Source organism: Cervus canadensis, chromosome 8 (genome assembly GCF_019320065.1).
Source record: "Cervus canadensis isolate Bull #8, Minnesota chromosome 8, ASM1932006v1, whole genome shotgun sequence".
Taxonomy (NCBI): Eukaryota; Metazoa; Chordata; class Mammalia; order Artiodactyla; family Cervidae; genus Cervus; species Cervus canadensis.
In genome coordinates, this window is record NC_057393.1 from 64,448,255 (window position 1) to 64,592,433 (window position 144,179).

Consider the following 144,179-nt stretch of genomic DNA (forward strand, 5'->3'; position numbering starts at 1 on the left):
AGAATCCAATTCTTTTCTACTTTCTAGAGGTAATTCTTTGCTACTTTCCAGTTCTTTGCTACTTTCCTACATTCCTTGACTCATGGTGCCCCTCTCTCTATCTTTAAATCAGCAACATATCAAATATCTCAATTGCTTCCATCCTCACGTCTTTCTCTGATCAGAGCAAGGAAACGTTCTCAGCCTTAAAGAATTCATTTAATCAGATCGGGCCCAACTGGATAATCTGGGTTAGTCTCCCCATATAAGAGTCCTTAATTTACTTACACCTGCGAAGTTCTTTTGCTGTGTAAAGTAACGTATTCATGGGTTCTAAGGATTACGATGTGGGCATCTTTGTGGGGCCATTATTCTGCCTGCTTCAGTGAGTGTCGCTATTGAGGCCACACGATGGAGGTGGTCTGGCTACCCTACTGCAGCCACCCTCCTCAGTGCCACAGTGACAGGAGGTTAGTGACTGGAATACTAGTTTCACCTGTATTCTAGAATAACTCATCTCTTGACTTTCATGTTCTTACCCAAGATTAAGGAGGAAGTCCCTATCACTCCTTGTTCCAAGGCTCATCCCACCCCCAGTGACATAGAAAACTCTTATGTTTTTACACTGTGTTTTTACTTTGTTCACGGTAAATAATGTTACTGCACTGTTTGAATACTTCAATGCGTTCCGATTGTACTTGTTTCAGTACTAAGCAAGCCCCGCTGACTGAGCCTTTGCATGCCGATCATACCAATTTCTCCCTTGCTTATTGAGCTACAATCACACTGAATTTCTTTTCGCTTCTCAAATGCGCCAAGCTTTTTCCTACAACACAATTCTCACACAACCTGTCCTGTCCTCTCACGTGAATAAGAATGAAAAGATTGTTCTTCCTCACATACTTTGGCTGGCTAACTTAGATCTCAGTTTATGTCACTTCTTCAGAGACACTTTCCCTGTGCTATGAATCTAAATTATGTCCTTCATATTACTGTTTTCCATTATTCTTTTTCATAGCATCTGGTCATTTTCCTTGTCACTTTTGTTTATTCACTTATTTATTTAAGTGTACTGTTCATTTCCTTAAAAGGACCCCAAGTTCTATGATAGCAGGAAACATATTCCCAGCACTTAGGATTATTTGGCTCATATAGGGAAATCTGTATTGGATGAATGAATTCTCACTGCCACAAGTGCAGGTTTTAACTCTATGCAATAAGTTTATAAACTCTTTAAAAGCAGAGACTGTCTTAATTAAAGTTTGATCTTCCACAGTGCAGTAGACAGTGTCTTGGACACAATGGTAGGCTTTCCACAAATATTTACTCAGTGAATCTTGGATTACTAATCTAGATGCCACTTTCTTGTAATTCACATAGTATAATATTTCTAAAATATTGCTTCCATCATCTTAACCCCTGCTAAAGAACCTACCCACCATTATCTATTTTATCAAATTTACTTTATTCAGTCTCCTAACTCTCAAGGTTATTTTATTTATTTATTTTCCAGAGAAGGAAAGACTTGCAGCAAGTGAGGAGAGCACATGCTTTTCAAAGCAGTGTCTCCAAATACATAGTATCTTATCCTCATAATACATTCAACATTTATTCACTCTATCAAATAATTTCTAATTGTTTCATATGTATGAATGCCTTCAATAACAGGGTCTGTGTCTTCTGTTATGGCTGCCTTTTTTGTTGGGCACACAAGTGCTCAGTGTCCAAGGAAGAAACCATCATTCAAAATGTGAAATAAAAACTTGGCTTATTACTTTCTATGTAAGAAAAGCACTATGCTTGTTTGACACATTCCCTCTGCTAATCTTATCTAGGTTTTGTGAAAGATGGAGTTCAGGGATTGGCTGACTTTCAGAGGTTAAAGTGGGTTGACGTCAGCCGTGGAAGCATGATTACTGTGCTGGAGAGACTGTTGACAATTGGCTGAACTTCACAGATGTGTTCATGAGAGTAAAGCTGTTGCTGTCTGGTTAACTTTAAAAGTGGGAGGCTGTCAATGACTGGCTGATTTTTCAGAAGCTTGTTCACAAGGTTGAGTGGCCATTTATCTACTAACTGAGTTTAAAATCACTTCTGCTCATTAGCTGTTACAATGGTTACACAATAGGCTTTTCCTAAGAATATAGGACTTTAAATATTTTTTAAAATAAATATTCGATTGATGAATTTTTCAGAAGTAAAAGAAGAGATTTATTGGAGGCTTACGTACATGTGTGCTCAGTTGTGTCTGACTCTTTTGACCTAGGTAGCCCACCCAGCTCCTCAACCTGTGGGATTCTCCAGGCGAGAATACTGGCCTGGGTTGCCATGCTCCCCTCCAGGGGATCTTCCCCACCCAGGGATCAAACCTGCATCTCCTGTGTCTCTGCACTGCAGCCAGATTCTTTACCGCTGAGCTACTGGGGAAGCCAACGGAGGTTTACCTCCACTCTAGTGTTTGACCATTCAGAGGGGATTCATGTCTTTTCTACCCCCTAAAGTATCTGCCTCTTCATTTTAACTAAGCAAGGATGACGATGTGGGTGGTCATATGTAGATTTGATATGAAGTGTCCTTTTTGGGCAACCAAATGATATTGATAGGTATAGGTAAGAAGTTTCAGCTTCATAGTTCTGATAATGTCATGTAAATTTTTAGGATTGTTGTCACATTTGGGAAAAACCCAATAAGGTTATTTGTATGACTTAAATGAGTTCAGGGCACATCAGTTTTCTATAAACTGATGTCATTCTAACCAGTTTGTTATGGATAGCCTCATTAAATTCTGCCAAATAAACCCCCACTTACTTACTTTTATTGGTTAAGCATTGATAAGCACTAAATCTTTAATTGAAAATTTATACATCCCATAACTGGAAGAATTTCTCACAGTTTAGCTTTAGATTGCCAAAGCTTCGACCTAGTTTCTCCTTCACTATCCATATATTTTTGATGCTGAAACATAGGACACGTTCAATAGCTGTATGGTGTCTGACCCTGTACCTTTGTTTTACAGTGCTGGGCAGGTCAGAACAATGGGTGGTAGTGTTCTTGGATGCCACTCCTACACTGGGACAGCTGAAAATAGCTTAACTATACATGGGAGTGACTGTGAATTACAGAAATAAATCCCACTAAACTCAAACCAAATGTATTCTAAATGAAGTTCCCTTCAGTTAAATTATAAAAATGCCTTCTAGCCACTCCAACACTAGACAAAGGGAAGTATGACGGAAAGCAGTGAGAAAAGAATTAGCAGTCTAAAGATTGCAGTTAAAATTTTTACTTTCACAAATTTTACAAAAGCATAAGACTGTGTGAGCATATTGCTAAGTCCCTTCCAGGGTCTTGGAAAGGGCTACTGCAAATGAAGTCCCCCTAAAGCTGAGACTTTCTTAGCTTCACTAAATCTGCCTCAAGGTCTGGAGCCATTTTATTTACAGGGTAAATTGTAGTTTTCAGGGTTTTCTGCTCTATATAGGGCCAGTGGATACCACTGATTATAGCTTTACTTGAGACCAAGATTTAAGGAAAAGATCTTTGCCTTGCCCTTTAGTCAAAGGGCTCCCTGGTTTTTGTTTAGACTAGTGGTTCTCAAACTCTTTGATGTCATAACCACTTCACGCTCCTAAAAAGTATTGAGAACTCCAAAATGCTTTTATGTGGATATCTATCAAAATTGACTGTATCAGCAGTTAAAACAAACATGCAAAATATTTGTTTATTAATTCATTTAAAAACAACAATAATAAAGTGGTTACATGTTAATGGGAGACCTGGGTTGGATCCTTGGGTTGGGAAGATCCCCCGGAGAAGGGAAAGGCTACCCACTCCAGTATTCTGGTCTGGAGAATTCCATGGACTGTATAGTCCAGGGGGTCGGAAAGAGTTGGACTTTCACTTTCACTACATTATAACAGGGTTTCAAGGTGGTGCTATTGGTAAAGAACCCACCTGTCAATGCAGGAGACAGGGGTTTGACCCCTGGGTCAGTAAGATCCCCTGGAGAAGGGCATGGCATCCCACTCCAGTATTCTTGCCTGGAGAATCCCATGGACAGAGAAGCCTGGCAGGCTACAGTCCATATAGGTTCAGAGTCAGACATGACTCAAGCAACTTAGCATGTACATGTTAAAATACTTTTAAACAAAAAATAACTGTTTTCCAGAGCAAAAAGAATTTAGTGAGAAGAGTGGCATTATTTTACATTTCTGCAGATCTTTTTATCTGACCTATTAGAAGATTCTCATTCTTCTGTGTGCACTCTGTTGCAATATCCCAGGACATGTAGTCTCTGGAAAACCCCATTGTACTCTCATTAGCGTGAAAAAGGCAAATAAACTTTTAGTATGAAGTGATTTTTTTCCTGTGAATTCCCTGACCACACTCTGAGAACCGCTGATTAATGGTTCACTATATTTCTCACTGTATTTCCTTTGGGTTGCCTAATGTTCCCTAAGTATCCTCTCTATGACTATTTCTGTATCTGTATAATCAACCCCACCTCCTAGATAAGAGTTAAATTTTAATTATTGCTGTGCCATTTATCATTCATGGAAAACTTTAGAAACAATTTTTAATGACTAACAAGTCTTAGAGAAGTCTTTTTTCCTTTCACTGACAAGGGAAAAAATATTTCCTTCCTTGTCTGCTTCCAGATAGTTAAGACTTCTTTTAGGAATATAATGGCTAAGGGAAATGTTAAACGAAGACCAGACACAAGACTGGGTTCCTTATATGCTACAACACCATCTAATAATTATCAAGTCCTTTCTGTGTGCTAAGCATGTTCTGAGTGCTTTACATACATCATCTCATTTAATCCTCACAACAACGAGGTAGGTACTATGAGGTACCTATTTGTCGTTCTCATTTTGCAGGAAACTGAGATACAGAGAGATCAATACCCATAGTTTTACGGGACTGAGCCAGAAATTGAACCCAGAAAATCTCCGGAGCGCGCAGTCCGTTATCTGCTGATTAAGTATAAAGATGTGCAATCGAACAAGATACAGATAAAATGAGTGTAGGTGACAGAGGGAGCCTCAGGGCCAAGACAGAGAGACAGAATATACTGTGTTATTTCCCACCCGATACTTATTCTTTTCTGCTTTATTTTCTACGCTTCCATGTTCCTCTTCTCACATTTAAGACATTTTCTCGCTGGCGGTTTCGTCGCTCAGGCCTGATTGAGGGGCTGATCCCCAAATTCAGGCTCTAAACAACCTGTTGAAAGAAGCAGCGCAAATCCCAGGTAACCATGGAGACTGTGGCGTGGTGAGAGCCCCGCGCAGGCGCGTTACATCCCAGGCCCGCCCGCCGGTCCCTCCTCTCGGCCTCAGACTCCACCGGCTGGTGAGGAGCCCCGGGCGTGGGCCGTGGGCCACGGGTAGGGGCGGAGAGGGCCCGGGCTGGGCGCCTGCGCAGACGCCGGGCCGCTGGTGTGATCGAGCTCACGTAGCGAGGGTTGCAGTCGCCTCCTCCTCAGCGCAGCCGTCGCAGTCTCGAGGTTATAAAAGGGCTAACTGGCTCCCTCTGCTGCCGAGTCGCGCCGCCAGCGGGCTGAGGGAAAGGAGTAGGTAGCCGGCCGGGTGCAGGCGACCGGGTGCTGAAGAACGCGCAGCTCTCGCGTGCCACTTCCCAGGTGAGACGTTCCCCCGACCTTGGGGACTGAGGCTGCAGTCCTTGGGCAGCCGTGGCCCTTCTCGAATGGCTCTGCTGGTCTGGTCCCTGCCCCCTCTCGTGGTATGGCTCGGGGGCGGGGGGGGTGCTCCCCAGTTTACTACTGTTGCCTCAGTTCCTTTTCCTTTGGAGACTCGCCCTGAGCCCCTTTTCCTCTGGGAGCCCCAGAGGCCCTTTAGCAGTCCTCCGTGCTCCTCTTGCCACCGCCTCGCAGGTTGGCGCCCCCGGTCGTTGGGGCTGCGGCAGCCTCAGTCTCCGCCCCGGGGACCAGGACTTTCTTGAATATTCCTTCCTGGGGAGGAATCACCCTGTTGAGTTTTCCAAGCGCCTCGCCTACGTGAGTCCCTCCCGTCAAAACTGAGGGGTTTGCAAGGGTTTTCGGCCTCCACAGCCGCAGATGGTTATCATGTGGCAACAGAGAGCGGTTTTTAAAGCTTAGACCTGACGCTGAAGCGCTCGAGCATTTTTATTCTGCCGGAGTCGTGGGGTCTGGGAAGCGGACCTACCCGGGAAAGTTCAGGTTTAACTCATCTGTTGCGCGCCGCGGGCTGATTGAGCAGCTGGAGGTAGCCCCGGGCGGCGAGTTTCGGGCAGCTAGGTTGAGGAAGTCGGCTGTCAGATCGTCCAGTGAACTGGGAAGCTAGTCTTCTTCCTTCCTTCTTCTGCCCCCAAAATTTTTTAAAGGCACATGAGCTTCTCCCCTCCCCCCCTCTCTCAGCCGAGTTTGCAGCTTTTAAAAGTCCACATCAGTAAATCAAATTCTGTGGCTCTGTGAGAAGTTTGAGTTGAGTTACATGGATGGCCCGCAGCTGCATGTTTTTAAGGGGTGGGGGGAATGGTTTCATAAGACCATTTCTTCTAAATAATCGAATATATTAAATGCAGTCAGGTCGTAGACGCTAATAACTTAGGCGTTCCGAATAGAACGGACAGGACTTGGAATTTTGCACTGTTTGCTTTAAGAAAGGGATGAAGCAGAAGCTGGATCTCCTTTTAGGAAATTGATCTGAAAGGCCAAAGAGGCTTGCCAGTTTCAACTTAACTGTTTCTGGTTTCTCTTGAGAGCTGTGGCTCTTGGACTTTCCCTTGGAATGCACTCTGAAGGAATGGAATAGCCACTACTGAGCGGGGGAAGGGAAAAGACGTGGCAGCGGTGTTCTTTCATCAACTTTTGCCTCTTCTTCTCTTTTCTTTTTTTAATAGGTTCTGGCAAGAAACGTATTTCCCCTTTTAGATTTATATGTAGCTTATGAATGAGGCTAGTCTTTTCCTAAAATAATCTGATGAAATATTCAAGTCTTCATAGCGGGAATACTGGAATTTAATTTATGAAACACTTAAAAGGGATTTTTCTGATCAAATATCTATGGAAAAAATGGATATGATAAGCAAGAAATATTTAAGAAGCTGAAAGTGAACAGCCTTGAATAAGGGTTTTTCCCTTGATTTAAAATTTAAGTAGACATTCAGTGATTTTTTTTTTAAACTTTGACTTTTAGCCTGTGAATGTAATTCCTAATCTTAATGATGAACTTCATATTTTACCTTTCCCCCTCCCCCCCCCCATGGGAAGCGTAAGTTTTATTACTTACCTTAAAACGTTTTTATTTATTTGTGGCTGTGCTGGCTCTCCCTTTCTGCCCATGGGCTTTTTTTTTTTTTTTTTTAATGGGCTTTCTTTAGTTGTGGTGAGCAAGGACTACTCTCTAGTTGTCAGTACACAGGCTTTTTATAGCGGTGGCTTCTCTTGTAGAGCCCAGGGCTCTGCAGGGGTTTGAGTAGTTTGGCACGGGGGCCCAGTAGTTGTGGCACATGGGCTTAGTTACTCCTCCACATGTGAGATCTTTCCAGACCAGGGATCAAATCCGCGTCCCCTGCGTTGGTAATCAGATTCTCAACTACTGGACCACCAGGGAAGTCCTGTTACTTAGCTTTGAAAGTCCTGTCGGTTTTGGTTTTAGTACATTATGCCTTAAGTCCTGTCAGTATTTTAGATGGCTGATGGCAAATGATTCTTATAGATTTAACATAGTTACTAAGAAAAGGACTACTTTGTGTCTTTAGGTGAAGAATGCTATTTCCTTTGACAATGAGTTTTATTTTGAAGTACTGGAAATCAAGGATTTTGATAAGTGGATAATTATATTTGCCATTTTGGTAATTAAAATAGTGAAAAAAATGAAAATGTACTTTTAATTATTGCAGAAAAAATTAGTGTAAAAGACTAATGAAAAAAAAAAAGCTGTGTATACCAGAGTAGTGCAGGTTGTTGCAGGTGAATCTTGGCTTTTTGGTAAGGAGATGTTAACCTTTTCTATTACCTCGGAGTGGGTTGTATTCTGACAAGCAGTATCTTTCATAGGGCAGATAGGTTTGAGCTCCTGCTTTTATTTCATGGATGCAGCCTAAAGCTTGTGAGCCTTCACTTTTGTGAATGGAATGCCCTATTTTACTTAGCAGTTATCAACTGGGAGAAATATAATTACATCACTTAGATTTGAAAAGTGTCCCTGTGGGATTCTCATAGTAGTAGTTCTCAACCTATTTTGTGGTCGTGAAGTCCATTGGAAATCTGATAGAAGGTGTGGACTCTGGGTCTGAAAATGCAAGTACACATATCAGTGTGGAATTTTAATTACCATTTACAGAAATTCTCTCCCTCCATAAGTGCATCTGTAAATTCTAAAAACCCTAACCCTGTTAAGAACTAAAAAGTAAAAAGAGATACAGAATAAAGGCATCTCGGTATCTTGAGAAAGGATTTCTTGAATATTTTTGAAAATAGATCTAGGCTTTTATGTCTGACTGGCCTTGACTGTATAGATTACTCTAATAAACCTTGGCTAAAAGAGTTTTTAGGGCTTCCTGGATGGCTCAATGGTAAAGAATCCGACTGCAGTGCAGGAGACAGGGGTTCATTTCCTGGGTTGGGAGTGATACCCTGGAGGAGGAAATGGCAACCCGCTCCAGTATTCTGGCCTGAGAAATTCCCTGGACAGAGGAGCCTGGTGGGCTACAGTCCGAAGGGTCACGAAAAGTCTGACATGACTGAACAACTGTGCAGAGAAGAGTTTTAGCAAAGTGAATAAGTTGGTTGGAGAATTGTTGAATTGCTTAATTGCCTAGATAATTATACATCATGTCGGCCTCCCCTCACCCCCTTAAATATTATAACATATCTTTGGTTCTGCTCTAAAAGTGGAAAATGCTTGAAGGTAAAGAAAAGTGAATTGCATAGACCTTTGGCATTACACTTTATTGCTCTTCTTACAGTGAGATCTTGAATCTTTTAAAAAATATTTATGTATTTGACTGCACCAGGTCTTCATTGTACCATGCAAACTCTTAGTTGTGGTATGTGGGATCTAGTTCCCTGACCACGGATGGAACCCAGTGGGCCCCCTGCATTGGGAGCTTGGAGTCTTAGCCACTGGACCACCAGGGAAGTCCTAAGATCTTGAATCTTACAGTTACATTATAAGGTGCGAGTGTGTGTATGTATAGTAAATGAATATATGAGAGAACTCAAAGTGCGTATGTGGTTTTGTGAAAGCTTCATTAAAGCTTTGTTTATGTTTCTACTCAATAAAATTTATTTGAATAAATTAAAGCTATTCTCTCAGTTTTTTCTAGCCAAATAATTGTGCTTCAGTAAAAACTAATGAAACTCAAAAGATTTCATTACATTTACTCCAACAGTTTTGAACTTGATATAATTAAAAACATTCCTTTTCCTGATGTTGTTTGAATGATCAGTGTGACTATTAGTACATTTGGTTGTGCAGTGACAAAAGCAATAAAGTATAGAGATTCATGGTTCTTATATCGTTGTCATCAGTGAGCCTGGACTTCTTAAACTTCCTGCTTAGTGTGTTATATAAATGTCCATGTTTAGTGTCCATGTTTTGGTTTGCATATTTTTCATTTATATAGTGATATTATATCAAGTTAATATACTCAGTCTTTTTTTCTTGTTGGGCACTTGAGTTATTTCTTCATTGTAAATATTGTGAAGAGAAGCCTGAAATTTAGTGGTTTATTTTATTTAGCAAAACCTTAACTAGTTTTCTTTCTACCTGTACTTTTTTTTATTTTGGAAAAGAAACACATGACAGTAAAAATTCTTATACCAGTAATTTTTTCTTCCCACTAAGAATTTTTTAGGGGATTGAATTGGGCTTTTTAAATCAGATTAAAGATTTTTAATCAATCTGATAACAACTAAAGGACTTTCAGTTCAGTCACTCAGTCGTGTCCCACTGAGACCCCTCAAATAGTATGTACTTGTGGTGGGGGGAGAATGTCTGGTTTCTTAAACTCAGTATTAGTGCTTTGAAATTCATCCATATTGTTATGTGTTCGTGTCTTTTTATTGTTGGGTAATGTTATATTGTATGGATATACTGCAAAACTTTGTTTTTGTCCATGTTCTAATTGACGGCCATTTGGGTGGTTTTCAGCTTTTAACTATTATAAATAAAGCTACTGTGAGCATTCACATATAAGTCTTTGGAGGAATATATACTTTCTTTTCTCTTGCATAAATGTCTAAGAGTGGAATAGCTGCATATGTGATAGGGAAATATTTTTTCCCAGATTGTGGCTTGTTTTAATTCTTTTAACAGCATGTTTCAAAGGGCAGCAACTGGCTCTAATCATGGACAGAGTGTCTGTGCAGAAAATCTTTTTCTGTTCAGAAAGATTAAAAAAAAAACCTCTATATCTAATAAGTGAATTCTGCAAGGTTGAAAGATAGAAAGTCAATATATAACAATCAGTTGTATTTCTATATAACAGCAAAGGACAACTGGAAAGAAAAATTTTAAAGTACCATCTCAATGGCACCAGAACTTATAAAATATTTAATATTAGCTTTACAAGACATGTGCAAGATTTGTATAATGAAAATTATAAGATACTAATGGAAGAAACCAAAGAAGACCTACATAAGTGGAGAGAGACACCATATTCATGTATTGGAAGAGTTAATATTGTTAAGGTAACTGTTTGTCCTGAGCTCATCTACAGAGTCAGTGCAATTCCAGCCAGATCTCAGGAGGAGAGGATTTCTTATAGAAAGAAATAAGCTGATTCTAAAATTGATATGGGAAAACAAAGGAACTAGAAGAAGGTAAAACAATTTTGAAAAAGACAAAAAAGTTGAAAAACTTGTGATTTCAACTTATTATATTACTGCAATACTCAAGAGTAAAGATAGAGAAAAGACAAACTTACAGATCAATGGAACAAAATAGAGAATTCAGACATGCAAAATGGTCAGTTTGTTTTGATGAGGGTATTAAGGCAATTAAGTAGAGAAAGGATAATCTGGAATTGTTGGATGTTCATATATAAAAAACTCCGTCTTATTTGGGCATCTAATATCCTCTGTTGGACACTGGGCAGCCCCTTGCTCAGGAATTCGTATAAATGTTGGAACAGATGACAGAAAGACGCCAATGGATATGAAATAGGAAATAAGGTTTACTCACGGAGTCAACTGCAAAAGGATTCCTTAAGGAGAGGTCTTAGGTTTAGTCCAGACTGAAGCCAAAATGAAGGAGGGTGGTTGAGTTTAATTTTCATTGTGACTAGGAGTGTGATAGTTCCCATGTGTGGGATTTTCATGGTTTTAGCTTCCCATTGATAGTGGAGAGAATGGACAGGCTTTCCTACTAACTTATCCAGATGTGGGGCAAAGGGAGAGGGAAGTGGGCTTTAAGGCAGTTAACCTTCAAACATCAAAATAGAAAATTTTTCTTTATTATAGCCTCAGCGCAAAAATTCCCCACTTTTGCCAGTCTATGCAAAAACTGGTTCAAAATGGTTCATAGATCTCAAAATAAGACCTAAAGCAGAAAATAACTTGAAGAAAATGTAAGACAATCTTTTGGACCTTAGATTGAGCAAAGTTTTTTTTTTTTTTTTTTAATCAGCAAAAAAGTTAAACACCAAAAGCATGACCCATAAATGAATAAATCAGTACTACGTTCAACTTCATCAAAATTAAGAACTTATGTGTCTGAAAGAGTGTTATGAGAGTGAAAAGAGAAGTCCCAGACTGGGAGTTAATGTTTTCCTATCACATATCTAACAAAAAACTTGTATCTACAGAACTCACAAAATTCAATAGTAAGTGAACAACCTAATTAAAAATTTGACAAAGGATTTAAGTAGAAACTTTACCAAAAAAAGAATATGGAGAGCAAGTAAATATACCAAAAGATATTAAACATCGTTGATAATGAAGAATTTTAAGTTAAAACCACAATGAGAAACCAGTAGTGAGAAAGTTAAGACATTAAGAAAAATGAAGGAAGAAAGGAAAAATAAAAAAACAATACCAAATGCTGATGAGACCATGCAGCAGTTGGTGCTTTCATTTGTTGACACGGGCAATGAAAATAGTATAGCAACCTTAACATTTGGCAGTTTTTTATGAAGGTAAACATATAAATGGTTGGGCTTCTCTGGTGGCTTAACTGGTAAAGAATCTGCCTGCAATGTGGGAGACTAGGTTCGATCTCTAGGTTAGGAAGATCCCCTGGAGAAGGGAATGGCAGCCCACTGCAGTATCCTTGCCTGCAAAATCCCATGGACAGAGGAACCTGTCAGGCTACAGTCCATGGGATCACAAAAGAGTTGGCCATGACTTAGCGACTAAACCACTAAACCACCACCACTATATATGCTTACCATAGAATCTAGCATTCCTACTCCCAGATTTACCTAGTGAAATCAGAGTTTATGTCGATTTTTTAAAATAATTTTATTCATTGATTTTATTTTTGGCTATGCTGGGTCTTTGCTTTGGGCAGGCTTACTCTGGTTGCTGTGAGCAGGGGCTACCCTCTAGTTGCAGTGTGTGGTTTTCTTATTGCCGTGGCTTCTCTTGTTGCTTAGTTGCTCTGCAGCAGGTTTGATCTCGGACTAGGGATCAGACCTCCACCCCCTACGTTGGCAGGCAGATTCTTTTTTTTTTTTTCTTTTTTCTTTTATTTATTTATTTATTTTATTAGTTGGAGGCTAATTACTTCACAACATTTCAGTGGGTTTTGTCATACATTGATATGAATCAGCCATAGATTTACACGTATTCCCCATCCCGATCCCCCCTCCCACCTCCCTCTCCACCCGATTCCTCTGGGTCTTCCCAGTGCACCAGGCCGGAGCACTTGTCTCATGCATCCCACCTGGGCTGGTGATCTGTTTCACCATAGATAGTATACCTGCTGTTCTTTTGAAATATCCCACCCTCACATTCTCCCACAGAGTTCAAAAGTCTGTTCTGTATTTCTGTGTCTCTTTTTCTTTTTTGCATATAGGGTTATCGTTATCACCTTTCTAAATTCCATATATATGTGTTAGTATGCTGTAATGTTCTTTATCTTTCTGGCTTACTTCACTCTGTATAATGGGCTCCAGTTTCATCCATCTCATTAGAACTGATTCAAATGAATTCTTTTTAATGGCTGAGTAATATTCCATGGTGTATATGTACCACAGCTTCCTTATCATTCATCTGCTGATGGGCATCTAGGTTGCTTCCATGTCCTGGCTATCATAAACAGTGCTGCGATGAACATTGGGTGCACGTGTCTCTTTCAGATCTGGTTTCCTCAGTGTGTATGCCCAGAAGTGGGATTGCTGGGTCATATGGCAGTTCTAATTCCAGTTTTTTAAGAAATCTCCACACTGTTCTCCATAGCGGCTGTACTAGTTTGCATTCCCACCAACAGTGTAAGAGGGTTCCCTTTTCTCCACACCCTCTCCAACATTTATTGCTTGTAGACTTTTAGATGGCAGCCATTCTGACTAGCATGAGATGGTACCTCATTGTGGTATTGATTTGCATTTCTCTGATAATGAGTGATTTGAGCATCTTTTCATGTGTTTGTTAGCCATCTGTATGTCTTCTTTGGAGAAATGTCTGTTTAGTTCTTTGGCCCATTTTTTGATTGGGTCATTTATTTTTCTGGAATTGAGCTGCAGGAGTTGCTTGTATATTTTTGAGATTAATCCTTTGTCTGTTTCTTCATTTGCTATTATTTTCTCCCAATCTGAGGGCTGTCTTTTCACCTTACTTATAGTTTCCTTTGTAGTGCAAAAGCTTTTAAGTTTCATTAGGTCCCATTTGTTTAGTTTTGCTTTTATTTCCAACATTCTGGGAGGTGGGTCATAGAGGATCTTGCTGTGATTTATGTCGGAGAGTGTTTTGCCTATGTTCTCCTCTAGGAGTTTTATAGTTTCTGGTCTTACATTTAGATCTTTAATCCATTTTGAGTTTATTTTTGTGTATGGTGTTAGAAAGTGTTCTAGTTTCATTCTTTTACAAGTGGTTGACCAGTTTTCCCAGCACCACTTGTTAAAGAGGTTGTCTTTTTTCCATTGTATATCCTTGCCTCCTTTGTCAAAGATAAGGTGTCCATAGGTTCGTGGATTTATCTCTGGGCTTTCTATTCTGTTCCATTGTCTATATTTCTGTCTTTGTGCTAGTACCATACTGTCTTGATGACTGTGGCTTTGTAGTAGAGTCTGAAGTCAGGCAGGTTGATTCCTCCAGTTCCATTCTTCTTTCTCAAGATTACTTTGGCTATTCGAGGTTTTTTGTATTTCCATACAAATTGTGAAATTATTTGTTCTAGTTCTGTGAAAAATACTGTTGGTAGCTTGATAGGGATTGCATTGAATCTATAGATTGCTTTGGGTAGAATAGCCATTTTGACAATATTGATTCTTCCAATCCATGAACACAGTATGTTTCTCCATCTGTTGGCAGGCAGATTCTTATCCACTGTACCACCAAGGAAGTTCTTGATTTCTTATTTTTTAAACAGCTTTATTGAGATATAATTCACATACCATATAATTTACCTCTTCAAGTGTACAATTCATGGTTTTTAATACATCTACAGAGTTGTGTAACCATTATGACAATCAATTTTAATCCTTTTTAAAATAAATCACTCCAAAAAGAAACCCCAGATCTATTAGCAGTCACTCTCCTCTCCCTCCCCCAGCTCTAGGCAATCACTAATATGCTTTTTATGTCTGTAGATTTTTTTCATGTAACATAATGTTTTCGAGGTTTATTTGTGTTGTAGCATGTATCAGTACTTCATTTCCTTCTATGGGCAAATAAGATTCCATTGTATGGTTATATCAAATTTTGTTTATTCAGTCATCATTTGGACATTGGGTTGTTTCCACCTTTTTGCAATTATTAACAATGCTGCTATGAACATTTCTGTACAAATATTTCTGTGGATATGTGCTTTCATTTGGTTTGGGTATAGACCTAGTAGTGGAATTGTTGGGTCATATGGTAACTCCACGTTTAACTTTTTTAGGAACTGAAAAACTGTTTTCCAAAGTAGCCACACCATTTTACATTCCTATCAGCAATTTATGAGTATTCCAGTTTCTTCATATCCTTGTCAATACTTACTCTATTACTATAGCTGTCCTAGGGGCTGTGAAGTGGTATCTCATAGTGGTATTTCATTTACATTTCCATAATGACATAACAGAACCTTGTGTGCACCAGGACCCGGGAGAAAGGAGCAGTGACCCCACAAGAGACTGACCCAGACTTGCCCAGAGTGTCCAGGAGTCTCCAGCCAAGGCATGGGTCAGTGGTGGCCTGCTGCAGGGTTGGGGGCACTGAGTGTAGCAGTACATGCATGGGATCTTTTGAGGGAGGTTGCCATTATCTTCATTACCTCCACCATAGTTTGGCCCCAGGTAAATACCAGGAAGGGAACACAGCTCTACCCATCAACAGAAAATTGTTAAAGATTTACTAAGCATAACCCCGTGCATCAGAACAAGACCCAATTTCCCCCTCAGTCAGTCTCTCCCATCAGGAAACTTCCATAAGCCTCTTATCCTTCTCCATCAGAGGGCAGACAGATTGAAAACCACAATCATAGAAAACTAACCAATCTGATCACATGGATCACAGCCTTGTCTAACTCAATGAAACTATGAGCCATGCTGTGTAGGGCCACCCAAGATGGACGGGTCATGGTGGAGAGTTCTGACAAAATGTGGTCCACTGAAGAAGGGAATGGCAAACCACTTCAGTATTCTTGCTTTGAGAACCCCATGAACAGTATGAAAAGGCAAAAAGATAGGACGCTAAAAGGTGAACTCCCCAGGTTGGTAAGTGTCCAATATGCTACTGGAGATCAGCAGAGATATAACTCCAGAAAGAATGAAGAGATGGAGCCAAAGCAAAAACAACACCCAATTGTGGATGTGACTGGTGATAGAAGCAAAGTCCAATTCCATAAAGAGCAATATTGCATAGGAACCTGGAATGTTAGGTCCATGAATCAAGGCAAATTGGAAGTGGTCAAACAGGAGATGGCAAGAGTGAATGTCAGCATTTTAGGAGTTAGCAAACTTAAATGGACCAGAGTGGGTGAATTTAACTCAGATGACCATTATATTGACTACTGTGGGCAAGAATCCTTTAGAAGAAATGGAGTAGCCATCATAGTCAACAAAAGAGTCCAAAATGCAGTACTTGGGTGCAATTTCAAAAATGACAGAATGATCTCTGTTCATTTCCAAGGCAAGCCATTCAGTATCACAGTAATCCAAGTCTATTCCCTGGCCAGTAATGCTGAAGAAGCTGAAGTTGAATGACTCTATGAAGACCTACAAGACCTTCTAGAACTAACACCCCCAAAAGATGTCCTTTTCATTATAGAAGACTGGAATGCAAAAGTAGGAAGTGAAGAGATACCTGGAGTAACAGGGAAATTAGGCTTTGGAGTACAGAATGAAGCAGGGCAAAGGCTAATAGAGTTTTTCTAAAAGAATGCACTGGTCATAGCGAATACCCTCTTCTAACATCACAAGAGAAGACGTTACACATGGACACCACCAGATGGCCAACACTGAAATCAGATTGATTATATTCTTTGCAGCCAAAGATGGAGAAGCTCTATACAGTCAGCAAAAACAAGACGAGGAGCTGACTGTGTCTCAGATCATGAACTCCTTCTTGCCAAATTCAGACTTAAAGTGAAGAAAGTAGGGAAAACCACTAGACCATTCAGGTATGACCAAAATCAAAACCTTTACAGTTATACAGTGGAAGTGAGAAATAGATTCAAGGGATTAGATCTGATAGACAAGAGTACCTGAAGAACTATGGACGGAGGTTCATGACATTGTACAGGAGACATGGAGCAAGACCATCCCCAAGAAAAAGAAATGCAAAAAAACTAAATGGCTGTCTGAGGAGGCCTTACAAATAGCTGTGAGAAGAGGAGCGAAAAGCAAAGGAGAAAAGGAAAGATATACCTATTTGAATGTAGAGTTCCAAAGAATAGCAAGGAGAGATAAGAAAGCCTTCCTCAGTGTTCAATGCAGAGAAATAGAAGAAAACAATAGAATGGGAAAGACTAGAGATCTCTGTAAGAAAATTAGAGATATCAAGGGAACATTTCATGCAAAGATGGGTTCGATAAAGGACAGAAATGGTATGGACCTAACAGAAGCAGAAAATATTGAGAAGAGGTGGCAAGAATACACAGAAGAACTATACAAAAAAGATCTTCACCACCCAGATAATCATGATGATGTGATCACTCACCTAGAGCCAGACATCCTGGAATGCAAAGTCAAGTGGGCCTTGTAAGCATCACTATGAACAAAGCTAGTGGAAGTGATGGAATTCCAATTGGGTTATTTCCAATCCTAAAAGATGATGTTGTGAAAGTGCTGCCCTCAATATGCCAGCAAATTTGGAAAACTCAGCAGTGGCCACAGGACTGGAAAAGGTCAGTTTTCATTTCAATCCCAAAGAAAGGCAATGCCAAAGAATGCTGAAACTACTGCACAATTGCACTCATCTCACATGCTGGTAAAGTGATACTCAAAATTCTCCAAGCCAGGCTTCAACAGTATGTGAACCATGAACTTCTAGATATTCAAACTGTATTTAGAACAGGCAGAGGACCCAGAAATCAAGTTACCAACATCTGTTGGATCATCAAAAAAGCAAGAGAATTCCAGAAAAACATCTACTTCTGCTTTATTGACTATGCCAAAGCCTTTAACTGTGTGGATCACAACAAACTGGAAAATTCTGAAAGAGATGGGAATACCAGACCCACTGACCTGCCTCCTGAGACATCTGTATGAAGATCAGGAAGCTACAGTTAGAACTGGACATTGAATGACAGACTGGTTCCAAATCAGGAAAGGAGTGTGTAATGGCTGTATATTGTCACCCTGCTTATTTAACTTAATGCAGAGTACATAATGAGAAATGCTGGGCTGGAGGAAGCACAAGCTGGAATCAAGATTGCTGGGAGAAATATCAATAACCTCAGATATGCAGATGATACCACCCTTATGGCAGAAAGTGAAGAACTAAAGAGCCTCTTGATGAAAGTGAAAGAGGAGAGTGAAAAAGTTGGCTTAAAGCTCAGCATTCAGAAAACTAATCATGTCATCTGGCTCCATCACTTCATGGCAAATAGATGGGGAAACAGTGACAGACTTAATTTTTTGGGGCTGCAAAATCACTGCAGATCGTGATTGCAGCCATGAAATTAAACGACACTTACTCCTTGGAAGGAAAGTTATGACCAACCTAGACAGCATAAAAAAAGACAGCGACCTTATTTTGCCAACAAAGGTCCATCTAGGCAAGGCTGTATGATTTTTCCAGTAGTTATGTATGGATGTGAGAGTTGGACTATAAAGAAAGCTGAGTGCCAAAGAATTGATGCTTTTGAACTGTGGTGTTGGAGAAGACTCTTGAGAATCCCTTGGACTGCAAGGAGATTGAACCAGTCCATCCTAAAGGAGATAATTCCTGGGTGTTCATTGGAAGGACTGATGCTGAAGCTGAAACTCCAGTACTTTGGCCACCTCATGTGAAGAGTTGACTCATTAGAAAAGACCCTGATGCTGGGAGGGATTGGGGGCAGGAGGAGAAGGGGACAACAGAGGATGAGATGGCTGGATGGCATCACCGACTCAATGGGCATGAGTTTGAGTAAACTCCGGGAGCTTGTGATGGATAGGGAGGCCTGGCTTACTGTGACTCATGGGGTCGCAAAGAGTCGGATACGACTGAGCAACTGAACTGATTCATTGGAAGGACTGATGTTGAAGCTGAAACTCCATTACTTTGGCCACCTGATGTGAAGAACTGAGTCATCTGAAAAGACCCTGATGCTGGGAAAGATTGAAGGCAGGAGGAGAAGGGGACAACAGAGGACGAAATGTTTGGATGGTATCACCGACTTGATGGACGTGAGTTTGAGTAAACTCTGGGAGTTGGTGATGGACAGGGAGGCCTGGCGTGCTGCAGTCCATAGAGTCACAAAGAGTTGGACATGACTAAGCCACTGAATGACTATTGATGTTGAGTTTTTTCAGGTATTTATTGGCCATTTGTAGCTTCTTTGGAGAAATGTCTCTTCAAATCCTTTTCTAATTTAAAAAGTGGATTATTTGTAATTATTCAGTTCTAAGAGTTCTGTATACTAGGTATTAAACTTTTGTTAGAGATATGATTTATAATTTTTTTTAACCATTCTTTTGGTTGTCTTTTCACTTTCCTGAAGGATCAAAGTTTTAAATTTTGATGAAGTCCAACTTAATTTTTTCGTTGGCTTCTTGTGTTTATGTGTCATATCTAATAAATTATTGTCTAGATATTAATGTTTAAGTGCTTAATCAAGGTTATGAAGATTTACACCTCTATTTTCCCCAAGAGGTTTATAGTTTTAAAGATAATCTTGGATACATTTTGAGTTAACTTTAGGGTCAATATAAAGTTTTCTTAAGTTTATTCCCAGGTAATTAACATATTGCTTGCTGTTGCTTCTGGTGATTGGTTCTTGTTTGTATGGAAAGGTCCTTTTCTAAAGGGAATGCTGCTTTCTTGTAAATGGTAATTTTTCAAGTAGTATAGTTTGCTTTAAAAAAAAATATCAAGACCACCCAGAGGGATAGGGTGGGAGGGATTTGAGAGGGGGGGTTCAGGATGGGGGAACACTTGTGCACCCATGACTGATTTGTGTCGATGTATGGCAAAAATCACAATATTGTAAAGTAATTATCCTCCAATTAAAATAAATTAATTAAAAAAATCAATCTTTAAGGAAGTTTCATTGAAAGCACTTCTTTTGGAATAGTTTGCTTTGCCACATGTTCCTTGTTGTTTTACTGGCTGTGCCGTGTCTGACTCTTTTGCAAACCATGGACTGTAGCCCGCCAGTTTCCCTTGTCCATGGGATTTCCTAGGCAAGAGTACTGGAGTGGATTGCCATTTCCTCCTCCAGCGGATCTTTCCCACCCTGGGATAAAATGCCAGTCTCCAGCATTGGCAGGTGGATTCTTTACCACTGAGCTACCTGGGAAACCCACATATTCCTTGTTTAATAAATCTAAAATGTGTATTGTACAAGGTTTTATTTTCCACTTGTATCCTAAGGGTGGCAAAGACACTGATAAGTTGCCTTATCAAGATTTTTTCTGTAAATCAGATATACGTATGATTTATTTTTGAGCAGAAGGGATTGATGGTGGTATTATGCCCTAGTAGAGGTATGGAGTTGCTCATTTGAATTTTACTAGCCCTGTGATTTGACTTGATTATTCACTTCAGTGCTACTTTGACTTCATTTTTTAGCTTGCATATTTATTTATAGAAATACAAATTTTCTGTTAAAAATGTTTATTAAAATGCAGAAATGAGTAAAGAGAATTGACTGTGATTCCCTCAGACAATTGTTAACATTTTTTGAATTCTTTTAATTACTGTATAAAGTTTTAAGCTTTTTACATGTATATCCAAGTATATTCTTTAAACTTAGAAATTAGGCTTTAAACTTTCTCATGTTTATATTTAACACTCTCTAAACTAGAAAACAAAATTAAGGGTTTAAAAGTTTAAATTTCTAAAGAATTGCTATGTTTTATATTATTGCTGTTTTTAATATCCTAATCAATATTTATTGATATTCATGTTATGAAACACATAGTTTCACTAACAAAGAGAAGTTATTGCAAATTTGTCAGATGAGAAATATATAGACTATGTTAATATTTGGAAATACCAGCATTTTTAATAAGCCACAAGGAGAGCATGTGTAATTTAATGTTTACTTCTTTTACTTCTTCCTTTCCACTACCTCTGTCCACTTTTTTCTCCCACTCAAATTCCTAAATTATAAAGCCTGTGCATCTGTTTGCTAGTAGATTGGGCTTCTTGGTCCTTTTCACTGCCTTAGCCCAGGATTGAGGTTGCCTGGGCTCCCCACAGTTCTCCAAGTCACCTCTTTTTCCATGTCCTTGGCGATACTCTTGGCAACAAATCCAATTATTCTTGTGCTCTTGCCCCACATCTAAAAGTAACATTTCTTAAATGTCTTATAGGTGTCAGGCATTGTTCAAGGCACTTTCATCTGAAGTACTGCTGATTTTTTATTATTAGCTGGTGGTCAAGTTTGGCTCATATTAGATACCTTACCTTTTTGCTTATTCTGCTTCCTTTTAAAGGGACCACCAAATAAAAGTCAACATTACTGATGAAATTTTACTAAATTGCAGGACTCCTAGTCTTTTTTTTTTTTTTTTTTTTTAGGACTCCTAGTGTTATGGTAATTTTTGTTTTTTTCCTGTTCTGAGAAAAAGAATCCTGATACTTTATCCTATATTGGGAAACGTATGCATTGCTAACTAAAGTGTTTGAAATAATTGAGAGGTATATTGTACAATTTAAAATACACAGTTTAAAAATCAGTGAAGAATGGCACCATTTTAATTATAAATAAGATTTGTTTCTTTTTCAAACTTTCCCCTCAGCCTACATTTATTATTAAAATGTTTCTGGTTTAGGGGAACTTGACTTTCCTAGTTGAAATAGAAACTTTAAATATTGAGCTTAGCTTCAATTGTGAATCCAGTTTAAATATTTTTTTAAAATGGATTAAAATTGTATTTATTCTTAAACTTTGTATCTCACATATATTCATTGAATTTATAAAATTAAAAACATTTAAAAGATCATTGAAAAATATTGCTTTTTGGTGATAGAGAATAGAGAGGAGTAAATATATGAGAATTATTTACCTTTTTTAGTTTGCCTTAAAGAAACAGGGTTGATGAGTGAAAGAGTGTGTGTGTGTGTATGTGTGTGTGTATTTTAGATCTGATGTCAGATCTTATTTATTTGTCACTCTTGGAACATCTCATTTTTGACTGAACTCAGAAGTTCTCAGAGAGGACAGCCTCCATCTCTTGGTAATCCGTTATTGCCATTTTTTTTTTACTTCCTTCATTCTCTTGGCCAAAACTTTAGCATATTCTGCAGCCTCTTCCTTATTTTTCTTAGTACACTGTTTCTTCAGAGCAATAGGCCAGCATTTTTGCGTTGCAGAATACGTGGAGTAACATGATGCTGAATCTTGGGTGCTTTGGTAGTGGGTTCCTTACCTTCTTTGTTTAAGGGCTTTCTCACAATATATTGGTGGACATCTTCTTTAGAGAGGAGAGAAAGTATGTTAATTAGGACTCTGAGTTAAACAGAAATCTTAACTCATACTAGTCCATAATGGAATTTAAGAATTGTGGTGATACGAAGTTGTCTTAGCAACACAGGTCAGGAGTATGATTAAATTTCAAGAATAATTGGAACATCAGCATGTTTTCTTTTGTCTCTTGTCTGCCTTCCTCTCTGTGTATGTGCATCATTTTAGAATCTTTCTAGATAAGCTTCATTCACTTGGTCCCTAACTTTTCCCAAGCTCTGTTTATAAAATAGTTCAGACATTCGAAGAGTGCCTGCCACCTCTTTTCTCAGTTTCATCTTCAAATTTTCTGACAAAGAACTTTGAATGGCCACTTGGTCAGGGAGAAGTATCATGCTATACAACATGACTGGTAAAACTATGGGAATGAATTAAAGGTGAACTGGGGCAGTTAAAAAGGTAGAAGGGGGCAATTTCCAGAAGAAAGAGTAGGGATGATTGAGGTGCCATGTAGGGAAAAACAAGTGTGTGTTTTTGAAGTGATCTTATCTTCAGATTACTTCTGACAGGGAAGACTGAGCTTTGGAAGAACCTCTGAAAGACAGCCTACATAGCACTTTCAGTTAAGGGCAGTATCTTGGTTTAGAGGTCCTCTCCAATCATATCCTAAACTGCTGTTCCATCGGAATGATGCCAAAGACTGGGCTCACTGCTCAAGTATAGAAAATTGTGGCAAAGAGGCTAGCATGACTTCTGGGTTTTTAATCGAAAAGTTGGTGATACCATTGAAGCACTAATCCCAGATTTTATGTATGTACCAGAGATACAGCTCACTCTCTTTGGGAGCAGAAGTATGACTGGGATTCTTAGAGTTAAGTTAAAGCAAATGGCAGTTGGCAGAGCGATTACAGGGAAGAACAGAAATATAAGTGGTTCTATTAGCAATCACTCTTAGTTGTCTTGGAAAATCCATCCTGCTTATATGAAAGAGACATTCTGTCTAGATGTATATACCACGTTGCAGTGGCCTGAATTAGCAGCTTGAATGTGTGTTGATCTTTTGCGCTGACCATAAAAACTGTCAGAAAGATTAAAGTCTAACACAGATGTCAGGAAAACCAACAGTTGAGTACGGAATTTGTATGAGGAAAAATAATCTTAAAGTTGGAACCCTCTAAAAGAAGGTTTGGAACAAGTTGTGGAAGATGTGGAGAGACTGTTAGAAGGAGCCCTGTGAAAAGTTTTTCATGTCAGAGAAAGATTAGCATATCAAGCATTCTTTAGTCTGCCTAATTTTTGAGTGATTTGTTTGGGAAAGACAGACTTGTTAATGTTGCATTTTTTTTTTTTTTCTGGATGAAAAATTTTAGACCAAAAGGCTAATAGAATTATTTGCCAGATGCCCTGTTGTAGTAATCCATTGAATAACATACAATTCAGTGAATCCTGATAACTCAGAGTCATATTTACAGTGTAGTAGAACTGTTTTAAAATCTATTCCCAGGTTTGGTTGATCTGTGAGTATGTGGGACTGGACTTTCCTAGAAGAAGGAATGTAGGAAAGTTTTAGATAAATAGTACACTTTGCATTTTATTTTTGTCCAGATCTACCAGAGAATATGTTTCCCAGGTTGTTGTTTCTTTATAGTTTTAAAAATATTTAAAATTATAAAAATTTTTTAAATTTAAAAATATTCATGCATTTCAAAAATTAAATGTAATATATATATATAGATTATTTATAGATTAATAAACACTCATGAAACTGCCATCCAACCAAGAACCAAAATATTGAGTAACTTATCCATACTGTTTCAGTAATAAATTTTATTCCTGTATAAATTTGTCTTTGTATCTGCCTCTTCTTTGTTTTTCTTTCCTTTCTTCCTTCCTCCCTTTTCTTCTTTTCAGTCTTTCTCTCATTGTGTCTTCTCTGGGATCTGAGATTTACCTTCTTTTGAAGAAGATTGCATCCTCTTTAACCCATTTAAATTCTATTTCAAGCTTGTTTGAGGATTTAGAACAGAAGGCATTTATGTCTTACTGTTTTTGATAAAACCCTAATGTCTAAACTGAACTGAATGTCTTTTGGGATGCTTTACTCTTAGTTGTACATAATGATTGCTTTGCACGCTGCTAAATTAAAAGACGCTTACTCCTTGGAAGGAAAGTTATGACCAACCTAGATAGCATATTAAAAAGCAGAGACATTACTTTGCCAACAAAGGTCCATCTAGTCAAGGCTATGGTTTTTGCAGTGGTCATGTATGGATGTGAGAGTTGGACTGTGAAGAAAGCTGAGCACTGAAAAATTGATGCTTTTGAACTATGGTGTTGGAGAAGACTCTTGAGAGTCCCTTGGACTGCAAGGAGATCCAACCAGTCCATCCTAAAGGAGATCAGTCCTGGGTGTTCATTGGAAGGACTGATGCTGAAGCTGAAACTCCAATACTTTGGCTACCTCATGCAAAGAGTTGACTCATTGGAAAAGACCCTGATGCTGGGAGGCATTGGGGGCAGGAGGAGAAGGGGACGACAGAGGATGAGATGGCTGGATGGCATCACTGACTCGATGGACATGAATTTGAGTGAACTCCGGGAGTTGGTGATGGACAGGGAGGCCTGGCGGGCTGTGATTCATGGGGTCGCAAAGAGTCGGACACGACTGAGTGACTGTACTGGATTAAACTGAACTGAAAAAAGGTGGTAATAAATGGAAATGAGACATCGTAAGTAAAGAAACCATTATGTTTTAAAAACCTCTGATTGATAAGGATATGCTTGCCTATAAACATGCCACTTAAGGTTTCTGAAAGAATGTGCATGAGGCATAGTATTCAGACAGATTAGAGAAACCATTCCCTAGAGTAATTAGAAATTCCGTGACATGTTCTAAAAAGTAAATTGAAGTAAAATATATTTTAAAGGCAGAGAGCACCTTTTGTATGATTTCAAGAGGTAGTCATATCCTGTGGTTCTCAAAGTGTGATCACCTGAGCAGCAGCAGCAGCATCACCTGAGAACTTGCATATATGATCTAGGTACTTCGACCTTTGGGTGACCTGATACAGCTAAAGTTTAGAACCACTGCTATGTAGGCTATCTTCATTTATATTAACTAGCTTAGGTTGGCGTGGTAATTTGGAGTAATGCTGTGAGAGGGTCTGAATTTTCTATTGCAAGTGACAGAAATCCAGCTTAAACTAGTTTAAGAAAAAGGGAATTTACAGGCTCCCTCAGCTGAGTTGGAAGATTATTAGGGAAGTTCACAGGTTCAGAGCAGAAACTATAAGAATCAGGGTCATGGAGCTTGTAAAACTGCTTGTTTCTGCATAACTTTGTCATTTTTATAGGTTAGGTTCCTGTGTATGCTTGTCAGGTGGCGCAGATGGTCACAGGCAGCTCCAAATTCACGTCCTCCGAGCATAGCAATTCCAGAAAGAGCTGCTTTTTACCATTTCACAAGCCTACTCTTCAACAGTTAAATTCACAGGAATGAGGGTCAATGACTGACTTAGCCTGGGTCATAAGTCTATTTTTAAGAAAAAGGAGCATAGAAAAGTGTGCCACTACATTGTCAGGAGTGGCACACTTTTGGGTTGCTTTCAAATAAGCTTAACAATCTTTGAAGCAGGACAAGAAATCTAGAGGATTATAGAGTTAGAAAATGGAACATGCTCAAACATGTTAGCTACTTTATTGTATTAGAGTGGTTAACCACTTCATTAAAGGCTTACGGTGCCATAATATGGAAGTTGATGTTTTAGGTGTCTTATTTTGTATAGAGTTAATTTGTGTCATTATAAAAGCAAATATAATTAGAGAAGTGCAAATGAAAACTACAGTGAGGTACCATCTCACACTGGTCATAATGGCCATCATTAAAAAGTCTACAAATAGAAAATGCTGCAGAGGGTGTATTGAAAAGGGAGCCCTTCTACGCTGGTGGCGGGAATGTTGGTTGGTACAGCCACTGTGAAATACAGTGTGGCAGTTCCTCAGAAAACTAAAAACAGAATTGCCATATGATCCAGCAAACCCATTCCTGGGCATATACCCAGACAAAACTACAGTTCAAAAAGATACATGCACCCCTGTGTTCATAGCAGCATCATTCACAATAGCCAAAACATGGAAACATCCTAAATGTTCATTGCCAAATGAATGGATAATGGTGATGTGGTACCTATATAAAATAGCATATTATTCAGTTATGAAAAAGAATGGAAGGCCATTTGCAGCAACATGGATGCAACTAGAGATTATCATACTGTGAAATAACTCAGAAAGAGAAAGACAAATATCCTATGATATCACTTATATGTGGAATCTAAAATATGACCCTAGTAAGCCTATCCACAAAACAGAAAGAGACTCACAGACAGAACAAACTTGTGGCTGCCGAGGGGGAAAGGGTGTAAGGGGAGAGAGACGGGGAGTTTTGGATTAGCAGATGTAAACTGTTATATACAGGATGGTTAAACAACATGGTCCTACTCTGTAGCAGGGTACTGTATATACAGGGAACTATACTCAATATCCTGTGATAAACCATAATGGAAAAGAATATTTAAAAAAAAGAATGTATGTATATACCTGAGTCACTTTGCTGTAAGCAGAGACTTGCACATTGTAAAACAACTATACGTCAATAAAAAATTAAATAATAAGAACCTATTACATGAGGAAAAAGTAAGCCTTGAGTATAAAAGTAAATATACCCTGTGTTGTTGTTTAGTTGCTAAGTCGTGTCCAGCTCCTATGCGAGCTCATGGACAGTGGCCCACCTGGCTCCTCTGTCTGTGGGATGTCCCAGGCAAGAGTACTGGAGTGGGTTGCCATTTCCTTCTCCAGGGGTCTTCCTGACCCAGGGATCAAACTTGTGTCTCCTGTATTGATAGGTGGGTTCTTTACCACTGAACCACCAGGGATGCCTAAAAAATATACCTTTGACATCTGGAAAATACTGAGAAATAGGAAAAAAAAAAAAATCACCTAATGTTCTGCTCTCCAGAGACAACTACATTTTGGTGAATTTCCTCTGCATATTTTCTTGTAAAGTTATGATCATATTATAATGTTAAGTTTTTGTTTTGATTAGTATTTATTTATAAATTTCTATCAGAGTATAGCAGAAACTTAATCATCATCTTCAGTATAGATTCCACCAGGGTTGTATAGTGTTTATTTTTTTTAAGATTTAATTTTTTAGAGCAGTTTTAGCTTCATAACAAAATTAAGGGGATGGTATGGAAATGTCCCATGTACTCCCTGCTCCCCATATGTGTTGCCCCCCACCAGAATGGCATATTTTTTAAAATTAATGAATCTACATTGACACATCATAATTGCCCAAAGGCCATAGTTTAACATTACCCCTTCACTCTTAGTGAAATTCGAATGTCAAATTCTGTGAAACTGAACAAATATATAATGATATGTATTCATCATTATGATATTACACAGTATTTTTACTGCCCTAAAAATCCTCTGTGCTCCGTTTGTTCATTCCCCGTCATCTTCTAGCAACTACTAATCTTTTTATTCTCTTCATAGTTTTACCTCTTCCAGAATATCATATAGTTGAATTATACAGTATATAGCCTTTTCAGATTGACTTCTTTCACTTAGTAATATTTTTAATTCCTCTATGTTTTTTAATGGCTTGATAGCTCATTTCTTTTTTAGCATTGAATAATATTCTGTTGCCTAGATGTATCACAGTTTATCTGTTCATCTACTAAAGGACATCTTGGTTGCTTCCAAGTTTTGCCCATTATAAATAAAGTTGCTATAAAAATATCCATATGCAGGCTTTTGTGGACATAAATTTTCAACTCCTTTGAGTAAATACTAAACATAATTGCTGGATCATATGGTAAGAGAGTATTAAATTTTTTAAGAAACTGCCAAACTGTCTTCCAAATTGACTGTACCATTTTGCAATCCCACCAGCAATGAATGTTGTAGGATTGATGTTAGTTTTTAAATCTTGTTTTTCATTTGAATTTACAAGTAAGGAATATGTTCATTTTAAGTTTCTTGACATACAGCACTATCGTTAGGTATTTTAAATTTAGTTGTTAAATTTGTTTAATTGTTCATTTGATAGGCAAAAACTGGCTATCTTATTTCAACTTCTTGTGTCCTTGATTACTGATGAGTGAGTTTTTGTTTTGGTGGGTTTAGTTAACTATAGTTCCTCTTCTGTGGCTTTCTGGGTTCTTAACCCACTTATTGGGCTTCCCTGGTGGCTCAGATGGTAAACAATCTGCCTGCAATGCAGGAGACCTGAGTTCAATCCCTGGGTTGGGAAAATCCTCTTGGTAAGGGAACCCACTCCAGTATTCTGGCCTGGAGAATTCCATGGACAGAGGAGCCTGGTGGGCTACAGTCTATGGGGTCGCAAAGAGTTGGATGTGACTGAGTGACTTTCACTTTCAGCCCACCTATCTGCTGATGTCTTGGGTTTTTTATTGATTTGTAGGAGTTCCTTAAATGAGCTCTGTTTTCTTTAGTTTCCTAGTTTATAGTTTAGTTTTTATTAAAAAATATATAAACCTAAATTATTTTGTGTATTTTAATTCCATCTGGCTTTTGATAGATTGTCTTATTTTTAAGTTTAAAAATTCTCTTTTCAGAGGTCCAGTAACTTTTGTTGTTTTGTTTTTTGTTGATTATGACTCTTTATTTCATCTAGAATAAAGACATTTTCAAGCTTTTTTGTTAATTTCTGTAGGTGTTTCTTGATTCATTGTGAGGTTTAAGGACAATGAAAGATGACAGAGAAACTTTACTGACAAAGTACATTTTAGCAATGAAAAAAATGATAACTTCTTATCTGACAGATCTAAACTTTCTCATCAGAGTTAATGTTTAGACAACATTTCTGGTTAGCCTTCTCTTGGTACAGCAAAAGCATTTGTATTTGCCGGAAATAACATTCATTTATGAAGAAATTATGGCAGAAATCTGTTTAAACAGTGAGAAAATTCTAGACTGTTCAGACAGCCCAGGATTTTGAAAAAAACTTGCGTGTTGGCAAGAGCACAGGAGAGGAAGTGTCTGCATCTGCCACATTCTAGAAGCCTTCCCAAAGAGTTACTGTGAGGCAGCCAAGAGAACAGTGCATTTCACTACTGTGTGGTTCTGGAGGAGGAAACTTAGGAGGACTTCCAGCATGTCAGCTTCTGTGGTGATCTATTTTTATTGATTCAAGTTAGGCGGAAAATGATGTGTGTGTGTGTGTGTGTGTGTGCACATGTGAGAGAGAGATTGGGAGTTTTCTAATGTGGCAAATGGTGTGTGTGTGTGTGTGAGTGTGATGTGGCAAATGGTGTGTGTGTGTGTGTGTGTGTGTGTGAGATAGGGAGTTTTCTAATGTGGACTTGAACCTGTTGCTTTCGGTGAAGTCTCTTGGGGAGAGTCAGAGGTGCCTGCACAAAGAGGAATAGGGTGACAAGTGAGAATAAGCAATGGGTGTCTGTTATTGGGGTAAACAGTATTGCAGGGTAACTTGTTTTCCTGTAAGGTAATAAAGAAGAACTTAAAAGTCCATGTTTATGTGGTAAAGAAGGAGCAGGAGAAGAGTGCTAACAGGGCCTTTGGGAAAGCAGGGTAAAATCTGGTTAGTTGAAAATCTGCATCTGCCATGAAGAATCCATTCCAGAAAAGAGACAGACAGAGGGGCTTTGCTGCCAGTTTTTTTTTTTTTTGGCATGCTACAGCTGTGTACTGGGCTAAGGATTTTTTACATGGAACACAGTAGATAAGAGAAAAAACTCAACATTGGGTCCTTTGAGAGAGATTACTAGCCTAAATTGACAGCTTGCTGGCTTAAATACCACACTATTCACCTATTTAATGTTTATGATTGGTTGATTTTGAGTAGTTTCACAGTGTTCTTCAGCCATCAATCCCCACAGTATATTTTGGAACATATTCATCACCTCCAAATCTACAGCTTTTAATTGAACTTATTTTAAAATTTAAAGCCATTGTAGGGAAAAGATGGACCAAGTTAGGAATTAAGGGGATTAATCATGGCTTAGATCTAGATCACAAAGTAAACAATGAAAAAGTGTACTATTATCCAGTTAATCTAACTGTAGTAGTACCTAAAGAGAAAACAAACAGCATTTTTAAGCATGTATTATCATGGTGATAGCAAACATGTATATTTTTCTTTTAACATGAACTATCAAGTGAGTACTCTTCTATGAAAAATAAGATAGTAGCTCTTACTCAGTTATTAAGTCAGTTTACTGGAATTAACAATGTTCTATGGGCAGTCTTAAAGTCTGACTTAAACATTTTATTCACAGGGAAAATAGATTAGGAAATTTTCCTATCCTTCCTTTTTTTAAATAATGGCCATATTTCTCTTGTAGGTGTGTGAGCCTGTAAAATTAAACCTTTGAAGATGATCTGGTATATTTTAGTTGTAGGGATTCTACTTCCCCAGTCTTTGGCCCATCCAGGCTTTTTTACTTCTATTGGTAAGTCTTAATTATTTTGTCATTGTTTTTGTATTTAAAAATTTCCTTTTTTTCCTGCTTTTAAATCAATAAAAACAAATACATTGTATTCACAGGGACTGATACATTACTTCAGTCCCTACCCCTCTGAAAGTCTTTCTTTTAAAGTCATTTTTTTCCTTCATATTTAAATATTTAATTTTTTCTGATTGCCAAAACTTAGTAAAGCATACAAAAGAAAATTCTCTGGTAGAGTCTACCTGGCAAATCACTTAATGTATATACTTAGTCTTTTGTATTTTCCTATATGCGTACTCTGTATGTTTTAAAAGAGGTGTTTTCCTACATCCTGTTGACGAGTTTTACCCTTATGTGATTGTGGAGCTAAATAAAACACAAGCAAGTATATTTATGACACTTAATTCTGGGATGCAAAATGGTGAGTTTTCTCATCCTATTGGGGCTTCCCTAGTGGGAGGAGCCTGGCGGGCTGCCGTCTATAGGGCTGCACAGAGTCGGACACAACTGAAGTGACTTGGCAGCAGCAGAGGCTCAGACAGTAGAGGATCTGCCTGAAATACAGACCTGTGTTCTATCCCTGAGTCAGGAAGATCCCCTGGAGAAGGGAATGGCTACCCACTCCAGTGTTCTTGCCTGGAGAATCCCATGGACAGAGAAACCTGGTGAGCTACAGTCCATGTGGTCGCAGAGACACAATTGTGCAACTTTTTTCTCTCATCCCATTAGGAGTAACTAAATATGGATATTTGAATTTCAGTTGTGAAGTATACTTTTTGTTAGTGTGGTCTTTGCCAAATTGAATAAAAATTTAATTCTCAGTACTCTCAAAACCCAAAAAAGATGAGGGGAGAGGTAGGGAAGAAGAAACGTTGATCCTTGGAAAGTAATGTTTTGAAATTAAAAAATAAATTCTTCCATGAAAAGACAATTTGTCGATGTGGTCCAAACTTGCAGAATTAAGTAGCTTGAAAATTAGAATTGGACCACATGCTTAGAAAAGTTTGGGGCTTAATTTTTATTTATTTGGTTTTAAAAAGAAAAAAAAAAATGGTGCTCTCTGCAACATATCTGGTTCATGCCAGTTAAGTCCTTTCATTAAATGAAGCATTCTCAATCATTCTTAAATTATTCTAGAAAACTTGTTTTGACAGTATGGGTATTTGATAACTTTCTTCTCTTTTCCTCCTTTTAGGTCAGATGACTGATTTGATTCATACTGAAAAAGATCTGGTGACTTCCCTGAAAGACTATATAAAGGCAGAAGAGGACAAATTAGAACAAATAAAAAAGTAAGCCAAGTGTTTTACTTATTATGACTGACTCCACCTGGATGTTTTCTTCCTGGTTAAAACATTCTTTAAGTGAAAATGAAAGCCCTCTGTCAGTCTTAGAAGGCCAGATAAGGGCTAAAATAGGACCACAGAAAACAAAAGTTAGGCCCAATTAAAGACTTCACGTGGAAGAATATGGATTGAGATAAGAGTGTAAATGGATACAGGTAATTGACTGACTGTTTTTTTTTTTTTTTTAATAGTTGCTAATATCTCTATCCTCCCTAATCAAGCAATTTTCCACTGCTATTTATCCTTTAGTTTTATGGTTGCATTCTAGAGATTACAGTGGTAAGTATAGTATTATTTAATTGATATGGTTTTTCTTCAAATGCTAATTTATCTTTAATTGACTTAGGTTCATAGTTAATCCTGACCTGAGAGTTCCTAGCCTTTGTTTAATGAGTAGCTAAGTAGTCAGGTTTTTTTTTAAGATTTATTTATTTATTTTTGGCTGTGCAGGGTCTTCATTGCATCACTCAGGCTGTCTCTAGTTGCAGTGCACAGGCTTCTCTTGTTGTGTACCTGGGCTGCAGGTGCATGGGCTTCAGTAGTTGTGCATGGGCTTAGTTGCCATTCGGCATGTGGGATCTTCCTGGTATAGGGATTGAACCTGTGTCTCCTGCGTTGGCAGGCAGATTCTCAACCACTGGACTATCAGGGAGGCCCCAGTTTTTCTGTTTTAAAATATAGTTTCTAAGTACTGAGTACAAAATTTTTCTGTAAGTGTGATTTAAATGAATATGTAAGTGAATTTGGATTGGGCTGATTTGTACTTTGTAATAATCAATTGTTTGGACTTGTAGGGAAATAAATTTTTAGATTCTTACAGAGGGGTCCAATCAACTTTTACTAAGATATGTTACATTTACTATAACCATTTGGGAGAAACAACAAGCTAAAAAAGTCTTATGTTTTAATTTTGCCAAATTAGATTTTATCTGTAAAGAATCTTGCTTTTTAAAAATAGGCAAAACACTCTCTGACATAAATCACAGCAAGATCCTCTATGACCCACCTCCCAGAATATTGGAAATAAAAGCAAAAATAAACAAATGGGACCTAATGAAACTTAAAAGCTTTTGCACAACAAAGGAAACTATAAGCAAGGTGAAAAGACAGCCTTCAGAATGGGAGAAAATAATAGCAAATGAATAAACAGACAAAGGATTAATCTCAAAAATATACAAGCAACTCCTGCAGCTCAATTCCAGAAAAATAAATGACCCAATCAAAAAATGGGCCAAATAACTAAACAGACATTTCTCCAAAGAAGACATACAGATGGCTAACAAACACATGAAAAGATGCTCAACATCACTCATTATCAGAGAAATGCAAATCAAAACCACAATGAGGTACCATTACACGCCAGTCAGGATGGCTGCTATCCAAAAGTCTACAAGCAATAAATGCTGGAGAGGGTGTGGAGAAAAGGGAACCCTCTTACACTGTTGGTGGGAATGCAAACTAGTACGGCCGCTATGGAAAACAGTGTGGAGATTTCTTAAAAAACTGGAAATAGAACTGCCATATGACCCAGCAATCCCACTTCTGGGCATACACACTGAGGAACCCAGATCTGAAAGAGACACGTGCACCCCAATGTTCATCGCAGCACTGTTTATAATAGCCAGGACATGGAAGCAACCTAGATGCCCATCAGCAGATGAATGGATAAGGAAGCTGTGGTACATATACACCATGGAATATTACTCAGCCATTAAAAAGAATTCATTTGAATCAGTTCTAATGAGGTGGATGAAACTGGAGCCCCTTATACAGAGTGAAGTAAGCCAGAAAGATAAACACCAATACAGTATACTAACACACATATATGGAATTTAGGAAGATGGTAACGATAACCCAATATGCAAAACAGAAAAAGAGAGACAGATGTACAGAACAGACTTTTGAACTCTGTGGGAGAAGGCAAGGGTGGGATGTTCTGAGAGAACAGCATTGAAACAAGTGTACTATCAAGGGTGAAACAGATCACCAGCCCAGGTTGGATGCATGAGACAAGTGCTCAGGGCTGGTGCACTGGGAAGACCCAGAGGGATGGGATGGGGAGGGAGGCAGGAGGGGGGATCGGGATGGGGAACACATGTAAATCCAAGGCTGATTCGTGTCAATGTATGGCAAAAACCACTACAATATTGTAAAGTAATTAGCTTCCAACTAAGAAAAATAAATGGAAAAAAAATCTTTATAATTTTGCTTAAAAAAATTTTTAGGTATAGTTTTAACTCAAAAATCCCCAATCTGTTTTGAGTGCTTTACTAAATTATGTTCTTCCTCATTAAGTGTGTATATACTTTATGTATATTCCATTTATGTCTTACATTTTAGATGGGCAGAGAAATTAGATCGGTTAACCAGCACAGCAACAAAAGATCCAGAAGGATTTGTTGGACACCCTGTAAATGCATTCAAATTAATGAAACGTCTGAACACTGAGTGGAGTGAGTTGGAGAATCTGGTCCTTAAGGATATGTCAGATGGTAAGTCAGATGGTAAAACTAACGAGCCAAAAAAAAAAAGCATTTTTGGTACAACCTGTAGAAATGCCAAAATAAGTGATAAATTCAGTTCCCAGAATATCAGGTGTTCAGTCTTATAACTGAATTATTGCTGAAATGTGTTTCATTTGACTAGGGTTAATTTAGCCTAGATCCTGAATTCTTGATTTAAAAAAAAAATGTGAGTAAAAACTGAAAACAAAGAGAAATAAAATTTTATTCTTAAAAAAGTAATTTCTACTCTTCATTTGCTTAACACTGGTCCTTTTTACTTTGAAACATACTAAAGTGAATCTATTATTGGCATATAGCTTTATTTCTGATGATAATCATTTGCATTTTAGGATTACCTTCAGATTTTAAAAATTTATGGCTACTTCTTTATCTTCTAATCAATTATTAATGTACTGGGAGTACTGATAAGGGAAAACATTAGCTATGTTTTACCTAGTCCTTTGAAGCTTAGGATTGTTTTGTTTAACATAAACTATAAATTTAAAACTGAGACTGCAAACAGTAGTAATGAATGTCCTTCTCAATGAAACAATAAAATTATAGTTGGAGTAATGAGATGTTTTAGATATTTAAGTAACATATACAGAAAACTAAGTCTGAAGTTTAAGGAAGTAAAGGTATTATTATGTTTAGTACATAGTATTTATTTGTTGAATGATTGAAGATGGCAAAAAAAAAAAAAAAGAACTGAGCCAGCTGTGTAGGTGAAATACTCCAAGGGGGCTTTCAAGTGTTTGTGAGCAGTAAACCAAACTATTATGCATAGGACAGGAAAACCTTGCTAAGAAAAATTAAGGCAAGCACTTATAAATATTTTGACATGAGAAGGAAATACCTGTGGTCATTTGCTCTCATATAACACCATGAGAATATTTTTAAGGTCATACATATTCATATATATGTGTGTTTGTATACATATATACATGTTTATTTATTATTTAAAAAAAACCTCAAGTAACGACCTGTATGACCTAAGTGTTTTTAAAATAAGATAAGCCCTAAGACTTTGGTATTTTAATCCATGGTAGTACCCCATAATGCCATAGTAGATATACATTTTCTCTTATTGGAGAGGATTTTAAGCAACTTCTAGGAGATTTTTTTTGAGGCATAAAAAACATTACAGTTCTCTATAAAACTTGCTTATAAAAATTGTGTGGATTTTGTGACTTAAAACTAAAGAATATGCTTAATATGAACTTAGACCTCTTCAACTAGTTGTTTGTTTATACATTTCAATTAACATAAAAATACCTGGCCTTTTGATGATCAGAGTATGTGCATAGTTGATTATAAGTAAATGAGAATGGAGGGAAGTCTCATACCTAACTTTGATCTGCAGATGATGACACATATATTATTCACATTTTAAATCACTTTTTGTTTCTGTCGTATTGCTTTATTAAGAGAGTATTTAGCACCCATTTTCCTTCTGAGTTATGTGTATGTCCTTGTGCTTAGTTTCCCAGTTGTGTTCGACTCTTTACAACCCTTTGGACTGTAGCCTGCCAGGCTCCTCCGTTCATGGGATTTTTTTCCTTAATATATATATTTTATTGAATTATGGTTGATTTACAGTGTTTCAGATACACAGCAAGGTGATTCATTTATATGTATGCATATATTATTTTTGAAATTATTTTCCATTATAGATTTTTACAAGATATTGACTATAGTTCCTTGTGTTATACAGTAAACCTTTGTTGCTTGTTGTATATCTGTATTTTTTAATTAGAAATTTAGCATTTTATTCATAGTAACTAAAAGTGTAATCAAAATGTCATATATTTTTTAATTAGGCAAAATTTCATAAGTTTTCTAAAATATATATATTATACATATGTATACAAAAACTTTACTACTATACTTGATAAAGCCTTGAGAATATTAAAAAAAAAAAAAAAGAGATGGGGAAATTGGAAAACATAATCTAAGTGAAATGGGAGCACTGAATATAAAATAGAAAAAGTGAAACAAACTAAATAAAAGTAAAAGATCATCACGTAGTTCCATGGAATGTTTTTTAGGCAAGAATGCTGGAGGAGTTGCCATTTTCCTCCTCCAGGGGATCTTGCTGATCAGGGATCAAATCTCCTGTGTCTCCTCCTTTGAAGGCAAATTCTTAACCTGCTGAGCCATCAGGGGAGACCTAGGAGTTACATAGTTATCAGTAATTAGTTTCTGAATTTGATTTTTGCTATATTTTATGTAAAACATTTTAAAATTAATATTAGGATTTATGTAGAGCAAACCTTGATTGATGAACACTATATTTAATAAATGAGCTTAAAGAATTCCACCAAACTATATATTTACACATTTATGTGATATGTGGCACATGGAAGAAGAAAATAGAACTTTAAGAGCATACATTTTATCTGAAAATCTAATTTGTTGCCAGTGAATATGGTTTTCAAGTCTTTAAATCTGTTTGCTTGTCAAGCTTCAAGCTTAGCAGAGGCTATACTGTGTAACTAAAACCTGTTCATATAGATATAATTTATGCAGTGACCTCATATTACATAAAGTGAAGTCGCTCAGTCTTGTCTGATTCTGCTATCCCATGGACTGTAGTCTACCACGCTCCTCTGTCCATGGGATTTTCCAGGAAAGAGTACTAGAGTGGGTTGCCATTTCCTTCTCCAGGGATCTTCCTGACCCAGGGATTGAACCCAGGTCTCCTGCATTGCAGGCAGACGCTTTACCCTCTGAGCCACCAGGGAAGCCCTGTTGCCAGATTACATAAGCAACATTAAAAATGGTCTGGGGCCATATGACCCAGCAATCCCACTTCTGGGCATACACACTGAGGAAACCAGATCTGAAAGAGACACGTGCACCCCAATGTTCATCGCAGCACTGTTTATAATAGCCAGGACATGGAAGCAACCTAGATGCCCATCAGCAGATGAATGGATAAGGAAGCTGTGGTACATATACACCATGGAATATTACTCAGCCATTAAAAAGAATTCATTTGAATCAGTTCTAATGAGATGGATGAAACTGGAGCCCCTTATACAGAGTGAAGTAAGCCAGAAAGATAAAGAACATTACAGCATACTAACACGTATATATGGAATTTAGAAAGATGGTAATGATAACCCTATATGCAAAACAGAAAAAGAGACACAGATGTACAGAACAGACTTTTGGACTCTGTGGGAGAAGGCGAGGGTGGGATGTTTCGAGAGAACAGCATGTATGCTATCTATGGTGAAACAGATCACCAGCCCAGGTGGGATGCATGAGACAAGTGCTCGGGCCTGGTGCACTGGGAAGCCCCAGAGGAATCAGGTGGAGAGGGAGGTGGGAGGGGGGATCGGGATGGGGAATACATGTAACTCCATGGCTGATTCATGTCAATGTATGACAAAACCCACTGCAATGTTGTGAAGTAATTAGCCTCCAACTAATAAAAATAAATGAAGAAAAAAAAAATGGTTTGGGAAGATTTAACAAGTTAGAAGTATATGAAGTCTCATTCAGTGTATTTAATTTTTTCTTGTTACACATGATATAGTGGAAAATTACAATAATATAGATTAAAAATAAGGCTTATGTTGGAAATTAAAAGTCTGTGAGGGTCTAGAGTCTTTTTTCTTCCTATTTTATTGAGATATAATTGACACATGGTACTATAGAAGTTTAAAGTGTACAGTACATTGATTTGACTTACACACATTATGGAATGATTATCACAGTTAATTAGTGAACATTCATCATCCCATGTAGTTACAAAATTTAAAAAATAGAAAAAAATGTTTTTCCTTGTAATGAGAACTCTCAGGATGTACTTTTTTTATGTAGCAGTGTTAATTATATTTATCATGTTGTACATTACATCCTCTGTACTTATTTATCTTATACCTTTCGCCTGCCTTCCTCCAAATCCCCTATACCCCTACCACCTGCCTCTGATAACCACAATCCTGATCTCTTTTTGTATGAGTTGTATTTCGAAATATAACTGACCTACAACACTATGTTAGTTCCTGTTATACAACATATTGATCCTATATTTCTGTGTATTTCAAAATGATCACCATGAGAAGTCTAGGTATGAAATGTCATTACCGTTCAAATATATTACATAGTTATCAACTATATTCCCTACATTGTACATTTCAAACTTGTGTCTAAATCTTTTTTTGCTTCTCTGTTTTAAGGTTTTATCTCTAACCTAACCATTCAGAGACAGTACTTCCCTAATGATGAAGATCAGGTTGGGGCAGCCAAAGCTCTGTTGCGTCTCCAGGACACCTACAATTTGGATACAGATACCATCTCAAAGGGTGATCTCCCAGGTAAGAATTCTTGTAGCCTATGAAAAAATCCATCTTCTGGCTTCTCTGTTCAGTCCATTAGGACACTATTAATATAAGGAGACTTTAACTTTAGTTTGTTTCATAGCCTTTGAGGTCAAAACAACGTTTTCTCTTGTTCTTAATAGTTGTAGATAAGCTGCTAGCTTATTACTGTGAAAGCCTGTGTTTTAGGGACTAACTTAAGCAATTTTAGCATGAAAGAAACTATTTTTCTAAATGTCTGTCTTTAGAATACCAAAGTTTATATGTAAAGTTATAAGGGAATTAATAAAGTTTGTATGTTTAATAATTTAAAACCAAGGCATGTTGAGTGTGCTGATTTTTAGTATTCTATAGTATGAAACATCCTGCTTTCTGACTTCTTTTTCACAAACACTTTTTAAAATACTTTATTTTTGGCTGTGCTGGGTGTTTGTTGCTTCGTGTGGGATTTCTGTCGTTGCAGAGAGTGGGAGCTGCTCTAGTTGCGGTATGCTAGCTTCTCATTGCAGTGGCTTCTCTTGTTGCAGAGCACAGGCTCTAGAGCACTCAGGCTTGAGCAGTTATGGAGAGTGGAATGAGTAGTTGCGGCTTTCGGGCTCTAGAGTGTGGGCTCAGTATTTGGCACACACGCTTAGTTGCCTCATGGCATGTGGGATCCTCCTGGGCCAGGGATTAAACTGGTGTCTGTGCATTGCAAGGTGGAATGTCAACCACTGGACCACCAGGGAAGCCCCCAGGCCCTCTTTTTTTAAGTTACAGCTGATTTCACAGTAATCCATTTACATTTTTTATTGTGAAAAGAACATAAAAACAAAATTTACCATGTTAACCAATTTTAAATATGCAGTTTATGGCATTAGGTGCATTTGCATTTTTATGCAACCATTATTACCATCCATCTGCTTAGCTCTCTTCATCTTGTGAAACTGAAGCTCTGTACTCATTAAACAATAACTCCCCAACCCCCACTTTCCCAGCCCCAAGCAACTGTCATTCTACTTTTTGTCTCTGATTTTGGCTACTCTGAGTACATCATGTAAGTAGAATCATACAGTGTTTGCCTTTTTGTGACTGGCTTATTTCACTTAAGATGATGTCCTTCAAGGGTCATCCATGTTGTTGTATATGTTGAAACTTCCTTCATTTTAAAGACTGAATAATATTCCATTGTATATATCCATATTTTGTTATGCATTCATCCCTCAGTGGACACTTGGGCTCCTTCCACATGTCAGCTATTGTGAATAATGCTGCTGTGAACAAGGGTATGCAAATAGCTCTTCAAGACACTGCCTTTCATTCTTGAGTATATACCCAGGAGTGGAATTGCTGGATCAGATGGTATTAATTTTTGAGAAGACACCATACTCTTTTCCATAGTAGATAAAGCATTACATTCCCACCAACAGTGCACAAGGGTTCCAGTTTCTCTAGACTGTTGCCTATACTGGTTATTTTCTTTTTTTAAGTTAATTTATTTGTTTACACAAATTTCATATATACAGAGAAGTATAGAGAATAACTTTCATGAACCTGCCACCTAACATGCATATTGTACCTTATTTGCCACATAATTATGTATTTATTTATTTATGTTTAATTGGAGGATAATTACTTTACAATTGAAGAAGGAAATGGCAACCCACTCCAATATTCTTGCCTGGAGAATCCCCATGAACAGAGGGGTCTGATGGGCTACAGTCCATGGGGTCTCAAAGGGTCGAACATGACTGAGCGACTTAAGCACAATTACTTTACAATACTGTGATGGTTTTTGCCGTAAATCAGCATGAATTGGCCATAGGTACACATGTCCCCTCACTTTTGATACTCCCTCCCTTCTCCCTTCCACTCTATGCATCTAGGTTTTCACAGAGCACTGGTTTTGGGTCCCCTGCATCAAATATCAAACTCCCACTGACTGTCTGTTTTACATATGGAAATGTATATGTTTCAATGCTATTCTCTCAAATCATCCCACCCTCTCCTTCCCCCATTGTGTCCAAAAGTCTGTTCTTTATGTCTGTGTCTCCTCAGATGCCCTGCACATAGGATCATTGGTACTAACTTTCTAGATTCCATATGTATGTGTTAATGTACAATATTTGTCTTTCTCTTTCTTATTTACTTCACTCTGTATAATACACTCTATGTTTATTTGTCTCATTAGAATTGACTCAAATGCATTCCTTTTTATAGCTGAGGAATATTCCATTGGGTAATGTACCAGTTTCCTTCTCCATTCACCTGTCTATGGACATATGGGTTGCTTCCACGTTCAGTTCAGTTGCTCAGTCATGTCTGACTCTTTGCAATGCTATGGATTGCAGAAAGCCAAGCTTCCCTGTCCATCACCAACTCCCGGAGTTTGCTCAAACTCATGTCCATCGAGTTGGTGATGCTATCCAACCATCTCATCCTTTGTTGTCCCCTTCTCCTCCCACCTTCAATCTTTCCCTACATCAGGGTCTTTTTCAGTGAGTCAGCTCTTTGCGTCTGGTGGCCAAAGTATTGGAGTTTCAGCTTCAGCATCAGTCCTTCCAATGAATATTCAGGATTGATTTCCTTTAGGATTGACTGGTTTGATCTCCTTGCAGTCCAAGGGACTCACCAGAGTCTTCTCCAATACCACAGTTCAAAAGCATCAATTCTTCAGCACTCAACTTTCTTTATAGTCCAACTCTAACAGCCATACATGACTACTGGAAAAATCGTAGCTTTGACTAGACGGACCTTTGTCGGCAAAGTAATGTCTCTGCTTTTTAATATGCTATCTAATTTGGTCATAGCTTTTCTTCCAGGGAGCAAGTGTCTTTTAATTTCAGAGCTGCAGTCACCATCTGCAGTGATTTTGGAGCCCCCAAAAATAGTCTCTCACTGTTTCCATTGTTTCTCCATCTATTTGCCATGAAGTGATGGGACCGGATGCCATGATCTTAGTATTTTGAATGTTGAGTTTTAAGCCAACATTTTCACTCTCCTCTTTCACTTTCAAGAGGCTCTTTAGTTCCTCTTCGCTTTCTGTCATAAGGGTGGTGTCATCTGCATATCTGAGCTTAATGTTATTTCTCCTAGCAATCTTGATTCCAGCTAGTGCTTCATCCAGCTTGGCATTTCGCATGATATACTCTGCATATAAATTAAATAAGCAGGGTGGACAATAAACAGCTTTGACGTACTCCTTTCCCAACTTGGAACCAGTCCGTTGTTCGATGTCTGGTTTTAACTGTTGCTTCTTGACCTGCATAAGATTTCTCAGGAGGCAGGTCAGGTTGTCTGGTATTCCCGTATTACCACAGTATGTTGTGATCCACACAGTCAAAGGCTTTGGCATAGTCAATAAAGCAGAAATAGATGTTTTTCTGGATCTTTCTTGCCTTTTTGATGATCCAACAGATGTTGGCAATTTGATCTCTGGTTCCTCTGCCTTTTCTAAAACCAGCTTGAACATCTGGAAGTTCACGGTTCATGTACTGTTGAAGCCTGCCTTGGAGAATTTTGAGCATTACTTTGCTAGTGTGTGAGATGAGTGCAATTGTGTGGTAGTTTGAGCGTTCTTTGGCATTGCCTTTCTTTGCAATTGGAATGAAAACTGACCTTTTCCAGTGCTGTGGCCACTGCTGAGTTTTCCAGATTTGCTGGCATATTGAGGGCAGCACTTTCACAGCATCATCTTTTAGGATTTGAAATAGCTCAACTGTGATTCCATCACCTCCACTAGCTTTGTTCATAGTGATGTTTCCTAAGGCCCACTTGACTTCGTGTTCCAACATGTCTGGCTCTAGGTGGGTGATCACACCATCGTGGTTATCTGGGTCATTAAGATCTATTTTTGTATAGTTCTGTGTATTCTTGCCACCTCTTCTTAATATCTTCTGTTTCTGCTAGGTCCATACCATTTCTGTCCTTTATTGAGCCCATCTTTGCATGAAATGTTCCCTTGGTCTCTAATTTTCTTGTAGAGATCTCTAGTCTTTCCCATTCTATTGTTCTCTATTTCTTTGCATTAATCACTGAGGAAGTGTTCCTTATCTCTCCTTGCTGTTTTTTCCTTGGAACTTTGCGTTCAGATAGGTATATCTTTCCTTTTCTCCTTTGCCTTTTGCTTCTCTTCTTTTCTCAGCTATTTGTAAGACCTCCTCAGACAACCATTTTGCCTTTTTGTATTTCTTTTTCTTGGGAATGGTCTTGATCACTGCCTCCTGTACAATGTCACAAACCTCCGTTCATAGTTCTTAAGGCACTCTGTCTATTAGATCTAATCCCTTGAATCTATTTGTCACTTCCACTGCATAATTGTAAGGGATTTGATATAAGTCATACCTGAATGGCCTAGTGGTTTCCCCTACTTTCTTCAATTTAAGTCTGAATTTGGCAATAAGGAGTTCGTGGTCTGAGCCACAGTCAGCTCCTGGTCTTGTTTTTCTGACTGTATAGAGCTTCTCCATCTTTGGCTGCAAAGAATATAATCAGTCTGATTTCAGTATTCACCATCTGGTGATGTCCACGTGTAGAGTCGTCTCTGGTGTTGTTGGAAGAGGGTGTTTGCTATGACCAGTGTGTTCTCTTGGCAAAACCCTGTTAGCCTTTGCCCTGCTTCTTTTTGGATTCCCAAGGCCAAATTTGCCTTGTTACTCCAGGTATCTCTCGACTTCCTACTTTTGCATTCCAGTCCCCTATGATGCAAAGGACATCTTTTTTTGGTATTAGTTCTAGAAGTTCTTGTAGGTCTTCATAGAACCCGTTCAGCTTCTTCAGCACTACTGGTCGGGAATAGACTTGGATTATTGTGATATTGAATAGTTTGCCTTGGAAACAAATGGCGATCATTCTGTTGTTTTTGAGATTGTACCCAATGCAGTCCAAGTACTGCATTTTGGATTCTATTGTTGACTATGAGGACTACTCCATTTCTTCTAAGGGATTCTTGCCCACAGTAGTAGATATAATGGTCTTCTGAGTTAAATTCACCCATTCCAGTCCATTTTAGTTCACTGATTCCTAAAATGCCAATGTTCACTCTTGTTGTCTCCTGTTTGACCACTTCCAATTTGCCTTGCTTCATGGACCTAATATTCCAGGTTCCTATGCAGTGTTGTTCTTTATAGCATCAGACTTTACTTCCATCGCCAGTCCCATCCACAACTGGGTGTTGTTTTGCTTTGGCTCCATGTGTTTGTTCTCTCTGGGGTTATTTCTCCACTCTTCTCCAGTAGCATATTGGGCACCTACCAACCTGGGGAGTTCATCTTTCAGTGTCCTGTCTTTCAGTGTATATCCATGTCATCTTTCAATGTCACACCCATGTCCTAGCTATTGTAAACAGTGCTGCAGTGAACACTGGGGTACATGTGTCCTTTTCAATTATGGTTTCCTTAGGGTAAATGCCCAGTATTGGGATTGCTGGGTCGTATGTTAGTTTTTTCCTAGTTTTAAAAGGAATCTCTGTACTGTTCTCCGTAGTGGTTATATCAATTTGTATTCCCACCAGGAGTATAACAGGGTTCCCTTTTCTCTACATCAAACAACATTTATTGTTTGTAGATGTTTTGATAGCCATTCTGACCAATGAGAGGTGATACCTCATTATAATTTTAATTTGCATTCCTCTAATAATGAGCAGTGTTGAGCATCTTTCATGTGTTTATTAGTCATCTGTATGTCTTCTTTGGAGAAATGTCTGTTTAGGCCTTCTGCCTGCTTTTTGATTGGATTGTTTGTTTTTCTGGTATTGAGCTGCATGAACTGCTTGTATATTTTGGAGATTAAATCTTTGTCAGTCATTACGTTTGCTGTTATTTTCTCCCATTCTGAGGGTGGGTTGTCTTTTCACCTTGCTTATAATTTCCTTTGTTGTGCAAAATTTTTAAGTTTAATTAGGTCTCAATTGTTTGTTTTTATTTCCTTTCCTCTAGGAGGCAGGTCATAGAGGATCTTGCTGTGATTTATGTTAGAGAGTGCTCTGCCTATGTGTTCCTCTAAGATTTTTATAGTTTCTGGCCTTACATTTAGGTCTTTAATCTATTTTGAGTTTATTTTTGTGTATGGAGTTAGGAAGTGTTCTAATTTCATTGTTTTAGTAACGTAGTTGACCAGTTTTCCCTGAACTACTTGTTGAAGAGACAGTTTTCTCCATTGTATATTTTTGCCTCCTTTGTCAAAGATAAGGTCCATTGGGGCATGGATTTATCTCCAGGCTTTATATCTTGTTCCATTGGTCTGTATTTCTGTTTTTGTGCCAGTACCATACTGTCTTGATGACTGTAGCTTTGTAGTATAGTGTGAAGTCAGGATGGTTGATTCCTGCAGTTCCATTCTTCTTTCTCAAGTTTACTTTGGCTGTTCAGCATCACTTGGGTTTCCATACAAATTGTGAAATTATTTGTTGTAGTTCTGTGAAAAATACCATTGGTAGTTTGATAGTGATTACATTGAATCTATAGATTGCTTTGGGTCATATAGTCATTTATACTATATTGATTCTTCTTCTTTTTTTTTTTTTCATTTATTTTTATTAGTTGGAGGCTAATTACAATATTGTAGTGGGTTTTGTCATACATTGACATCAACCTAACAACATTGTGTATCTTTCCATCTTCCGGTGTCATCTTTGATTTCTTTCATCAGTATCTTACAGTTTTCTGCATACAGATCTTTTGTCTCTTTAGGTAAATTTATTCCTAAGTATTTTATTCTTTTTATTGCAATGGTGAGTGGGATTGTTTCCTTAATTTCTCTTTCTGATTTTTCATTATTAGTATATAGGAATTCCAGGGATTTCTGTGTTTTAATTTTATATCCTGTGACTTTACTATATTCATTGATTAGCTCTGATGGCATCTATAGGGTTTTCTATGTAGAGAATCATGTCATCTGCAAACAGTGAGAGTTTTACTTTTTCTTTTCCAATCTGGATTCCTTTTATTTCTTTTCTTTGATTGCTGTGGCTAGGACTTCCAAAACTATGTTGAATAATAGTAGTGAGAGTGGGTATCCTTGTCTTGTTCCTGATTTTAGAAGAAATGCTTTCAGTTTTTCACCATTGAGGATATTTGCTGTGGGTTTGTTGTATATGGCCTTTATTATGTTGAGCTATGTTTCTTCTGGTTTTGAATTTTGTCAAAGGATTTCTTTGTATCTATTGAAATGATCATATGATTTTTGTCTTTCAGTTTGTTAATATGGTGTATCACATTTATTTGTATATTGAAGAATATTTGCATCCCTGGGATAAAGCTAACTTGTTCATGATGTATGATCTTTTAAGAGTATTATTGCATTCTGTTCACTAGAATTTTGTTGAGGACTTCTGCATCCATGTTCATTAGTGATTTTGGCCTGTAATTTTCTTTTATTTTGACATCTTTGTCTGGTTTTGGTGTCAGGGTGATGGTGGCCTTATAGAATGAATTTGGGAGTTTTCCTTCCTCTGCATTTTTCTGGAAGAGTTTGATCAGGATAAGTGTTAGCTCTTCTCTAGACTTTTGATAGAATTCACCTATGAAGCTATCTGGCCCTTGGCTTTTGTTTGTTGGAGATTTTTGATTTCAGTTTTGATTTCCATGCTAGTGATTGATCTGTCCATATTTTATTTCTTCCTGGTTGAGGTTTGAAAGGTTATACTTTTCTAAGAATTTGTCCATTACTTTCAAGTTGTCCATTTATTGGCATATAGTTGCTCATAGTAGTCTCTTAGGATCCTTTGTATTTCTGTGTTGTCTGTTGTAACTTCTCCTTTTTCATTCCTGATTTTATTGATTTGAGTTTTGATTTTTAATTCCTCTTTTTCTTGATGAGTCTGGCTAACGGTTTGTCAATTTTATCTTCTTAAAGAACCAGCTTTGCTATAGTCTTTCATTTCTTTTTCATTTATTTCTGCTCTGATCTTTATGATTTCTTTCCTTCTACTAACTTAGGGGTTTTTTTCTTGTTGTTCTTTTTCTAGTTGCTTTAGCTGTAAGTTTAGGTTGTGTGTTTGATGTCTCTCTTGTTTCTTGAGGTAGACTTATATTGCTGTAAACTTCCCTCTTTGCACTGCTTTTACTGCATCCCATAGATTTTGAGTTGTCATGATTTCTGTCATTTGTTTTTAGGCATGCTTTCTTTAGTTATCTCTTGGTTATTCAGAAGTGTGTTGTTTAGCAACCACGTGTTTGTGTTTTTTTTACTGTTTCCTGTAGTTGATATCTAATCTTACAGTGTTGTGATCAGAAAAGATGCTTGGAATGATTTCAATTTTAAATAAATTTACCAAGGCTTGGTTTGTGGCCCAGGATGTGATCTAGCCTGGAGAATGTTCCATGGGCACTTGGGAAAATAATTAAATCTATTGCTTTCGGATGAAATGCCCTGTAGATATCATTTAGGTCCAGTGGGTACAATGTATCATTTAAAGCCTGTGTTTACTTATTAATTTTCTGTCTAGATGATTTTTCCAGTGGAAAAATCCCCCACTATTATTGTGTTACTATTTGTTAGTATTTGCCTTATTTTTTGAGGTGCTCCTGTGTTGAGTGCATATGTATTTGTAATCATTATGTCTTCTTGAATTGATCCCCTGATCATTATGTAGTGTCCTTCTTTGTCTCTTCTAATGTTCTTTATTTTAAAGTCTATTCTGTCTGATATGAGCATTGCTATTTCCTCTTTCTTTTGGTCTCTATTTGCATGGAATATCTTTTTCCAGTCCCTCACTTTCAGTTTGTTCATGTCCCTAGGTTTGAGGTGGATCTCCAGTAGACAGTATATATAGGGGTCTTGTTTTGGTATACATTCAGCCAATCTGCGTCTTTTGGTTGAAGCATTTAGCTCATTTACATTCAGGGTAACTATTGATGAGTATGATCCTGTTACCACTTACTTTATTGTTTTGGGTTTGTTTTTATAGGCCTTTTCTGTGTTTCTTGTCTAGAGAAGTTCCTTTAGCATTTGTTGAAAGGCTGGTTTGGTGGTGCTGAATTCTCTTAGCTTTTGCTTGTCTGTAAAGCTTTTGATTTCTCCTTTGAATGAGATTCTTGCTGGATAGAGTAATCTCAGTTGTAGGTTTTTGCTTTTTATCACTTTAAATATATCCTGCTATTCCGTTCTGGCCCATATGAAAGTGGAAGTCTCTCAGTCGTGTCCAGCTCTTTGTGACCCCATGGACTATACAGTCCATGGAATTCTTCAGGGCGGAATACTGGAGTAGGTAACCTTTCCTTTGTCCAGGGGATCTTCCCAATCCAGAGATTGAACCCAGGTCTCCTGTATTGCATGCAGATTTTTTACCAGCTGAGCCACAAGGGAAGGCCAGGAATACTGGAGTGGGTAGCCTATCCCTTCTCCAGGGGATCTTCCTGACCCAGGAATTGAACCAGGATCTCCTGCATTGCAGGTGGATTCTTTACCAATAGTTTCTGTTTAAAGATCAGCTGTTAGCCTTATGGGGATCCCCTGGTATGTTATTTGTTGTTTTTCCCTTTCTGCTTTTAATATTTGCTCTTTGTGTTTAATTTTTGTTGGTTTGATTAACATGTGTCTTGTTGTTTTGCCTTGGGTTTGTCTTGTATGGGACTCTCTGGGCTTCCTGGTCTTGGGTGGCTATTTCGTTTCCCATTTCTTTTCTTTTTTTTGATAGTAGCCAACCTAGTACATGTGAGGTGGTATCTCACTGCAGTTTTGCATTTCCCTAATCACTGATGTTGAGCATCTTTTCATGTACTTATTAGTAGCTGTCTGTATGTCTTCTTTGAAGAAATATCTGTTCAAGTCCTTTGCCTATTATTTAATTGGGTTATTCATTTTTTTGTTGTTGAGTTTTAGAGATTCTCTACATATTCTGAATATTAATTCCTTATGAGATACATGATTTGCAAATATTTTCTCCTGTTTTATGGGTTGCCTTTTTACTCCATTGATAACTATATTTTGTATCCAAATTTTTTAATTTTTACAAAGTCCAGTTTTTTTCTTTTTCTTTTGTTGCCTGTGCCTTTAGGGTCATGTACAAGAAATCATTGCCCAATCCAGTGTTATGAAGCTTTTGTCCTATGGTTTCTTCTAAGAGTTTTACTGTTTTAGGTCTTATATTTAGGTCCTCGATTTATTTAGAGTTAATTTTTACATGTGGTATTTGGTAAGGGTTCAGCTTCATGCTTTTGCGTGTAAATATTTGGTTTTCCTGGCACCATTTGTTGAAAAGATCATCATTTTCCCATTGAATGGTCTTGCCACGCTTGTCAAAAATCATTTGACAATATATACAAGGTTTTATTTCTGGCTCTCTATTGCGTTGGTCTCTTAAGTCTGTTTTTATGCTGGTCTATAAGTTGGTTTTTTATGCACTACTTTATTATTGTAGCTTTGTATTAAGTTTTGAAATCAGGAAGTGTGAGTTCTCCAGTTTTGTTCTTTTTTAAGATTGTTTTGACTATTCTGGGTTCCTTGAGATTCTGTAAGAATTCTAGGATGGAGTTTTCTATTTCTGTCTTTTGCATTGAATCTGCAGATCACTTTGGGTAGTATTGACATTTTAATAATGTTGTCTTCCAATCCATGAACATGGCATGTGTTTTTCATTTATTTATGTTGTCTTTCAGTAGCTTTTTGTAGTTTTCACTGCATGTCTTTCACCTCCTTGGTTAAGTTAATTCCTAAGTACTTTATGCTTAGATTTGTTTTTGTAATTTTTTATATTGTTCATTACTGGTACATAGAAATGCAACTCATTTTTGTGTGTTGTCTGTGCATCCTGCAACTTGACTGAATTAATTTATTAGTTCTAACAAGTGTTTTTGCGGGAGGATTCTTAGGATTTTCTAGTATAAGATAATGTTATCTGTGGGGAGTATCCTGATGGAAAAGGGGCTAGGACTCTGAGCTTTCACTGCTAAGGGTGCAGGTTCAATCCCTGGTTGGGGAACTAAAATCCCACAAGCTGTGTGGTGTGGCAAAAACAAAAAACTGTTATCTGCAAATAGAGATCAGTTTACTTCTTCTTTTCCAATTTGGGTACCTTTAAGCTTGTTCTTGCCTATTTGCTCTGGCTAGAACTTCAAGTACTAAGTTGAATACAGTGGCAAAAGTGGGCATCCTTGTTCTCATTCTCAAAGGAGAAGCTTTCAGTCTTTTACCATTGAGTGGGTTTTTCAAATATGGCTTTTATTATGTTAAAATATTGATAGTTCAACTTCTATTCCTAGTTTTTTGAGTGTTTTTTTTTATTATGAAAGAATACTGAATTTTGTCAGTTGCTTTTTTTGCATCAGTTGAGATGATCATATGTATGTTTTTTCCCCTTCATTCCATTAATGTGGTGTGTTACATTGATCAATATTCATATGTTCAAACATCCTTGCATTACAGGAGTAAGTTCCACTTGGTCATGATGTGTAACCATGTAATCATGGTGTATAATCATATGCTGCTGGATTCTGTGTGCTAGCATTTTTTAAGAAATATTTATTTGACTTTGCTGGATCTGAGTTGCAACACATGGGCTCTTTAGTTGCGGCATGTTGGATCTAGTTTCCTGACCAGGGGTTGAATCTGGGACTCCTGCATTAGTGGGGGCAGAGTTGTAACCACTGTACCATCAGGGAAGTCCTTGGTTTTTAGTATTTTGTTGAAAATTTTTGCATCAGTGCTCATAAATGATGTTGGTCTGTAGTTTTCTTGTAGTGTCTTTTTCTGGCTTCGGTATGAGGATGATTCTGGCCTCATAGAATGAGATAAGAAGTGTTCTTTCATGTCTTTTTGAAAAGTTTGAGAAGGACTGGTATTAGTTTTTTTAATGTGTGATAGAATTCTCCAGTGAAGCTAATAGTCTTCCAATCCACGAACAAATAAATGTTTTCCATTTATTTGTGTTAATAACAGAGCTTTTCTTTTGTCAGAAGACTGTTGATAACTGATTCAGTTTCCTTACTTCAGTTCAGTTCAGTCGCTCAGTCATGTCCGACTCTTTGCAACCCCATGAACTGCAGCACGCCAGGCCTCCCTGTCCAGCACCAACTGCCAGAGTCTACCCAAACCCATGTCCATTGAGTTGGTGATGCCATCCAACTATCTCATCCTCTATCGTCCCCTTCTCCTCCTGCCTGCCATCTTTCCCAGCATCAGGGTCTTTTCAAATGAGTCAGCTCTTTGCGTCAGCAGTTTCCTTACTAGTTAAAGGTCTATTCAGATTTTCTATTTTTTTCTTAGTCTTGGTAGGTTTTGTGTTTTTAGGAATTTGTCCATTTCTTCTGGGTTATTCAGTTTGTTGGTGTGCAATTTTTCATAGAATTCTTATAATCCTTTGTTTTTCTATAGAATCAGTAGAAGTATCCCCACTTTCATTTCTAATTTTAGTAATTTGGCTTTTTTTTCTTGATCCATGTAGCTAAAAGATTGTCAGTTTCATTGACAAAATTCTTTTCAGAGAACCAACTTTTGGTTTCATTAATTTTATCTATTATTTTCTTTTTTTTTTTTTATCTTTTTTTTATCTATTATTTTCTATTCTGTGCTTTGATATTTCTTTTCTTCTGCTAGCTTTCGGTTGTTTCTTCTTGTTTTTCTAGTTTCTTAAGTTGTAAAATTAGGTTGTTGATTTGAGATCTTGTTTTTTTAATGCAAGAGTTATAACTATAAATTTCACCCTTAACACTGCTTTCATTGTGTCCTGTAAGTTTTGGTACATTGTAATTTCATTTTCATTTGTCTTTTAAGTATTTTCTAATTTTCCCTGTGATTTCTTTTCTTTCTTTCTTTTTTTTCTGTTAAAGAGTATGGAGTGTGTTGTTTAATTTTTTCAAAATTTGAAATTTTCCAGTTTTACTTGTGTTACTGATATCTACCTTCACGTGATAGTTTACTATTGCCATCTTCATTTATTCTGTGAGTATACATACCGTTACTATCTTCTTGTCCTTATCAATTGGAAAAATAAAATATGTTACCTTGTCTTCATACGGAAATTGACTTTCTCAGTGAGAAAATACAGTGGGATGAATGACTTAAGATGTTTTTCTTGCTTATCTTTCTAAATTTGGAATGAAGTAGCAAGTGGAAAAACTAACCATTAAACTGTAATATAATTCCATTAAGTTGGACTTCCAAAAAAGTATACGTTTGCAAATTTTATTTTCTATTTCTACTGTTGCAACACTTACGATAAGATCACAGCCTTGTTTTTTAATTTGCTTCTGGTTTAAAACATAATTTGTTTAATAGATATAAGCCATTTAGTATCTATTTAATATCTCTTTAACATAATAACCATTGTGTATAAGTATTAGAGATGCAATAATGAATAACACTGTTTTTGCTCTTAGGGTACTTATATTCTTATGCTATGGTATGATGAATGCCTAGCTGGAGATAGCTTAGGAGACCATGGAACACATAGACAGAAATCTAATTCTGAACCTGATAAATGAGAGGTGTAAAGTAAGACTTCCTGGAAGACAGAATATGTTAAAAAATTGAGATATAACAGACAAGGAATTAGTCAGGAAATAGGGCGTATGAAAAAAGTACTCCAAACAGAACATGTATATAGGCCAGAGAGGAGAGAATGTTTAAATCAGATAGCTAACAAGTAGTTTGTTTAAGAGCTAGGGGCATGAACTAGGGGCATAGGATGGTGTGAGAATAGTGAGAGATGATGATATATAGGTGAAGCTGAAGCCATCTCTTGAGGGACTTTGTAAGTTATGTAGAGAAGTTTGAACCAATTCTGAGTATAATGTGTAGTTATCGAAAAGTTTTAAACAGGGAAATCATAAGATTTTCATTTTAGAGATATTCTGGCTACAGAATGGTTTGAGACCTGAAGGTAGAAACAAAGAAATCAGGGAGGAGGCTGTTGTAAAAATTTAAGAGATGACAGTGGTAGCTTAGGTTATTTCCAATTTTTGCAGGGCCAAGGTTTCAACAAACATTTTCATTATGTTTTCTTGTGTCCATTGCACACATGCAAGAGTTTCTCTAGAATATAAGGTTCTCAGACTTTACTAGATGTAGCCAGATTGTTCTCCAGAGCAGATGTACCCAATTACAGTAATATTCCCTCCAGCAATGTATGGGAGTTCTCATTTCTTAATGTCCTTGCTAACACTTGGTTTTGTCAGATTTAAAATTGTAGCAGTTGAGATGTGAAGCCTCAAGGATGAGGACTGGAGGGAAGGATGACTTGCCTTTTTAAATTGCCTCACCCCCCCAAAAATCAGAGAAATGCTTTTCTCAGTGGATTTATATTGATGCGATGTTACTCCTTGATTAATTTTGTCTGTTTCTCCTTTTTGAGCCTACCCTTTGAAATGCTTTCTTGATGTTTTAATATAAAATCTGATAAGTTATATGTATTTTGGCATCAATGATGCCTTTACAGTTCATATGGACTGTTCCTTTAGTTTCAGGTTGTTCCTAACCCTAATTTGTTTAATAGATTCATAGCTTCCAGAGATAATACACTTTTGAGGGGGAGGTGGTAAAGTAGAAAAGAATGGTGGTATTGCTTTGATAGGCAAAGGGGACAACAGGGAGCTAATGCCCTCAAAACTGTGTGTCCTCTACACTTTTTTTGTGTGTAGAATATATCATATATAAAATCTGAGTTACTTCGGGTAGAAGTTGAATGTTCTTGTCGGTCATTTGCATCATTATCTTGGTGAACTGATAAGCTTACTACACCAAGCAGTAGATTCTCTGTACATCTCTGGAGTGCACTCAGCTATGAGTGTACCATATTGCCCCTGATGCAAGACATCAGCTTCCCAGGTATGTGCATTTTAAATGTATTTGTTCCTTACAAATCAAGTTTTTATCCAGTAAGTGTTCCTATAAAGTGTAAGAATTTTAAAATTAAACCTTGCAGTTTAAGGGTGAGCCAAAAATTTCTAAGTAAATTTTCCTATACTGTCTACTGTCACATATTATTATAGTTTATACTGTGATAGTAAATTTAAAGGACTTTTGTGTTTTAACTGTAAATTTGGGTTACTACATTCAGTTTTTTTTAATTGGAAGATAATTGCTTTACAATGTTGTGATAGTTTCCGCTGCACAACTTGGTGAATCATCTATAAGGATCCATATAGCACTTCCCTCTTTAGTCTCCCACCCACCCCCGACCCCCGACTCTGCTAGGTCATCACAGGGCACCGAACCAAGCTCCTCTGTATTTACAGCAGCTTCTCACTAGTTATCTATTTTACACACGGTAGTGTATGTATATGTAGGTGCTACTCTCTCAATTCATCCTATCCTCTCCTTCACTGCATTCAGTTTGACATGCTAATGTCAATCATCTGTGCCATTTGCTTTTTACCGAAAGAATTTGCCTTTTTTTGGTCATCAAATTCTAACTGTTCATGCTTTGTATGAACACTTTTTATGGTTTTTTTCTGCCAACATCACTTCCTTTATGTCATTTTATTTGTCTTCTTGTCCATTACTTTTCCTTCTCATGTTCTCTACTTTGGAAGCAGCCTTCCCTTTCAAATGCTACATCACTTCTCTTTCATTTTCATTTTCTTTAATATAGTTCCCAGACATTTTGCCTTTGATAATTGTGAAGAGATCAATAGGTAAAATAACCAGAGATACTTTACCAAGGCAGAATAGCTCAAGATCCTCTACTGTCTCCATTATGCTTTCAAATAATATTGCCAGGATATAAGGTCATGTGAAAAATTTTACTGGTGCTGTCTACATTTATTAATAGCATACTGTCCTCTTGTGTCTTTTGTATGTCCCTGAGAAAAGACATTCTTAATTTCTGCATTGTAAAGCTCATCTTAGAACTATATTCCAGTTCTCGTAACTGAAAAATAACAGTCAAAATTCAGTATGTTTCTTTTGTTTCTGAAATTGCATCGTGTTAAACTATTAATAAGTTAGTTTGTTGGTATCCTTTTCTAGATTAGAGTGTTAAGTAGAGAGTAACTGTCACAATATGGATCTTTATCTTCATTTTAGTAGTACACTGATAATCAGTTATGGACTTCACAGGTGGCACAGTGGTAAAGAATCCACATGCCAACGCAGGAGATGGAAGAGACTCGAGTTTGATTCCTAGGTTGGGAAGATGTCCTGGAGGAGGAAATGGCAACCCTCTCTAGTATTCCTGCCTGGAAAACTCCATGGACAGAAGAGCCTGGTGGGCTATAGTCCATTGGGTTGCGGAGTCAGACATGACTGAGGGACTGAGCATGCAAGCATGATAATCAGTTACTATCCATAAGTGACTAGTAGGAGGCAAAAAATTATATAGTAAATGGAGGTAGTTGTATGATTTGAATATTTGATTGTATTGGTCCACGTGATCCTCCAGTACGTATACCTCCGTATTAGGACTCTGCTTTGTACTGAAATCTAACATCTTCAGAGCATGTTATCGCCTAGACAAAGAATCACTAGCAAAATGTGTCCTTGATTTTATTTCTTCTTAATTTTTCATGAACCTTTTCTGCTAGCACTGAAAAAAAATGTTGACATCATTGGGTAGATTAGAACTAAGTCTGATTCTAGTCAATATACTGATTTGTTGAAGTATATTCAATCAGAAGTTTTTAAGGAAAACACCGTTGTGTTCCTTTTTCTATCTATTTCCTTTGTGCTGTCTTCAGACATATTAGGCATGTGTTTCTTTTGGTTAAATACTTAGAAGTGAATTGGCTGGGTTGCATGGTAGGTATATATCTTATTTTTAAAGTAAAATAATTGGTAGGTATATATTTGATTTTTAAGAAACTACCAGATGGTTGTACCATTTTATACTCTTGTCATTAGTATATGAGCATTTCAGTACCTCCACGTACTTGGAAACACTTGTGAATAAGTCCTTTAATTATGTTCTTTGTTAAAATTGCTTTGGCTATTCTAGATTCTTTGAATTTCCATATAAATCTTAGAATTTCCTTGGTAGTTTCTACAAAAATGCCTATAGGAGTTTTAATTAGGTTTATTTTGAATCTTGGGGAAAATTTGGGCAACATTTTCATTTTAACAAGACAATTTTCTAATCCATGGACATGCTATATCTTTTTGTTTTGGTATAGGAGGTAAGATATTTTGACATTAACATTAAACCACTGAGAGCTTCACATTTATTGTTTGAACATTGGTATCAAAAGTTGGAAAATACTCCCCTCCTTTTCTTTCTCCCCTTCCGTTTTTCTTCTTCTTCTATATCTTTTTCACTAAAAGCAAATTTATCACCGGATTTTTTTTTTTAGATTTTTTTTATTTACTTGGCTGTGGTGGGTCTTTGTGGCTGCACATGGGCTTTCTCTAGTTGTGGTGAGCAGGGCCTCGTCTTTGTTTGGTACACAGGCTTCTCACTGCAGTGGCTTCTCGTTGCAGAGCACAGGCTCTCGGGGCGTGGGCGCAGAAGTTGCAGCTCACAGGCTCTAGAGCATCGGCTTGGTAGTTGTGGTGCATGGGCTTAGTTGCTCTGCGTCTTGTGGGGTCTTCCTGGACCAGGGACTGAACCAGTGTCTCTTGCATTGAACTGGTGTCCCTTGCATTGCAAGGAGGATCCTTAACCACTGGACAACCAGGAAAACCCCACAGGCTCAGTTTTTAATTTATATCCTATCTTTGTCCTCTTCTATTATTAAAAAATGTAATGTTTTTATTTAAAAGAGGTGCCCAAATAAACTTTTTAAAAATTGAGATGTGATTGATATATAACTTTGCATTAGTTTTGGGTGTGCAATATGACTTGGATATGTATGTGTTGCGAGATGATCACCACAATATGTTTAGTTAACATGCACCATCACATCATATCACATAGTTACAAAAATTTTTTTCTTTTAAAATATATCTACTCTTCCAGCAACTTTAAATATACAATACAGCATTATTAACTATAGTTAACATGCTGTACATTACATCCCCAGGACTTATCATATAATTGGGAGTTTGTACCTTTTGACCACCATCACCACGTCTCTTGTATTAGTTTTAGTTATACAGAATTTTTTTATTCATTCAAAGTCCAAGTTGTATTAATAAGGTCCGCTTATAGAAGGTTGACTATTAACTATTTCTGTACTTCCCAGCCTGTTGCTTTCTTCTTCTATATGAACTACCACTTGATTCGGTTTTTCATTTCCACTGTTTCTTTAAAATAGAAGCAAATGTGTATATATATTCCTATTTCCTCTCAGCCTCAGCAGGGAAGGCAGCATAGTATACTTTCTGTATTTTGGTATTTTAATTTATTGATATGCTCTAGATATTACCTTATATGCTATGTAGAAATCCTCATTTCTTTTTACAGCTACCTGTTACTCTATTTTGTGAATTTACTATAGTTTATTTAACTGGGGCCCCGTTGATATGGATACTTGTTTTGTTTGTAGTCTTTTACTCTTATAAAAATAATATTGCCAATAACCTTGTGCATATTTTTTTTTTTGCCAAATGATCTTTGGGATATTTTTTCTAGAATGATGCCACTGATTCAGAGTAGATGTATAGGACATTTTGCTAATATTGTTCCAGTTTCCCTCCATAGTGGTTGTATCATTTTTCCTTCCAGTGATACATGAGAGTGCCTATTTCCCCACAGCATCACAAAAAAAATTTCAGATTTTGAAATTTTTGCCAATCTTTTCTCACTTTTGCTCACTTTTCTTTAAATATATACCAATTTCTTTATCTATTTTTTTTTTTTGGTACCTCAGACTTTTCTTTTGGAATTATTTTCCTCCTCCTGGTTGAAATAAATCCTTGAGAATCCCTTGCATGTACTTGGCTTAGGATTCTCTGTGCTTCCTGAATCTTTGGTTTCATGCATTCTAATTCGAGAAAATTGTTCACTGTTATTTCTTTAAATAGTGCCTTTTCCACATTCTGTTGTCTTCCTAGTTTTTCTTCCTTACCTTTTAACTAGCACTTTTTATGTATTCCTCCTCTCTGCTACATTCTGAGGAGTTTATCCCATGGTAATTTATTCAGTTCTCTCTTCTAGGTATGTTATTCTCTTTTTTGTTGTGTCTAACTTGCTGTTTAACTTGAGCAATGCATGTTTGTCTCATTGATAATATTTATAATTTCTGAAAGTTCCATTGTTCTTCCTACTCACATCTTCCTGGTCCTTTTAGGGTATCTTACATGTTCATATTTTCTTTTTTTAGAAATTCTTTAAACATTTGAATCATAGTTATTTTGTATTCTTAATCTGATAACATCTGAATATATTGGGTGATGTCTGATACTGTTTTTGAATAGTTTCTGCTGATTTTGCTCATAGTGGCTTGTTTCATCGTGTGCTTTGTGATTTTGAATTGTGTGCATTTCTTCAGATTGTGTGTGGGAATATTGCAAAACCTGAGGTGAGGATGCATTTTGCAGAGTATAAATGTTGCTTCTGCCAGGTGTCTTTTGACCTTACCAGCCTCCAACCACTTGAAGTTAAATTCTTGGCTTTAGTTTCCCAGACTGTGGAGATAACGTATATTTGAAATCGAAACCTCCCAGAAGGCATGCCCAGGGAATTCTTAAGAGATTGTTTCCTTACCTACATGCAGAATGAGAAAATAAGTTCTTTTGTTGTTTCTCTTTGCCAGCTGACAAGAGTTTTTTCTAGCTCATTTTTTTATTCAAGATGTAGTCTTTCAAGGGTCTGTTCCATCATTTTGCATGGGCCTGAGGCTTTATCTCCTATCCCTTTCTTTTTAAAAAAAAAATTATTTACTTATTTGACTGTGCTTGGTCTTCATTTCCGTGCAGGCTTTTCTTTAGCTATGGCAAGCAGGGCTACTCTCCAGTTGCAGTGCACAGGCTTCTCATTGAGGCGGCTTCTCCTGTTGCGGAGCACAGGCTCTAGAGCATTGGGGCTTCAGTAGTTGCAGCACATGGGCTCAGTAGTTGTGGCTCACAGACTCTAGAGCACAGACTCAGTTATGGCATACGGGCTTAGTTGTCCCTCGGCATGTGAGATCTTCCCGACCAGGGATTGAACCCATGTCTCCCACATTGGCAGGCAGAGTCTTTACCACTGAGCCATTAGGAAAGCCCTCTTTTATCCCTTTATCCATTTCTTGATGGTTAAAAATCATGCTTCTAGTTTTCTCATCTGACGACTGCCTCCAGAGGAGATGCAGCTTCATCCTCTACTTACCTCTCTAGGTTTCAAGCTCCTTTTTGGTTTTGACCTCAAAAAATTTGCTTAATTCCTGTGAATCTGGTCATCATACAGATGGATAAATGGATAACTGTTACATTTTATCCAGCATTTCTAGGTAGAGTTAACCCTTCAAAAATGCTGGTGTTACAGCTGCTGAGCTCCTGAGCAGTTGAAAATCAGCATGTAAATTTTGACTCTCCCTAGACTTAACTACTAATAGCCTACTGTTGACCAGGAGCCTTACTGATATCTTAAACAGTTGCTTATTAACACAATTCGTGTGTTGTATGCTACATTTTTGCAATACAGTAAGCTAGAGAAAAGAAAATGTTATTTAGAGAAGCATAAAGAAAAGAAAATACATTTATAATACATACATGCATTTATTGAAAAAAATGCACATGTAAGTGGACCCATGCAATGCAAACTTTGTTGTTCACGGATCACCTGTGTTTTTTATCAGACACAGTTCCCTTCCCCACTCCACCCCCAGAATATGTGGTCCAGATGTAATTTTCTCACTATTGCTTACTTAACATGCTATAAACAAAGAACAGCATAAAATACTCAGGCTCTTAAAGTCTCTACTTAACTCATCTGATTTGCTGTTTATAAAATGGAATGTTATACGGTTGCTATCATTCAGAGAATATTTTTTACATTTATTTCTTTCTGTAGTTCTTCATCTTTTCCTTATTCTTATAAAAGTAATGGTGATTGTACAACATTTGAAACATAATTAGTCAATAGTAAAAAGACAAGCAAGTTTTTAAATGAACAAAGGATTTGAACAGGCATTTTTCCAAAGATGATATATAGATGGACAATAGGCATGTAGAAACATGTTTAACATCATCATTAGAGAAATAAAATTTAAAAACCATAATGAAATGCTACTTCATACCCTCAGTGGCTATAATAAAAAAGATGAGCAGTAGCAAGTATTGGTGAGAATGTAGAGAAATTGGAACCCTCATACATTGCTTTATGTATGAGCATACATATAGGATTGTAAAATTGTAAAATGGTGCAGCCACTTTGGAAAACAGTTTGGCAGTTTCTGAACATGGTAAGCATAGTGTTGCCATAAGAAAGACCCAGCAATTTCACTGCTATGTATATACTCAAGAGTAATGAAAAAATATTTCCACACAAAAACTTGTACATGAATGTTTATAGTAACATTATTCATAGAAGTCAGAAAAGTGGAAACAACTCAAATGCAACTGATAAGCAAAATGTAGTCTGTCCTACAGTGGGCTGGTATTTGGCAATAAAAGAAGACATTATGAAGACATTGAAGACATTATGCTGAGTAAAGCAGTCCAGTCATGAAAGACTACCTGTTGTCCAATTCCATTTATGTATAATAGCCAGAATAGACAAGTAGATACAGAAAGTAGATTAGTGGTATCTAGGGATAGGGCAGGAAAGGGGAGATATAATGGGTAGGGACTGCTTATGGTTACAGTGTTTCTTTTTGGGGTAATGAAAATGTTCTAAAATCATTATGGTAATGGTTGTACAGCTCTGCGAATATAGTGAAAAACTATTGAATTCTTTAACTGGGTGAACTTTATGATATGTAAATTACATATCATTAATATTTTTGAAAAGGGGAATGGTAGGGGAAGGAGTCAATAGACAGGTTTGTCTCTCTTCCATGTATCCCTTTATCCTAAGTTGTTGGTTAAGAGTTAGATATATCTCACATGGTGATTCCCACTGTGTTGGAAAATGGCATACTTCAGCTTAATTGGTGCGTCTTTTTGATATGATGACTGATAATTGAAATCTTGGTTTCTCTAGGTCCTACGTCACCTATTAGCTGTATGATCCTTGCCATGTTTCATTACCTTGTACTTTGTTCCTTTGTTTATAAATCTAGGGTAATTCCTGCTTTTCCTACCTCAGAAGGTTGTTGTGAGGTTCAGATGAGTGACATAGTACTTTGAAAGCAGTATAGTCCTAAATAAACATATAATAGTATTAAGATTCCTAAAGTTCTCTGTATTTTCTTTCCATAGGAGTAAAACACAAATCTTTTCTAACAGTTGAGGACTGTTTTGAGTTGGGCAAAGTGGCCTACACAGAAGCAGATTATTACCATACAGAACTGTGGATGGAACAAGCACTGAGGCAGCTGGATGAAGGCGAGGTTTCTACCATTGATAAAGTCTCTGTTCTAGATTATTTGAGCTATGCAGTATACCAGCAGGGAGACCTGGATAAGGCGCTTTTGCTCACAAAGAAACTTCTTGAACTAGGTATGTTAGTTTGGCCTAATTCAAGGTTAAGGGTATATTGGGGGATATATAGATATACTAATTATAATTGTGTGTGAGTATGTATATTTGTCATATAGTTTTGGTACTTTTTGTCACAAGTCAAGAGCTCATCTGTCAGACATACTTTATCTTTCTGTTCATCCTCTAAATAAATGGCAACTGATTTTTCTCACCTAATAGTACTATAAGAGTAGCTGTGTTTCTCTGCTCTGTACTTCTTAGGAACTTCAAAATTGAATTGAACATAGCTAACTCAGTCAAAAATGTTTATTTGCCATGTTGTCATATTAAATATTAACCAGTATCCTTTGAAGGAAATTTTTGGTTTACTGAATTTCCTATTTGGAAATTTGAAAGTGATTTGAAATGTCAACCTAAATAAAAAGGTAAAATGAAGCAAACTCATAATTGTCAAAAAGATGAGTTTATTCAGGAATAGCAGAGGAACTGCATTTGGGACATGCAAGCTGTAGGAAGCTACAGGTAAGTCCGTTGAGGGTTTGGAGTAGGGCAGGGAATATAAAGAAGCGAGAGTTCAGTTAGAGTTTGTTGAAATCAGAAACAAATGGGGACCAGCACTGAACATTCCCTAGGCAGACAAAACCCTCCAGTCATACAAACAAAGCTCGATTTAGCTTACTTTGTAAGACCATCTCAACCTGGGTCATTTCTTGTTCATGCCCCTGGAAACTGTAAGCAAAATTTCCCAAGATTGATATGAGGCAACCCCTGACCAATTCCCTGAAATTTAAGAAAATTCCAATATTGTCAGTTTTCTGAAAATCAGGCCTTTATGGGAAATCAGCCTCTCAGTCTTTAAGTTTTGTGTTCCTCAGGGCACATGCATGAGATTTTCCATTTAATGTCTTCCAGTTCCATCGGAGATTGAAATTCTTTCACAGAAATAAATAGAATGAAAATATATTTGATTGTTGTATTTAAATATTAGGAAAATGTTATACGAAGATTTTACCACTAGTATTTTTAACAGGGTTGTAGTGTTTCTCCAAGTATGATCCAAAGACCAATGATCAGAATTACTTGGATGCTTATTAGAAATGAAAATTCCTTGATCTCACCCCAAACCTAGTAACTTAGAATCTTTGGTGGTGGAATTGTATGCTAAAAAAGTCATGTGGCCTTTGGTATATAATGAAGCTTTAAAACTTAAATTCTTTTTATGAATAGGTAAATATGTGTATGTTAGGAGTCAAACAATTCAAAAGGATTGATCATCTGAAATAAGCTTTTGAAATTAGCTTATTTCTTAGTTGAATGAATTGATAAATTGAGATATTCATTTAGCCCTTCCCCCCCAGTATTTTAAGTGATTTTTTTCCTCCTGACTTAAAAATACTTCATTCATTTTAGAAAAAATTTTAAAAGTAAAAAAAGATACAGAAGAGTCACCATAAACCAATCACCCAGAGATACCTACCAATTTTTTTGTTTCCTTGTAGCATACCCTCTTCTCCCCCCATTTTTCCATTTATTTTACAAAATTAGCCTCATATTCTGTACATCACAACATATTATAATTAGTTTCTCAAAGACAAGAAGTATTTTACAAATCTAAGGCTGGATTTTTTAAAAACACTTCAATTAATGTCACAAGTGAACTTTCTATGTCCTAGTCTGTCTTCTTCATTTGTGTGTGTGTGGTGGTTTATATTTTTTTCCTCCCAGATGGGTGGAGTAGTCTTCCTTCCCCCTACTAAAAGATAGCTAAAAGTTATGACTAGCAATTCTGAGGCAGTTAGTGGATTCTGGCTTATTTGAAAATTATATTTTTAGTTTCTCTTTTCTGTCTCACTTAGAATTTTGGGACTGAAATGCACTCAGCCCTCAGAAGTACACTGTTTTCAGCATTATAATATTATCTGTGGTAAAGGTTACCTTTGAACTGTATACCCTGTCTTCCCCATGGTCATTACATTTCAATCTTAGAAAAATCTTTTCTCTTGTTTAAAATAAGTTTTATCAGTAATACTTTAAAATTCATTTGACATCAAATTGATCATAGTTCCTTTGGCTGCTTAGTAACTTGTCACATGGAACATTCTCAAAGTAAAGGCAATAATTACTACTTCAAAATAGATGGCTGATTCCATCTCCAGAACTATCTCTATATGTGGCAACTGTACATCTTGATTTGCTTGGGGCAGTACTGATTGACACCTGTTGTTTTGGTATAATAAATTTCATTAATGCCTCCTTGCACTCTCATAAAGCAACCTGGTTTGGAAGGTAAATTACATGTTCCTCCACTGTATCTTACGCTCATGCTTGAACAATTGTAAACTTACTCATGGACATGCTTTCTTTCTTTTGTAATAGATCCTGAACATCAGAGAGCTAATGGTAACTTAAAATACTTTGAGTATATAATGGCTAAAGAAAAAGATGCCAATAAGTCTTCAGATGACCAATCTGATCAGAAAACCACACTGAAGAAAAAAGGTGCTGCTGTGGATTACCTGCCAGAGAGACAGAAGTACGAAATGCTGTGCCGTGGGGAGGGTATCAAAATGGTAAAGTGGAAAAGCCAATTGTGTGTGTGTGAATGTGCATGTGTGTTTGTACATAGTTCTGGAGAGATTCAGAATTCTTTTAAACTTTTGTGGTAAAAATCAGATTTATTCCTAAAGTATTACATTATGTCACATCACTTTATTGTTGGTGTTGCACTTAATGTGTTCCAACTTCTAGTAAAGTAGCTTTAAAATAAAACTTGTGACTCATATACCATTACATGCATTTTTGGTAATTATTACCCTTTTCATAGATTAGAAGAGGCTTTGTAAGGTGAGGGATCAGATTATTTAAGAGAAGTGATACAGTTGTTTTTTTTTTGTGATACAGTTTTTTCTTATATCTTAATGCAAAAGAGATTTCAGCAGTCTTACATAGAAATAATATACCATTCTAACTTATCCTATGAAATGATGGAGTTATCTATACAGTGATATCTTGTGGTTTTGCCCCTAGTCAGTCTTGGTAAAACTGCCTAATGTAATGTTTTAGTCTCTTTAAGAAATATTAAAATGCATAAAGACTTTAAATAGATTTTGGCTTTATAACATTTTTAAAAATACTGAAATGTGTCTGTAAATATCCCTTTGTTTATTGTATATCTATATTATATATTTATACTCAGTTTACCAGAATACTAAAAAGGTAATAGGCCAAAAATAGTACAGTTCAAGCCTTGGGATCATAGGTCTTTTGTTCAGCTTTAGGACTTTTCAGATCCTTTTTATGATGATTATGAATGTGATATACTTTGTTTCTCAATGTTAATTGATCATAGAACCCTTTTTAAAGGAGTATCATGTGGTACTAGTGTTCAGTTGAATGCTGGTGTATGTAGAAGGATTTAGTGAAGTTTTGGAATAATTTTAAGTGAAAGCATTTGAATAGTGTTTAATTTTTCTCTACTACTGATAAACTCAGGCTGGGTTTTATGTTTTGATATTGATGACTTCTTGATATTTGGTAGTTTACTGTTGACAGCCTAACCTCTACCAGCAAATAAGTAGATCTTATCTATGTTGACACTTTTGGTAAGTTCATGGATTCCCAGAGAACATGTTTACTTTTGTTTTGATCTAATGAGTAAATACAAATTAGACTCATGAAACATTTTTTTAAAAAAATTCACATGTAAATATTTCAGTGTGTATCATTTAAAGATAAGAACTTTTAAATGACCACAATACCATTATCATGATATTTCCAGTATCGTTAGTAGTTCCATAATATCATTAAGTACCTAGTCAGTGTTCAGATTTCCAGTAGTGAGTGAATATTTTTTACTGCCCTTAGAAACTCTTAAATAAGAGAGCAAAATAGAACTATAGGTATATAACAGAAGTCTGTTAATTTGCCCGTTTGTTGATGTGAAACACATGTAAACTCAGCCCAAAATCAAAGGAGCATCCTTTTTCTCAGAATAGTTAAATTGGTCTTATCATCATATAAAAGATATATTTAAAACCTTGGATTTGATTCTTCATAAATAAAGAACAAGAATAAACATAAATCATTATTAGTTCTACTTCATAATATGAAATACTTGTTTAATCAAGAGAAGAATCAGCAATGGCATAACATTGGATTGGCCAAAACATCCATGTGGGGTGTTTTTTTTTGGTAAGATCTTTTTTGGCCAACCCCATATTTAGTTAATGTGATACATAGGTGATTGAAAAGTACATTTGTTGATTTTTGCTGACTTTAATATCTGCTACTAAAAGCACCTGGCTTCTTTAATAACTAATTTTCTCTTTTTCAGAGCTACTGATTTTCATCTTCAAAAAAAAAATCACTTAAATTTTTAAAAATTGGGAGGCACTTGGGAAAACCTGGTTAGGTTTTTTCCTTTAAGAAACTTTCCTAGGTTCTTCCCAGTTACTTGGTGAGGTTTGGAGCAGGGCTGGTCATTCATTTCGTATTTCTATAATCATTTTATTATTTTTTTCATATTTACAAGGCCTGAACTTTATTTTGATGAGAGAAGGGTTAAAGAGAAACCTCACAATCTCTTCCAGAAAAGAATCATTAATAAAACTTTTAAAATTCTGAAGGTCCTGTTTGATGCAGAATATTTGCAGAGTACTATTTCTTTTGCACGTTCTTCCTCAAGTACTCTGTCTATACACCAGCATGATTATTGCTTCTTCATAGGAACAATCATTAAAAATATTATTATTCTAATATATTTACAATTTTTTAAACTTTTTGTTCAGACTCCTCGGAGACAGAAAAAACTCTTCTGTCGCTACCATGATGGAAACCGGAATCCTAAATTTATTCTGGCTCCAGCCAAACAGGAGGATGAATGGGACAAGCCTCGTATTATCCGCTTCCATGATATTATTTCTGATGCAGAAATTGAAATTGTTAAAGATCTAGCAAAACCAAGGGTAAATAATTTTTTTCTTTTTTTCTCTCCTCAATTAACTTGTGTTCCAGCTTTTCCTTTGCAAGATTATAAAAATGATAATTGACATGACAATAACCCCATAGATAGTTTTAGATATTATTGTTGCAAACTAATGGAATTAACTAAGCTCTATTTATACCAGTTTTTCTGTTTTTGTTATCAACACATATTGCGTACCTTGTATGTAACCTTGCAACTAGGTTTTAAGCACTGAATTATGAAAATCATAGGTGATATTTTTATTGACACTTAACAGATTTGTGTTTCAGCATCTTCCTGAAAAAGTTTCTATGTACTTTGGAGCCCTGTAATCTCAGAGACTAATCAAAGGCCAACTTTTTATATATAACTTCTATAGTTTTATCTGAAATAATACTTATCTGCCTAGGTACATTATTACTTAACTGGAGGATATCATTGGGCATGAACATCTTGCCAATCTGAAATAATGACATCATAGTTTTCTGGCTTCAACCTACATCATTTATCTTAATAAGAAAGACAATTTATTATAAACACAATCCTATACGCTTTAGTGTTTAGCATAGAAATTCATCTTTGGTGAGCAAGAATGACGTTTATGCTCTTGCCTTTTTCCCCATCAGCTTGTTCTTAAAATCTGTTTGCTCTTATTGACAGCAAAATAAAAACTGTGATTATTTTCATAAAGAGGCTGTTAAATAAACACTAGAAATATTTTTGCTCACTTACTATACAGGAGCTGGAAAATTTTTCTGTAAAGGTCCAGATAGTAAATCTTTTTAGGTTTTGCAGGCTATACAGTTTGTTATAACTACTCACCTCTGGTGTTGTAATGCAAAAGCAGTCATAGAAAATACATAAATGAGTATGGCTATATTCCAGTAAAACTTTTATTTCTAGAAGCAAGTGACTGGATGAATTCAGCCCATGGACCATAGTTTGCTGTTGCTTGTCTGGATATCTGTACTGCAGAATAAACTTGAAGTCAGAATTTTTGTTGCTGTTAAGTTTTACTGCTTTTCCAAATGGGTACTTTTTGTTTTTTTACTAAAGATTATGAGCTTCTCTGGTGGCTCAGATAGTAAAGAAGTTGCCTGCAATGCAGGAGACTCAGGTTCAACCCCTGGGCCAAGAAGATCTCCTGGAGAAGGGCATGGCAACCCACTCCAGTATTTTAAATGAAAATGGATGTTGTCCAAGGGAGCTCTTATAAATCTTTTAAACAGATAAAAGATAGTGAGGTCATATTGTGTCTTTTTTTTTTTTTTGGATTTTAGTCTTTTATTTGTGTCAGTAAACCAAAATTATTGTGGTAGAATATTAATTAGGAATTCATTTCAGGTTGGAGACTGTCTTATATCTCTGAGTTTGGAGACCTCAGTCTTAAAAGGGATGCCTCAATTAGATTATTTGATCAAAAAACACAATGACAATGAAAATTTTATATTCTTGTTAACCTCCGAACCATCTTTCATTTTTAGAAAAAAGTTTAAAATCATTATCTTGGCTGTCGTCTCTTTCTGTGTTTTTTTTTTTTTTTAAATAACATTTATGAGTTCTTTTCATCAGTCTTTGTGCTCAGTCTAAGATTTTTTCACTGTTTATTTGAAATATATGAGCAAATATCTTGAAGGAAGAAAAGATTGACCTTGAAACTGATTTTTTTCTTTTTATTTTTTTATTGAAGGATAATTGCTTTATAGAATTTTGTTGTATTCTGTCAAACCTCAACATGAATCAGCCATAGGTATACATATATGCCCTCCCTTTTGAACCTCCCTCCCATCTCCCACACCATTCCACCCCTCTAGATTGATACACAGCTCCTGTTTGAGTTTCCTGAGCCATACAGCAAATTCCCATTGGCTATCTATTTTACATATGGTAATGTAAGTTTCCAGGTTACTCTTTCCATACATCTCATCCTCTCCTCCCCTCTCCCCATGTTCATAAGTCTATTCTCTATGTCTGTTTCTCCATTGCTGCCCTGTAAATAAATTCTTCAGAACCTTTTTTCTAGATTCCATATATATGCGTTAGAATGTGATATTTATCTTCTCTTTCTGACTCACTTCATACTGGAAAATAGGTTCTAGGTTCATTCACCTCATCAGAACTGACTCAAATGTGTTCCTTTTATGGCTGAGTAATATTCCATTGTGTATATGTACCACAACTTTATCCATTCATCTGTCGATAGACATCTAGATTGCTTCCATGTTCTGGCTATTGTAAATAGTGTTGCAGTGAACAATGGGATACATGTGTCTTTTTCAACTTTGGTTTCCTCAGAGTGTATGCCTAAGAGTGGGATTGCTGGGTCATATGGGTGGTTTTATTCCTAGTTTTTTAAGGAATCTCCATACCGTCTTCCATAGTGGCTGTGTCAATTTACATTCCCACCAACAGTGCAAGAACATTCCCTTTTCTCCACACCCTCTCCAGCATTTATTGTTTGTAGACTTTTTGATGATGGCCATTCTGACCAGTGTGAGGTGATATCTCATTATAGTTTTGATTTGCATTTCTCTAATAATGAGTGATGTTGAACATCTTTTCATGTGTTTGTTAGCCATCTGTATGTCATCTTTGGGGAAATGTCTGTTTAGGTCTTTTTCCCACTTTTTGATTGGGTTGTTTGTTTTTCTGACATTGAGTTGTATGAGCTGCTTGTATATTTTGGAAATTAATACTTCATCAGTTGTTTCATTTGCTATTCTCTTATACTGAGGGTTGTCTTTTCACGTTGCTTATAGTTTCCTTTGTTGTGCAAAAGATTTTAAGTTTAATCAGGTCCCACTTGTTTACTTTTGTTTTTATTTCCTTTCTGCTAGGAGCTGGGTCATGGAGGATCTTGCTTTGATTTATGTCATCGGGTGTTCTGCCTGTGTTTTCCTTTAAGAGTTCTATAGTTTCTGGTCTATCTTTGTGTATGGTTTTAGGAAGTGTTCTAATTTCATTCTTTTACATGTAGCTGTCCTGTTTCCCCAGCACCATTTATTGAAGAGGCTGTCTTTGCCCCATTGTATATTCTTGCCTCCTTTTTCAAAAATAAGGTACCCATAGGTGCATGGGTTTATTTCTGGGCTTTCTATCTTGTTCCATTGGTCTGTACTTCTGTTTTTGTGCCAGTACCTTACTGTCTTGATGACTGTAGCTTTGTAGTATAATCTGAAGTCAGGAAGGTTGATTCTTCTTTCTCAAGACTGCTTTGGCTATTCGGGGTCTTCTGTGTTTCCATGTGAATTGTGAAATTTTTTGTTCTAGTTTTGTGAAAACTGTCATTGGTAATTTGATAGGGATCACATTGAATCTGTAGATTGCATTTGGTAGTATAGTCATTTTCACAATATTGATTCTTCCTACCCAGGAACATATTTATGTTTTCTTTCATCAGTGTCTTACAGTTTTCTGTGTACAGTTCTTTTGTCTCCTTAGGTAAGCTTAATTTCTCTTTCTGATTTTTCATTGTTAGTATATAGAAATGCAAGTGATTTCTGTGTATTGATTTTGTGTCCTGCAACTTTGCTAAATTCACTGATTAGCTCTAGTTATTTTCCGATACTATCTTTAGCGTTTTCTATGTACAGTATCATGTCATCTGCAGACAGTGAGAGCTTTACTTCTTCTGTTCTGATCTGGATGCCTTTTATTTCTTTTTCTTCTCTAATTGTTGTACTTAGGACTTCCAGAACTATGTTGAATAATAGTGGTGAAAGTGGGCACCCTTGTCTTGTTCCTTATCTTAGGGGGAGTGATTTCAGTTTTTCACCACTGAGAATAATGTTTGCTATAGACTTATCAAATATGGCTTTTACTATGTTGAGGTGGGTTCCTTCTGTGCCCATTATTTGAAGAGTTTTAATCATAAATGGGTACTGAATTTTGTCAGAGGCTTTTTCTGCATCTATTGAGATTATCATATGGTTTTTATCTTTCAATTTGTTAATATGGTATATCACATTGATTGATTTGCATATATTGAAGAATCCTTGCATTCCTGGAATAAACCCAACTTGATCATGGTGTATGAACTTTTGGATGTATTGCTGAATTCTCTTTGCTAAAATTTTGTTGAGGATTTTTGCATCTATGTTCATCAGTGATATTGGCCTGTAGTTTTATTTTTTGCGTGTTGTCCTTGTCTGGTTTTGGTATCAGAGTGATGGTGGCCTAGTAGAATGAGTTTGGAGGTGTTCCTTCCTCTGCAATTTTTTGAAAGTTTTAGAAGGATAGGCATTAGCTCTTCTCTAAATGTTTGATAGAATTCTCCTGTGAAGCCATCTGATCCTGGGCTTTTGTTTTTTGGGAGATTTTTGATCACAGCTTCAATTTCAGTGCTTGTAATTGGATTGTTCATAATTTCTATTTCTTCTTGGTTCAATCTTGGAAGATTGAACTTTTCTAAGAATCCGTCCATTTCTTCCAGGTTATCCATTTTATTGCCGTGTAGTTGTTCATAATAGTCTCCTATAATCCTTTGTATTTCTACATTGTCTGTTGTAACATCTCCTTTTTTTGTTTCTAATTTTGTTGATTTGATTCTTCTCTCTTTTTTTCTTGATGAGTCTGGCTAAAGTTTTGTCAATTTTGTTTATCTTCTCAAAGAACCAGCTTTTACTTTTATTAATCTTTACTATTGTATCTTTCATTCCTTTTTCATCTATTTCTGCTCAGATCTTTATGATTTCTTTTCTTCTAATTTTGGTGTTTTTTTATTCTTTTTCCAGCCATTTTAGGTGTAAAGTTAGATTGTTTATTTGATCTTTTTCTTATTTCTTGAGGTAGGATTGTATTGCTATAAACTTCCCTCTTAGAACTGCTTTTGCTGCATCCCATAGGTTTTGAGTTGTCATGTTTTCATTGTCATTTGTTTCTAGAAATTTTTTGATTTCCCTTTAGATTTCTTCAGTAACCTGTTGGTTATTTAGAAGTGTGTTGATTAATCTCCATGTGTTTGTGTTTCTTACAGTTTCTTTTTTTTGTAATTGATATCTAGTCTCTTAACATTATGGTTGGAGAAGATGCCTGATACTCTTTCAGTTTTCTTAAATTTACTGAGGTTTGATTTGTGACCCAAGATGTGGTCTATCCTGGAGAATGTTCCATGTGCACTTGAGAAGAAAGTGTATTCTTCTGCATTTGGATGGAATGTCCCAAAAGTATTGATGAGATTCATCTCATCTAATATATCATTTAAGACTTGTCTTTCCTTATTAATTTTCTGTTTTGATGACCTGTCCATTGGTGTGAGTGGGGTGTTAAAGTCTCCTGCTATTATTGTGTTACTGTCAGTTTCTCCTTTTGTGTCTGTTATTGTTTGTCTTATGTATTGAGGTGCTCCTATGTTGGGTGCATAGATATTTACAATTGTTATGTCTTTCTTTTGATCGATCCCTTGATCATTATGTAGTGTCCTTCCTTATCTCTTGTAATATTCTTTATTTTAAGGTCTCTTTTGTCTGATATGAGGATTGCTACTTCAGCTTCCTTAGTAGTTTGGGGTTGATCTTGTAGATCTTTTTCCTTCTCTTGTTTTTTTGACTATTAAGTCTGTTTAACATTTGTTGTGAAGGTGGTTTGGTGGTACTGAATTCTCTTAACTTTTGCTTGTCTGGAAAGCTTTTTATTTCTCTATCAGTTTTGAATGAGATCCTTGCTGGGTACAGTAATCTTGGTTGTAGATTTTTCCCTTTCAGTACTTAAAATATACCCTGCCATGCCCTTCTGGCCTGCAGAGTTCCTGAAGCTTATGGGGTTTCCCTCATATGTTACTTGTTGCCTCTCCCTTGCTGCTTTTAATATTCTTTCTTTGTGTTTAGTCTTTGTTAGCTTGATTAGTATGTGTCTTGGCATGTTTCTCCTTGGGTTTATCCTGTATGGGACTCTTTGTGCCTCTTGGACTTGATTGACTATTTCCTTTTCCATATTGGGGAAATTTTCAACTGTAATCTCTTCAAAAATTATCTCATACTCTTTCATTTTCTCTTCTTTTTCTGGGACCCCTATAATTCAAATGTTGGTGCTTCTGATATTGTCCCAGAGGTCTCTGTGACTATCCTGTTCTTTTTGTTCTTCTTACTTTATTCCACTCTTCAGAAGTTACTTCCACTATTTTATCTTCCAGCTCACTGATTCATTCTTCTGCTTCAGATATTCTTCTATTGATTCCTTCTAGAGTATTTTTAATTTCAGTAATTGTGTTGTTTGTCTCTGAATATTTATTCTTTAATTCTTCTAGGTCTTTGTTAATTGATTCTTGCATTTTCTCCATTTTGTTTTCAAGGTTTTTAATCATCTTTACTATCATTATTCTGAATTGTTTTTCAGAGAGTTTGCTTGTTTCCTCTTCATTTATTTGGACTTCTGTGTTTCTCATTTGTTCCTTCATTTGTGTAGTGTTTCTCTGCCTTTTCTTTTTTTTAAACTTATTGTGTTTGAGGTCTCCTTTTCCCAGACTTCAAGGTTGAATTCTTTCTTCCTTTTGGATTCTGCCCTCCTAACGTTGGTCCAGTGGTTTGTGTAAGCTTTATATAGGGTGAGATTTATGCTGAGTTTGTGTTTGTTTGTTTTTCCTGTGATGGGCAAGGCTGAGTGAAGTGGTAATTCTGTCTGCTGATGATTGGGTTTATATTTTTGTTTTGCTTGTTGTTTAGATGAGGCATCCTGCACAGGGTGCTACTGGTAGTTGGGTGATGCCTGATCTTGTATTCAGGTGGTTTCCGTTGTGTGAGTTCTCACTATTTGATACTCCCTAGGGTTAGTTCTCTGGTAGTCTAGGGTCTTGGAGTCAGTGCTCCTACTCTATAGGCTCAGGGCTTGATCTTGAGTTTTGTGTGGGTCTATATATTCTTTTCAGCTGGTGTTCTGCATGCACTTCTGTGTCTGAAGGTGTATTCCTGATTTATTCATGGAGAGAGATGTACTCCACGTCCACCTACTCTGCCATCTTGTCTTCAAACTGATTTTGAACATTAGCTTTGCAAACATTTCCGTCACTGAAAAAAATTAAAGCAAAAAGTTTGTAATGAGTTACTGAATGTATATAGCCATTCTTGTAACTATAAATTTACTTCAAATTTTAGAAATTTGTTTTCTTCATTTCATATCCTGTAACCTTTCAAGGAAATTTAGTTTCCAGTCTGTTTTGTTTGTGTACCCTCCATTCATGAAAAAAAAATTTTTTTTTAAATATAAAAAATTTAAAAATTAATTGGCATTCAAGGTTCAACACAGGTGACTGGAAGTTTATGGAGTTATTTTCTCTTTTTAGCCTCCTTTGTAAAAATCCCAGATTTCTGACTGATTGGATAAATGTGATTCCTTTTTTTTTGTTTTGTAATGCAACTATTTTGATGGTTGGCTTCACAGCTGAGGCGAGCCACCATTTCAAACCCAATAACAGGAGACTTGGAGACGGTACATTACAGAATTAGCAAAAGGTAAGAGATGTGTATGCTGCATATTTTGCCCTCTAATGAGTGTTTTGTACATCCTACAGGAATCATTCATTTAAGGGAAGTAGGTCATTTTCAGTCTCCAGTCAAGTCACCGCCTATTTTTAAGCATGGAAAAACTGCTTTGTGTTTCACAGGTCTTTCTCTCTAACTAGAAGTTCTGTTTTTAATATTTAATTGATCTGTTATTTTTAGGGAGTTAATATACTTTTCATCTCTCTTCAGGTTAGGAATCAAATGTCCAGGAACTGGCCTAATACTTGTTTTCTTATTCCTTTTTCTTTTTTCTTGCCAAAGATGGAAAAAAAAAAAAAAAAAAAAGGCAGCAGCCTGGATTAATCTGGGAGTAGTCTTTGTTTATGTAGTTCTCTCATATTCATAAATATGCTGCAGTGAATTCACATCATTCTTCATGATGATTGTGTTGGCATTTGTTCATGCATCTTATAAAATAACATTGTCATTATGGAGTAATCTGTATTTCTCCTGTTGGAGTTTTTATTTTAAAAAAGTTGCTGACTTAAACGTTGGCAATGGAAAGAACAGAGTTATGCTTCAGATCTCAGTCTTCCAAATGCTATTATTTATGAGTTTAGTTGCCTTTTACTTTACCAGAGAGATTTAACGACAGTTATAGCTTGGTGAGAGTTTTAAAAAATGAATTTAAAGAGACTACTAATTATTCTTTTGCCAAATAATTTGGAGAACATTAAACTTCTAGATCTGAGAAAGCACCTGTGAAACCCAGTGCTATAAATCATTTACATACAGCTTCAAATGATTTAAAAAAAAAAAAGTGAAAGGACAATCTGCAACAAAAATCTGTCAACCCATTTTTTTCTTGATTTGGAAGTGGCTTTTCTTATCGCCACTTTTCTAAATGTTTCTGCTGATTTGAAACCATTGCCTACCATCCAGACCAATCCGAACCCTTCCAATCACCTGTGGCTTGGCAAAACAAAACAAAAGCCCCAAATTGCCCGCTACGTGAGTAAGCCCTTGTCCTTTCTCTTTTTTTGTAGCTGAGCCGAGCTACAGTACATGACCCTGAGACTGGAAAATTGACCACAGCCCAGTACAGAGTATCTAAGAGGTAAGGGAGTAATGGGAAGAATTTTAGTCATATTTGGACTATTTTCTTTCTTGAGAGTCTAGTTTTCACAAAACCCATCTTATGGTTTCTAAGACCTCGGCTATTAGGCATAGGTATTTGATAGCTGTGTATGACTTTTCATGATGGACATGGTTATGGGGAAGTTGATAGAGGTTTTTCAAAGTGACTTGCTAGGTTTTAAAATGCCGATAGCCCACACACCCTACCTGGTAAGTGAAGTTGTGTTCTCATATTAAAGTAACAGCAGTTCCCAAAGACTCTCCATAGAACAAGGCCTAATTTAATTTGTAGTAAAGCAGGGGCTTAAAAATCTCAGGGTGACTCAGTAGCTATAGGTAGTGAGAATGACACCTTGAAAGGTTACCTAAAAAGTCCTCTGTAAGTCAGTTGGTTTCAAATTCTTTGTTTTTAACAATATTTAAGAGAATCTTAAGTTATTGGCTGATAGGTCACCGAAATAATTTTTAATAAAAGATCACTATGAAACTTGTAACTATATATAACTTAATAGAAGCTCACAAAATAAATGATGTTATTTCAACAGAACTCTTTTTCCATGTACTTATTTGTATAAATAAAGTTTCTCAGCTCTCATGAAAATAGAAGTGTCATTGAGCTGAATTCTGTCTCATTGTAGCAACAAGTAATATTTATTCACATATAATACTTAATTGAAAATAAACTAAGCTTCATCTCCTTAGGAATATTTTAATATATTTTCGTTTTTTACATTTGATGATGATTGTTTAGATCTTTAGATGTTATGCTCTTTAGATTGCTGTTGTTCAGTCGCTAAGTCATGTCCGACTCTCTGGAACCCCATGGACTGCAGCATGTCAGGCCTCCCTGCTCTTCAGTATCTCCCAGAGTTTGCTCAAATTCATGTCCATTGAGTCAGTGGTGCTATCTCACCATCTCATCCTCTGCCATCTCCTTTTCTTCTTGCCCTCAAATCTTTCCCAGCATCAGGGGCTTTTCCAGTGAATTGGCTCTTCACATTAGGTGGCCAGAGTGTTGGAGCTTCAGCTTCCAATGAATATTCAGGGTTGATTTCCTTTAGGATTGATTGATTTGACTTCATTGCTGTCCAAGGGACTCTCAAGAATCTTCTCCAGCACCACAATTCAAAAGCATTGTAATAACCCATTCTAGGAGACATTTTTTTTTTTTTAAACAGTTAAGCCTTTATGTTACAAGAAATTATTTTTTTTATCAGTTTACATAAATATTTTGTTGTGGAGAAGTATAATGTGATGAATAAGACTTTTAGTCATAAAAATACATCCCTCTTGGAGAGGGCTTCTCAGCCTCAGCACTGTTGACATTTTGGATCAGATGATTGTTGTTTGTTGACTGACCTGAGGCTTGTAGGATATTTAGCAGCATCACTAGTGCCCGCTGAGCGCCAGCACCCTTCTGTCACCAGTTGTGACAATCAAAAATGTCTTCAGACATTGTCACATGTCTCCTGGTAGGCAAAATTTCCACCACCATCCCTGGGAATTCTGCCTCTCTATCCTTGTTAAGAACCACTGTTTTAAGATAGGAATGGAATGAAAATGCAAGTTCAAGGAAAAAAAGGGAAGACTGATGTAAAATTTTCAAGCATTTAAAAAATGCTTCATTCATGTATTTTCTTAAGTGGATGATGATGGGCATAAAATCATGGTATTTAGAGTCCACTGGATACATAAAAAAATAATCATTTTTCAGAAATTACCACTGTTTTCAGTATGACAGAATTAAATTTTTTGAAACTCTTGGGATGAAAAATTTCATTTGTCAGCTAAAAATTGTGCAAAGGAGTACATAGATTTTAACAACTAATTTAGGAGGCAAACAAAAAATAGCATTGCTCTGTAAGTCATAGCAAAAGTACTATAAAGACTATACAGAATGCATTGATTTGTTTTCTTAATTACTTTTTTAAGGCAAAGCTTTATGTTCTTTATGTATTAACCTTCAGCATCCCCACATACATATTCTGGTATACTGTCTGTCCTATACCACTAGCTATTCCCTTACCCCAATCACATTCCTATAATGTGGTTTTGATGTTTGTTAATACTAATACAAGGTAAGGATTTGCAATAATTAATTTGGATAAACATGTTAAACCATGATTATAATGCTTCTGTGCATTGTATAATAATTAACCCTCATTTGAAGTTAAGTACACTAATTTTCCATTTATAGAACCTTTTCATGTCTAAAAAGAGAGCTCATCTATTTTTTAAAAAATATAAATCCATTATATATTTTATTAGAGATTATTACATGGTTTTAGGCTTTTTTTTTAAGTGTCATAAAGCTAGTAAGTATCTAAATTCTCCAGATTTGGATGTTTTTAGGAAGCACTTAAAACAAAATTTTATGAACTTAGTGTTTTCGAAGTCATTTTTGGAAATTTTCTATATATACAATGGACTTTTTGACAAAATATTCAGCCCACAGAGTCACTGGACTCTTACCAAAAGTCAAATTACTCTTGGAAAGGTGATCCAAACCTTTTTTTCCCGTCTTTGGAGCTAAATATTTCTAAACATTCTGAGCTTATTTTTGAAAATATTATAATGTCATAGCTCTGGATTTTTGAGAAAGGTATAGCCATACTTTATATTATATTTAACAACAGAAGATACTTAGCCAGTAACATTAGACACATTGAAAGAGTGAATAACACCACAGTAAATTCATGCAGACTTGGCAACGTATGCAGCGTGAGTGTGTGTTTGTGTTCAAAACAACCTAGTAAAAAAAGAATTCCATAGCACAGTGGTTTTCATTTTTACTCTAAAGGAAAAATTTTCATCAGCCCTTTAAAAAATAAAATCTTTAAAGTGAGAGAGAGGTCTTAATAGTCAAGGAAGGAATTTGCTCCTTGAAATGTCCAGTACATTTCATATTTTAACAAATAAAAAGCTTTTACTATTTTGAAAATTTAATATCTATTGAGAGATTTTCTACCCATCACTGTAAATCTGAAATTTGGAGATTTCACAAGTGAAATAAGTGAGTGTTTTATGTTTCCTTCATATTTTATACCTCTGAAGAAGGCATCTCCAAAGCAAAATAGCAGAAAGAGTTTGTGTGTACTGATGTCAGTTAAAGAGGTCCCTTTTTCTCTGGGAACATCTGTATTTTGAAAGAGTCAGAAGGGAATTTCAAATATCTGTATTCTGAGACATTTCTAAATGATTGCATCATCATCTGTGGAAGTGAAAATATGTTCATGTTCTAGCAAATAGAATTTTCTTTGGGCAGAGTACGTGTGGAAATCCACTACTGTTTAAAAAACAAAATATTTCCTTTATTGACTACATGTGAACTTTTGGCAAATCATTTTTTGTCTTTCCAGTGTATATATATATATATATATATATATATATATAAAAAAACACCCTAAAGTTTTACTGTGTGTGTGTGTACTCAGCTGTGTCTGACTCTTTGCAACTTCGTAGACTGTAGCCTCCAGGCTCCTCTCTCCATGAAATTTTCCAGGCAAGAATACTGGAATGGGTTGCCATTTCCTTCTCCAGGGGATCTTCCCAACTCAGGGATTGAACCTGTGTCTCCTGCATTGGCAGGCAAATTTCCCACCGCTCCACCTCAGCTTGTTACTGGAGAAGCTAATAGTTTGGCTAAATCAAAGTAATGGAATTTTAGTTTTTGAGAGGTAATCATTCAGTTATAGGTGGTGCAGTGATAAAAGAATCTATTTGTCAATGAAGGAGATACAAGAGACGCAGGTTTGATCCCTGGGTCAGGAAGATCCCCTGGAGAAGGAAATGGCAACCCACTCCAGTATTCTTGCCTAGAAAATTTCATGGGTAGAGGAGCCTGGTGAGCTACAGTCCGTGGGGTCACAAAGAGTTGGACACAGTTGAGTGACTGAGCACACATACGCCCATACACATTCAGTTGTCTACTCAGAGAAGGCAGTTATATGAGTTCATAAGTCCAGTTAAAGTAATATATGCAAATAAACAGTTTATTGAGTGTGGTATTCTTTAATTCTGGTGGAATCTATCACTTCTTGGAAGTGATTTCATTTTTTACTTTGAAATACAGATTTCTTATAATATGATATCTTATTATGCTTAAGATTTAATTTACCCCATGTTAAAAAGGAGCAAATGGAGTGTAAAAATGTATTAATATTTTTACAGTTTAGAGGCTAATGCAGATAGCCTTGAGTGATACCATTTTTTTTTTTTTAATTGGCATAGCTTGTAACAACAACATCCCCTTCTATTGGCTAGAACAGTCGTTCTCAGATTGAGATAACTGAAATGGATAGATCTAGATAGATCTATAGTGTTTTTGTATAACTGTCCCACTGAGAACCAAAGGGACTAGATAAATTCCAAGTCTAGATGATTAGCCTTTCTTTGTTAATTGTGAAGCACATAGGGAAGAGTTATTGAAAGTTTTGCCCTCTGTAACTTTGGGCCCTGAATTATATTTTGCCTTTGCTAAAAAATCACATAGTGGCATGCAGATTACATTAATCATGTTTTCTTTTGGCAGTTTTGTAACAATCTTAACCTTCCCTTGTGTCTCAGCGGGTAAAGAATCTGCCTACAGTGCAGGAGACCTGAGTTTGATCCCTGGGTTGGGAAGATCACCTGGGGAAGAGAAAGGCTACCCGCTCCAGTATTCTGGCCTGGAGAATTAATTCCACGAACTGTACAGTCCTTGGGGTTGCAAAGAGTTGGACATGACTGAGTGACTTTCACTTAAAAACCTCCAGAGTGGTGGTGTCTGTTTACTTGAGCATGTGTTCCTTAGTATTAGAAATATAGTCATGCAACGTCAGACTGTTTCTTCTTACTTAAATAAAGCATTCCAGTGATATTTTTTAAACTATATATTAAAAGGATAATGAACTTTTTTACAGCAGAAACTCTTTAGAAATGAAAAAATGTTAATGTTACTCTGCATGTACAACTTAACTCTCAGTTCCTGTCATTAAGACCAAAAGAAATATATTTTGGGTTATCTAATTATTAATGAAAAAAGAAGACACATAAACAGAGTTCTGTTTTTCTCCTAGTGCTGAACTATTTTTTGTGGAAAAAACACTGTATAACTTAGTTGACATTTTCAATTATAATTGTACAAAAGATAAAGAATGTTCTTCAAATGATTTTTTTCCAGGTTACAGTAAATGCTATAATTTTACATTCTAACTCAGTTAAAGCACTGAATACTAGAAGAATGTTGATACCGGATTTATTTAATTTAATGTAGGAGTAAGACTTCTAGATCCTAAAGAACAGTTAACATATTACAGTATCATTGTCTTGTCATTTTTAGTAGCATTAAAACAACTCAGCTAATTTAAACTATCCAATAAGTCTACAATAATACTCCTGAAGACAGATTAGCAGTATTGCTTTTAAGGATGGGATGAGTAAAATGTTTTAAATGTGTTCTCCAGCCTAGGAGAATCTTACTATATTTTGGAGAGGTTTCATATAAAAGTCAAATTAAGTGAAATAACCTCCTATGTAGAACTCATTTTCCTCTGCAGTGACTATAGCAGTTTCTTTTAAAGCTGTGGTTATCAGTGACTATCTCTCATCTGAGGCTTAATTTCTAAACCTTCTATTAAGATAGTTTATGATATAGCGAGAAGTGCAAATTAAAACTTTTTAAAAATGTAAACAATTAAAATATTTTTGCCTCTAAGATTGGCAAAGATTAAAAAGATTGATACTGTCAAGGATTTTATGAAATGGGCACTCATAAACTGTTGACAGAAGTATAAGTCACAAATACTTTTGGAAGGCAATTTGATATCATTTATCAAAATGTAGAACTCATGTAGTATTTCCACATCTAGGAAATTATCCTACAGAGATATTTGCAGAAGTATGCAAAATGTATACAGAAATTTGTTACAATATTGTTTGTAATAGAGAAAAATTAGAAACAGACTTTTTAAACCAGTGCTTTATTGACCTTTGTGGTCATCTTGGAATTAAAGATATTTTAATATTAAAAATAAAAAACAGTAATTAAAAAGTGACGAATTGAAATGTAAAGTGGTATAGTTGCTGTGGAAAACAGGCTGGCAGTTCATCACAAAGTCGAACATGGGATTATGATATGATCTAGAAATTCCACTTCTAGGTATATATCCCCCCAAATTGAAAAGAGGTCTCGAACTGATTACTTGTACATCCATGTTCATAACAGCCTTATTCATGATAGTCAACAGGTAGAGGCAACCCAAATATCAATTAGTGGATGAATGGATAAATAAAATGTGGTATAAACAAATTATGGACTATATTCAACCTTTAAAAGGATTGAAATTCTGATACATGCTGTAACATGGATGAACCTTGAGGATATTTACTAAGTGAATAAGCCAGGCACAAAAGAACAAATATGGTATGATTCCACTTATAGGAGGTATCTAGAATAGGCAAATTCATACAGACAAAAAGTGGACTAGAGGTTACCCAGGACTGGGAGAAGAAGGAAATGGCAAATTGTTGTTTCAGAGTACACAGAATTTCAGTGTGGGATGGAGAAAAAGTTTTGGAAATAGAGAGTTGGTGATGCTTGTGCAACTTTGTGAATGTATTTAACACCCCTGAATTGCACTCTTAAAAATGGTTAAAATGGTTAATTTTATGTTGTATATTTTTTACCACAGTAATTTTAAAAAATGAGGTAGCATTATGTGTATTAACTAGGAAATGTCAGAAGTATTTTTAGGGAGAAAAAAGTATATGTGTATATTAAGGTGAAAGGTTGAAGGGTGGATTTTTTTTTTTTTAATTCTCTCAGTAAGTTTGTTTACACACAGGGAAAAGCTATTGAGAGGATATATATCTTTTGTTAATAGTGTTTTGAGACTAGGAAAGGGACTTCATGTACTTTTATACTCTTTGAAATTTTTATAATAAGTATTTCTTTTAAAAATAGCTTTATTGAGGGACTTGCCTCGCAGTCCAGTGGTTAAGACTTCGAGCTCCAATGCAGGGGGCATGGGTTCAGCCCCTGGTTGGAAAACTAAGATCCTGCAAGCTGCTTGGTGTGGCCAAAAAAAGCTTTATTGAACTATATACCATACAGTTCACCCATTTGAAGTGTATAAGTCAGTGGTTATTAGGATAGTTAGAGAATTGTGCCTCCATCACCACAATTAATTTTAGAACATTTTCATTACCCCAAAGAGAAGTTTTACACTCCTCAGCCATAGCTACCCAATCCTTAATCCCCTACCTGCCCCAGCCCTGGGCAACCACTAATCTACTTTCTGTTTTTAATGGATTTGTCTATCCTGAATATTTTGTGTACATGGAATCATGTACGTGACCTTTTAGTGTCTGGCTTCTTTTGCTTAGCATGTTTTCAGGGTATGGTTGAGCAATATTCTTTTGTATAGATACACCACATTTTATCTATCTTTTGAGTTATTTCTACTTTTTGACTATTATGAATAATGCTGTTCTGAAATTCATGTCTTTTGAAATACAGTTTATTTTGATGATGTCCTGTTTGTTTTTGTTGTTGTTGTTTCTACTTTTGATGTCATAGCTAAAGCAATGACTAATCTAAGGTCACAGAGATATATATCGTGTTTTTTTCCAAAAAGTTTTTTAATTTTAGCTCTTATATTTAGATCTTTAATCCCTTCTGAGTTAATTTTTTTATTATAATGTGAATGAGGTAGGGGGTTCATCTTCTTTCTTTTGCACATGGTTATCCTGTGTCCCAGAACCATTTGTTGAATATAACAAGCATTTGTGATAGTCTTGCTAAATAAACAAGCATATTATAATGTTGAATATAACAAGCTTTTATAATTTTAAAACTATACAGTGAAAGATTAGACTGATAATTTCCTAAAATGGTAAAAGTGAAGGTGTTCTTGATAATAGGAGACTTCAGGCTAAAGAGTTAGTAAGCAAGGAGTACCTGGAGAATGCATGAGTGAGGAGGAGAGTTTCAAGAGGGATGAACATTGTGAAATGTTACTAAAAGAGCAAATAACTGTGAGAAAAATCAGAAAATCTTGTTAGATTTAATAACAGTAGGATTATGGGTGATATTAGCAAGAGTGGTTTCCATGGAGTGATAGAGATTAAAGCTAGATTGGAATGGATTGAGAAGTGAGGAGTCTCTGAAAAGGTTGACTTGAAGAGGGAGGAGAAAGAAGTTGGTAGCTGGAGAGAGAATTGAGGGAAAGAATTTGAAGTTTTTGCTTATTTGTTTAATGGGAGAGTCTTAAGCCCTGTTAAAAGCTGTGGGAGGAATTATTGAGAATGGATGTTGATTATGTAAGAGAGAGAAGGGCTAATCAGTGATTCATGATTCCTGAAATGGCAGGAGATAATAGAATCTAAGGCAGAGGATTGGCCTCAGATAATGGAGAGAAATCTCCTCTTGGAACTGGAATGAACTAGAGTGAACTGTGTATCAGGAATAGATTGTATGGTTTCTGTTTTGTCTTCTAAGTAGGAGATATGTTGTCCACTGAGTGAAGGAGTCATGGGTGGGCTGGCGTTCAGAATAAAGGAGAGTGTAAGGCCCACTTAGAGTTAGTGTTCATGAATTTTTAGTGGAATGTATTTGCCTTATTTCGTTATTTTCTCCAGTAGAATTTGGTAATACAGGTATAAGCTTGGAGAAAAGAAATTCATTCAGGAATGTCTTTTTGCCAGAGAGTTGAATTTAGGCTTTTATCAAGAATGCTGTTGAAGGACTTCCCTGGTGGTCCAGTGGTTAGGACACCACGCTTCCATTGCAGGTGGCATGGGTTCAATCCCTGTTTGGGAAACTAAGATCTTGCAGCCATGGCACTACTAAAAAAATTGCTGATGCTGTAGAAATGATGGACCATAGCTTGATGAGAGAAGTGAAGAAAGAAAAAGTCTATTAGACTGGGAAAAAGCATACATAAAGGAGAGAGTTGAATTTTGCAGTACCATTTTATGGACCTATAGTTTCCATACCATAAAATTCATCCTTTAAAGTATACGGTTCAGTGGTTTTCAGTCTTCTTAGCTGTGCAGTCATCACCATTATCTAATTCCAGAACATTTTCGCCACCAAAAGGAAATCCTGTACCCATTAGCCACCATTCCTTAATTCCCCCTTCCCCTGGCAACCACTAATCTACTGTCTCTATCGATTTACCTGGACATTTCATGTAAATAGAATCATAATGGGTGACCTTTTGTATCTGATTTATCTTTAGCATAATGGTTTCAAGGTTCATCCATGTTGTGGTATGTATTAGTACTTCCTTTTCATGACACAATAATCCATCTTATGGATATATTACATTTTATGTATCTGTCCATCAGTTGATGGACATTTGGATTATTTCCACTTTTTGGCCATTAACAATGCTACTGTGAACATTTGTGCACAAGTTTTGCTATGAACACACATTTTAATTTCTCTTGGATATACATACCTAGGCATGGAATTACTAGGTCACTGTATGTTTAACAATTTGAGGAACTGCCAAAGTGTTTTCCAGAGAGACTGCACTAGTTTACATTCCTACCAGCAATATATGAGGGTTCTGATTACTTCACATCATCACCAACACTTGTTATTGTCCATCTTTTTGATTATAGCCATCCTACTGTGTGTGTTGGCTATCTTTTAAAAACTTTTATTTATACAATCAGTACATGAATTCTTTTCCTTATAAAATATTAGCATTATATAAATCAAGCTAAAATCCCTAACCTCCACCCTGGCCAGTTTCTATACCTTACCTAAAAGGAACAGTTGTTTTCAGTTTGATGTATATGTATGTTTGATATATATATATATTTTTCAAAATTAACAAGAAATTCTCAGTGTAGAAGTCCTTTCTAGCCTTCCTACATTAACCTACCTGCTTTCATGAAAACTCTGTAATAAATGATATTAATTTTTTCCCTTTCCAACCTCCAGCTGTTGAATGTAACATCCTTTAACATCAGTAAAAATCGTATCAAAGAAACAAATCAACTAAATGCTTACAGATAAAGCCATAATATTATGGCTTTTAAAATGGCCTTTATGTATTGAAACTTAATCAGTAAAACTAATATTTTCTTCATATTTTTAGTGCCTGGCTGTCTGGCTATGAAAACCCTGTGGTGTCGCGAATTAATATGAGAATCCAAGATCTAACAGGACTAGATGTCTCCACAGCAGAGGAATTACAGGTAGGTAATCACATTATTCTTCTACTTCTTCAAAAGATGCTTCACATAGAGAACTCTCCTCAATGTTATGTGGCAGCCTGGATGGGAGGGGAGTTTGGGGGAGAATGGATACATGTATATGCATGGCTGAGTCCCTTTGCTATCCATCTCAAATTATCACAACACTATTAATTGGCTATATTCCAATACAAAATAAAAAGTTAAAGTTTTTTTTTAAAGATGCTTCAGATGAGATTTTTCTGTCACTGTACAGAGAGTATTCAATTTACAATATACTTTGTGACTGTAAAAGTGAATATATAGGCTGAAACCGTGTACACTGATCTTAATAATCAGTGGGAAAACTTAAAATTGTTCTGGGGCCTTTAAAATTTTTTCTCAAAACATTAAAAACTCTTACTGTTGAGTATAAATTTCTAGGGAAATTAAAAATATGTAATACTAATATTTATTAGTACAGTTTTTCATAAATAATTTTTTCTTCCTGTTTTCTATTCATATAACATAGAATTTACCCTGGTTTTAGTATTTACATGGTTGTACAATCATCACCACTATTTTCATCACACCACAAGAAACCCCATTTAAGTAATCACTCTCCATTCCCCTGCTCTAGTGCCCCTGGCAAATGCTTCTCTACCTTCTATCAATTTGCCTATTCTAGATATTTCATATGAATGGAGTAATATAATATGTCGCTTGGTATATTTGGGTTATTTCACTTAACAATGTTTTTAAGCTATATATGTGTTGTAGCATGAATCAGTACTTCATGCTTTTTCGTGTCTGAATAATACTCTCTTGTTGGATATACCACATTTTATTTATCGGTTGAAGAACATTTGTTTCCACTCTTTGGATATTATGACTAATGCTGTGAACATTTGTCTACAAATTTTTGAACAGACAACATTTAAATTCCTCTTGGGTATATATCTACTTAAGGAAGTGTGCTGGGTCATGTGTTATCTTTGATATTTGAGGAGCTGACAAACTGTTTTCCCAAATGGCCACATGATTTTACGATCCCACTGGCAATGTACAAGGGTTCCATTTTTGTCACATCTTTGCCAACACCTGTTCTTGCCTGGTTTTTTAAATTAAGATTATTCTAATATGTTTGAAATGCTATTTCATTATGGTTTTTATTTGCATTTCCCTGGAAAACCACTAGACCATTCAGGTATGACCTAAATCAAATCCCTTATGATTATACAGTGAAAGTGAGAAATAGATTTAAGGGATTAGATCTGATAGACAGAGTGCCTGATGAACTATGGACAGAAGTTCATGACATTGTACAGGAGACAGGGAGGAAGACCATCCCCAAGAAAAAGAAATGCAAAAAAGCAAAATGGCTGTCTGAGGAGGCCTTACAAATAGCTGTGAAAAGAAGAGAAGTGAAAAGCAAAGGAGAAAAGGAAAGATATACCCATTTGAATGCAGAGATCCAAAGACTAGCAAGGAGAGATAAGTAAGCCTTCCTCAATGATCAATGCAAAAAAAGAGAGAAAAACAATAGAATGGGACAGACTAGAGATCTCTTCAAGAAAATTAGAGATACCAAGGGAACATTTCATGCAAAGATGGGCTCAATAAAGGACAGAAATGGTATTGTCCTAACAGAAACAGAGATATTAAGAAGAGGTGGCAAGAATACAAAGAAGAACTGTACAAAAAAGATCTTCATGACCCAGATAATCATGATGGTATGATCACTCACCTAGAGCCAGACATCCTGGAATGTGAAGTCAAGGAAGCATCACTACGAACAAAGCCAGAGGAGGTGATGGAATTCCAGTTGAGCTATTTCAAATCCTAAAAGCTGATGCTGTGAAACTGCTGTACTCAATATGCCAGCAAATTTGGAAAACTCAGCAGTGGCCACAGGACTGGAAAAGGTCAGTTTTCATTCCAATCCCAAAGAAAGGCAATGCCAAAGAATGCTCAAACTACCTCACAATTGCACTCATCTCACACGCTAGTAAAGTATATGTCTCAAATTCTCCAAGCCAGCTTCAGCAATACATGAACCGTGAACGTTTCAGATGTTCAACTGCAGTATCTTTTTAGAAAAGGCAGAGGACCAAGATCAATTTGCTAACATACTGCCTGGTTAATCAAGAAGTCAAGAGAGTTCCAGAAAAACATCTATTTCTGCTTTATTGACTATGCCAAGCCTTTGACTGTGTGGATCACAATAAACTGTGGAAAATTCTGAAAGAGATGGGAATACCAGACCACCTGACCTGCCTCTTGAGAAATCTGTATGCAGGTCAGAAGCAACAGTTAGAACAGGACATGGAACAACAGACTGGTTCCAAAGAGGAAAAGGAGTACATCAAGCGAAGATATTGTCCGACCCTGATATTTAATCTTTCATGCAAGTACATCATGAGTAACTCTGGGAACTGAAAGAATCACAGAAGCTGAATTCAAGATTGTTGGGGAATATCAATAACCTCAGATATGGCAGATGATACACCCTTGAAGGCAAGTGGAAGAAGAATCTAAAGAGTGAGAAAAGTTGGCTTAAAGCCTCAACAATTCAGAAATAGGCTACAAGATTCATGGCATCTGTCCTATTCACCTTCTATGGAGCATACACATTAAGGATGAGGAACAGTTGCGTCTGCGACTTTTTATTTTTGGTGGCCCTCCAAAATCACTGATGGGCATTGCAGACCATGATTAAAAGACGCTTTTACTCCTTGTGATCAGCACAGGCAAGTCTACTCAATGATCCAAGTCCTAGCTTCAGTCCATATTAAATCAGCAGAGACATGCACGTTTACGAACACAAGATCCCATCTAGTCACAAGCTGCTATGAATTTCCAAGTACGTTCATGTCAGGATGTGAGAGTTGCGTAATAGTGAGAAGCCTGAATCAGCACGTCTGAGCCAAGAATTGAATGACTTATCTGGAATCGCTGCCGGTGTCTGGAAGATCAGTATCTCCTATTGAGAGCTTGAGTTCCCTGGATGCTAATATTCGCTTCCCATCAGAGATTCCCAAACCAGTCCTCCTAAAGGAGATCAGTCCTGGGTGTTCATTGGAAGGACTGATGTTGAAGCTGAAACTCCAATACCTTGGCCACCTGATTGGAAGAGCTGACTTATTTGAAAAGACCCTGATGCTTGGAAAGATTGAGGGCAGGAGGAGAAGGGGGCGACAGAGGATGAGATGGTTGGATGGCATCACCGACTCAATGGACATGAGTTTGGGTAAACTCTGGGAGTTGGTGCTGGACAGGGAGGCCTGGCGTGCTGCGGTTCATGGGGTCTCAGAGAGTCAGACACGACTGAGTGACTGAACTGATTGCTAATGATGTTGAGTATCTTTTCATGAGCTTATTAGCTATTTTTATATCTATGAAAAAAATTTGTATTTAAATCCTTTGCCTGTTTTTTTAATGGGGTTATTTGTCTTTTATTGAGTTATATGTGTTGTTCATATGTTCTGAATACTGGACCCATATTAAGTATATGGTTTGCAAATATTTTCTCCCATTCTCTGGGGTGTCTTTTACTTTCTTGATGGTGTCCTTTGGCAAAAATTTTTAATTTCTATGGAGCCTGATATGATTTTTTTGGTTGCTTTTGCTTAAGGTGTCTTAAGAAACCATTGCCTAATCCAAGGACATAAAGATTTACACCTGTGGTTTTTCCTGTAACTTTCATGGTTCTATTTCTTACATTCAGGTCTTTGATCCATCTTGAGTCATTTTTATATATGATGTAATATATAGGCCCAACTTCATTCTTTTCATGTGGTTATATAGGCAATTGTCCCAGCATCATTTGTTGAAAACTAGTCTTTACTATTGAATTGTCTCAGTAATTTAAAATATTAGAAATATTGAGGATTACCGTGTTTTAAATCTTTGTAAGCACTTATCAACAGTAGTTTCCTTTCTTCTCATTGTGAAACTTATGGTACAGAGTGAGCATCTTTTCTCTTTCTTTGTAAATTGTCCTGCTTCTAAGTTTGGTTCAGCTTTTAGTGTTTTTGTTTTTTTAGCTTTTAGTGTTTTATCCTTTTGCTTTTAATGTTGTTAAATATCTCTGAGAGATCTTTTATTGATGATTTTTTTCCAGAGTCACTTCCTCCAAGATATCTTCATTCTTTTCATGATCACTTTCTTTATGTTAATAAGTTTACCGTCAACAAAATTCCTCTGACCTTCACCAGATTCCTCTGACTGCATATCTAGAGTTTCTCAAACAGCAAAAGTTGGAAACATTTTCCTTGTCAGCCTTTTATTCTTCATCTCCATTTTAGTTTGATTTGTGGGGGGATCAGCATGAGTTTTCTTTTTAATATTGAAGTATAATTGATTTACAATGTTGTGTTAGTTTCAGGCATACTGCAAAGTGATTTAGTTACACATATCTTTATATATGTATTCTTTTTCAGATTCTTTTCCCCTGTAGGTTATTACAGAGTATTGAGTAGAGTTCCTTGTGCTATATAGTAAGTCCTTATTAGTTATCTATTTTATATATAGTGGTGTGTGTGTGTGTACACACTGCTCAGTCGTAAATCCCCTAGGCAGATTATTTACCACTGCGCCACCTGGGAAGCCTCATATTAACTAGTATGTGTATGTTAATCCCAGGTTCCTAATTTATCCCTTCCTGCCACCTTTCTGCTTTGGTAACCATGTCTGTTTTGTTTTGTTTTTTTTTTTTCAATTTTGTAGTTTGTATTGGAGTATAGCTGATTAACAATGTTGTGATGGTTTTAGGTGAACAGTGAAGGGACTCAGCTATACATACACATGTATCCATTCTCCCCTAGATGGCACAGTGATAAAGAATCTGCCTGCCTGTGTAGGAGATGTGGGTTCAGTTCCTGGGTTGGGCAGATCCCCTGGAAGAGGAAATGACAACCCATTCCAATATTCTTTCCTGGAAGATTCCATGGACAAAAGAGCCTGGTGGGCTACAGTCCATGGGGTCACAAAGAGTCAGACACAACTAAGTGCGTGCAGACACACACTCTCCCCCAAACTCCCCTCCCATCTTGGTCCTTGTTGGTTATCCATTTTGAATATAGCAGTGTGTTTATGTCCATCCCAAACTCCCTATCTATCCCTTTCCCTTAGTCATTCCCCCACCCCCAACCATAAGCTTGTTCTGAGAGTCTCATTTTTGTTTTGTAAGTAAGTTCATTTGTATCAGTTTTTTAGATTCCACATATAAGTGATCAAATGATATTTGTCTTTCTCTGACTTACTTCACTTGGTATGACACTCTCTATGTTGTTGCAAGTGGAATTATTTCATTCCTTTTTATGGCTGAGTAATAGTCTATTGACAAGTATATACCACGTCCTTGTCTATTCCTCTGTCAGTGGACATTTAGGTTGCTTCTTAAATGTCTTAGCTGTTGCAAATAGTGCTGCAGTGAACATTGGGGTGCATATATCTTTTAGAATTATGGTTTTCTCTGGTTATATGCCCAGGAGTGGGATTGCTGAATTATTTGAAAGCTCTGTTTTTCATTTTTTAAGGAAGCTCCATACTGTTCTCTGTAGTGGCTCTGTCAGTTTACATTCCCACCAAGAGTGTAGGAAGGTTCTCCTTTCTGCACACCCTCTCCAGCATTTTTTGTTTCTAGACTTTTTTATGATGGTCATTCTGACCCTTGTGAGGTAATACCTCATAGTTTTGATTTGCATTTCTCCAATAATTAGTGATGTTGAACATTTTTTTCATGTGCTTTTTGGTCATCTGTACGTCGTCTTTGGAGAAACATCTATTTAGATCTTCTGCCCATTTTTTGTTAGGGTTTCTTTTTTGATACTGAGTTGTGTGAGCTGTTTGTGTATTTTGGAGATTAATCCCTTATCAGTCGCATTGTGAGAGAAGTTAGCTCAGGTCCTACTCATCTTTTCCCAGAACCGAGTCCATTTCAGTTTGATTTCAATTTCAGTTACAGCATTATTGCTTTCCATTTCTCTGCTGCAGTTGCCTTTGTTGGGCAATTTCTTCTAATTGTCTATTATTGCAAAATATCACATAGATTTTTACTGGGGAATAAGGAGGCATATGCTTTGCTGTCTGTACAAGAACTGAATAACAGATACGCAGTGGCCAATCATTGATACTTTAGAGAAATGGTTGGTCATTGGTCATGTTGTATAGCTGTTATGTAGTAATTTGTGGATTGAAGAGCTAGTAGCAATATTTGCTACTATATATAGTAATTACTGTGGTCTTGTATATAATTACTCACAGTTAATGTAACATGGTAACTGAAATGTCCACTGTGCTGTTGGGGGTCTAGTGTTAATGGTTACCTTTGAACTGTGGTGTTGGAGAAGACTCTTGAGAATCCCTTGGACTGCAAGGAGATCCAACCAGTCCATCCTAAAGGAGATCAGTTCCAGGCATTCATTGGAAGGACTGATGCTGAAGCTGAAACACCAATACTCTGGCCACCTCATGAGAAGAGTTGACTCATTGGAAAAGACCCTGATGCTGGGAGGGATTGGGGGCAGGAGGAGAAGGGGACGACAGAGGATGAGATGGCTGGATGGCATCACTGACTCGATGGGCATGAGTTTGAGTAAACTCCGGGAGTTGGTGATGGACAGGGAGGCCTGGCGTGCTGCGATTCATGGGGTTGCAGAGAGTTGGACATGACTGAGTGACTGAACTGAACTGAAACCATGATATCTGAGATTTGTGCATTTTAGAACTGTGCAAAACAGGACTGCCTGTATTTAAGTTTGCCTAAGTAAGTTATCATACTCCATGGTCATCTACAACTTCCTTGGTACTCATTTGATTATTAAAAAAATAAAAGCTATGATGCGTCTTTTTCTTTTCTAATTTGTATTTACTCTTACCTGCTTAACCTTCACAGGCTCTTTCAGGCTACTTGATATATTTCTGACTGAATAGTCTGATCCAAACCAAGGCATCTACAACATACGAAGTAAATTATCCACAGTAATAATAATTTACATGAGACTTGGACTTTGCTGTGGGCAACAGTTTTAATTATGTACTCATTTTAAGAGCAATGCTCTTTAGCTTACATTTTCCTTTCATTTTGTTAGCATTTTGTCATATTGGGGTGAAAAGAGGTAGTTAACATTATCTTTATTTTACAAACAAGAAAACTGATTGTATCCAAAGTTACATATGCTGTATTATAACTAAGAAATCTGGACCATGAACTCAGACCAAATATTTTTCTTACTTTCTTTTGCTGCTTCACACTGGGGCATTGTCACATCCAAATGAAGTTGTCAGGGCCTTCCAACAGGAATAATTAAATTGGTGTTAACTTCTTCCCTTTTTTTACTTAAGTAGGGAAAAAAAAAATACATATTCAAGGGGGATTTCATTAAAGTAGACTGGGAGTTTGCCAATACTTTGGGCTTTGGGAAACATGAATCTTGATTTAAATTCTTAAGGAAAGTGTTTAGTGACAATAATAAAAATTGTGAAATTCTAATTTTAGAAAACTAATTCTAAAAATCAAAGTTTGTTATGTATTAGGAAAATCATGTGCTCCAAACATTTGCTAAAGAAAAGCATATTAACTAAGATTCTAAAATAGCATATAACAGCTGTTAGTTTTTCATCCTTGATTTCTTAGAAACTCTCACTGATTAAAAAAAAAAATCCTTTGCTTCTCATTTATTTAGAAGTACCTAACTGTGATATATAAGACATCAAAATGGGACTCAGATTTTTTTGAATAGTAATCTTGATAGTTCTTTCATTCATGCCGTGTTTCTCATCCAGGTAGCAAATTATGGAGTTGGAGGACAGTATGAACCCCATTTTGATTTTGCACGGGTAAGTAAAAAAAAAATGGAGAATGTAGAAGTTCCACTGAAACTTAGGCATGACATGTTAATTCTGTTCTTTTAGTATTATAAATTCATAGCTCATTTTGGAATAGATTTGTAGCTCATTTGTGGAAGCATGGTGGGATAGATATTCTGTACATTTTAGAAGTAAGAAACAACTAGAGACATGGTAAAAGAATTTAGGATACTTTTAAATGCATTGCTGAGCTTGGGAGAAAGTATAGGAAGTTCTCAAAGGCAAACTGAACAAAGAAAATCTAGAGACTAAAATTAGAGTTAAAAGGAAGCAAAAAGGCTGAGGCTGAAGGCATATACCTCCAGGAATGTAGAGCTTTGGAGATTAACAGCTCTGTGAGAGGATCTGCATAAATGTAGGCTACTGACCTGAGATCCCTGCATAAAACCTAAATTTCTAAAGGCTTACACCTTCAGAGAAAAAAAGGATGGCCTAGAAAATCATCTGCTTTGAGTCAGGAAACTTCAGGAGTTTCCTTTTGCATCCTGGCTTGAGTAAGATGTATTATGGGGAATTTCTTTGGGCAGTTTGAAGGCATAGGCCTGCCAACAGCTATAGGTGCCTGCAGGGTGTTGATACCTCAGTGATCAGTTACAGAATATAAAATAACTATACGATACTTTAAAAGATAAGACAAAAATGAATAAATTCTCAAAATGATTTAACTGAAATAAACAGACTCTTCAGGTTGAAAAATTTTTTGAAATTTTAAATTTAGTGGCTAAACAGATTAGACAGCTAAAGTGAATTAGTGAATTGGCCAGTAAATCTGTAGGAATTACAGGAATACATTTTGAAAGAAAAAAAATATAAAATAGATGCAGAGACTGGAGGAGAAATAATATTAAAGCAGTTTGTTAAAAAGCCATCCTTGCCCAAGTACTCTTGCTTAAGTGTTTAACCTTTTAAATAAAAGTAATTTTAACATGTTGAGCTATGAATTATGTCATTACCAAATCTTAATTTAAGCTTTATTATAATTACATGAATTCTAAGAAATGTGCCAAGTATTCAATAAACTTCTTGATCTATTACCATTTTTATTTTTTTTATTTTTATTTTATTTTATTTTATTTTTTTTTAATTTTTTTATTAGTTGGAGGCTAATTACTTCACAACATTTCAGTGGGTTTTGTCATACATTGATATGAATCAGCCATAGATTTACACTTATTCCCCATCCCGATCCCCCCTCCCACCTCCCTCTCCACCCGATTCCTCTGGGTCTTCCCAGTGTACCAGGCCCGAGCACTTGTCTCATGCATCCCACCTGGGCTGGTGATCTGTTTCACCATAGATAGTATACATGCTGTTCTTTTGAAACATCCCACCCTCACCTTCTCCCACAGAGTTCAAAAGTCTGTTCTGTATTTCTGTGTCTCTTTTTCTGTTTTGCATATAGGGTTATCGTTACCATCTTTCTAAATTCCATATATATGTGTTAGTATGCTGTAATGTTCTTTATCTTTCTGGCTTACTTCACTCTGTATAAGGGGCTCCAGTTTCATCTATTACCATTTTTAAATAAGAGTATATTCTTTGGAAAGGAAACACAGTCTGTTAACATATTGTGTTATATTCCTTGACTGACTTAATCCTAAAATCCTAGATACTTTCTGTGTATAGGCTAGCAAAGAATATATTTTTAGTCTATTTTCCTTCTATTTTCAATTACTGAAAAATGTCTTAGGATCTTGGATGACGTGAAAGACTGCAGTTTAAGTTCTGACATTAATGTAACTAAACTTTTTTTCTTAGATTTGTATTTTGAAATAATTAGAGACTCCTAGGAAGTTCCCCCCAAAAAATGTACAGGAAGAGCCCATGCACCCTTCACTCAGCCTTCTTCAGTGTTAACATCTTGAATAACTATAGTACACCATTAAAACCAGAAAACTGGCACTGGCACAAGCAACAGAGCTCATTCATGTTTCACCAGTTGTACTGGCTCTCGTGTGTATGTGTGTATAGTTTTGTTACATGTGTAGCTTTGTGTAACTACCAGCCCAGGTCGGGATACATAACTGCACCATCACTGTATATTACTCTAGCTCCACATACCCCCTGCTATCCCTAACTGCTGGTAGTCATCAATCTGTTCTTTACGATAATTGTTATTTCATAAATGTCATGTAAATGTTATGTACAGCATGCATCCTTGTAAGATGGTTTCTTTTCACTCAGCATAATTCCCTTGAGATTCATCCATGTTTTTGCAGAACATATTGATAGGGTGTTTCTTTTTATTGCTGAGTAGTCTCTCATGGTATGGAAATACCAGTTTGTTTAGTCATTCATCTTTTGAAGGATATTAAGGGACATATTGAGGATATGACAAAGGAATGTGTATAAATTTCTGTATGAAAAATAAAATACTTTTTTTTTTTGAGAAAATGCCAAGAGACTATTCTGTATTTTAATTAGCTTTAAATAGCCAGATGTAAATTCTCCAGCTAGATTAAAGTGCTGACAGTCCAAAAGACAGGAATAGTAGCAGTGTAAACATTTGAATGGATCATGAGTTCAAAGTAAATCTCAAAGTTATTTTTTTTACCCACAGAGAATTGATTTAATGAATGTGGCTGAAAGTCTCTCATGTCTTGCTTGTTTGGAAGCTAAAACTATAGGTGTTAATTTTTAAAACAATCTGTGGATAGTAGATATTGGTTTTCATTGTATACACTAACACATCTGTTTTTCCCCCCAAATGCTCTTATCAAAAGTATTCAGTGTACTAGTTGAATCAACAGTCAACAAATATTTGAGAGACTTTTGTATATAGTGCACTGGATATTACAAAGGAACCTTTAGGGGCTATTTTTAGCATACTGTTCAGCATGTTACTGATGTTTAGTTGCCTATGGAGAACTTGCATTACTGAATTTTACATCACTGAATTGTATTTTATTCACAGAAAGATGAGCCAGATGCTTTCAAAGAGCTGGGGACAGGAAACAGAATTGCTACGTGGCTGTTTTATGTAAGTTATAGCTAAAATTTTCATTTTAAATGGGATTTGATCACATGCCTTATTTTAATGTGTTTAGATGTTTGCTTTGGTTAGCTCTTAAACATCTTAGTTGAATGTTTCTTACAACTGAGTAAAGAGAGTTAAGATTTTTTTTTCATTTATCACTTTTTCAGATTGTACTTACTACATCCTGAGAAAGAAAGTTAAAATGATCATATCAGAAAAGTGTACAAATCATAGGTATTAACTTGATAAATTTTCACAAAGGGAATATATCTAGTGTATTCGGCACTCAGACCAAGAAATGGTAAATTACAGCACCCTGGAAGCCCTTTCCTCAAGGGTAACCATTCTCACATGTTAATTACTTTCAACACAGTATGATGTTTTTAAAAATTGTTTATCTATTGATATATATAGAAAAAACCAAGCTTTGATCATATAATATTTGCCCCAGTTATCTATTGCTGCATAACAAATCACACCAAAACTGAATGGTTTAAATTAATAATTTGATTTTTACCTTTCATGGTGGTGAGATTGGCCTTTATTCATGGTTCTTGCTCTGAATCTCTCATGATGGCTGGCACTTGGGGTCACCTTGAAGGCTGAGATTGAAGCTAACCAAAATACTGACTTGTGACCTGGGCTTCCTCACAGCATGGTGACTGGCTTCTAAGAGCAAGCATCCTCCCACAAAAGGCAGTACATGACATTTTTATTAGCCATGCTCCAAAGTCAAATACTATCACTTCTGCTGTTTTATTAATTGAGGCCATTATAGATGTCTTCCATGCTTCAAGAGGGAAGGAACATAGACTCTACCACTCAAGAAGGATGTCCATGTCATGTAAAAAGAACACAGGGGTCAGGACATATTGGGATATATTAGATTGAGCAAGTACAATCTCCTACAGTGTTGTAACCTTCATTAACTTTAAAAGATTTACTTTATATTGATTTAGTTTTGCTTATTTCATTGTTATTTCCATCCCCTATCCTCCTTTGATTTATATGAAATGGAATCTTTTTGTTACCTGTTTTACTTCACCCCCTACTAGATCTGTGTCTTCCTACTCTGTCTGGTTTCTTTCTTCCTTGCTCCCTGCTACCTTCTGTTTGTCTTCTGCCCAGTTTTTTCCCATTCTTCTTTCCCTCCTTTTTTTTTTTTTCAAGCAGACCTCTCTCCCTGTATCCAACCTACCTTGTCACTCTCCTGATTTCTCTTCCTCATCCCTCTCTCTCTTTCCCTCTCACAACTCCATCTGGTTTGCAGAAGGATCTTAAGACACTATAAAAAAAGGATTTAAGATGTATAAGATAAATTAAAAATGAGAATTATCACAAAGGGAAAACCAGGGGAGAAGTTGATAACACTACGCAAAAATTCATGTTGTGAAGTCTTTGTATACTTTTTAGAGGTGAGATCTGTAGACTTGTACTAATTTATATACCATCTTTTAAGTGTGATGCTTGTCAAACTTTTGATCTGTACATCTTTTACTTTGTCAGATTAGCAGTTATTGTGGTGTTTTTATTTTCATTTATTTTTATTAGTTGGAGGCTAATTACTTTACAATATTGTAGTGGTTTTTGTCATACATTGACAAGAATCAGCCATGGATTTACACGTGTTCCCCATCCTGAACCCCCCTCCCACCTCCCTCCCCGTCCCATCCCTCTGGGTCATCCCAGTGCACCAGCCCCGAGCACTCGTCTCATGCATCCAACCTGGACTGGCGATCTATTTCACACTTGATAATATACATGTTTCGATGCTGTTCTCTCAGATCATCCCACCTTCGCCTTCTTCCATAGAGTCCAAAAGTCTGTTCTATACATCTGCGTCTCTTTTTCTGTCTTGCATATAGGGTTATTGTTACCATCTTTCTAAATTCCATATATATGTGTTAGTATACTGTAATGGTCTTTATCTTTCTGGCTTACTTCACTCTGTATAATGGGCTCCAGTTTCATCCATCTCATTAGAACTGATTCAAATGAATTCTTTTTAATGGCTGAGTAATATTCCATGGTGTATATATACCACAGCTTCCTTATCCATTCGTCTGCTGATGGGCATCTAGGTTGCTTCCATGTCCTGGCTGTTATAAACAGTGCTGCGATGAACATTGGGGTGCACGTGTCTCTTTCAGATCTGGTTTCCTCAGTGTGTATGCCCAGTATTGTGGTTTTAATTTGCGTTTCTCTTATTAGAGAGGTTGAGCATCTTTTCAGATATTTAAAAGCCATTAAGCCTTTGCTTTTGGCTGTATTTGATTCATAAAAGCAGACATACATGATGCTGTATTATTTGGTCCAGTATTCATAAATGTTAGATTATTTGTAACTATTAGACTACATATTAATTATGTCCCCCTTTAGTTATATATTGGAGAAGGAAATGGCAACCCACTCCAGTATTCTAGCATGGAAAATCCCATGGACTGAGGATCCTGGTAGGCTACAGTCCATGGGGTCGCAAAGAGTTGGATACGACTGAGCGACTTCACTTTCACTTTAGTTATATACAGCATTTTTATTAATTAGTTTTCATTTTTTCCCACTATTTGAATGCTCTTCCCAGATAGGCCCATAGCACAAAGTTTAAATTTCTCTAAAGTTAATTTTTCATTGCTTAAGAGTGATCAGGTCTTTGATACTGGTTATACGTGTATCACAGTAAAATACACGTCTTTATATCACTCAGTGCCTTTAACTTTAAACTGTTTGATATTAAGGTCAGACTGTTTTGTTTGGTACAGCTTCCCTGGTGCCTTGGTGCAGCATTTGCCTATATATCACTGATTATAACATATAGATGGATTTTGCTTGATGATACACTACATTATACGTCCTTATTTTTTTGGAAAAAATCTGCACTCTGATCTCTGTTTCCTTTGCCTCATTTTGTGCATGTGCTTCTTCAATTTATTTGGAAGATTTGTGTTTTTATTCTGATTTACCTTTAAGACTATAAGATTTATAAAGTTAATTTTCTAATTTTTAGTTACTATGTGTTGATACCCTACATGAGAAATGACAAAACTGGTTGTAGTTTGTTACTTTTCTCTTAGTGTTTATTTCTATTTTGTTTGAATTCACTTATTTAAATATTTATTGAATACCTACTATTTTGAGGTTATCATTTTAGACACTGAAGTTCAGCAATAAAACAGGTGAAAATTCCTACCCCCATGGAGGTGATATTCTAGTGCTATATAATACATATTTATACCCTTATGTTACTCAATTTGTCAGTTTTAAATCCTCTCTTTTTACCTCTTGGCTATAAAAGAAATAGCTATCTTCCAAATCCTTTTCCAATCTCCCTTGCTGACTTTATCTTTCCTTTGCTTTTATCTATGTATGTAAACCCAAATGGCATCTTGTTTTTTAAAAACTGATCAGCATGCACCAACCCATCTGTGTAAATAGAAGTCCAGGTATTCTCATTCTAGTTTTCAGTATCTTATCTGTCTCACAGCATGTTTAATTTTTTTTTTAAATATCTGGCAGTTTATTAACCAGTGGAGCATACTGAACAACAAACTGTTACATCTTTCAGGAAGAAAAAATACTAAATTTGAAAACACATCACCCACTGAATTTGGACACAACACCTCTACTCAATTAAGAGAAACATTTATACAGTCCAGATCTTTATTTTTACACCCATCAGTCTATGAATTCATAGGGAATGGGCTCCAACAGTTTGGGTTCCTTTGCATTGGTCCTCATGAAGTGTGCTTGCTTCTCTGGGTGGAGCAGGCTGGCACTTAAGCTGAACTCAAGTCCCTTTCTCTCTGGTTTCCTTCTTTTTTGATCATTGTCCTTCACACGTTTCAGGAATCTATCTCAGCACATTAATTCTTTTGGCAAGAATCTTGTTCTTGTTTGTTTACAGTGATGCCAACAGCATGCTGGGTAACACTGTAGACTCTCCTAGTTTTGCCATGGTAACATTTGTGGGGCATTCCTTTTTGAACAGTACCCATTCCCTTGGTATCTATAATATCACCCTTCTTGTAGATTCGCACATATGTGGCCAAAGGAACAACTCCATGTTTTCTAAAAGGCCTAGAGAACACATAGTGGGTGCCTCTCCTCTTGCCCTTTGTGTTGGTCATTTTGGCGAATTAGCCTGAGGGGCCAGGGGAGAGATGGAAAGCAGCCGGAGACGCGCATGGGCCTTAGCTGGAAGATGGAGGTTCCGGCCAAAAGGGGCATGTTTAATTTTATTCCACCAGCACTTTTGATAATACTCTGTCATCTCTTATTAGATGAGTGATGTGTTAGCAGGAGGAGCCACTGTTTTTCCTGAAGTAGGAGCCAGTGTTTGGCCCAAAAAGGTAAGTTTGATTTGTCATTTTAACTGGGGGTGTTTCTCTGTATTTTTTTCCCCTCAGGAAGAGAGATACCTTTAGTTATTTATCTATAAAAATAAATAACATTTTAAAAGGTAGTATACTTAAGGAATACATTATCTATAGGAAAATCCTTACATTTTTTTTTTTTTTGGTACAATTTACCATGGGTCCCCAGAGGTATGAACAACCAGGGATTAGTATTTAGAAGTTTTCATTTTTAAAATGGGTTCCATATGATGCTTGCTATTTATAAGATGTGTTAGCTTTGGCAGACATACTTCTTTGTTAAGCAACTCTGATGTTAATGTTTTCAGGTCATTGCCAAAATTTTGTAAGTTATGTCATACTTTCAGAATTCTATTAGAGGAAGATATAGTGCTGCCATGGAGAATTATTTCCACAAAATAGAGGAAAATTTAATTACTGTAAAAGTGATAACCTGATACTTTATTTGGGGATAATTTTGTTTTGTTCTCCTTAGGGAACTGCTGTTTTCTGGTATAATCTGTTTGCCAGTGGAGAAGGAGATTATAGTACACGGCATGCAGCCTGTCCAGTGCTGGTTGGAAACAAATGGGGTAAATATTTCCTGTACTCTCTGAATAGAATTTATGATTTTGGCCTCTTATTTTGGAATTATTTTTTATGACAATTTAAACACTATTTCCACTTGTTACTCTGAGAAACACTAATTGACTCAAAGTTGAGTTAGACAATATCTTCCTCTCATGGGATCCACAGTTGTCTCAGACACATTAGTGGGTAGAGTATAATGTAGTATATAATAATACAAAGATGTAAACAGAAGACAGTAACTACTTACATTTAGGGAGGCTTATTTGAAGTTTTGATTTTTCTGTTTGGTCTTGAAGATAAGCAGTTGTTTTCCAAGCATGTTAGGGACCAGGGCCAGGACTCGTATGAGGCTGGAGAGCTCTCAAGGGTCATGCAAGTATAGAACTGGCCAAGTTAAAAAAGGGAATAGAAATGGGTAAGATTATTTTAATAAAGATTCATTTAACCCCATAACTATTTTAGTATGTGTCACTTGGCCACACTTCAAAGATTTAAAAAGAAGTGATGTTTATATTTGTGAACCACTGGACTAGAATAAAGAGAGGCTAGCACAGGAGAGATGAGTTTAGAAGGCTGTTTCCTGTTTTCTAAGTGGGTGATGATAAAGGCTGGACTAAGGCAGCTGCAGAAGATTTGGAGAGCAGTGAACAGATTGAAGAGATCAAAGAAGGAAAAATGACAGGGTTTAATGAATGAAAGATTGGCTACACAGGTTAAGAAAGGTAACAGACTAGTTAAGAATTAGTAAGAGTTTAGATATCTTATACATGTTGATGCCATGTTCTACAATATAGGAGAAGAAGGAAATTAATTCCTTTTGGGGTGTATTAAATAGTATCTTGGAACACAGGAAGCTTAATGAGCACATAATAGAGATTAATCACAGAGTTGCTCCTTTAGCGTGGAGATACCCTGGAGAAGGAAATGGCTATCCACTCCAGTATTCTTGCCTGGAGAATTCCATGGACAGAGGAGCCTGGTGGGCTACAGTTTATGGTGTCGCAAAGTCAGACATGACTGGGCGACTAACACATATGCACATCACAAGCCTTAGATTGAACATTAGAAACTTTAGGAAGTGTACATTTACAGATTCTCAAATGTACATACATATAAAATCTTCTGTGTCTCCATCATTTAGTGAAGTTCTTGAAAGACAATCTCAGTAGCATGCATATTTGTCTGGTTTTGGTCTTGGGTTAAAAAATTCATGTTGAAACTTCACTATAGAGCTATATCTCATAAGTTAATTCAATACTAGTTAGATAGCAGGATACATTAATATATTTTGTTCTTTCACAGTATCCAATAAATGGCTCCATGAACGTGGACAGGAATTTCGAAGACCATGCACCTTGTCAGAATTGGAATGACAAATGAACTTTCTTTCTCTCCTGTTGTACTCTAATGTGTCTGATACACACAATTCCAGTCTTAACTTTCAAGAGTTTACAATTGACTAACACTCCGTGATTGATTCAGTCATGAACCTCATCCCATGTTTCATCTGTGGACAATCACTAACTTTGTGGGTTTTTTTCCTTTTAAAAGTAACACTAAATCACCACATTGTACATATAAAAACCTTAAAGTTCAGTTAGTATCACAGAGGACAAAAAGGCAGGGTTAAAAATGAGGAACTTTTACCTTTATATTTTAAAAACTTTTTTTGGTTGGAAAAAAAAATACACGTTAAGCATCTGGTTGTAATATTTCAGTATATCTCTGTTGGTTGGTGGTGGACTAAAATGGTCCATCTGATTAAGGAACAGATGCCTTACAGTGTATACCTAGGTACTATGTTTACCTAGTCTTAACTTTCTTCTGGATCTGCCTGACAACTAGGAATAAATTAGCCCTCTAAACTCGGTTCCGTTTAACATTTGCCCCTATGTTTTCTAAGTAGATTTTTTCTTCTCCCAAGTCCTTTTTAAAGTATTCTTTATTTTTACCAATCTGCTCCTTTCATAGCTCCTCTGTGGTGAATTAAATTTGAGTTAAAATACTTTGATTTTAAAAAAATTTAACAGAAGGTCCTACATTAAAAAGTTTTGGCCTTCTTAACAGAAATGATCATGACTTAGCCTGTTTCTTCTTTTTCTTAAATGACTCATGATTTTGTCCAAAAATTTTTGTTGTTTTCCTTAGCTCTAATTCCTTGCCTCTTATTCCAGCTACAGACAGCAGGGGATGATGATGTTGGCATTCAGATTAAATAAATATTGTGCCTTAGGAGACTGGAAGTTTTAAAATGTACAAGTTCTTTCAATGATGAGGGAATTGATAAAAAAAAAAAAAAGTTTTTCCTAAACAGTCAAAATGTTTGTTTCTTCAATTCTGAAATGTGTTGTGACAATAACCTATTTATGATCTTAAACCTTTTTTTAAAAATGTTTCCGTTTTCTGTGTGGTATTTTTCATATTTGAATGTGAATGTATGCTGTTGCAATAACAGGTTCTTTCTTTATATTTAGGACCTAAATTTATTCTCAATGTTCATTCATTCTAAAGTCTCATTGTATGGTAGAAAATGTAGGCTCTCCAAACCTTCAGATATTTAATCAAAATACATTACCTTTAAAGGGAGCTCCAATCTTTAATACTACGGTTATGGAATTTTTACAATAATGTTATATAAGACTTTATTTTCTTCAGATATATGGTGTGGTAGTAGAAAGCTCTGACCTAAGGAAGTATGTTACTTGACCCTTTAAGCTAACCTTTACATTTCTTATGGTGAACCCTAGTTCATAATAGGGCTCTTTATCCTTCACATAGTATTCAAATAGGAATTTGGTTAATTCTCTGGGAAAGAGGGTATTCAAAAACAATTGGTAAAAAGTTAACTGAAGTTTCTTTCTTCCACCTATCCTTTGTTCCACTACAAAGTTGGTGATGCCATCCAACCATCTCATCCTCTGTTGTCCCCTTCTCCTCTTGCCCTCAATCTTTCCCAGCATCAGGGTCTTTTCCAGTGAGTTAGCTCTTGGCATCAGGTGGCCAAAGTATTGGAGTTTCAGCTTCAGCATCAGTCCTTCCAATGAACACCCAGGACTGACCACCTTTACGATGGACTGGTTGGATCTCCTTGCAGTCCAAGGGACTCTCAAGAGTCTTCTCCGACACCACAGTTGAGAAGCATCAATTCTTCGGCGCTCAGCTTTCTTTATAGTCCAACTCTCACATCTATACATGACTACTGGAAAAACCATAACCCTGACTAGACGTTTGGACCTTTGTTGGCAAAGTAATATCTCTGCTTTTTAATATGCTATCTAGGTTGGTCATAACTTTCCTTCCAAGGAGTAAGCGTCTTTTAATTTCATGGCTGCAGTCACTATCTGAAGTGACTTTGGAGCCCCCCAAAATAAAGTCTGCCACTGTTTCCCCATCTATTTGCTGTGAAGTGATGGGATCAGATGCCATGATCTTAGTTTACTGAATGTTGAGCTTTAAGCCAACTTTTTCACTCTCCTCTCATTTTCATCAAGAGGCTGTTTAGTTCTTCTTCACTTTCTACCATAAGGGTGGTATCCTCTGCATATCTCAGGTTATTGATATTTCTCCCGACAATCTTGATTCCAGCTTGTGCTTCCTCCAGCCCAGCGTTTCTCATGATGTACTCTGCATATAAGTTAAGTAAGCAGGGTGACAATATACAGGGTTGACGTACTCCTTTTCCTATTTTGAACCAGTCTGTTGTTCCGTGTCCAGTTCTAACTGTTGCTTCCTAACCTGCATACAGGTTTCTCAAGAGGCAGGTCAGGTGGTCTCTTTCAGAATTTTCCAGTTTGTTGTGATCCACACAAAGACTTTGGCATAGTCAATAAAGCAGAAATAGATGTTTTTCTGGAACTCTCTTGCTTTTTTGATGATCCAGCAGATGTTGGCAATTGATCTCTGGTTCCCCTGCTTTTTCAAAAACCAGCTTGAACATCTGGAAGTTCATGGTTCACATATTGCTGAAGCTTGGCTTGGAGAATTCTGAGCATTACTTTACTAGCGCGTGAGATGAGTACAATTGTGTGGTAGTTTCAGCATTCTTTGGCATTGCCTTTCTTTGGGATTGGAATGAAAACTGACCTTTTCCAGTCCTGTGGCCACTGCTGAGTTTTCCAAATTTGCTGGTATACTGAGGGCAGCACTTTCACAGCATCATCTTTCAGGATTTGAAATAACTCAACTGGAATTCCATCACCTCCACTAGCTTTGTTCATAGTGATGCTTCTTTGACTTTGCATTCCAGGATGTCTGGCTCTAGGTGAGTCTAACTTCTAGATGGTCTAACTTCATGACCATTGTGATTATCTGGGTCATGAAGTTCTTTTTTGTATAGTTCTTCTTTGTATTCTTGCCACCTCTTCTTAACATCTTCTGCTTCTGTTAGGACAATACCATTTCTGTCCTTTATTGAGCCCATCTTTGCATGAAATGTTCCCTTGGTATCTCTAGTCTGTCCCATTCTATTGTTTTCCTCTATTTCTTTGCACTGATCATTGAGGAAGACTCCCCTTGCTAGTCTTTGGAACTCTGCATTCAAATAGGTATATCTTTCCTTTTCTCCTTTGCTTTTTGTTTCTCTTCTTTTCACAGCTATTTGTAAGGCCTCCTCAGACAGACAGCCATTTTGCTTTTTTGCATTTCTTTTTCTTGGGGATGGTCTTGCTCCCTGTCTCCTGTACAGTGTTACAAACCTCTGTCCATAGTTCATCAGGCACTCTATCAGATCTAGTCCCTTAAATCTATTTCTCACTTCCACTGTATAGTCATAAGGGATTTGATTTAGGTCATACCTGAATGGTCTAGTGGTTTTCCCTACTTTCTTCAATTTAAGTCTGAATTTAGCAATAAGGAGTTCATGATTGGAGCCACAGTCTGCTCCTGGTCTTGTTTTTGCTGACTGTATAGACCTTCTCCAACTTTGTCTGCAAAGAATATAATCAATCTGATTTTGGTGTTGGCCGTCTGGTGATGTCCATGTGTAGAGTTGTCTCTTGTGTTGTTGGAAGAGGGTGTTTGCTATGATCAATGTGTTCTCTTGGCAAAACTCTATTAGCCTTTACCCTGCTTCATTCTGTACCCCAAGGCCAAATTTGCCTGTTACTCCAGGTGTTTCTTGACTTCCTACTTTTACATTCCAGTCCCCTATAATGAAAAGGACATCGTTTTTGAGTGTTAGTTCTAAAAGGACTTGTAGGTCTTCATAGAACTGTTCAATTTCAGCTTCTTCAGCATTACTGGTCAGGACATAGACTTGAATTACCGTGATATTGAATGACTTGCCTTGGAAACAGACAGAGATCCTTCTGTTGTTTTTGAGATTACATCCAAGTCCTGCATTTCGGACTCTCTTGTTGACTATGATGGCTACTCCATTTCTTCTAAGGGATTCTTGCCCACAGTAGTAGATATGATGGTCATCTGAGTTAAATGCACCCATTCCATTCCATTTTAGTTTGCTGATTCCTAAAATGTCGACATTCACTCTTGCCATCTCCTGTTTGACCATTTCCAATTTGTCTTGATTCATGGACCTAACATTCCAGGTTCCTATGCAATATTGCTCTTTACAGTTCAGTCCTTGCTCCCATCACCAGTAACAGCCGCAACTGGGGGTTGTTGTTTTTGCTTTGGCTCCATCTCTTTCTTTCTGGAGTTATTTCTCCACTGATCTCCAGTAGCATATTGGGCACCTACCGACCTGGGGAGTTCATCTTTCAGTGTCCTATCTTTTTGCCTTTTTATACTGGGGTTCTCAAGGAAAGAATACTGAAGTGGTTTGCCATTCCCTTCTCCACTGGACCACATTTCACTCTGGTAGAAGTGTATTATTTAGCAGGAATGGTACTGGATAACATAGAGAAATAAGAATGAATTATCAGTACTAGAGAGTACCATTTGTTTAATTACAAGATTTATCAGAATGAAATAGATTTCATAGTCCAATTTCCTAATGTCTTTGGATATTAGTCTACCACACTAATGAGTTTTGCAAAAGTAACTGTAGTGGAACAGTAAAGTTCTTGAGTGCCTGTTTTATTAACTTGTATTTGAGGACTTCGAAGTTTCCTTTGTGTGTGAATGTAGCCTTCAGTTAAATATATATTTTGATGCAGGAAGACTAAGTTATAAAAAATTAATAGGCAGTCTTATCAAATATAAAAGTTTATATTCTGCTTTTTGAAGACTTGTTGAGTTCCTATTGCAGCACTATTCAGCTGAGATTAGTTGTACAAAAAAATAATCACAGGTAAAATGAGCTCTAAAATCTGAAAAGTATACCCTTAGATTTTTGTCATTTGGTTGTTCCAGTTCCTACCAGATTTATTTGTAATACAGATCTGTTTTAGGCTAAGCACTTTAAAAGATTCAGAACAGAACATCTTAAAGAGAAGATGTAGAGTGATGTGCACATTTCATGACTTTTTAGTAGGTAAGGCATTCACTTAAGCCTACAAAGAGTCAAAATTATTATTATAATATCTTCCTTAAAACCATAAATGTGCTCCATTGCAATTTAGGTTTTATGTGAGTTTGGATATATCAAGGGTTAAATCATATTATGTATAATAACCCTGTAGTTGTTAACTCATAGATGAAGAAATACTTAAATTCACCTGTGTATTCTATTCTATTTTTTACTTTACATTTAAAAGGCAGAGAAGTTTAAGGCTCTGTAACATGAAACACTTTCGGATTTTTATCATGAAATGGAAAAAAGTCCTTATTAAAAATAATGTGTTATCTTTCCCACAATCCCTTACAACAACGTGAATCAGTCATAAGTATACATATATCTCTTCCCTTTCAAGCCTCCCTCCTGCCCTACAACACCTGTTCCAAATATGCTGAAGGAGCTGAAAGAGAGCATGGGCAAAGAACTAAGTCAGCAGGTGATACATGAACAAAATGAAAATCAGTTTAAAAGAACCAATTCTGGAACTGAAAAATACACCAGAGGGGTTCAACAGCGGGTTCAAGTAGGCAGAGGAATAAACCAGGCAACTTGAGGACAAGTCATTACAAATGGTCAAGTCTGAGGAGCAGAAAGAGTATAGAAAAGTGAACAGAGCCAAAGGGACTTTACGTGACACCATCAAATAGCCTAGTGCATGACATTATATGAACTCTTGAGGAAGAAGATTTCTGGGAGATAATTTGAAAAAATAATGGTCAGTAACTTCCCAAATTTGTAGTCTTGTCAGTCAATAGTCTGACAAATTTCAGAAGCTTAAAGAATTCCAAGTAGGATAAACTCAAGAGAATGACCCTGAGATATACTATAATCAAACTCTTGAAAGACAAGCAGCAAGAGAGTACTGAATTACTGTCCAAGGAATCCTGAATAAGATTATCAGTGGGTTTATTAGCAGAAACCTAGGAAGTCAGAAGGCAGTGCTTTACATTTAAAGCACTGACAGTCAAGAACTATGTACATAGTAAATCTGTTGTACAAAAATAAGGGAGAAATTAAGACATTTGCAGATAGACAAAAGCTGAAGGAGTTCATTACCACTAGACCTGCCCTATCAGAAATGCTTCTAGTTGAAAAGACTCTAGACATTGACTTGAAGCCATAAGAAGACATAAAAATCTATAATAAAAGTAAATGTATGGACAATAGAAAAATTAACATTGTGATTTTGGTTTATATCTCTTTTCCTAGAGAATTTAGAAGACAGCTGCATAAAAATAAATCTGTTAATGGGTACAATATATAAAGTTATAACTTGTGACTTCACTAACAAATGGGAGTGGATCTATACGGGGTAGAGTTTTCATTTGTGGTTACAGAAACTGTTATTAATTCAGAGTATTATAACTTTAGGATGTTATATGTAGTCCACATGGTAACCACCAAGAAAATAGCTAAAGAACATATGCAAATAGAAATGAAAAGTAATCAATGTGTCATTACAAAGAAAAGGCAGTAATAGAGGAAAGGAGAGGGGAAAGCTCTTAAGATACAAAGAAAAGAATAGCAAAATTAGTTTTGCCATCTCTAGCAAAGAATGTTCACACATTGGTGGTGGGAATGTAAAATCGTTTAGTCACTATACATTCCTCTTTTGAGTATGTTTCCAAAAGTAATGAAACTAAATGCTCAAAGAGATATTTATTTGTACAGTCACTTTAACAGCAGCTGTATTTACAATAGCCAGAACGGAAGAAATCCAAGTGTCCATCAATAGACACTTGGATAAGTAAAAGATAAAGAGGACAGTTTTTAAAATAAAAATAAGTGAAAAGAAAATGACACTGAAAATAAGCAAAGAAGATCTAACAGAGAAGAGATAATGAGAATCCCTAAATAACAAAACCAAGTAAAGAGAATCATGCTTAAAAATATTTCAAGAAAACTTTCTGTAGTGTGAGTGCCTGACAAGAAGCTGTTAATTGCTGACACATCTATTTCAAAGGCATCCTTTTTTTTTTTTTTTTTAAGGCATCCATCTTAAACATGCAGCCAGCTGTATGACACGGCTGCAAGCAAAACAAATAGATAAGCAATCAGGCTGTCCCACCCCTGCAGGTCCCCTTTTATTAACAGAAAGTCCTGTGTCCTAGATCAGCTGTCCCCAACGTTTTTGGCAGCAGAGACTGGTTTTGTGGAAGACTATTTTCCCGTAGACCCGGGGCGGGGGGATGGTTTTGGGATAATTCAAGAGCATTACATTTATTGTGTACTTTATTTCTATTATTATTACACTGTGATATATAATGAAATAATTCTACAACTCACCATAATGCAGAATCAGTGGGAACCCCAAGCTTGTTTTCTTGCAACTAGATGACCCTATCTAAGGGTGATGGAAGAGTGATGGGAGTGGCAGATGAAGCTTCACTCTCTCTCACCTCTCACCTCCTGTAGTGCAGCCTAGTTCCTAACAGGTGGCTGGGGACCTCTGTCCTAGATAAATGACCATTCTACCATATCTATTTTTCCCTTCCCTTGCCCAGGTCCCACTCTTATACTTGAAATTTGCCAGTACTGAGGCAGGCACAAAATCTCGGGCACCCTATCCTGGGAACTTAAAGGCAGAATCCTCCAGATCTGTGCTACCCCCTACTCTACCCATGCCCAACTCTGTGGCCCTGGGTAGTGCTGCACCCTGTAGGATCTTTGAGTCATCCTGTTCTTTAAAGTTCTCTGATGGTTTTTGCTGAGGTGCTCCCTGCAGTCATAGTTAAGAACCACAGGGCTGTTGCGGCCACAACATTGACTCTGGTCCAGGAAATGTCTGGGGTCAGGGGTGAGGGTGGGGGGGCTCTCCACAAGTAATAGGGACCCAGTCAAGTGTCTCAGGCATTCCTATCCAACATTATCACTATGAGTAGGCTGAGATGGACACAACACCTTGCTAAAATTGTTTAAAAGTATATATTGAAAGAGCAGAGACTTGTGTGCCAGAAAGTAACAACTCAGAATAACCAACATCAATACGTACTTGTAAAATTACAAGATTTTAAAGAGGGAAAAAAACTCCTTCGGGATGGGGAATAAGTGTAAATCTATGGCTGATTCATATCAATGTATGACAAAACCCACTGAAATGTTGTGAAGTAATTAGCCTCCAACTAATAAAAAAAAAAAAAAAAAAAAAAAAAAACTCCTTTGAGCATTTTGGCAAAAAGACCACATTATTTATAAAGGAGAGAGAATTAGATCATTATTAGATGTTGACAGCAACACCTTATTCTAGAAGAAAACGGATATAACATATATTTAAGATAGTCAAGGAAAGAAAATGTGAAAAAACGTTTTGTCTCTAGCATAACTAACCTTTAAGTATAAAGGCACAGACAAATCTATCAACATGCAGGAACTCAGAAAATATTGTTCCTAGACACCTTCCTAAGAAATCTAGAGAATGCACTTTTGATACCAGAATTGAAAGTATGAAATAGATATGAAAGATGATGAAAATACTAATTATCAAACCCATAGGATAGAGCAGCAGCTACAGGAAAAAAAATTAACTTTTATAGTATAAAATTAAAAAAAAGATTTAAAATTAGTGTACTTATGGAGTAGCTACTCTGAAAAACAGTGTAAAGTTTCTTCAAAATGTTAAAAACAGAACAATGATCCAGCAATTCCACTTCTGGATTTTTACCTGCAGAAATGAAAGCACTAACTTGAAAATACACATGCACCCCCATGTTCTTTGCAGCACTGAACATGGAAGCAACCTAAGTGTCCATTGATGAATGAATAAAGAAAATGTGATATATACACACAATAGAATATTAATCATCCATAAAAAAGAACTTTTGTCATTTGTGACACCATGAGTGGACCTTGAAGTTTATCATGCTGAGTGAAATAAGTTGGACAGAGAAAGGTAACTATTGAGTACTATATGATCTTACTTGTATGTGGAATCTAAAAAGACAAAATGGTAACAAAAACTTAAAACATAGATAAAAGATTTAGTGGTTTCCAAAGGTAAAGGGTTAGGGTAAAGGGTAAAAAGAATGAAGGTGATCAAGAAGTACAAACTTCCAGTTATAAAATAAATAAATCACATCTAGCTGCCATCTTGCATCCCCACATGTGTGCGCCTAATCTCAGATGGTCTGCCGGAGACCACCTGAGCACCAAACCTAGCCCCCAGCGCAGCCCCATTTCCGCTCCAGCAAGATGAAAGAAACTATCATGAACCAGGAAAAAGTTGCCCGCACAAATGTGCATTGGTGGGAAAGGAACTGCTTGCAGAAAGAAGGTGGTTCATAGAACAACCACGGCAGATGACAAAAAACTTCAGTTCTCTTTAAAGAAGTTAGCATTAGACAATATCCCTGGTATTGAAGAGGTGAGTAGGTTCACAAATCAAGGAACATTGATCCACTTTAACAATGCTAAAGTTCAGGCATCTCTGGCAGCAAACACTTCCACCATTACAGGCAATGCTGAGACACAGCAGCTGACAGAAATGTTACCCAGCATCTTAAACCAACTTGGTGCAGATAGTATGACTAGTTTGAGGAGACTCGTCAAGCTCTGCCCAAACAATCTGTGTACAGAGGAGCACCACTTGCCAGAGAAGATGATGATGATGAAGGTACAGATCTAGTGGATAATTTTGATGAGGTTTCCAAGAATGCAGCAAACTGAATTGAGTCAACCTCTGAAGAAGATAAATCTTGAAGTTACTGAGAGCTGCTATTTTATATTATGACTGCTTTTAAAATTTTGTTTATGGATCTGATAAAATCTAGATCTCTAATGTTTTTAAGCCCAGCCACTGGACATTGCAGCTCTTTTCAGTTTTTGCTTATATACAATTCATTCTTTGCAGCTAATTAAGATGAAAAGCCTAAGAATAAAGTTTGAAATAAATATTAATAAAGTTCTTTGCCTAATAAAAAAAAGCCACAAGGAAAAAATGTAACTATGTGTGGTGATGGATGTTAATGATTATTGTGATGATCATTATGCAATATATATAAATATTGAAGCATTATATACCTGAAACTAATACAGTGTTATGTGAATTATAACTAAAAAAAAAAAAAATTATCACTACCAAATGTCAGTGGTGCAAAGGTTGAGAAACCCTGATTTCAGTCATTTGATTAAAAATAGCTGAAAGAAATGTACTAATTGTGGTGAAGTGCTTGTTTGAAGAATCTGCCTTTAAAGTTTTCAGGTTGTATTATAGTTGAGCCTGATAGATATATTGATCAGATATCATGTTCTTCATCCTATTCATTTTTTCTTGGAACATTAAAGGGCATTATAAAAACCATAATAATCTGGTTTCCACCTTAAGAAGCTGGAAAACTATACAATAGAGAATATTAGCAATAAAAATAAATGAAGTAGTGATACATACTACAAGGTAGATGAACCTTAAAATACACTAAGCAAAAGAAATTATTCACCAGGGGCTGTATATTGGTAATACAATGCCATGTATATGAAATGCCCAGAATCAGTCAGTCAGTTCAGTCGCTCAGTTGTGTCCAACTCTTTGCAACCCCATGGACTGCAGCACTTCAGGCTTCCCTGTCTATCACCAACTCCCGGAGTTTACTCAAACTCATGTCCATCGAGTTAGTGATGCCATCCAACCATCTCATCCTCTGTCATTCCCTTCTCCTCCCACCTTCAATCTTTCTCAGCATCAGGGTCTTTTCCAATGAGTCAGCTCTTTCCATCAGGTGGCCAAAGTATTGGTGTTTCAGCTTCAGCATCAGTCCTTTCAATGAATATTCAGGACTGATTTCCTTTAGAACTTGACTGGTTGGATCTCCTTGCAGTCCAAGGAACTTGCAAGAGTTTTCTTGAACACAATTCAGAAGCATCAGAACAGACAAATCTAAAAAGAAAGCAGATTAGTTGTTGCCTGGGGATGGGGGTATTAGAGAGTGATGGTATTAGATTTCTTTTTGGATTAATGAAAATGTTCCCAAGTTGATTGTGATGATGAATACACAATTCTTTGAATATACTAAAAGTCATCAAGTAGTACATTTTAAGCTATAGAATTGTATGATATGTGAATTCTGTTTTAGTAGAAGTGTATTTTTTTTTTCTGTTTAAGGCAAGAAAGGAAGAACAAATTAAACCAAAAGGAAGCAGAAGAAAACTAAGAGCAGAAATAAATGATACAAAAACAGCAAATCATAGAGAAATTCAGTAAAGCCAAAAAATATTTTCTTTAATACATTGATAAAAATTGATAAGTCCTTAGCTAGACTGATAGACTCAAGAGAAAAGAAACAAATTACCAATATCAGGCATCAAAAAAGGGACAACAGTTTTTACAAGTATGATAAGAATAATGGAATATTATGAACATTTTTATGTCAATAAATTTTAGACAATTCATATGAAATTGACAAATTTCTTAGAGACAAATTACCAAAATTTACTCAAGAAGAAATATCCTGGACAACCCCATATCAAGTAAAGAAACTGAATTAATAATTAAAACCATTACCACATAATCCCAAGATATAAAAATAGTTCAATATTTTAAAAATCTGATGGCCAAAAAGCAGATGGAAAGATGTTCAATATTACTAATTATCAGAGAAATGCAAATCAAAACGACAATGAGGTATCACCTCACACTGGTCAAATGGCCATCATGAAAAGGTCTACAAACAATAAATGCTGGCGGGGGCATGGAGAAAAGAAAACTCTCCTACACTGTAGAGGGAATGTAAATTGGTATAACCATTATGGAGAACAGTATGGGTGTTCCTTAAAAAGTTAAAAACATAACTACCATATGATCCAGCTATCCCACTGTAGGACATAGATCCAGAGAAACCATAGCTAAAAGATACACCCCAATAATCACTGTGGAACTGTTTACAGTAGCCAAGACAAGGAAGCAACCTAAATGTCGATTGACAGAGGAATGAATAAAGAAGATGCAGAATGTATATATAATGGAATATTACTGACCTATTAGAATGAAGTAATGCCATTTGCAACAATATGGATAAACACAGAGATTATCATATTAAGTGAAGTCAGGCAGAGAAAGATGATTTCACTCAAATGTGGAATCTAGTTCTTTAAAAATGATATAAATGAACTTATTTACAAAATAGAAACAGGCTCACAGATTAAAAAAAAAACAACAGGACTTAGGAACTCCTTATTGCAAAATTCAGACAAATTGAAGAAAGTAGGGAAACCACTTGCCATTCAGGTATGACCTAAATCAAATCCCTCACTTCCCTTATACAGTGGAAGTGAGAAGTAGATGCAAGGGATTAGATCTAACAGAGTCCCTGAAGAACAATGGACAGAGTTTCATAACATTGTACAGGAGGCAGTGACCAAAACCATCCCCAAGAAAATGCAAGAAGGCAAAATGGTTGTCTGAGAAGGCCTTACAAATAGCTGAGAAAAGAGAAGTGAAAGGCAAAGGAGGAAAGGAAAGGTATACCCATCTGAATGCAGAGTTCCAAAGAACAGCAAGGAGAGATAAGAAAGCCTTCTTAAGTGAACAATGAAAAGAAATAGAGGAAAACAACAGAATGGGAAAGACTAGAAATCTCTTCAAAAAAATTAGAGATACCAATGGAACATCTCATGCAAAGATGGGCACAATAAAGGACAGAAACGGTATGGACCTTACAGAAGCATAAGAGATTAGAAGAGGCGTCAAGAATATACAGAAGAACAGTACAAAAAAGGTCTTAATAACCCAAATAACCATGACCATGTGGTCACTATAGATATCCTGGGATGCGAAGTCAAGTGGGCCTGAGGAAGCATCACCGTGAACAAAGCTAGTGGAGGTAATGGAAATCCAGCTGAGCTATTTCAAATCCTAAAAGATGATGCTGTGAAAGTGCTGCACTCAGTATGCCAGCAAATTTGGAAAACTGAGCGGTGGCCACAGGACTGGAAAAGGTCAGTTTTCATTCCAATCCCAAAGAAGGGCAATGCCAAAGAATGCTCAAACTAGAGCACAGTTGTGCTCATTTCACATGCAAGCAAGGTAATACTTAAAATCCGTCAAGCTAGGCCTCAACAGTACATGAACCAAGAACTTCCAGATGTACAAGCTGGATTTAGAAAAGGCAGAGGCACCAGAGATCAAATTGCCAACATCCTTTGAATCACAGAAAAAGCAAGAGAGTTCCAGAAAAACATCTACTTCTGCTTCATTGACTATGTTAAAGTCTTTGATTGTGTGGATCACAACAAACTGTGGGAACTTTTTCAAGAGACGGGAATACCAAACCACCTTACCTGCCTCCTAAGAAACCTGTATGCAGGTCAAGAAGCAACAGTTAACAGAACATAGAACAACAGAATCGTTCATAATTGGGGCAGGAGTACCTCAAGGCTGTATATAGTCACCCTGCTTATTTAACTTATATGCAGAGTACATCATACAAAATGCTGGGCTGGATGAATCCCAAGTTGGAAGCAAGATGGCTGGGAGAAATAGTAACAACGTCAGATATGCAGATGATACCACTTTAATGGCAGAAAGCAAAGAGGAACTAAAGAATGTCTTGATGAAGGTGAAAGAGGAGAGTGAAAAGGCTGGCTTAAAACTCAACATTCAAAAACTAAGATCACAGCATCCAGTCCCATCACTTCATGGCAAATAGATGGGGAAAAAATGGAAACAGTGACAGACTTTTCTTTTCTTGGGCTCCAAAGTCACTGCAGACAGTGACTGCAACCATGAAATTAAAAACTTTCCTTCCAAGGAGCAAGCATCTGTGACAAACCTAGACAGTGTATCAAAGAGCAGAAACATCACTTTCCTGACAAAGGCCCATATAGTCAAAGCTATGGTTTTTACAGTAGTCATGAATGATGTGAGAGTTGGACCACAAAAAAGGCTGAGCGCCAAAGAATTGATGCCTTCCAGTGGTAGTGCTGGAGAAGAACTCTTGTGAGTCCCTTGGACAGCAAAGAGATCAAGCCAGTCCATCCTAAAGGAAATCAATCCTGAATCTTCACTGGAAGGACTGATGCTGAAGCTGAAGCTCCAATACTTGTGGCACCTGGTGCGAAGAGCCAACTCATTGGAAAAGACCCTGATGCTGGAGAAGGTTGAGGGCAGGAGGAGAAGGGGATGACAGAAGATGAGATGGTTGGATGGCATCACCAGCTCGATGGACATGAGTTTGAGCAAACTTGGGGAGATAGTGAAGGCAGGGAAGCCTGGCGTGCTGCAGTCCAGGGGATCACAAAGAGTCGGATGCGACTTAGCGACTGAACAACAACAAAAATAGTTAACAAAGGGGAAATGGGGCGGGGGAGGATAAATGAGGAGCTTGGGATATATACACACTACTATACATGAAATAGATAACCTAACAGGACTTGCTATACAGCCCAGGGAACTCTACTGAATATTCCTTTCCTTATATGGAAAAAGAATCTAAAAAAGTATGAATATATGTATTATGCATAACTCGGTCACTTCGCTGTACACTTGAAGCTAACACATTTAAATCAACTATACTCTAGTAAAATTAAAAAATATAAAATAAAATTGACTAAATCCACAGCTTTAATAAATATAATATTAATTGCTTGAGAAGGTGTCTGACAGCCACATGATTAAAAAACAAATTGGAAACTAAAACTAGTAGGGAACCTCCTTAATCTGTAACAGGTAGCTACTATAAGCTTCTAGTAAATATCACACTTGCTTGTGAAATTTGTTTTTAAGAATTTGTTAACACCAGAAGAAAGGTCAAATGCTTGCTAGTACTTGTTCCATTCAAAATAGTGTCAAGCATAAATCACAGCAAGATCTTTTTTTTAATCCACCTCCTTCAGTAGTGAAAATAAAAACAAATGGGACCTAATGAAACTTAAAAACATTCGCACAACAAAGGAAACTACAAACAATGAAAAGGCAACATTCACAGTGGGAGAAAATATTTGCAAGCAAAGTAACTGACAAAGGATTCATCTCAAAACTCTATAAGCAGCTAATGCAGCTCAACATCAAACAAATAACTCAATCAAATAATGGACAAAATTCCTAGACAGAAATTTCTCCAAAGACGACCTGCAGATGGGCAACAAGCAATATGTTGCCACACTAAATAGACTGAAAGCTACAACAATTTTAAGACTTCCTGTCTGTCGGAATCCACTTAGGTTTTACCACAAACAACACTGGAGAGTAATGTATGGCATCATTTGTACATTTGAAGACTGGATCTTTCTGCAAGTCTCATGATGGTGGCAACTAGCTTTTCTGGGCCCTCTATGGCAGAGTTTCTGGCATCTATTCACAAATATTGAGTGGAGACTCCTCTACCCTCACCCCACTAAGGAACAAGCTCAATCCCTCGTTTTTGGAGTTGATTGTTCTCATTTTCCCAAGCTACAGCAGAGGCCCCATTAAGGCCTTATCTGGATTTCTTTTCCGGGCTCTGATTAATTTCTGTTGACTGGGAAAGGACAAGAACAGTGGTCAGTAACAAACTTTGTGGTGCCCAACACAGGGCAGTTGTCTCTGTCTGGGGAGAGGATATGGATGCCTCCATGATCACCATACCCACCTCCTGGTGGGTGACAAATGTCCACCTCAACTTCTTGATGCTTCAGCATCACCATGTTTGCTAAGTCTGCCTTCCAGTCCCCTGGCGCTTCGGTCCCCTCACTATGACAATGCTTTCCCCCTCTTCCCTTGTCCTTTTTCCTTCATCATTTTCCCTCTGTCCTTTTGGGGCTTCTCTGGTGGCGCAGATGGTAAAGAATCAGCCTGAAATCACCCTGAAATCAAATCAGGGTTTGATCCCTGGGTGGGGAAGATCCCCTGGAGAAGAAAATGGTAAGCCACTACAGTTTTCTTGCCTGGAGAATGCCATGGACAGGGGAGCCTGGTGGGCTACAGTCCATGGGGTCACAAAGAGTCAAACACAACTGAGGGACTAACATTTTAACTTTGTCCTTTTTCACTCATCACTTTCCCTTTGTCCCTTTCCCTCTCCTGAAATCTACTTCTTCTCTCTCTGTCCTTTCCATCTGAGAGTGTGGATGTTGGGCAGCTACAGCATCACTCCTCTCGGCTTGTGAGACCTGCTCCCTCTGGCCGGCAATGGCGCACCTTGATGGGTGACGAGCAGAGGGGAGAGAGACTCACCTCATACCCGGCAGGCCTTCATCCAGTGGGCTCCCCGCTGGCCAGAGGCTTAGGAGACAGATCGAGGTGAAACCTCATATCATGTAGTGGCTAGAAGTCTGATCGTCCCAATATTCTCACCTTTATTTTCTTGTCTCCAGGAGAAGTCCCATGGGGGTGGGCTGAAGTGACAGATTTCTAAAGACTGGTGTACATGCACTTGTGGGTTGCAGTCCCACACATGATTACAACAGATTGCTTTCCAGGCTTGATCACCCTGGTGGACAGTGGACAGGGTGCTGTCTCCTTAACGGGCCCTTTCTGGAAGCGTACAGGCTGGGATCTGAATACACCCCCACAGTGGATGGGTGGAAATGGCAATCTCTCTGTCTCTGTCTCATTTTCAGTCCTTTCCGTCCCTCCTCCTTTTACCTTTCCCTTGGTCCTCATCTCTATACTCCAGTCCTCTTTATCCCGAAAACTCTTGTTCGTGTCTTTAAGTTTTGTCATTGGTATCTTTGTATGTGGTGTAGTTTTGTCTGTCCTACTGCTCCTGCAAGCCTCTACAGATATTGTGGACACAGTGGAGCACTGAAACCTTGAAAAACAAACAAGTCCCCATTGCCTGAGATTCCAACTTTGGGTTACTAAGTGGGATTTTAAGAGCAGAAACAAAAAAACAAGAGCTTGCATTTTCCCCTCCTCTGTTCTTGCAATGTAACTAGCCTGCGGGGCTCTCAGGAACTACTTGAATCATCTGTAGTCTACCAGACTGAGGGGGAAAAGGGCCATTTTAAATACAAGTGGGAAAAATATATGAGATTTCTGGTTCTACCTTTGTGTAAAGATTAACTTCTAAATTCCTGGTTCTGCCTTTGTGTAAAAATTAACTTTTTCAGTAGTCACGTATGGATGTGAGAGCTGAACCATAAAAAAGGTTGAGCACTGAATAATTGATGCTTTTGAACTGTGGTATTAGAGAAGATTCTTGAGAGTCCCTTGGACAAAATTAACTTTTTCAGTAGTCACGTATGGATGTGAGAGCTGAACCATAAAAAAGGTTGAGCACTGAATAATTGATGCTTTTGAACTGTGGTATTAGAGAAGATTCTTGAGAGTCCCTTGGACTGCAAAGAGATCAAATGAGTCAATCCTAAAGGAAATCAGTCCTGAATATTCATTGGAAGGACTGCTCCTGAAGCTGAAGCTCCAATACTTTGGCCACTTGATGCGGAAAGCTGACACATTAGAAAAGACCCTGATGCTGGGAAAGACTGAAGGCAGAAGAAGAAGGGGACGACAGAGCATAAGATGGTTGATGGCATCACTGACTCAATGGACATGAGTTTGAGCAAGCTCTGGGAGATGGTGAAGCCTGGAGTGCTGCAGTCCATGGGGTCGCAAAGAGTTGGACACAACTGAGCAACTGAATAACAACAACAAACTTGTAAATGAGCTGTATTTAATTGGCTTAAAGGAAATCGAGTGCTTATACACATTCTCAGAAATTTAGAAGAGGTTCACCAAAGCTGAGAAAAGAAGTGAAGTAAAGAGAAAGTCGCTTTGCAACTGTATAGTCCATGGATTTCTCCAGATCACAACACTGGAGTGGGTAGCCTTTCCCTTCTCCAGGGGATCTTCCCAGTGCAGGGATCAAACCCAGGTCTCCCTCAAGCAAAAGGCAAAGGAGACAGGGAAAGATATACCCAACTAAATTCCAGAGCTCCAGAGAATAGCAAGGAGAGATAAGAAGACATTCTTAAATAAACAGTGCAAAGAAGTAGAGGAAAAGAGTAGAATGGAAAACATGAGATCTTGTTAAGAAAATTGGAGATATCAAGGGAACATTTCATGCGAGGATGGGCACAATAAAGGACCTAACAGAAGCAGACAAGATTAAAAAGAGGTGGCAATAATACACGGAAGAACTATACAAAAAAGGTCTTAATGACTGAGGTAAGCACAATGACATGATTGACATCACCTAGAGTCTGATATCCTGAAGTGCAAAGTCAAGTGGGCCTTAGGAAGCATCACTACAAACAAGGCTAATAGAGGTGATGGAATTCCAGTTGAGCTATTTAAAATCATAAAAGATGATGCTGTTAAAGTGCTGCACTCTATATGTCAGCAAATTTGGGAACTCAGCAAAACTCAGCAGTGGCCAAAGGACTGGAAAAGGACAGTTTTCATTCCAATCTCAAAGAAGGGTGGTGCCAAAGAATGTACAAACTACTGCACAGTTGTTGCTCATTTCAAATGTTAGTAAGATTATGTTCAAAATCCTTCAAGCTACGCTTCAGCAGAACGTGAACTGAGGACTTCCAGATGCACAAACTGGGTTTAAAAAGGCAGAGGAACCAGAGATCACATTGCCAACATTCACTGGATCATAGAGAAAGCAATGGAATTGCAGAAAACATCTACTTCTGCTTCACTGACTACACTAAATCCTTTGATTGTGTGGATCACAACAAAATGTGGAAAATTATTAAAGAGATGGGAATACCAGATCACCTTACCTGTTTCTTGAGAAATCTATATGTGGGTCAAGAAGCAACAGTTAGAACCTTACATGGAACAACTGACTGGTTCAAAATTGGGAAAAAAGAGTGTGAACAGGCTGTATGTTATCACTCTGTTTACTTAACAGATATGCAGACTACATCAGGTGAAATGCCAGGCTAGATGAATCACAACTTGGAATCAAGATTGCCAGGAGAAATACCAACAACCTCAGATATGCAGATGATACCACTCTAAGGGCAGAAAGCTAAGAGGAACTAAAGAGCCTCTTAATGAGGGTGAAAGAGGAGAGTGAAAAAGCTGGCTTAAGGCTCAACATTTCAAAAACTAAGCTCACGGCATCCAAACCCATCACTTCATGGCAAATAGAAGGGGAAAAGTTGAAGCAGTGACAGATTTTATATTCTTGGGCTCCAAAATCACTGCAGACAGTGACTGCAGCCATGAAATTAACTTGCTCCTTGGAAGGAAAGCTATGACAAACCTAGACAGTGCATTATAAAGCAGACATCACTTTGTTGACAGAGGTCTATATAGTCAAAACGATGGTTTTTCCATTTGTCGTGTATGGATGTGAGAGTTAGACCATAAAGAAGGCTGAGTGCCAAAGAATTCATGCTTTTGAACTGTGGTGCTGGAGAAGACTCTTGAGAGTCCCTTGGACTGCAAGGGGTTCAGATGAGTCAATCCCTAAAGGGAATCAATCCTGAATAATCACTGGAAGGACTGATGCTAAAATTCCAGTACTTTGGCCACCTGATGTGAACAGTCAACTCATTGGAAAAGACCCTGATGATGGGAAAGATTGAGGGCAAGAAGAGAAAGGGGTGGCACAGGATGAGATGGTCCGATGGCATCACCCATTCAGTGCACATGAATCTGCGCCAAGTCCAGGAGATGGTGAAGGACAGGGAAGCCTGGTGTCTTACAGTCCCTGGGGTTGCAAAGAGTCAGACATGACTTGGTGACTGAACGGCAACAGTTGCTTTCCAGTGTGTTAGGGAAGTTAAATAAATAGTTTTGTTTAGGCTTCAGAGACAAAGCAGGACAGGCCTCTGTCCTTGCCTGGACACTGGCCTGTCTCTGAGGGCCCTGACTGCTTGCTGTGAGTGCAAGGCTTGCGGCACCATAGATAAGATAGGGGACATGTCTTGAGATTGTTGAGCCCTAGGAGAGGCCCTGGCCAACCAAGCTCCAGGCTTAACAACAGTCCAAGTTTTATCAGACAAAACAAACAGCATTAACATGAAACCAGAGCTGCAGTTTGCTCAGAGATCGATGATGATATCAGTTTGTGTCCTGGGACTATAAGCAGGAGCCCAAAGTGTCCAATTTTTGAAGTCTCACCCACAGAGCAGACACGCTGCCTGGGACCTTTTCCCAATTGGGACTCCAGACGTGCTGTGACACCGGACTTCCCAGTACTGTTTGAGTTTGGATGTTGGTCAAAAACCCAATTTTGTGATGTACCCTCTGCTATTTCTATTTCAATTTTCTTTTAATGTTAGTATACTGAAAGTAAGCTAGTTAATTCTCTAATAAATATAGGAATTATTTATTTGTATATAACAAGTGGCTTATTTTGTTAACAAATCCTTTAAACCCGAGATGAAAGTGAAAACCTTCTGCAAAACACAGGTTGTGCTGGTTTCTGCTGTACAGCGACGTGAATCAGCCCTGAGTATACAATCCCTGGGGGTTTTTGCTGAGGTGCTCCCTGCAGTCAGAGGAAGAACCACAGGACTGGTTCAGCCGCAACACTGACTCTGGTCCGGAAATGTCTGGGGGGGCTCTCCACAAGTAACAGGGATCCAGGCAACTGTCTCAGGCATTCCTATCCAACAGCATCACTAGGAGTAGGCTGAGACAGTCACAACACTTTCCGAAAAATGTTTAAAACTATATATTGAAAGAGCAGAGACTTGTGTGCCAGAGAATAACAACTCAGAATGACCAACATCAATACATACCTATAAAATTACTAGATTTGAAGGGAGAAAAGAATTCCTTTGAGCATTTTGGCAAAAAGACCACATTACTTATAAAGGAGAGAGAATTAGATCATTATTAGATGTTGACAGCAACACTTCATCCTGAAAGAAAATGGATATAAAATATATTAAAGATAGTCAAGGAAAGAAATTGTGAACAAAAGGTTTTATATCCAGCATAGTTTAACCTTTAAGTACAAAGGGCACAGACAAATCTATCAATATGCAGGAACTCAGAAAATGTTCCTAGGATACCTTCCCAAGATATCTAGAGAATGCACTTCTGACCCAAAATGGAAAGTATGAAATAGTTAGATATGAAAGATGATGAAAATACTGATTATCAAACCCATAGGATAGAGCAGCAGCTACGGAAAAAAATTTAACTTTTAACATTTATAGTATAAAATCAAAAAAAGATTTAAAATTAGTGCACTTCTGGCATAGCTACTCTGGAAAACAGTATGAAGTTTCTTCAAAATGTTAAAAAGAGAACAACCATACGATCCAGCAGTTTCACTTCTGGCTTTTTATCTACAGAAATGAAAGCACTAACTCGAAAATATACAGGCACCCCCGTGTTCTTTGCCGCACTGAACATGGAAGCAACCTAAGTGTCCACTGATGGATGAATGGGTAAAGAAAATGTGATATATACACACAATAGAATATTAATCATCCAAAAAAGAAGTCAGTCTTGCTATTCGTGACACCGTGAGTGGACCTTGAGGATATCATGCCAAGTGAAGTAAGTGGGATAGAGAGAGATAACTATTGAATACTACATGGTCTTACTTGTATGTGGAATCTAAAAAGACAAAACGACAACAAAAAACCTACTCATACATACAGAGAGAAGAGTTAGTGGTTTCCAAAGGTGAAGGGTGGGTTGGGGGGCAAAGTGGGTGAAGGTGATCAAGATGTACAAACTTCCAGTTATAAAATAAGTCACTAGGAAAAAAATGTAACTATGTGTAGTGATGGATGTTAATGATTATTGTGATGATCATTTTGCAATATAAGTATTGAATCATTATGTTGTACACCTAAAACTAGTATGTCAGAAGAATTATAATTCAAGAAAAATGATCACTCCCAGATGTCAATAGTGCCAAGTTGAGAAACCCTGACCTCAGTCAGTTGATTAAGAACAGCTGAAAGAAATGTACTGATTGTGGTGAAGTGCTGTTTTGAAGAAGTTGCCTTTAAAATCTTCAGGTTATATTACAGGTGAACCTGAAAAATATGTTCATCAAATATCATGTTCTTCATCCTAATTCATTTTTTCTTGGCACATTAAAGGGCATTATAAAAACCAAACAATATAATAATAAAATAAATGTATTCAATTAGGAAAATAGGGAAAAACTTTAGTAAGTATAATGAAAACAATTAGTGCTTAGATGCAAGTTTACAGCACTAATGTCTACATTAGAAAGAAGAAAGGTCCAGGATTAATCTGGTTTCCACCTTAAAAAGCTGGAAGAGCTATACAATGGGGAATATTACTCAGCAATAAAAAGAAATGAAGTAGTGATACATGCTGCAAGATAGATGAACCCTAAATATATGCTAAATTAAAGAAATTAATCACCAGGGGCTGTATATTGTAATATGATTCTATATGTATGAAAATCCAGAGTAGACAAACCTAGAAAATAAAGATTAGTGGTTGCCTGGGGGTGGGGGAATTAGGGAGTGTTGGCATTAGGTTTCTTTTGGGGTTAGTGAATGTGTTTCCAAGTTGATTGTGATGATGAATACACAATTCGTTGGATATACTAAAAGTCATCAAATAGCACATTTTAAGTTGTTCAGTTGTATGGTATGTGAATTGTTTCAATAGAAGTATTGTCTTTTTTAAAGCTAGAAAGGAAGAAGAAATTAAACCAAAAGTAAGCAGGAGAAAACTAAGAGCAGAAATAAATGAAAATAGATAAGTCATGGAGAAATTCAATGAAATAAAAAAACTATTTTCTTGATTACACTGATAAAAATTGATAAATCTTTACCTAGACTGACAAAGAGCCATGAAAAAAGAAACAAATTACCAATGTCAGGCATCCAAAAAGGGACATTACTACAGCTTTTACAGGCATTGAAAGGATGATGGGGACTTCCCTGGTGACTCAGTGGTAAGGAATCCGCCTGCCAATGCAGGAGACTGGGTTCCCTGATCCAGGGTCTCACATGCTGCAGAGCGACTAAGCCCGTGGGACCCAACTGTTGAGCCTCTGCTCTGAAGCCTGGGAGCCACAACTGCTGAGCCCACGTGCTGCAACTACTAAAGCCCCACACCCTAGAGCCTGCACTCTGCACCAAGAGGGGCCACTGCCATGAGAAGCCAAGACCCCACAACAAAGAGTAGCCCCACTCAGCATGAAGAGAGACAAGCCCACACAGCAACAAATACCCGGCACAGCCAAACATAAATTTAAAAAATTGTTTTTAAAAAATGGATAATGGAATAATATACACATCTTTATATCAATAAAGTAGACAATTTATAGAGAATTAACAAATTCCTTGAGAGAGACAAATTATCAAAATTTACTCAAGAAGAAACAGTCTGGATAGCTCTGTATCAAGTAAAGACATTGAATAGTTAAAGACATTACCACTTTATCCCCAGAATGTAAAGATGGTTCAATATTTTTAAAATCTGATGGTCACATGAAAAGATGCTGAACATCACTAATTATCAGAAAAATGCAAATCAAAACTACAATGAGGCATCATCTCACACTGGTCAGAATGGCCATCATCAGAAAACCTACAGAGCTTCCCTGGCGGCTCGGTGGTAAAGAATCCCCCTGCTAATGCAGCAGACACGGGTTTGATCCCTGATCATCTCACGTGCCACGGAACAACCAAGCCTGTGTACTCCAACTGTTGAGCCTCTGCTCCGAAGCCTGGGAGCCACAACTATGAGCCCATGTGTCGAAACTACTGAAGCCCCTGTGCCATAAAGCCCATGCTCCCCAACAAGAGAAGTCACCGCAATGAGAAGCCTGAGCACCAAAACTAGAGAACAGTCCCCACTCACCACAACTAGAGAAAAGCCCGTGCAACCACAAAGATCCAACACAACCAGAAATTAAATAAATAAATTTAAAAAACCCCTACAAATAGGGGGACTTCCCTGGTGGTCCAGTGGTTAAGAATCTGCCTGTCAATATAGGGGATACCGGTTTGATCCCTGGTTGCAGAACTAAGATCCCACAAGTCAAGGGGCAACTAGGGTGGTGTGCTGTAACTACTGAGCCCACACTCTAGAGCCCATGAGCCACGACTGCGGAAGCCCATGCACTCTACAGCCTACGCCCTGCAACAGAGAAGCCACTGCGATGAGAAGCCCACTCACTACAACTAGAGACCAGCCTCTGCTCACCACAACTAGAGAAAGCCAGCACACAGCAATGAAGAGCCTGTGAGCCCCAGTGAAGACCAAGTGCAACCAGAAATAAATTAATTAATTCTTTAAAAACCTACAAACAATAAAGAAAAGAAGAAAAGGGAACCCTCCTATACTGTTGGTGGGAATGTAAATTGGTACAGCCACTATGGGAAACAGTATGGGGAGGTTACTTAAAAAACTAAAAATTGAACTACCGTATGATCCAGCATTCCCACTTCTGGACATACATCTAGAGAAAAGCATAATTCAAAAAGACACCTGTACCCCAATGTTCATTGCAACACTATGTACAATAGCCAAAACATGGGAGCAACCTGAATGCCCACTGACAAAGGAATGGATAAAGAAGTGGTACCTATATACAATGGAATATTACTCAACCATAAAAAGAGTGGAATAATGCCATTTGCAGCAAGGTGGGTAGATGTAGAGATTATCATACTAAGTGGAGTAAGCCAGACAGAGAAACAGAAGTATCGTATGATATTGCTTGTATGTGGAATCTAAATAAATTATATAAATGAACTTATTTACAAAATAGAAATAGATTCACAGATTTTGAAAACAAACCTATGGTTCAGTTCAGTTCAGTCACTCAGTCATGTCTGACTCTTTGCGACTCCATGAACCGCAGCATGCCAGGCCTCCCTGTCCATCACTAACTCCCGGAGTTTACTCAAATTCATGCCCATCGAGTCAGTGATGCCATCCAGCCATCTCATCCCGTCATCCCCTTCTCCTCCTGCCCCCAATCCCTCCCAGCATCAGGGTCTTTTCCAATGAGTCAACTCTTCACATGAGGTGGCCAAAGTATTGGAGTTTCAGCTTCAGCATCAGTCCTTCCAATGAACACCCAGGACTTATCTCCTTTAGGATGGTTACCAAAGGAAAAATGTGTGGGAGGGATAAATTAGGAACCTAAGACACACACTACTATATATGAAATAGATAACCAACAAGGACCTACCGTATAGCACAGGGAACTTTACTTAATATGCTGTATAACCTATATGAGAAAAGAATCTGAAAAAGAATATTATGTATATGTATCAGCTTCCCTGGTGGCTCAGATGGCAAAGAGTCTTCATGCAGTGTGAGAGACCCGGGTTCGATCCCTGGGTCGGGAAAATCCCCCAGAATAGGAAATGGCAGCCCAGTCCAGTATTCTTGCCTGGAAAATTGCATGGACAGAGAAGCCTGGAGGGCTATAGTCATGAAGTTGCAAAGAGACAGACACGATAGAGCGGCTAACACACATGTATATGTATAACTAAATCAATTTGCTGTACAAACTAATAGAACACTGTAAATCAACTATACTCCAATTAAAAGTAAAATAAAACCTGTTCATTGAATCCACAGCCTTAATAAATGTAATGTTAATTGTTGGGGAAGGTGTTTGACATCCATAAATGATTTTTTAAAAAACTTGGAAACTAGAAGGGAACTTCCTTAATAAGATTATGGGCATCTACTATAAACTTCTAGTAGATATCACAGTTGATTGTAAAACTTGTTTTAAGTGTTCCAGCTCATGCTCATGCTCAGTTCATGTCTGACTCTTTGTGACCCCATCAACTGTAGCCCACCAGTAGCTCCTCTGTCCATGGAATTTTCCAGACAAGAATACTGGAGTGGGTTGCCATTTCCTCCTGCAGGGGATCTTCCCATCTCAGGAAATGAACCCATGCCTCTTGCACTGGCAGATGGATTCTTTAGCACTGAGCCACCTGGGAAACCCTCAGAAGTAAGGTCAAATGCTTGCTAATACTTCTTCCATTCAAAATAATGTCAAGCATAAATCATGGAAGATCTTTTTGACCTACCTCCTAGAGTAATGGGAAAAAAAGGGACCTAATGAACATTAAAAGCTTTTGTGCAGCAGAGGAAACTACAAACAAGACAAAAAGACAGCCCTCAGAATGGGAGAAAACATTTACAAATGAAGCAACTGACAAGCGATTATCTCTAAAATATAAATAGCTCATGCAGCTCAATACCAAAAAAATAAACACCACAGTCAAAAAATAGGCGAAAAACCTAAATAAAATTTCCCCAAAGAAGACACACAAATGGCCAACAAACATGAAAGGATGCTCAACATCTCTAATTATTAGAGAAATTAATCAAAACTACAGAGGTATCACCTCATACTAGACAGAACGGTCATCATCAAAAATCTACAAATAATAAATGCCAGAGAGGGTGTGGAAAGGGAACCTCCTACATGGTTGGTGGGAATGTTAATTAGTAGAGTCACTATGGAAATTGTATGGAGGTTCCTTGGAAAAAAAGAAAACTGAAAGGAGAACTACCATATGATCCAGCAACCCCACTCCTGGGCATATACTTGGAGAAAAGCTACAATTCAAAAAGACATATGCACTCCAGTGTTCACTGCAGCGTTATTTACAATAGCCAGGATATGGAAGCAACCTAAATGTCCATCAACAGAGGAATGGATAGGGAAGATGTGGTACATATGTAAAATGGAATACAATTCAGCCATAAAAAGAATGAAACTGTGCCAACTGTAGAGACGTGGATGGATCTAGAGACCATCATACAGGGTAAAGCGAGTGAGAAAGAAAAGCAAATACCGTATAATAATGCATATATGCAGAATCTAGGAAAATGGTACAGATGAACTTATCTGCAAAGCAGAAAGAGAGACATAGAGAATCAATGTACATATATGGACGGACAGGTTGAGGAAGGGTGGGATGGAATGAGAGATTGGGATTGGCATATATGTATACTATATGGCTACTATGTATAAAAAGAAACTAATGAGAACTGACTGTGTAGCACAGAGTTCAATGCTCTGCAGTGGCCTAAATGAGAAGGAAATTCAAGGAAGAGGAGATCCGTGTGTACATGTGGCTGATTCACTTTGCTGCACAACAGAAAATAACACAACATTGTAAAGCAACTACACTCCAATTTTTAACAAATGGTGTCAAGGTCCTGGTAAATATAACAAGAAAAAGAAAAGAGGCATACGGCAGACAATTTAGAAAGACTCACTCTACCCATTCCAATTCTTATTTTGCTATACCAAGGAGCCTGGAAGCTACAACAATTTGAAGACTTCCTGTCTGTAGAAATCCACTTAGGTTTTACCACACAAACACACTTGTGAGCAATGTGTGGCTTTATTTGCACATGGATCTTCCTGCAAACCTCATGATGGTGGCAACTAGTTTTTCGGGGCCCTCTATGGCAGAGTTTCTGGCATCTATTCACAAATATTGTGTGGCAGCATTTTTCCTTGCTTTGTTGCATCCAAGCTCAGCATCTCCTACTCCTGTAGTTTTAGTAATCTAATTCACATAATTTAAAACAATTTACTTTTTGCTTAAATTAGACACATTGCTATGTTATAAGCAGCTACAAGTCTTGGCCAAGGAAAGAAATTATGATTAAAAAGGGAAAAATTTTCTTGTTATTTACAAGTTACATGATTAAATACAGAGGAAAATCTGAGAAACATGCTATATACAAATAACTATAATACCAGGTTAAAATGATATTATGAAAGTAGAGACAAAGTGCTACTTAGGTTCAAAAGGGAAATTGAATTTCTAGCTTTGAGAGCCCAATGGTGGTGGAATGATGCTAGGAGGAGGCATGCACATGGTTATGGTGTATAATTTCTTAAAATGATGATCAATTTAGTTGGCCACTATTTTGATGAAGACATTTGCATCAATATTTATAAGGGATATTTGCCTGTAGTTTTCTGTTCTGGTAGTATAATTGTCTTGCATTGGTATCAGTGTGGATACCATCGCGTTGGTACACTGGACTTATGAAACGAGTTAAAATGTCTTTTCCTCTCCAGTTTTTTGGGAAGAATTTGAGAAGCACTGGTGCTAGCTCTTTGTACATGATTTATAGAATCAACAGGGAAGCACCTGGCCCAGGGCTCTCCTTGATTGAGAGGTCTTTGATTATAGATTCAATCCCACACTAGTTGTAGGTTTATTCAGATTTTCCATTCTTTATTATCCAGTCTTATTGATTGTGTATTTTTAGTAATATGTCTGTTTCATCTAGATCATCCAATTATTGGTGTACTCTTGTAACACTTTTCATTTTTATAAAATTGGTAGTGATGTCCCCACTTTCATTTCTGATTCAGTAGTTGAATCCTGTCTTTTTTCTTAGTCACTGGCAAAAGATTTATCAGTTTCATTGTTCAAGTGGGGTTTGTTCTTGAAATGAAAGGATGGTACAGTGTATGAAATGCAATATACCACATTAATGGAATGGAAGAAAACCCCATGTGACATTTTCAATTGCTACAGAAAATCCATTTGACAAATTTTAATATCCTTTCATTGTGAAAAACTCTTTAACTAGGAATAAAAGAGAAATTTCTCAACATGTTTTTTAAAAGCCCCACAGTTAATGTCATATTCAAAGGTAAAAGATAAAAGGTTTTTCCTAAGGCCAAGATATGTTTTACCACTTCTATTAACCATGGTATTGGAAGTCATGGCCAGAGTAATTCAGCAAGAACAAGCAAAAGGGCATCCAAATTGAAAGAGAAGTTAAATTATCTCTACTCACATGTGATATGACTTTTTATGTAGAAAATCCTAAGTAACACACAAAAACCTCTGCTAAAACCAATAAATGGATTAAGCAAAATTGGAGAATATAAAATCAATTTTTAAAGAATAGTTTGCAATTATATGTAATAATAATTGACAATTGAGAAAAGAACACAAGAAAAAAAAATCCACTTCCAAAACTGAGATGGGCTGGGACCTGGAACCCTTTCCTTCATGCTACAATGCTTGCACCTGGACACATCTTTCCTCTAGCAACAAAATACGAACAAACTGTATGGGACAGAAAACAACTGCATGCATGTGCACCTGGGGCAAATTCTGGACCCCAAAATACAGAGAGATAAAAAAACCCAATTGCCACTTTATAGGCGCCTAGAGCAAAAACAGGGTGTCAAGAGCAAAAGCAGGGTACTGCGCACGCCCCTTGCACATGTAACCCTGACCCCTGGAGATACGCCTACCCTCACCCCATTAAGTAATAAGCTTACCCCCCTCACTTGCAGAGTTGATCTCATTTTCCCATGCTACAATAAAGCCTTGCCTGGATTTCTTGTCCAGCCTCTGATCAATTTCTATTGACTGGGAAAGGACATGAACCGTGGTCAGTAACAAACGTTGCGGTGCCCGACATAGGGCACCTGTCCCTCTCTGGGGAGAGGATCTGGGTACCTCCATGAACACCATACGCAGCTTCCCATGGGTGACAAGTGTCCACCTCAACCTCTTGTTTCAGCATCACCAAGGCTAAATCTGCCTTTCAGCACCCTAGGGCCTCAGTTTCCTCACTCAGGCAGTGCTTTCCCCTCTCCCCTTGTCCTTTTTCCTTCATCATTTTCCCTTTGTCCCTTTCCCTCTCCTGAAATCTCTCTACTTCACTCTCTGTGCTCTCCTTCTGAAAGAGCAGATGTGGGGCAGCTACAGCATCATCTTCTCAGCTCGGGCCACTCACCTTGAAGGACGACAAGCAGAGGTGGGTAGGGCTCACCTCATACTGTGCAGACCTTGGTCCAGGGGCTCCACTAACCAGACTTAAGAGAGGGATACGGTTCAAACCTCATATGTGTAGCAGCTCAAAGTCCGAGCATCCTAACAGTCTCACCTTTATTTCCTGCTGCGAAGAGAAGTCCCATAGGCGACGGGCTGAAGCAGCAGATTTCTGTACACTGGTGTACATGTGAGAGGCCCAGCTGTGGGTGAGAGTCCCACACGTGATGGACAACAGGCTGGTTTTCTGGACTTGTTCATCTTGGTGGGCAGTGGACAGTGTGCTCCCTCCTTCACTGGCCCTTTCTGGAAGTATGCAGTTGGTGCCTGAAGAAACACCCCCAGGGGGTGGGTTGCAATGGCACTCTCTCTCTCTTTCTGTCTCTGTCTCATTTTCAGTCTTTTCTGTCCCTCCTCTCTTTACCTCTCCCTTGGTCCTCACCCCTATACTCCAGTCCTCTTTATCCTGAAAACTTGCTGTTTGTGTCTTTAAGTTTTGTCATTGGTATTGTATATGATGTAGTTTTGTCTGTCCAACTGCTCCTGCAAATCTCTGCAGTCATTGTGGGCATGGCAGAGCATTGAAACCTTGAAATACAAATAGCCCACATTGCCTTGGACTCAGCCTTGTTGGGTTACTCATGGGATTTTGAAGAACAAAAAGAAAAGACAGGAGCTTGCATTTTCCCCTCCTTGGCCCTTGCAATGTAATTATTCTGCCTGGGTTCTCAGGAAATAATCTGATTCATCTGTAGTCTCTGAGACTGAGGGGAAAAGAGGGCCATTTAAATACAAGTGGGAAAACGATGAGATGTTTGGTTCTGTAGAAATTAACTTGTCTAGCTTAAACCTCTGGCTTTAATTAATATAGATCTTTTAGAGTTATCAATATTAAGGATGATACTTTCACTTTACATAGTTATAAGAAGTCATAAGTGCATATTTTTTCTGTTATAAAACTTGTCAACAGGGAAACATAACTTGATATGATTAAATTTTTAAGGAAAGGTAACTTGGATGAGAAGTTTTTGGTAAACTATAGGAATAATTATGTTTAGGAAGCATCCATCTAAAACAGTATCTCCAAATTTTGAGAAATTTGAAACGATGCTGTGCTTAGTCGCTCAGTTGTGTTCAACCCAAGGACTATAGTCCTCCAGGGTCCTCTGTCCGTGGGGATTCCCCAGACAAGAATCCTGGAGTGGGTTGCCATGCCCTTCTCCAGGCGATCTTCCCAACCCAGGCATCAAACCCAAGTCTCCCACATTGCAGGTGGATTTTTTTATCATCTAAGTTACCAGGGAAGCCAAATTTGAAATTAAATTAAGTTAAATGAGAGGAATTAATTGGATATTCAGGACATTTCAAGTAAGATAAAATATTGGAACATTAATTGCTAAACAGGTCTTAGTTCGCCTACTTTCGTCTTCTTGTGAGACAGAAGCTAAAGATGTCTGGTGCCACCTTGACATGTTCTCTGCCAACGAACAGAAAGACGATGTAAAGTACAGTTCATGGATGCTTAAGTAGGATGTGTTTTCAGAGCAGAAGGTATGAGGAGTGGAAATATATTTTGTTGAAAGGAAAATGGGTGATTTTGTTCTGCTGGGCTGCTGCTGCTCTGTCACTTCAGTCGTGTCCAACTCTGTGCAACCCCATAGATGGCAGCCCATGAGGCTCCTCTGTCCCTGGGATTCTCCAGGCAAGAATACTGGAGTGGGTTGCCATTTCCTTCTCCAGATTTTGTTCTAGAGCTGGCGATTTCTGAGTGGGGAAAGAACAAGGGAGAAAGTTTGGCTACAGAAAGTTATAGAAGGTTTGCAGAAGAGAAACATTGAAAAAAGAGTTTGTACATGGTCAAGATTTCTAAGGTTGGGTTAAATTTAATTAGGCAAATGGATTTTATTAAAGAATAGGCTGATGCAGGACTGGATTTGGTTCCTCTCTCTTGAGAGAACAATGTTGAGTCCTGGATGCTGTTTTTGAGAACAGATCATGTGAGTTCCTGTGTCTTTAACTGATCTACATTTAGTTTTGATTTTTTCCCCCAACTTAGAGCAAGGAATAAGTATTATTTCACAGAAATCTATGATCCTATCTGGCAGGAAGTTTTAAAACTTTTATAAATTTTTGACAGACTTTCCAAATATCAAATTCTAGTTGAACTTCTCTTGAATTCCATTTAACTTTGGGGTGCTTCAAGGGTCTCCTGTGTGTGTGTGCGTGCGTGCTCAGTAGAGTCCGACTATGTGCGACCGCACAGACTCTAGCCCGCCTATTACTGTTGTTTCGTCACCAAGTTGTGTCCGACTCTGCGACACCATGGATTGCAGCATGCCAGGCTTCCTTGTCCTTCACGCTCTCTTGGAGTTTCCTCAAATGCCTGGCACATCCCAAAGAGAGATCCTAAATTAATTGGGTTAATCTGTAAGGAGAAGTTAGGCAGGTTCTCAGAGAACCCTGACAAGTTTAGGGATGAATTTGTCAGGCTGGGGTTGGCAGTCTCTTTCATGTGGCAGGATATCATGGTTATTCTGGCTCACCTAGGATGAAAAGGAGCATATACCGAGAAAGGCTGGGGAACATGCAGATGGCCTACTGGCCACCAGTCCACATTAAATTTATCAGGTGGGTGGGGATTCAATCCCAGAACATGACCCCCACAGGGACTGTGAAGATCATGTTGGCCAGGCTAGGATGAGACATTGTATTACTTTGTCTAGCAGAAGGAATAAAAAGGTGTATTGGTGAAGCCTGTAAATTCTAAGACCCAAGAGTTTACATTGGAAAAAGATAAAAACCAGGCAGTCTTCTTGAGCTGAGTGACAGAGGCATTCAGGAAGGACACCAATACAGACTCAGAGTCCACAGAAGGGAGGACATACTGGCCATGCATTTTATCACCCAGGCTACTCTGACATCCAGAGAAAAGTACAAAAGCTTCAGGCTGGGCCCCAAACCCATTGCCAACCTTGATAGTGGAGACCTTTAAGGTCTATAACAACCGAGACTTAACAGAGGAGGCCAATAAGGATGAGGCTAATAAAGAAAAAGCAACTTTTGTCTGCTTTGGTTCATCCACCGCCTGGGGGGTAGTGAGAAGGTTCAAAGCACAGTCAAGAGGCCACCTGGGCTGAAACAGCTGTTCCTTTGTCTGAAAGAGGGACCTTGGAAGGGGAAATGTCCTGAGCACCCTCTGGTGGGATGCCCAAGGGGTATCCCTGACCAGCCTCAGTTTTGTGATAATTTCTCAAATGAGATTCCTGTATGCTGTATGGCGGACCCAAGTGCCTGCCTGCCTCCAGATCCTACTTGACCATCCTCTTGACTCCAGCAAAGCCCCAGGTCACCCTAGACGTGGCAGGTAGGAGAAGTGAATTTCTTCAGACACCTGAGCCACTTGCTCTGTTCAGACTTGACCAGCCGGACCCCTCTCCAGCCTTGACTGTAATGTGATGGGAGATGATGGACAGCCAAAGGGAAGGTGGTTTATGTCTCCCCTTGCCTATGGACTCGGGTCCATTATCACTACTCACTCCTTTCTGTATATGCCAGAATGCCCTGTCCCTCTCCTCAGGAGAGATTTGCTAAATAAGTTAGGAGCTATAGAGTCTTAAGTGAAATCCAAGGTGGTAAAGAATTCAAACAGAAAATGCTTCTGTTGGTAGCAGTAGCCCCAGATGATCCACCTCATGGTCATCAAGATATATCCTTGGACATCCTCTAAGAAATGAGAGAACAGGTGGATTGTGTAGTTTGGGATAACTTGGTGCCAGGAAGGACAAAATTCCTTCCCCTGATAAAAACAAGATTAAGGCCTGGGGCACAGCAATCACCCTACAGGGCACATACCCTGAGAAGACCATCATGCAAAAAGACACACAGACCCCAATATTCATTGCAGCACTATTTACAATAGCTAGCATATGGAGGAAAACTAAATGTCCATTGACAGATGAATGGGTAAAGAAGCTGTGGTACATATATAAGATGGAATATTACTCAGCCATTAAAAAACCAAAATTGGGTCATTTGTAGTGATGTGGATGGACCTAGAGTCTGTGTGAAGTAGGTCATACAAAGTGAAATAGGTCAGAGAGAGAGAAACAAATATCATATGTTAACACATATATATGGAATCTAGAAAAATGATACTGACGAGCTATTTGCAGGTCAGGAATAGAGATGCAATTGTAGAGAATGTACATACGGACACTGTAGGGGTGGGGGAAGGACAACCTGGAATGCATTGGAGAGTAGCACTGACGTATATACACTTCCATGTGTAAAACAGTTAGCTAGCGGGAAGCTGCTATATAGCACAGGGAGCTCAACTAGTGCTCTGTGATGACGTAGATGGGTAGAATGGGGTTTGGGGTGGAAGGGAGTCTCAAGAGGGTGCGGATATAAGTATGCTTGTGTGCTAAATCAATTCAGTCATGGACAACTCTTTGCAACCCTATGGACTGTAGCTTGCCAGGCCCCTCTCTCCATGGGATTCTCCAGGCAAGAATACTGGAGTGGGTTACCATGCCCTCCTTCAGAGGATCTTCCCAACCGAGGGATTAAACCTGCGTCTCTTATATCTCCTGCATTGACAGGCAGATTCTTTACCACTAGCACCACCTGGGAAGTTGGATTATTGTTATTGTTCAGTTGCCAAGTTGTGATTCTTTGCGACCCCATGGACTGAATCATGCCAGGCTTCCCTGTCCTTCACTATCTCTCAGAGTCTGCTCAAATTCATGTCAAACTCATATCGATTGATGGTGATGCCATCCAACCACCTCATGCTCTGTTGCCACCCCCCCACTCCTGCCCTCAATCTTCCCGAGCATCAGGGTCTTTTCCAATGAGTCAGCTCTTCACATCAGCTGGCCAAAGTATTGGAGTTTCAGCTTCAACATCAGTCCTTCCAATGAATATTCAGGATTGATTTCCTTTAGGATTGATTGGTTTGAAAGCCCAGACATGTATACATTTAGCTGATTCATGTTGTTGTAGAGCAGAAACTAACAATAATGTAATGCTGTTATACTCCAATAAATAAACTGCAAGGATATACTGTTCAGTTCAGGGGATATAGCCAATATTTTATAATAACTTTAAATGGAGTATAATCTATAAAAATTTTGAATTACTATGGGATACACATGAAACTAATATTATAAATCACCCATGCTTCAATTTTTAAAAAGGAAAGAAATATTTCAGACTTATGAAAAGATATAAAGAAAAATGAGCACCCACATACCAAGAATATTGCTTAACCCCTCCCTGTTTCATTTCCCTCTTTCCAACTTCATTCCCTAGAGGTTCTATATTTGGTGTTTATGCATACTGTGTAATATATTAATTGGAAGTTACATATACAGGGGCCTTTCCTCACAGTCCAGTGGTTAGGACTCCACTCTGCCAATGCATGTGTCGCAAATTTGATCCCTGGTTGTAGAACTAAGATCTCACATGCCATGCGGCATGGCTAAAGGATAAATCAATTATTTTACAGAATAAAGATTAAGGCCTGGGGCATATACATACAAAACTATAACTCAGAAAGACACATGCAGACTTCCCTGGTGGTCTAGTGGTTAAGAATCCACCTGCCAATGCAGGGAACATGGGCTGGATCCCTGGTCCACTAGGAGTCCTCATGACCTGAGGAAACTAAGTCGTGCGCCACAACTACTGAGCCTGCGCTCTAGCCCGAGCTCTGCCGCAGGGGAGGCCACGAGGCCACCGCCATGAGGAGCCTGAGCTCTGCCCCAGGGGAAGCCACTGCCATGAGGAGCCTGAGCTCTGCCCCAGGGGAAGCCACTGCCATGAGGAGCCTGAGCACTGCGATGAAGAGTAGCTGCCAGTAGCCAAAACTAGAGAAAGCACTTGTACAGCAAGGTAGACCAAGCACAGTCAAAAATAAAAAAATAAAAATAAAAAGGATAAATGCACACCTATGTTCATAGCAGCACTATTCACAATAGCCAAAACATGGAAACGACCTAAATGTCCATCAATAGACAAATGGGTAAAGAAGATATAGTACATATATAAATGGCATTCTACTCAGCCATAAAAAAGAACAAGATAATGCCATTTGCAGAACATGGGTATAACTGGAGATTACCATACTGAGTGAAGTACAAAAAGAGAAAGAAAAATATCATGTGATATCCCTTATATGTGGAATTTAAAATATGACACAAATGAACATGTCTATGAAATAGAAACAGACTCACAGACTAGAGAACAGACTTGTGGTTCACAGGTGGAGCAGGGGAGGAGAGGGATAGACTAGGAATTTGGGGTGGGTAGATGCAAACTATTACATTTAGAATGCATAAACAATAAGGTTCTACTGTATACCACAAAGAACTATATCCAATCTCCTGAGATAAACTATAATGGAAAAGAATATTTAAAAAAAAGAAAGTATATATGTGTAAAACTGAGTCACCTGGCTATACAGTAGAGGTTGACACACACTGTAAAAGAACTATACTTCAATTTTAAAAAAGAAATAAAAAGAATATCAATACATGAAACAAGAACAAAAACATTAAACACTGCCAAATTTTTTTCTGATAGAGTTAAAAAGAAAAAAGATTAAGACCTGCAGAAAGATACTACTGAAAGAGACAAATATCTTTTAAATCCTGAGGGGGATCCAACCACTGGTCAGAAATTCCTAAAACACGGACTATTTAGGTCCCGCCAGTCCGCTTGCATCTGGTCCATCACTTCATGGGAAATAGATGAGGAAACAGTGTCAGACTTTATTTTTTGGGGCTCCAAAATCACTGCAGATGTTGACTGCAGCCATGAAATTAAAAGATGCTTACTCCTTGGAAAGAAAGTTATGACCAACCTAGATAGCATATTAAAAAGGAGAGACTTTACTTTGCCAACAAAGATCTGTCTAGTCAAGGCTATGGTTTTTCCAGTGGTCATGTATGGATGTGAGAGTTGGACTGTGAAGAAAGCTGAGCACCGAAGAATTGATGCTTTTGAACTGTGGTGTTGGAGAAGACTCTTGAGAGTCCCTTGGACAGCAAGGAGATCCAACCAGTCCATCCTAAAGGAGATCAGTCCTGGGTGTTCACTGAAAGGACTGATGCTGAAGCTGAAACTCCAATACTTTGGCCACCTGATGTGAAGAGCTGACTCATTGGAAAAGACCCTGATGCTGGGAGGCATTGGGGGCAGGAGAAGAAGGGGACAACAGAGGATGAGATGGTTGGATGGCATCACCGACTCGATGGACATGAGTTTGAGTAAACTCCGGGAGCTGGTATTGGACAGGGAGGCCTGGCATGTTGCGGTTCATGGGGTCGCAAAGAGTCAGACATGACTGAGTGACTGAACTGAACTGAGTCCCCTTGCAACACCCCCATCCTCCCCATTCAGAAGTCTAGCAGGGAGTACCTGTTTGTGCAAGACTTAGGAGTAGTGAGAGAGGCAGTTATCCCTGTTCACCCACTGGTGTCAAACCCATACACCCTCCTCACCCAGGGCCAGGAACATCCAGTGTTTCTCTGTTTTGAACCTCAAAGATGCATTTTTTTCTGTAATCACCTCCATCCAGACTCTCAATGACATTTTGCCTTTGAATGGAGGAGCCCTGACACCCTGAAGGATACCCAGTACACATGACAGTATTTCTGCAGGGTTTTGGGGACAGCCCCCAGCTGTTTGGAAATGCATAAACAAGGGAACAGAGCCTTGAGAAGGGAACTTGCTACAATATGTTGATAATTTACTGATAAAATCACTGCAGATGGTGATTGCAGCCATGAAATTAAAAGATGCTTACTCCTTGGAAGGAAAGTTATGACCAACCTAGATAGCATATTAAAAAGCAGAGACATTACTTTGTCAACAGAGGTCCGTCTAGTCAAGGCTATGGTTTTTCCAGTAGTCATGTATGGATGTGAGAGTTGGAGTATAAAGAAAGCTGAGCGCCGAAGAATTGATGCTTTTGAACTGTGGTGATGGAGAAGACTCTTGAGAGTCCCTTGGACAGCAAGGAGATCCAACCAGTCCATCCTAAAGGAGATCAGTCCTGGGTGTTCATTGGAAGGACTGATGTTGAAGCTGAAACTCCAATTCTTGGCCACCTGATGTGAAGAGCTGACTCATTTGAAAAGACCCTGATGTTGGGAATGATTGAGGGCAGGAGGAGAATGGGACAACAGAGGATGAGATGGCTGGATGGCATCACTGACTCAATGCACATGGGTTTGGGTGGACCTGGGGGTTGGTGATGGACAGGGAGGCCTGGCGTGCTGTGGTTCATGGGGTCACAAAGAGTCGGATATGACTGAGCGACTGAACTGAAGTGAGACCAAGCAAGACTGAGATCAAATACTGTTAGGTCCTAAATTTTCTGGCAAAAAGGGGATATAAAGACTCTCTAATCAAGGCACAGATCTTATAGCAGTGGATTCAACATTTAGAATGTTTTTTGACTCCAGGGGCATGAGCCTTAGCCATAGACTGAAGAACAATTAGTGCGTTATTATCTCCAACCAGAATGAGGCAACTCCTAGGATTTCTCAGAATGGCTGGGTTCTGCGTTCTGTCTTATCTGGATTCCAAATTATGGACTTACAGCAAAACTCCTACGTGAGGCACTAAAGGAAGGAGAAGGGGAACCCCTCCCATGGCACAAGGACGGCCAGCAGGGCTTTGAGACTCTAAAGACTGAGTCGAGTAGAGCACCAGCACTGGGGCTTTCAAAGTTGTACAAGCCCTTTACTCTGTGTTCCGGGAGGTCAGGGATAGCACTAGGAGTCCTGACCCAAAAGCTGGGAACAGATCAGAGACCAGAGCCTTACTTTTCAAAATAACTGGACTCAGTGGTCCTGAGACAGCCAAGCTGCCTGCAGGCAGTAGCAGCCACAGTCCTGTTATGAGGCTTCCAAGCTCAAGGCTGTATATTGTCAACCTGCTTATTTAACTTATATGCAGAGTACATCATGAGAAATGCTGGGCTGGATGAAGCACAAGCTGGAATCAAGATTGCCAGGAGAAATATCAATAACCTCAGATATGTAGATGACACCACCCTTACGGCAGAGAGTGAAGAAGAATTAAAGAGCCTTTTCATGAAAGTGAAAGAGGAGAGTGAAAAAGTTGGCTTAAAGCTCAACATTCAAAAAACTAATATCATGGCATCCAGTCCCATCACTTCATGGCAAGTAGATGGGGAAAGGGTGGCTGACTTAATTTTTTTGGACTCCAAAAACACTGCAGGTGGTGACTGCAGCCATGAAATTAAAAGGCGCTTACTCCTTGGAAGGAGAGTTATGACCAACCTAGACAGCATATTAAAAAGCAGAGACATTACTTTGCCAACAAAGGTCCATCTAGTCAAGGCTATGGTTTTTCCAGTGGTCATATATGGATGTGAGAGTTGCAGTATAAAGAAAGCTGAGCGCCGAAGAATTGATGCTTTTGAACTGTGGTATTGGAGAAGACTTGTGAGAGTCCCATGAACTGCAAGGAGATCCAACCAGTCCATCCTAAAGGAGATCAGTCCTGAGTGTTCATTGGAAGGGCTGATGTTGAAGCTGAAACTCCAATACTTTGGCCACCTGTTGAGCTGAAGAGCAAAGAGCTAACTCATTTGAAAAGACCCTGATGCTGGGAAGGATTGGGGGCAGGAGGAGAAGGGGATGACAGAGGATGAGATGGTTGGATGGCATCACTGACTCAGTGGAGATGAGTTAGGGTAAATTCCGGGAGTTGGTGATGGACAGGGAGGCCTGGCGTGCTGTGGTCCTTGGGGTCGCAAAGAGTCACACATGACCGAGCAACTGAACTGAGCTGAACTGAACTGAAGCTCACCCTGGGACATTACTTAGATGTGCTGACCCCTCATCAGGCACAATCTGTGCTGAAAGTCAAAGGACATCATTGGTTGACTGAGGAAGGTTAACAAGATACTAAGCCCTTCTAATGGACACACTGGACATTACCTTGGAGGTGTGCTATATCCTGACCCCAACAACTCTGCTCAGGGTTTGAGAGTGGAGACTTATTGCATCAGTGTATAGAGATCCTAGAACAAATTTACTTCAGTAGATCTGATCTTCTAGATGAGCTTCTTTACAGCCCTGAACTTGAATGATTCACTGATGGGACAAATTTTGTAGAAATAAGAACCCAACAGGCAAGGTATGGCACAGTCAGTCTAGATGAAGTCACAGAAACCAAAGCCCTGCCACACCCCAGACATTAGCCCGAAGGCTGAACTAATTGCATTAATGTGAACTTTGCAATTTGGGAAGATAAACAAATTTTTTTATTGACTCTTAATATGGGTTCCACATACTACACAGTCATACTGCCATTTGGAAAGAAAGAGAAATATTAACTGCTAGAAATTCCCCCAGAAAACATAAAGATTTGGTTCTGGCTCTTTCAGAAGCACTGAAGCTCCCAAATGACTAGCAGTCACTGTAGGGGACATCAGAGAAATGGAAATTTTGTGAGCCAAGGGAACAGCAAAATTAATCAAATTGCAAAACAGGCAACTGGAACCTGAACAAGTTATGGCTCTAGTGAATGGCCCCCCTGAACTCCCTGGCCTTCCCCAGTATTCCCCACAGGAACAAGACAATGCTGAGAAATGGGGCTATTAGAAGTGAAGCACAGACCGATATGAAAAGGAGGTTATGATTCTAATCCCTGGCATCTGACAGTGGAAACTGTAAGAACTTAACAGATGCCACACACTATGGGAGGGATGCACACTAGACTTGATACCAAAGTCTTTTTTAGGAGGGGTTTAAGAGAAAAGTAAAATAAGTAAGGTTTCCCTGTGATTTATATGCCCTTAATAACCCACAGACCCATCCAACACCCTCTTCCTTAGTCAGGCCTATCCAACACTGAGGGACATCCAGGGAAAGACTGGAAGTTAGATTCCACCCAAATTCCCCCATGATCAGGATGTAAATATCTTCTGGCATTTGTTGATACATTCCCAGGATGGGTTGAAGCCTTCCCCACCAGATCTAAAAAGGCTATGGATGTCTGTAAGTCCCTTTTAAAAGAAATAATTCCTTGGTCTGAACTCCCAAAATCCCTCAAGAGTGATTGATAACAGGCCCTCCTCTTATAGCCAGAATCACATAGGACCTCACAATGGTCCTAGGAGTAGACCACAAGCTACACACCCCCTGGCACCCCCAGTCTTCAGGGAAGGTAGAGAGAATGAACCATAGTCAAAAAAAAACAAAAAAAACCTTAGCAAAGCTCTGCCAAGAAACTCAGGAACCCTGGACCAACTTGCTTCCTAATGTAGTCCTCAGGGTCCATGTAGCCCCCAGGAGTGGTCAGAGACTTAACCCATTTGAAATTACTTACAGGAAGCCTTTTTGTACTACTGACATTCACTGATGAGAAAGTGAATCAGGCTCTGAGATATATTACTAATCTAGGACAAGTTCAGAAGGTGACTCAGGATTAGGCCCACAAGGCAAGGCACTGCCAGCTCCCACTGAAAACTACAGTAACGGAGCAGTTCCTTCACAAAGAAACCAAATCCTTTTTAAAACCTGGAAAGAAAGGTCCCCCCTAGATCAACTATTGCCAAAATGGGAGGAGGATGCCTATAAAGTAATTTTAACCACTTCCACTGCTGTCAAATGCGAGGGATATCTAGTTGGGTACATTTGTCGAGATTAAAATTTTTAACCCCAGAAACCCCGCAGGTCATGAGAGGAACAGTACACCCGTGAGCCACTGGAATATCTGAGCTATTCAAAAGACAGGCACCAGGCTTCCTTGATGGTCAAGTGGTTAAGAATGTTCCATTCAGTGCAGGGGACACTGGTTCAATCCCTGGTCTGGAAAGACCCCACATGCTGCAGAGCAACTAAGCCCATGTACCACAACTACTGATGCCAAGCCTAGAGCCTGTGCTCTGCAACCAGAGAAGCCACTGCAACAAGAAGCTTGCACACCGCAACCAGCTAGAGAGTAGCTCCTGCTTGCCACAACTAGAGGAAAGCCCAAGTACAGCAAAAAACAAAAACACACAAATAATTTTTAAATGCTTAAAAAAAAAAAAAAGACTGGCACCATTAACAGGTAAGTAAAATGTTGTAGTGGGTTGGCTCCTGTTTGAAGCCTTCATGGGCCTTGGGACCTCTCCTATTTCCTTGGCTGATGTGGTTCTTGACAATCATCTGGCTATTCAGTAAACCTTCTGGCAGAACTAGATAGAGTTTGTCTAGTTTGTGATAACTAATACTTAATGAGATAGAATATTAAAAAGCAAAGACATTACTTTGCCAACAAAGGTCCGTCTAGTCAAGGCTATGGTTTTTCCAGTAGTCATGTATGGATGTGAGAGTTGGACTATAAAGAAAGCTGAGCACCAAAGAATTGATGCTTTTGAACTGTGGTGTT

General features: G+C 37.6%; 1 protein-coding gene and 1 pseudogene across 3 annotated transcripts; both read left to right on the forward strand.

Annotated features, from left to right (window-relative positions):
- Positions 1-5,456: 5,456 nt before the first annotated feature.
- On the forward strand, positions 5,457-103,080 carry P4HA1 (prolyl 4-hydroxylase subunit alpha 1). Of its 3 annotated transcripts, none has more exons than XM_043476619.1 (15): positions 5,465-5,623; positions 30,557-30,664; positions 31,857-31,953; positions 34,348-34,499; positions 38,702-38,839; positions 60,974-61,213; positions 63,572-63,765; positions 65,983-66,159; positions 73,533-73,603; positions 84,823-84,922; positions 92,687-92,740; positions 95,685-95,750; positions 100,025-100,093; positions 100,593-100,689; positions 101,990-103,080. In XM_043476619.1, exons 2-15 carry the CDS (start codon positions 30,589-30,591, stop codon positions 102,058-102,060), a joined length of 1,602 nt encoding a protein of 533 aa, XP_043332554.1. In that variant the 5' UTR covers positions 5,465-5,623; positions 30,557-30,588; the 3' UTR covers positions 102,061-103,080. The 3 variants fall into 3 exon arrangements, with proteins under 3 accessions (XP_043332555.1, XP_043332554.1, XP_043332553.1); XM_043476618.1 differs by lacking the exon at positions 73,533-73,603 and adding an exon at positions 74,641-74,711 and having other exon boundaries at positions 5,467-5,623; XM_043476620.1 differs by lacking the exons at positions 60,974-61,213; positions 73,533-73,603 and adding an exon at positions 74,641-74,711 and having other exon boundaries at positions 5,457-5,623.
- Positions 103,081-110,297: 7,217 nt separating this feature from the next.
- LOC122446732 lies at positions 110,298-112,612 on the forward strand (annotated as a pseudogene).
- The last annotated feature ends 31,567 nt before the right edge of the window (positions 112,613-144,179 follow it).

What these genes read in the sequence shown, in the direction of transcription:
- P4HA1 (XM_043476619.1), top strand. Translation starts at nt 30,589, where the DNA reads ATGATCTGGTATATTTTAGTTGTAGGGATTCTACTTCCCCAGTCTTTG. An exon ending in GTGGGGAGGGTATCAAAATG is followed by an intron (nt 63,766 to 65,982) that starts GTAAAGTGGAAA and finishes CTTTTTGTTCAG; the next exon opens with ACTCCTCGGAGACAGAAAAA. An exon ending in CATTACAGAATTAGCAAAAG is followed by an intron (nt 73,604 to 84,822) that starts GTAAGAGATGTG and finishes TCATATTTTTAG; the next exon opens with TGCCTGGCTGTCTGGCTATG.